The 121,896-nt window shown below is 39.3% G+C and overlaps 1 protein-coding gene across 1 annotated transcript; it reads right to left on the reverse strand.

The window, feature by feature from the left end:
- Positions 1-17,992: 17,992 nt before the first annotated feature.
- me1 (malic enzyme 1, NADP(+)-dependent, cytosolic) lies at positions 17,993-114,214 on the reverse strand. The gene is made up of 14 exons (XM_042490757.2): positions 113,944-114,214; positions 76,292-76,425; positions 72,846-72,995; positions 46,698-46,773; positions 43,675-43,836; positions 34,913-35,016; positions 23,388-23,497; positions 22,389-22,486; positions 21,541-21,654; positions 20,783-20,888; positions 20,367-20,509; positions 20,041-20,214; positions 18,741-18,839; positions 17,993-18,619 (listed from the first exon to the last, which is right to left on the reverse strand). The coding sequence occupies exons 1-14, from the start codon at positions 114,070-114,072 to the stop codon at positions 18,452-18,454; spliced, it is 1,767 nt and encodes a 588-aa protein (XP_042346691.1). The 5' UTR covers positions 114,073-114,214; the 3' UTR covers positions 17,993-18,451.
- Positions 114,215-121,896: the final 7,682 nt, after the last annotated feature.

Below are 121,896 nucleotides of genomic sequence, written 5' to 3' on the forward strand. Positions count from 1 at the left end.
GGGGTTGAAAGTATTTTGAATTATCACTCTGTGTGTGGGTTTGTCTGTTGTGAGACAGGAAGACAGACCAAACATCTATTTGCCCCCTCAAGGCTAAAACAGGTCACAGTGTCAAAATGCTCATTTAAAGATTAGAGCCTGCTATAATTTTCACACTCCCCAACATGCTGGCTAATTGACCATAATTGCCTAATTAACTGGTCAGTGATCTAATTTTAATTATTCAGGTTTTTTCTCCTTCAGTTTCTTCCATATTGTTAGATTTAAAGACAGGGCCTGTTTTAAGTGTCATGTTCAATAAAGTAGGCTTGGATGGGACCCAATTAATATCATGAGCTGAACCCTCAAACAGAGGAGAAAAATTGGGGCCAAACAGGGACATTTCCTCAGGACATGATTTAGTCTGATTATATCAGCTTTAATTTGAGCAATGTTGCCTGCAGGGTATAAGTTTATCTTGAAGGTATGCATGTTAAACTACAATGAGTTTTAAGCCATAAAACGTCCTCTGATCCTTAATTATTCACCTGTAAATGTCCTTGTGTCAACAAGAAAGATCCGTTCTGAAACATCAGACCACCAGATTTCTTTTTGAAACAATGAAACATTTTTAGATAGTGAATGACAATGGCAATGGTAAACGGCAACTGCGTTTGACATCAGCAAAACTATATCAAACTATTCTCGAACTAGTGTAATCCAATACTGAGACTTCCCAAACACGTAGTTTTGATACACTTTTAAGATATGTCAGCACCAAGTCTCGTACATGGTTGAGTTGCATGCCTGAGCGCACACGTGTGTTTGGAATTTTTTTCAAGAGGAACTTCCATGCTGAGGCATGTTCAGAATGCAGTTCTCATAGATGTAAATGTTTTATATTGTAACATTTTTAGTGAAAATGCATGTTTTAGAAGTACTGAGCATAGAACTGGATAAATGAGATGTGTGAGAGTTTGTGAACAGATGTTTTGACACAGTTTTGCTGCTGTTAAACATGGTCCCCAATGACATTAATTCGTGAAGAGTTTTTGCCTTTTTGGATTTTCTTTTCACTTTGAAGGCGTGCAAAAAAAAAAGTTTCTTTAATAATTCAACGCAACACATGGTGAATAACTGATATACAAAAGATCATTTTACAGGTGAAGTATTCATTTAATAACATACTTACTGCTTGCATACTTAATTTTCAGCAGAGGGCTTTTACTATTAATATATGGTCTTTTCACATAATACTTATGCTTCTTTTAATAAATTAAAGGATCACAATATTTCCTACACCAATGACAAGCACAAGGAAGATCATACAAACTCCACACACGATGGTAAAACAGCTGAGACTCAAACCAAGGACCTTGTTATTGTGTATCTTAATATAATGCATTAACTGAAAACTTGCACATGCATTACACTGAAAGATCTCTCTTAAACCCACACTGTTTCAGCCAATGATCAATCACTTCAGAATCATGAGGTTTGTATGAATGCTTTTTATCTGTATTTCCATGCCTGAAGAGTCCTCTTTTCTCCAAACCCCCACCTCTCTCTCTTTCTCTGTCACTCTGATAGCCTAATAGCTCTTCTTTTCTCTGCTAGTCTTATGAGTATCTCTGCGCTGTAGACCTTCGGATCACATTACCCAAGGCTAGCCCAGACTCTCGAAATTGTAACCTTATGATCCTCCAGGCCAAACTTAATGGGACACCAGAGTACCAACCCGCCCCAACCAGCACAGTGTATTAGTGCTACTCGGATCCGATCACATCCAGACCCATCATTGAGGCCCTTCAGACCAACTAACCGCAAATCTGAGGCGGCACCTCTGGGCCCAAGACCTGCCTGAGTTTACCCATAGCCTTAGGTCATGTGGCCACACTGACCGGCCTCTGTGCCCTCAGGGAGGTGAAACAGCAGCAGCAGAGAGTGAGAGAGAAGCCGACCGACCCAAAAAGACCAGCATGGTCAGGCACATGATGGTCACATGACGGCCCCTCCCCATTCTCTGTGGACAAAGATCTGAACTAAGGAACATCTGGAGGGCATCACTGCAGGCTGCAGGCTGCAGGAGGAGGGTCTTTGGCTGAAGTGAGGCTGGTCAGAACAGGAAGAGGAATGAATGAGAGACAGACAGAAATAGCCGAGCATGGAAAAGATCAAGAGAGGGAGAGAGATATTAAGTTCTTGGTTGTGTTCCAGTTAAGAGAATCTCACATGCAACTTCTTCTGACCATTTGAGAACCTGTGATTTTTTTTAAACAAACACTGTTGTTTGGTTAACCTATCACTCTAGCATGGCAAACTGCAGTTAACTATGAAAACAGTGCCAGATAACAAATGAAATAGTAAGACCAGTAGTAAGACCAGTAGTAAGAACAGTTTGTCTCTGTGTTTTCACATGGAGAAACAAAAGCAAGCTTCTAAATTCTGGACGGCGACCACTGACTTTGCCAACTAAAAAAAAAAAAAATGTTGCTGGGAGAATTTATCATAGCTAGCTAGCTAATTATTGTTAGATTCATGATTTGGATACAAAAAATCTGTATCCAGCTGACTTATTTTGAAATGCAAACTCTGTGAAATGGGATTTATTTTGCATTTGATGGGCAGTCCTACCAGTATGACATGGATAAATTTCATACTTTCATAATCTGCTTGAATGAGCAACACAGGCGTTATGATTGTTGTGGGATTTATGTCTTGTTTGTGTTTTCTGCATGATTCACTTTAAACTAGTGCTGGGCATAGATTAATTTTTTTAATCTAGATTAATCTCACTGCAATCCTGTAGTTAATCTAGATTAATCTAGATTAAAATTATAGATTTGAATTTTGCCAAAGACATTCAAAATAATATCTATCTATCTAAATGATGAAAATGCATCACAAAATGCTTGAGAAAGCTGTTCTACTATAATATTTGGTAAAGAAAAATAATGTTCCATACGATTTACTTTGGTGTTTAACTTTTTTTTATTTTGTTAAACACAGACATTTAGGAGCACAGGTTCTGTCTCCATGTGGAAAAAGCTTTTTCCTGCTAACTGGAATGAACAGTAGAGGGCGCAGCCTCTGATAACATGACCCTAACTGAACTGTGGGCCTACATTAGAGGTCATGAAGAAGACCATTAACAGTCAGCAGCTTTGTGACACGGCTTGAGCCAATCACTCCGGTCACTCAGGCAGACCAGCTTCCGCCTTGTTCACGCCCCCTCCGCGTAATTCGACCAGGTATACATCCGCGCTTAAACAAAGTGAAATTGGTGCCTTGCTCACTGTATAGACCCAACTTAGTGAATAGTTTATTGCGCGATAATTTCCTTATCGCGCGATAAGAATCCCGCGTTAACGCAGCACGTTAACGCCGTTAACGGCCCAGCACTACTTTAAACGTTACAAGATAGAATAACTGATGTGCCTGCAAAACAAAACGTCATGTGAGACGTTTGGCTGGGGTCACTGGAATACAAATGTCCCCAAATCAGGACAGAGCAGCTAATGTTACAGAATTTATGTTGAGGTCCTGAAGGGGTGCTTTCCCAATATAACTTGTTATTTTGCAAAATAATCTAATTTTGCTTTAAAAGTAATACTGCATTAACTTTACCAGTGTTGGGGAGTAACTAGTTAAACGTAACTAGCTACATGCAATTAAATTACGAAATAAATGTAATTTCAATCAGAAAGTTAGAACAGTTAGAGAAAAAAACAACATATAATTGAATTGTGTTCAGTAATATAAATAAATATTGGTAATTAGGGGTTTCACCCGAGTGTATTCTTTTTGGTAAAAACATATAAAATATAACATTCACACTGTTGCTTTGCATCTTTTCACTGTGCAGAAATACCTATCTTTGGCATCGTCTATTTCTGGATATTTTTCAACTTTATTGCCCATTTTATAATACTTGTTAGGAAAGTCATCAAAAAGTAATCAAACGTTAAAAAATTAGGTTTGTGCGGATAAACTTTTTCTTCATGATACAATAAATATATCTGTATATGAGGCACTGAAAATGTTCGTGACCGTCACACCAAGCTGAACCCACCACAGACAGATTTGTATGTTGTATCCATGCCACAGAAGTGGAGTAAAGTTGCAGCTTTGAACCTGTCACCTTTGTTTCTCCGCTGTTTTATCTGAACATCTGTTGTCTATTTCTCTGACCTTCAAGACAACCTGTCTGCGAAGCCCACAGCTGAGCAACAGCATCCAGGAGACACTACCGTGCCACAATAACCAGCCTATGGCTTTGAATGCAGGCTCGGTGTACAAACAAGGACAAATCAGAACAGCAGCCACTTGATGAGAGAAGCAAAGCAATATATTAACAGAGTGTGGAGACAGAGAGAGAGAGAGACAGAGCGAGATGTGGCTGAGACTCTTTATTGCGCATGAGAGGAAGCAGAGGCAAATATCGGTGCCTAATCGCAAAACCCACTTAAAGAACAGTGTCAAAAGAATTAGGTCCATACCGTCAGAGCTTGGCATAATGGAAGCCAACAAGTTGACAGGGAACTAGTGAATTCGTGGTGGGCACGCAGCGGCTGAGATATCCGGCAAAACTTGTATGTTGACTAGTCTTTTATCTGATTGGATTACTGTTACTTAGACTACATGCAGCTGAGCGTAAGTAATGCACAGCTCTTTTTTTAGATTCGCTCCCTCTCTCTCTCTCTCTCTCTCTAGCGTTTCGTTTAAGATCCTGGTGGTTGGAGGTGATGGATGGATGTAGACTCACTGACCTACATGAAGGACATTTCCACACTCATGGATGTCATTTTAAAGGACGCATAGGCCCCATTTGGAGCATACAGGGCGATTATATCTCTGATTTCAGTGCCCAGAGGCTCATACGAGGGGCACATTGGTACCAATCAACATGAGGGTTAAATGCATTAGTGAGGTGATGCATAACATTTTAAAAGCTCGCAAATCAATGCTGTGCGTCATCTGGGTCTGAGTTTCATGCAGGGTAATATGTCTAATCAGGAGTGTACAGTTATCTGAAGTTGGTGGGGGTCACTATTTTTTAATTTTTTTATTTTAGTACATCCAAATACTATTGATAAGAGCAACTGCAGTTTGACAGCCAGTCAAAAATAAATAAATAAATAAATGAATAAAATCAGACATGTTTAAGGTTACGCTCGATACTTTCGTGGCTGCAACCTTTTATTTGGAACACACTCCCACCTTTTCAACAGATAAAGCTTTTTTTTTTGAAAGCCTATTCATCAGCTTTGTCATTGTGAGAAACATGGTGATGCTAGACTGTGTTTTCAATTAGGTTGCTGGCTGTTTACAGGTATTGTGCTCGGGGCTGTTGGCCCAGCCAGCCTGGCCTCCAGATCATTGTGCCTGCTGACAATAGATAATGAGCCATCCACCCATATGCAGCTGGCATAAGACGGATACACTTATACACGCGCAGAGTACGAGTTTACCAAGACACCAAAACAAATACTCAGCCAATGTTGCCCTCAGTTGTCATCAATTGATGCATTCAACTTGCATTTTTTCTTTTACATGAAATAATCTGACCTGAACAACTGAGCGTTTGAAGGGAGATTTGGGTTTGGAATGGAGGAAAGCACAGGGAGCATGCAACACAAGGTCAAGAGCCTGATCAGGTGCTCTTTACAGGCCTGTAAGACATTCAATGACCAGCACAACAGATGACTATTTTAAACAGCTTTTGAGTTATAAACGTGGTTACGTCAGGCTGCATCCTGCTTGTAGATTGTATTGTAGAATTTATTGAAGAGAAATAAAAAATTTTATCACAAAAATAATAATAATTCTTTCTGGAGAGTTTGTCAAATATATTTGGTCTGCTTCTTAGTTTTGGGTCTGTACTCCAAATCATTTTTTTGTCTGTCCTTTTCTGGGGCAGCAAAAACAAGTTATAAATAAAACACTGACATATTACAATCCAAATAGCGTTGCTCTGTCAGTGCTTTTGACGTACAAGTGTGATGCCAAAAGCCACTCTCCGTGTCCACATACAATGCGCATGGATGCGTTACATGATAATGGTCACATGCACCTAGAATGCTGAAGGACAGCATCAGGTAATAATGCTGCCAGTAACTATGTAATATAAGGAGCATGAATGCACTCATAGGGTGGGTGGGGAGGTGGATGGGTCCAACAAACAACTGACTTTAGTGCGGGAGTTCGAAGTTCACTTCTCCTGTGGATGTGTGTGTGTATTTTCTACAACTCACAATGTGCCTCTTTTGCCTAAACCTAATCATCAGTGACTTTGTCGACTAATCCCAACCAACTTGGCAGCCATAACGACATCCCAAAGTGTGAACAGCCGACCTATCTTTGATTTCAGCCTTCATTTTGATTTCAGCCACACATCTGTAAAGCTTCATGACTGCATCTTGCACAGTTGTGAGACTATCACATGAGAATATGTGATCAGACAGACAGACACATGAACACTTAGCAAAATACTCAAAACAGCTTCTTCAGTAGTTCCTGCTACAATAGGCGCCACATGACATTTTGCCATGACGACAAACAGACTCAGTTAAAACAATAACAGCTGTTATGACATTGTTGCGTCTGATAACAACCAAATAAAGGACAATATATGGTATGAGATCACGTCGCGACCAGGATATGAAGATGGCAGTATAGCCAATATGCACCTGCTAATGTTATAAATTGATCCCCCACTGTTGCATTCTTGATCCATGTCTCTCCCTCACAACTTTTTCAATGTGTTTTTTACTAAGTCAGTTTGTTTTCTTTCTTTGCTTTACAGAACCTCGGTTTTCCTTTCCTGGAGAAAGACATGACTGTGTATGTTGGTGCACAAGGATACTGCACAAATCCTATTGCAAGGGACCTCTCTGGGCCTCAGAGAGATTCCACTATTTTTTTATACAATGTTCAGTCTTTCATCTAATTTATTCAGCCAATATATATATATATATATATATATATATATATATATATATATATTCTTTTCCAGGCTTTTCCTTTTCTGGGCCCCTCCCTTTGTGGGCCAGAGTAATCAGTCTCTCTTTTCCCTGACTACGACGTTCCCGTGTGTTGTGTAGTCAAAATTTGCTCCTTTGGACAAACAGGAGAAAAGTCATTCATGTTATTTAAAAAAAAAAAGTTTTGGGGGTGAAAGTAGAACAGGATAATTCAGACTGGACTTGGTTTGCATAGTTGCCACGCGGAAAATTAACAGACAAAACAGATTGTTTCCTGTTAATGCACCACATTTTTGCATTGCACTGGTGAGAGCTTTCAGTCATCTTTTAAACAAGAGGAACTGCCCTCAAACCCCCAGCCTTCAACATCATTTAAAATAGTCACCCTTTTAGTATTCATTCTGTACAACCTTTGCACCACATTGTCAGAACAGTGTGTGATGTTGGCATGATACAGGGCACAGTGACATCTGATCAAAAAGAAAAATAATACAGGTTCTTTAATTTATCTGTCAGGTGGACAAACTCAGGTGGACCCTTGAGCAGTTAAGGAGATAACACAGCAGGCGGATCAACTAATGCAAAAAAGGGGCCACCTTGCTCGTCGTGGCCACATCAAAGGGAACCTGGTTATTAATGGGCAAGGAGAGCACTGAAGGCTGCATTTCCATCACGTACACCTCTGCTGTCCTCATCTATAATCAGCTGCACACACACTGAACATACATATATGGCAGGACGGACACGCAGCACACAAGCTATAGGATACATTTTCCATATGCACAACAATCAGAAGCTTTTGTTGCCTCTCAAAATTAATTAGGCAACTTACTGAGCCCAAGATGCAATCAATATGCATGCTAACTTAATGGGTTATATCTGATTTCAGAAAAAAAGGGAAAATGCTTTGATGTGCACTAAACTTGGCAGTAAATCACTGGCAGCAAGCAATTACAGAATTAATGAAGATCCAGAAAATACTAACCCTGGCTATTGTTGCAAACACATACATGTTAATGTCTTAAAACACATGCATGTTAAATGTGATTTCAGACAATGGTGTGGCTCCAAGTGTATTCAGCCTTATTATCAGTGCACTCATACAGGTCTTGAGTCCATCAAGTGTTATGGTGGTCTTACCTTCCTTTGTCAGTCAATTAGTTCTATTTAATTTGGACCATGTAATGTATACACAATACACAAAAAATAAAAACAAACTGGCTCAATTGCTTACAGAAACATGGGAAGAAGGCAATGAGCAACAGAAAAAAATATTACCCAAAAATTAGCAAGAAATGAATAAAGGTTAAATAAATAAATAAAATCAACAACCAGTACGTACCTGAAAATAAATTAAGAAAGATAGTTGAAAAAAAAGTAGAAAGTTGAAAAACACACAAGGAAATGACCTGGAAAATGTGATTTAATGTTAAAATAATTTTGTAACATCATTTAAATATGTAATTATAATAATTATAAGTATAGTTTTTCCTAAGCATTTTTTCCTCGAAGACATTTTCCCTAGACTTTTAAAAATAATTTTCTCAATCTGCTAATGTCTTGCAATTTGTATTATATATTTGTATTATTATATTTCTTATCAGTTTGCTCATTTCCCTTTTGTATGTTTTTGGAAAACGCTTGCAAAAGCAGCACAAGAAACGTCTTGCTCCAGCTTTTATAGAGTTAACCAATGCACCCCTTACAGGCCTTTGGTAAATGGCATCCAAAATATCTTAAAAATATCAAAACATTGGAAAAATTTAAAGCATTTATACTTATTTTGAGTGTGACATGCATTTTTTGCTATTCAACAATCCTCTACAATTTTTAATACCGTGTGTGGGAAAAAATATTCTGCAGTGCAAATGGTCCAATCCAGGGTCATTAAATAATGTCTTTGGACTGACTTGTTTGCATGGTGAAGCAGAAGTGAGGGATTTAGGTCACATGCAAATGTCTTGCTTGTAATATTTTCAGCATGTGTTGATCCATCTGGCGCTTACAGCAGAATAATAAGCACAAGCCTGGCTAGCATGTGCCGACATTCAAAAGGCGGCAAAGACATGCTCAACAGCTGAAGGCAACGTGATGTGTAGCTAAACTAAACTAGGCTAAAACATGTTAAATTTCTAGGCACTTTAATTATTAGACAGGCGAACAGTATCCTTGTCCTAAAATCAAAATATCTGGACTTGTCACTTGTTGAATTTTGTCTGAAATAAAGGTTCAACTCAAAAAACCTACATATACTTGCTTACAAAGTGGCCTATTTTAGTTGAACATTGTGTTTTTCAGTGATGAGCGCTGCAGGGAATGATGTCTGTGCAGCCTGTGTTGCAACAAAAATTAATTAAACACGACTTTGGGTCGTGATCACACATGTCACGTTAGATTTCAGTGCAAGAATCCCCACGCTGAGTGCAAGGCTTCATCTAATTATGGAAAAGTTGTCAAGGCGTTGGCGCTCCTGCTTGGTATCTGCGCGTGGTACCCGCCCGAGAAACAACAGGCTGTCTGAAACCTGCGCCCACCACTGCCTCTCAGGCTAAAACCTGTGCGACGTGCAGCCCTCACGAACTGTCTGCGAAACAGAGGTGTCTCTCTGAATTACTCACAGAATCATTCATGGGAACAGCAGAACAGTATGAAGCTGCTGAACAGAGGTGGTTTCTTGATAATTGTCCTCATTCAGTCCACCACCAGCAAAGCAGGGCACTGAATTTGCTGAGAAAATAAAGGTCACTTAGTGTAGGAACTTGTGTTGTCTCACACCACAAATAATATGAATGATATTTGTAATGTTATAGTACAGTAGGTTCTCTTAATTTGAATCTGAAATTTGTTGCATAACATAAAGAAGAAAAAAAGTTATTTAATTCTATATAAAATAATGTTTGTCTATTTGTGATGTCAGTGTTACTGATCCTGCCTTATGCTTACTGACCGGCCGCCATGGAGAGGTCAGAGGTCAGGGTTAAAACTCATAATATGCTGATCAGAGACACTTCAGAGAGGTGAAACAGTGTCTACCCTAAATAACCATTCGAGTGTAAGAGTTAAAAAGGCTCTGTGTGAAATTTAAATCACATAAATTGTCCGCACACAGTTATCGACCAAAGCTAAACACAGACCTAACCATGTTAACAAGGGGTGAACCGGAAGCGAATTTGAGAATCCTAGGACAGTGTAGAAATGGCCCATCTTACTTGACCTTACTCTGCCTCTGACTGGCTTACCCTGACATTCTACCCTAACCCTAACCAGTCCCAAACCTCTCACATAACCTAACCAACCCAACCAATGAAGGCAACAATTTCTAGTTGCTCAAAGGGAAAGAAGAGCAGGTTATTCCTCTGCCATCGTGGGATTTGCAAATTAACAAACCAGAGGGTGGGTGCTATGCTTGCACAATGATGTCCTGATATCAGCAGTAACCACCACATGAGTGCAGTGCAAAGCAGTACAGATGAGCTAGCCAGCGGTATACACACATGCACTGACATGCATGCTCAGCTGGCCCAGTTTACCACAACAAACCACAGAGAAGCTCAGATTACAACACAGAGAAGCTCAGATAACAACACACAGAGAGGTAGCGTGACTTCACTCTCTGCTCAGGACACCATTATTCCACTCTATCTTTACATACCAAATAATGGTTTGAGTCTATAATAATGCTCTGAATATCGCATACAGAAACTTCAAGCCTGTGAATGTAAAAAGAAAATTAAAAAAATTAAAAAATTAAAATAAAAAAGCAATAGCCACCAACAATAGCAACTGAAACCACTGTTTTCACTGGCAGCAAAGTGCATAATTGCTAATACATGCTGTCTGATCATATGATCATATTGCATGATTGGTCATTTATTGAATCATTTTCTCAGTAGCTGTAGCTGTGACTGATTATAATTGCATTTATGTTGTAATTTAATCACATGTAGCTACTCCCAAACACTCAACTTTGTGTGAAAGTTGAGTGAAGTCAAGCATCAGTAATAACAGCCTAAATGACTGCTTCAGCTTCCCTGAGAGCAGACATCAAAACTTCTGCACCTCCACCTATTACCTCTGAGGTAATAGGCAGTGTCCATACAATACCAGCAAGAAACAGAGGCATGATGAGATTTCAGTCATGTCTGTTCATCCAGCGCTCTGCTTTTCTGACATGGTGGCTGCGATGAAGCTGTCTGCTGAATACATACAAAGCACAACTTTGTCAATAAAAAGCAAACAGTCATGAAAATTGGAATCGACGTATACTAGTTTATTCTTTCATGCAGCCTTCGTATGGTGATCCTCTCAGTCCAGCATACAGCAAAACATCATGAATAGGTTCATTTCAAAGGGGCATAGAAAAGTTGAATGTTGGTTGTATTATAGTCATACTTACTGGTTGCACTGTACTCTGCAATCAATATGTTTCAACTCCCCTTGCAGCCACCTTCAGCACGGACACACATTGGTCTTTGTGAGTGAGGACAAAAAGCAGCAGCGTTTTGTGATGTATGAAATCCTTAAAGGGTAAACTGATATCTTGCAGATTACAGTGCCACTTTGCAATTGAAGGGCCACATGCTAGACTGGTGAAACAAAAAATGTCTTCTTAAATTTTCTTTAGTTATTACAATATATGTATCATATTGTAGCGAGAATTACTTCTGTGTGTGATTGTAAGTGTAAGTTCTACTTAAAGATAGTTCAAGATTTTTTGAAAATAAAGCAAATAGAGCAAAAAATAAAGAAAAATAAAGCAAACAGCTTAAAGAAAAACATGGTTTTTCAATAGTTTCTTTGCAAAAGCTGCTAATTACAGTGGTTGACATGAAAACGTGGAAAATCGAATGGCACCATCTAGAACCAGTACTTGGTTTGTCTATTCTGGGAACATTATCTAGTCTAGAAACATGGTGGAGCAACATGATGATCTCCACAGACCAAGACACCCCTCGTATGTAGATATAAACGGTTCATTCTAAGATAAAGACACATTGACTTTGATTTTCAGGTGATTATACACGAAAAAAAACTTTTTTGTATTTCTCTTCTGCCAATATATCCCCCGAAATTCCTACACACTGGACCTTTAGGTCTTTAGGGGTTGACATACAACATATACCATCATTTGGATTTGGAACCTACATTTAGGAACAACATACAATAAAGCTGTCACTCCAGTTACACTCCGATTCTACAACTGCAACTGATCAGCTGAGAAGAGGTAATTCACTAAAATCAATATTGTTCATTTAATATATCTTGGTTTAGTAAAACTTCATGTCAAAAGTTAACAAAATGCTTTGCTTGACCATATCTTCGTCCTTGATCTTAAGTCTGAACTTCCCTGTGACTGCAACATATAATAATCAGAGATGGCATTTTCTGTAGAAAAGACCAGCAGTAACTAATGTTACCATAATGTCATTTATTCCATTTAGCCCATTATAAGACAGTTATAATATCCACATAGGTTTTTGTCCAATTTACCTATCATCATCATCTCAGGCAATGATGCTCATTCACTGGCCGAGTCGCACAAAGACCAAGAACAATACAGGTGTGTGAACTATTATATCTATATGAAGATGTAGCTGGTGAAATTTGCTGTAATTATCAGAGTGAATGTAGTGATTTAGTTCTCTTGATTATTGTGTCATTATATCAATTCATGAGCGGCACAGGTAGCAGCAGACTTATAGGAGAATGATGGAGGAAAATGTGCTGGCGAGGAAAGATGATAATAGACAAATGTGTGCATTCAAATCATTTTTTTGACAAATATGTACTATGGGCTATGATCTCTGCTCAAACAATATGTCAGAGCACCCTCTGCTGGTCTCTTAAAGGAGGTCGCTCTCATCCACATACCTGCATACTTCAGCAAAGGGTATCAAGGACAAAATTAAAGTCAGAATTGTCACAATATATGCAGTATTTCTTCAAGGTCAAGTTTAACAAAGTAAAATAAATCATAAAGTAAGGGATCTGAGAGGAATAGTGCTGTCTGAATCATGCACAAGAATGCAGGCAGGATGTACAGAGTGTGCAGTGGTGATTGGGCAGATGGGGGAAAGGCTTTTTGGGCTTAAAGCCAGACAGGCGACAGGGAGGATGGGTAGACAGGCGATATTCCCTCAGGGAATATACTGATTGGCACTGATCACAAGGTCTCAGCAAGGTGCCATCTCATGTGAGACTGTAAACAAGGTCAAAGTGATGTCGGGTTACAGCTGCCAGTCACCCGGCCCGTCTGCGACCAGCAAGGTGCCTCAGAGAGCTGCAGGGTGAAGAGAGGAGATGAGATAGTGATATAGTGATGCTGCAGCAGATTTTTACTGAACTGATTCTCGACCAGAGGTACTAGTACTGCAAGTTGCCAGAAAGATGTACAGTAGATCAACTAATTGAGAAAATACTATTTGAAAATAACACCTGAACATTGCATATTGTGAATCAAGGTTATGGAAAATTAACTGAGCCAAAAGTAATGAATGGATATGCAAAATAGATAGCTAATGAATAAACAGTAACTCATACAGAGTGTTGGGGAGTAGTGAACAACATGTCAAATTACACTCGTAATTTAACCCTATGAGACCTGGATCGATATCAGTTTTCCTGTGCTGCAGTCACCTTTCACAAGTATTTAAAGCTTTGAAAATTGGTTCGCTATCTTTCAAAAACATAAAAAAAAGGGGCAATCAACAGCAAATTGAAAAAAAACAAATCAGTAAAAGTTGACCAAAAAATGACCATAACATTAGAGTTTTAAAAAAAAGAAAGATAGAATTAATAGAAAATGATCAAATAACTGGAAAAATATAAAGAAATGGTGTATTAATAATTATATGTTTAAAATTAGGCTACAGAAAAAAAAAACATATTCTGGTCTTAATTTTTTAAACCTTTCTCTTTTTTGCAAAATTTTGTTTTTTTTCTTATTAACTCCCTCAGTTCCTTCTTTCCATGTTTTTTTTTTTCAATGAAATCAAGCCATATAGCTTATGTTTCAAAGGGTTAACTCCATTTTGAAGTACATTGCAGGTAGTTCAAAAACATTCCTATTTGCAGAGCAAGACCTAAAAACCAGCGGGCTTAAGTGACATTTGAAAAACTCCACAGGACAGCCAAAACAAAAAACAACCATACTCTGCCCCAACTCTGTCTCATTGAGTTTAACATTTAATACAGCGTTCCCACACATTTTTATTGACAATTTCCAAACTTTTCCATGACTTTTTAAAGGAGCCATAAAAAAAATTGAACGACCATTCACAACATATAACACTAAGAGAACTGCATAATAAACTTTACTCCAACTATTAATTGATACCGAAGCGTTGTGCTGCCATTCCTCTACGCTTCTGTGAACTATTGATTGAAAATTAAAGAGTAACCTATTCCATTTTTTTCTTCCATGTTAGTTTTGCTTTAGTTCAACATCTTCCACTTTAAAGTATTTTGCAACATGCAAACTTTCGAAGTAGCTTCCCCAACACTGTCCACACAACCAAGGGAAAGTTGTGTTGTAGTACTGATTTATCATTTATGGCCCAGACAGCTGATGGTGTTGACATTGAGACATATTGACCATCATTACAGAGTGGTGGTTGCTGCAGGGCTGAATAAAAGGGAGGGTGAAGTAAGGAGGAAAACAAATGTTTGTCTCCCCAAATCATGCCGGAGGCGAGACGCTCAACTCTGAATGCTGACTGGTCCGTTTGTTTCTCTATTGATTTCAGACTGGGTTGGGCAGCAGGCCAGCCAAGGCCTCTGGTACTGACTGTCTGGCCACTGATTGATTAATTAATGTAAAAATCATCCTCAGTGTCAATCAGACAACGGACAGACACACAATAGGCACTGTTGGACATTCACCTGCTGCTTGAATTGTGGCTTGCATGTACACAACACTTACTGCATGTGTGTATGGCTCTTTTTTGTGGGTTAAATATACCACTATTGATGCATTTGTATAATTTATAATTGCATTAAAATTAAAATAATGTGATTGCGATTGAATTACAGTACATGCACTGATTAAGTATCAATAGTTAATTTAGCTCAGTAGAATCCATATTAGCCAGCACCCTGAAGTGTGGATATGTTTGTCACATAACAGTGTTCATCAGAGTGGCATATGGTTGCTTATTGTATATTCTTATTCTACGTTTTTTTGTTTTTATGTCACTCTATTGATTGTTTAGAACTTGTGAATGCAAGACAAATTTCCCTAAAAATGGACCATAAAGTATTATCTTTAGCATCTGACACACTAACAACATTTAAAATTATTTAACAAAAAAATTATGTACATTATAAAAAAATTGGCCTATCTAAAAAAAATCCTTTATCAAATATCAGACACTAAAAACAAAAACCAGCATGTTTCCTCTTAAAAGCTGCTGATAAAATACACTTAAAAAAACAAACAAACAGCAGCACACATTTCAACATAGAGATGAAAATGAAGCTGCTTGTTAGATTGCAATGACAAAAGTTGGCCTCTTGAGGGAGTCAGAGCACTTTAAGATGTATTTCAGAACCACATTTTCAAGTTTGTTACTCCCCAGTCAAAGGAAGAGTCTATACAGTACATTCACAGGAGTTATTGATTGGACATTAAATGGTCTGATCCGGAGGAAATAATAGACATGGACCTCAACACTGATGTGTCATGAGCCCAACTGGAGAAAAAACTAATCCCTGAAGGTTTAACATCCAGTTAATTTGTTCAAATTCCCAACGTGCTTAATTTTAGTGTGCCATTTTGCCAGACATATGAATAATTGCAGCCAGCTATTGTTCTTCCAGCTAAATTAAAGGCTATCGTGTCCATGAATCAAGAACACCATTGCAGTTGCAGAGGAGAAAATGCAAATACAAACAGCTTAGATAAAAAAACCTTAGCATACATCCCCCCCTTACAACCATCACTGGTGTCACAGCCTGGCTGTCTGGGAGTCAAAATAGGTGATACTTAGGTATAGTTGCATTTGAAGTAATTTATTTCTAAAAAAAAAACAAAAAACAATCAACCCCAATCAAAAAAGTAGAGAGCAGGAACCTGTAAACTCAGTAAAATGTGCTGCATCAGTGTTGTGCTGCAAAAACAACAGAAAAGCAGACAAATGGCAAAGCAAAGACGTCTGGTGAGGGCAGATTAGCCAACAGACTGGCAGCTGCTCTGCTTATAGTGCATGTGGCACACTGCTGCAGGTGCATCCCATCCTGCTGATTACTCACCATCAGGTCTGCAGCCCTGGAGAGAGAAAGCACAGCAACAGCAGAGAAACCAAGTAGACTGGTCTACACAGTCAGATATCATCCCATCTCACTACAAGAACTACACATACGTTTTCCACCAACAAGGAGCATGTTCTGTTCCAGTCTGTGCATCTAATTTTAAAACATTATGGGCATTTTGACCAAAAATAAACTGGCTCTGAATTCCAAGGTTTGGTTCCCATCTGTGTGTGTGTGTGTGTCCCATTTGATGACCAGGGTCTCACAACCACCAACTTGTGCGTCGCCAAATCATCGACCGTATCATATCATAAATTTACATGAAATGGTTGTTTTACTGGTATATTAATGCTCTGAATGTTGTATACAGACCATTTAAAATTGCACAGAATCACACATAAAAGAGAAGACAATCCAAAAACAGGGATTTCTAACAGATCTTCCTTTTACGCTCGCTGATACTCCATTCAGGTAAGAGGATACGTCCGTTTCAAACATTGTAAACGTCACTGCCATACTTCCTATTTCCATGTGTTATTTATGATAGCATGATGGGAAAAGAAATGCTTTAGTGGACACAAGGCCTTACTGAAGTAACAAAATGTGGTCAAACAAGAGCCTATCAACTAACCAGAAGTTTACAGCCCTAAAAATGACTGTTTTTGTCAAAGGAGTCTGGTGGTTTTAAGGGGATAAATAACAGCTTTAGTTTCCTGCCAGAGCGGGCTGTCTTACAGTGAGGTAAAGTGGTGAAAATATTCTTAATATAGTCTACACATAATCTGATATTGATTTTTTTTTAGAGACTTGTTTTACTTTGCTGCTCCATTCACAGAAGTGCATGTTTACTTCAAATAATCCAAACCATCCTTTTTATGCATTTGTTTGCCTCTATAATTGCATGACAATGAAAATAATGTAGATTGCTATTGTACTATTGTACATACTAATTAAAAGTTGATGATAAAAATGAACTAAAACAACATGCATTTGTCTATGTGTGCTGGCTTGCAATGATACCACAGTAGATGGCTTTCCATTAACCCTGAAATTGCAAAAATTGAAATTAAAATGGAAACATTTCAGTTTCGAAAAAATTCCCATGAATCATAAGATAAGTTTTTACGCTTGCATGAGATGGTATTTCAGGCATTTTGAAAAAGCCATATTTCGCAAAACTGCAGTGGAAACACTTGTTTCACTGTATGGCTCCCTTGGGCATGATGCAGCAGGAGCTACCAGAGGTATAATTGCATCGCATAACTCTTCAAAAGTTGAGCGCAACATTCGAAAGTTTTGAATCCACAATTCCTCTGTGAAATTGTGGACTTTCGCTTCCCAGAATTTCCTCATATGCGGCTGCTCCCACGAATAAGGAGCTTGTCTTTCCATCATTGCTGATATAACACGCCTACGTCGCCTGTGCAAATAATGACAGCTAGTGAGGTCGCTGCAATAGAAATAAACCTGCTAATGTTTTTAATACCATCGCCAAGTTGCATAATATTGCCGGAGAAGTCGCATAACATCACTCACTGGAAACACAGTCATCTCGCAATTGTGTTTTATCGACATTTTGAAAATATTGCTCATTTTTTTTACACAAATCTGTAAATCGGCCTATTGTGTCACTGTAAATATTGACATCAGGCACAGAATTTCTGTGAAAAACTCCTTGAAAGCTACTTTAAATATTCTATTATCTCTATAAAAGTTCCTTTTATATTCAAGTTCAACACTTCATACTTTCTTGCAGGATTAATGCAGTAGACAGACATGGAAACATTAATCAAAACCATTTTTAATAGACAAAGAGTTTTTGGATCGTAGCTGACACAGTCATAAAGTAACCATCTATTACAGTACAACTAAAAGTAACCTGTGAAGGACTTTCCAAAAATATATTATTGTAAAATGTAATGTGATAACAACCATTAGTGCAATATTTCATAAGTTCTGCAAACTGCTTTGTGTTCCACAACTTATCAGTTTCCCTCCTTTCAGTGACTTAAAAATTAACTACTTTATAAACTACTTTTCACTACCAGAGAGGAGGACGTCAAGACATAAAATGCAATAACTCTACTTTTGTTGTTATCATTAATTTCACAGTTATATATTAATGAGAAAATTCTACACACAGCCTCTTTTATTTCCCAAAATCATTTCTGGTGATGATGTTGCATTATCAGTAGTTACTGCTGTCCACCAGGGCTCATTTTGTCTTTCTGACCAGGGCGTTAAAGTTTGCATGACTGCACAGTCATACTGTCCTCTGGCCAGCAGTACGAGTCCACAGCAAACTCATCATAATCTGTGCTGTAGGTCAGTGAGTGCAAATGCGCTTCTTTGTCGGATGGCTCCGGGCGAAGTGTGGCCAGGTTGTGCTCGTAGGCATACTCTATGATCTGTAATAAACAGGTTCGGGGAAATTAAGTTTTTGCAGTTTTTCAAGTTCCCATAAAACTAGACTCATAGAGCTACTGTACGTTACAACTGTTCTTTACTGTATGCACATCGAGCTCTCACCTTAGCAGCCAGTTTGAGAGAGACGTCCCTGATGGAGCTGAGAGGAGGATACAACCTTCCCTCTGCCAGGTCATTGTCTGTCACCAGGTGAGCAAGAGCCTGTTAAACAGTAAATACAAAATATGTTACGATAGATTATCAAAATATGAGACTTGTGTTGCAGGATCGAGTTCAGTTACTCTCAACTAATTCTATGACAAAAACTTAAAGGCAAACTGTTGTATTTATACTAACATTTAAAACTATAACACTTAATTTGTTAAGGTTCTATGTGTTTGAAATTGATAAAATATTCTTCTGTATTTTGTCCAATCATCAAGAATTTCGCTATCACAAAAATACCCTGAAATACTGTGAAATTATATTGAGCCATATCGCCCACCCCTACTCTTCATTCATATCTCCTGTTCCCCCTTCATTGCCATTTTCCATCCACCAGATGCCCTTGGACTTTGCTTCTTTCTCCATCACCTGACTGTCCCACCCATCTACTCACCTGCTCCCACTTCTCTCATCTGCTCTGTGGCTGTCTGGCCTCTTTACCTGCATCTCAGTCCCTTTCTCAGTCCAGCACTACATATACTGGTCCACTTCCTTTGTTTCACTGTAAGTTCGTCATAGTTGGAAACCGTCTGTTACCTGCCTCTGTTACCTGCTTGCTTTTTTGTTTTTAACAGTGTGCTTTTATTAGAAAAAAAGTCTGAATACTTCCTCCACCACTGTCAATAATGCACCATGAAAGGCTCCAGGAATTCATTACATTACCAAGATACGCCTTTACTGAATCATCAGGAGCACTAGTAGACGTTCAGTGATAACATGAGTAATTGATCACAAGTCTGATCATACAACAAATTTATGTATTAATTAAATTCATAACAAAAATAAAGGGCTGTCAGGCACTTGTACAGTATTTTTTATTCTTCTGACCACTTGAAATTGTTTCAGCACCACGTCAGATTAACCCATTCACACACAAGATGCAACTTGCTTGAACACACTCACACGACGATGGAAAAATCATCGGGAGCAATCTGAGGTCCAGTATCTTGCTCAAAGATACATATATATATATATATATATATATATATATATATACACACACACATATATATGTATATATATATATGTATGTGTGTGTGTATATATATATATATGTATATATATATATATATATATATATATATATATATATATATATATATATATATATATATATATATATATATATATATATATATATATATATATATATATATATATATATATATATATATATATATAAACGTCAGTGTGTTACCTCAGCTGCAGTGAGGAAGATTTCCTCAGTAATATTTCGGACGGCACAAGCGATGACACCCAGGCCCACACCGGGGAAGATGTAAGCGTTATTTCCCTGACCGGGGTGGAACGTCCTCCCATCAGGCAGGGTGACGGGGTCAAATGGGCTGCCACTTGCGAAAATGCCCCGCCCCTGCAACAAATGATTTACATTAAGGTATTAGTATCATCGATATCATTACTATCATTACTTTTATTCACTCATTCATTATAGAGAATTAAATTACTCATTGCTGTGTATGAGAATATGACAGTAATAAAAAGTGTCCTGAGTGAGTACTATACCTCTGTGAGTGTGTAACACTGCTCAGCAGTGCATTCTGCTTTGCTGGTTGGGTTGCTGAGGGCAAAGATGATCGGGCGTTCATTGAAGGAAGCCATGTCTGTGATGATCTGCTCCGTGAAGGCTCCGGCAACAGCCGCCACGCCTGACACAGAAAGCCATTAATGTGCAATACATTCAGTCTTTCTACTCTAATCACAGCACAAAAATTCTGTGGCTCATCCTCAGCATTCCCAACATGACTTTATATTCTTACTCAAGCCCACAAATTTACCATCAGTCCTTTCACTCAATAAACCCTTGTATACAATCCGGAGGTGTTATCGATCAAACACGATGCAGCCTGACCCTCTGTTCAACACAAAGCATCAGAATGGCCAGCTGGATGTCTTATGAAAACATTAAGACTTTGTTTTACCAATGATCGCTGTGGGTTTCAGTTCCCGAACCACATCTTCCAGTTTCTTCATCTGTGGGTGCTCATGAGCAAACCTCTCCTTCTCATGGGTCAGGTGATCTCGACCCTAAGGATAAGGAGAGGATGGTTGAAAAAGGCATTAAAGACATGAAACCATGTTAAAACACCAGATACTGTAAAAAAAACCCCAAAACAAACAAATACAAAAAACAGCATTATGTTTGAGTCATTGTCATTGCTCTCTAACATTTTTATTGCTCAAGGAATGCAGGATTCCTTGTAAGTGCAGCTGGAAACAAGAGAGAGAAAAGGGGAGGTGATATCAAATGTATATAAAAAGTTGAGGTTGGATGAGGGGAGAGGGACAAAAGGAAGTTGCTGGTAGAGTGGAAGAAGCAGTGAGAAAGCAAGGACAGATAACAGAAGGAATGAGGGATGACAAAAATGGATATGGTGGACAAAACAGATGTGTAACAGGTGTTTATGCTGGCCTTTTGCCGTGATTCCTAGGAAAGACCTCTGTTGTATAAATTACTGAACCATGGGAAATGTTTCTTCCTAAATGTGGAGGTAACTCTGATGTCAAACTGCTTAAGAAAATCCACCCTTAGAGATTCTTAAGCTCTGATAAATTCAATCTGTGATATTTATGATTTTAACCTCCCAAGGGACCACGCATTCTAGTCAGCCATAGATGTCAAATTACACTGGATTAGCATATTTACACCATGTACATGAGCAGTGTTTTATCAAGACACCTTGACAATGAGACCCTTGGAATCGACCATCCAGATCTTTTTCAGACTCTCTTCTTTAGTGAGTCCCTCCTTCTCCATGGCCATGGTGATCAGCTCAGCAATCCCCATCGCTGCCTGGGAGCAAGACAAAAACTAGATAAATAACAGAGAAGGGGGAGAGGAGCTGTATCCTGACATCTCCATACCGGCTCTGGCAGCTTTGGGTTTACATGCCAATAACATGCAAAATCACATCCACCTCACTAAGAGAATATCTGAACAAAAATCACAGTAGTTCCTTTCCATTTTACTAATTGTGAAAAAAGGAAGTACGGATGTTATCAGCAGAAAATGCTGATCCATGCTCAGGTCAATACACTCACTAGCCAACTTTAGCTTCTTGTTGTAGCTGGCTAGATATTGCTGTCAGATATTGCTGACATTTTTAAGGCAGTCTCCTGACTTTCCGTCTTTTGCTAAACTATCGCTACATTTTGGCATATGGCAGATAAACTTTTTAGTGGTTTTATCTCAAAATAAATTAATAAACTTGCTGTGCTCTTCTTGGAGACTCTTATTTTGCTGCATGTGTGTGGTCCCATTTTAACTGCCATAATGATGTTTTTAAAATATATATACATTTGAGTATTCATTAAAAAGTATGGATTAAAGCTCTGATATGGAATGAGTAACTGCAACTCCTGGTCAGCATTGAAAAGCTATACCACTTGGACATCGATGTCTTTAACCGTCTGATTAAAACAACCTTGGGGAATTCAATTAGTCATTATCTTCTGATGACTTCTTTGGGCCACAGTGGCTGCTGTTTAGCCAAATAATCAATCTCAATTTCAGTGTGCTGCACATACCTCCCCTGCGCCTTGGAACACAATGGTATGGTCGCTCATTTTGCTTTTGGTGATGCGGAGAGCTGCCAGGAGTCCAGCTACTGCCACTGCGGCCGTACCTAAAAAAGAATTATAGAGCAATATCAACACACACAGTAGTGCTGTAAAAAAATTAGCAATACGTATTGATTCTGAATACTTGAAACAGTTTCAATACTCATTAAGTATCGATACACTGGTAGCTGCACTTTCTCGCTCTCTTTTATTGTTAATGTTAACTACAGTCATACTGATGTTATGTGCTACTGACCAAGTAAAGTTGTTGTTGCCAACCTTGTTAGTAATATCTTCAAATAAAAACGTTTATATTTTATCGACTCAATGTCATTTTTTTCCCTTTGGTATCAAAAATGGTATTGAATATTGACATTTTATATGGTATAAACGTTAGAAATTCTAGTACGTTGAAAAACACAGTTTAATATACTCTTACTGATCCTCCCATAGAATGAAATTAGGGGTACACATTAAAAAGAAATGCATTTCCATTTTTACTGTTTTTTACCTACTACACTCTAACTACCTATTTACAACTCCATATTTATGTCTGGCTACATTCCTAATAGGTTCATGAAAAAGGTAACATTCAGTTATTCATATAGTATTAAAGTACATTTGGATGTGCACAATGATGCCATTATTTGTGGGAGTAAAATCAGACCGATAAACAAACTACTTAAGTGAGTACAAATACTTGAGTGAGGTGTTTCTCAAACAAAAATCAAATGTACAACTTACACATTACATTTCTATTTTTCTATTTCTATTTTTGATGGTTGGATGAAAATATTGTTTAAGCTCTCTTGAAAAAAAAAAACAAAACAAGATTTATTCACACAAATATTCATATTTTAATATCATCCTGTACTCTTATGCAAGAAAAAGAATGGATGGGTTAAATGAACAGAGAAGATTGTGTGTGTGTGTTTGTGTGTGTCTTTATGTTTGTCGTTGAGTTACCTTGGATGTCATCGTTGAATGTGCAGTACTGGTTGCGGTATTTGCTCAACAGCCGGAAAGCATTAACATTTGCAAAGTCCTCAAATTGAATCAGACAGTCCATTCCATACCTGTAAACACGAGAGCTGCATTAACTCTGACTGTACTAATAGAGAACTTTAAGAGACAGAAAAGGGGAAAAACTGAGCTATAGTTATTTCAGAAAGTGAAGAGTCCTCTAATAGACTTTTACACCCACTCAAACACACAAATGAACACATACAGAGAGAGCAGTCTCCTGAGGGGGGCACTCTCCCACTACATTATAAAGCACAGGACAGAAATCAGGAGAAGTGATGCTGGCTTCTTACTGCACAAAGTTAAAACAATTGCTGGAATTCCTGAATATGCATTGATATATTAAAAATGTTTCAATAAACAGAGAGGAATTATCTCTTTCAACAGAAGTCACATCAAAAGTGAAAATCACAGCCACAGAACTTTGTGCAATGTTTCGTTTAATGGCCAAGTGACAAGTTGACACCTGTTTTCTCCAACTTCATGACAGCACCTCACAATGGGTCTCTGTGAGGAAGGTCAAACCTCCACAAAAGAGTAGAATCACAAAACACCAAATCTGAAGGAGAGGAAGCCCACCCAGTCTTCCAGTAAAGCAGCTGTGTTCAATTTTACGAGATGCTGTCAGACCACCTTTAACATACAGAAGTCTGCACCTCCTACCTCCTACCAAAACATCATACAACAAAAAAAAAAACCCATGAGGCAAGCATTATGAGACTGGAAATTAGATTCAGCAGCGACAAAAAGGAATCCCAAGTTCACATGCCTTTTAACACGTGGAACTTTTGCTCAGGAATTTACTGGATGTTTGCTGCTCTCCAAGATGAAAGACAGGCTTTCAGCTGGAGGAAAAGCAAGGACCTGGTGAAGGTGTACAAGATGACGGAAAAGCAAACAGCAGAACAGGTGCTGAAGAAATTCTTAATCAATAGTCTACAATATATTACTGAAGACATCTACAGCGCCAGATTTGATCAGCTCTGGCTACCTAACAAACTAAGCAAACGCAAACTTCATGATTTGGGAAAAGTGTTTTAGGAGAATGAATCACCGTGTAAGTGAATGTAACAAATTACAGTAACTAAGACAGTGAGTTTTGCTGGCTGCTGGAGTGTTAACCTCCAAAAATCCATAAAAGACCCAGCTAATTCTAAATTATGGTAGGATTGGTTTCTAGACAGTGGAGGACCACTATACACTGGTTGTGCTGAATGGGACTCTTTTTTGGCTTAGATCTAAAACTACAGCAGTATCTACAGTTTGAAATAGAGCAGATAAACACACTGTTTCAATCATTCCTTTGCCTCTGGTTATTGCTGTTGTAAAGGTAAAAATAAAAAAAATAAATAAATAAATAAAGACCACCTGTCAAGCTCTTGATATACCGAATATCGCTCTTATTACTACTCTATGAAAACCTTTTCGGCATGTGGTGAAATCCAAAGCTTGACAGGCCTGCTATACCTAGTTACAGTTGACAAACTGTGACTGGACAATCAGTGTTTATGGTGGGGTTTTGCAAACGGTCAGTCAAAGAGATTTAAATTATTCAAGATATTATGTTTAAGGAAAATTCTCGCACTTGGTGAAATTGCATAAAGAGCAAAATGAAAAAACAGACAACTTGTTGCAATACGATGACAAAAGCAGGAGATAGCTGGAATAGCTACACAAATGTCTTTTCAATGGTGTGACTGTCTGAAAGTAAAGATGAGCAGTATAACTTTTATTAAGCTAGAAACAATGGGAGGAAAGGGTGAGGTTGTCTGAAACCTGTATTAAAAACACCAGGGATCATGTTTCAGTGAGTGACGGAAGAAATTGGGAGCTGGCCAAGCAAACAGGCCAAGCTGCCCTGAAAATCCCCCCCCCCCAACACCTGCAGCTCTGCAGTTAACTGAAGAAGAAGAAGGGGGAGATGTCACACTTTTATTCTTCATGCATCTTTTATCTTCCTCTCTCTGTCTGTTACTTCTTCAGTCTTTTCATAAAACCCCACCTCATAAGGAGAAGGATTCTTGTTTGCACTGTTATTGTATGATTCACCAAAGCTCTTTCCCACTCGTTACAGCGGCTGCTAAACTGCTTAAACATTCAGCAGTAGGAGGATGAAAGTAAGCGGAAGCGAGGCAGGAAAGAAATGCAGGATAAGAAGCAACTGAGTTCAGCTACAATAAAACTTAATGTCCTGATGAGAGAGTGCCATCGCTGGGTCACTGTTTATCCTTCCCTCTGCCACACTGCAAGACACTGATTCCTAATACAGAGACTGACAGCCCCGCTGACTTACTGCCAACACGGCAGTAGCGCTGAGGAGGGAAATGTGTTTTCTATCAAGCAGCGAGCAGTACTAAAGCACCGAGAGCTTGTGCGAAGAGGAGGAATAATGAGGCCAAGAAGGGAGCTATAAACTTTTCATTGTGTTCAGCCTTTAAGGGAGACAGAGACAGGCGACAGGCGAGGATAGATGTGGCGTTGCTCCGCTGCCAACGCAGCGCCCTCTGGTATGGTTTGGTGCAACTCGCTACTGGAGAGGTCACACCAGTTCACGCAGAAACCAGGCTGCCTGTGCAGGAAGCTCAAGAGTCCAAAAAGATGGATGTGGGAGTGTAGTCCTCTGCAGAAGTTGCTCTCACATGCTATTAAGTATTCTCAGTAAAGACAAAGGATTTGGTTTGAAGGCTTCAAATTAAAAGTGAGTAAAAAACAATGTCACCCATCAAACATCTGTTTAATTTTAAAATGATAGCCCAGAAAGATCAGAAACTCCTGACACAGATCTGAGAATGACTGAGCTGTGAACACATGCATTTTTATGGGCATCCACCGAAAATAAACTACAGAGTGACTATCTGTGGTTGTGGTACTGCCGAAAGAAAGGAACATCTTCCCAATGAAGAAAGCTCTTTGGTCTCTGGCCCTAGCCATAAAGATAGAGGGGAGTATTTTTGACAATGTGTGTGTGTGTGTGTGTGTGTGTGTGTGTGTGTGTGTGTGTGTGTGTGTGTGTGTGTGTGTGTGTGTGTGTGTGTGTGTGTGTGTGTGTGTGTGTGTGTGCTTTGCCTAGAACAAAGCTTCTTTTGGAGGCCATTTATGTTCGTTGTCCCTATTCTGTCTAAAAGTCTGTTGTCTTTCTTTGACGCCCCTTTGAATGGAACGCCAAAATCGTACAATGCTCCTCCTGCCAGCTGAATAGTGGGATTACTGTCACTGGGTAACCACACAAGAAAAGTGGAAATAAATGTTTTAAAGGTGCCAATATTGCAATGACTTATGGTATCAAATAATTATACCATACAGTTTTAATGTTTAGACTGAAAATTACACAAGTAAAACACTGTAAAAAGATTTTAAATATGAATTACTCAAAATTATTTTTTCATAGGGAAACAAAACATTGGGCCCATAGAAAAAGGGAATGGACCTTTTAAGCTATAATATATGTCAAAATACTGATAAACAGTAACATAGTTTTTGGGTCCAATGGATCCATCTGATACTAAAAACCTGTGTTAGAGGAGAACCTTTGATATCAAGTGTCATACATAATAAATATACTTATACGCTACACCTTTGTGTAAACTTGTGGACAGATAGTGACTTCACATACATTTATGTAAAAATGTTTGAGATAATTACTTTATATCTGGTGGAATAAGATGAGGGCATAACAATTCTGAGCTCAAAACAAAGTTCAGGTCATATTGCAAACTCCACTGCCAAAACAGCAACTTTGTTCCCCTTCTAATGGCTGTTGTGAATAAAGAAAGAGATGGTGTATCCCTGCTGTTGAGATTTGGCAGTGTGATCACTTTCCATCTCTTTGTCCAGTGCTTTGTCAACAGCAGTGTCTGTTCAGTGACTTCTGAGACCAAAAAGGGCCTGGTGGGAAAGCACTCACATCTTTCACTAGGATGAGAGAACTGGCAAGAACAATCCTGCCTACACCTGCTTAAGGGTGTAAAACTGTGGCAATAAAAACTCTTGTTTCTGATACCGTTGACTAGATGACTCAGATTGTGAGCAGAAATATAAATCCTAGCTTGTCTCTTGAAAGTGAATCTCATAAAAGTTGCCTGATGCAGCTTTGTGGTAGCTATGACCTTTGTGATTGCATGTGGTAACTGGGGAAAAATGGGAAACAACAAACAACTTTGTAGCTGCAGTTTGGACAGCAGCACACTCACAGACTTTATTTACTTACTGATTCATTCATGACCAACCTGTCTGACGCTCCTGGCACCTTGACTTTCAGACCTTGGCTTCTGGTTTCCATTTCAAATACCCACAAGCCAAAACCAACAGATACAAACAATCTTTTTTACACTCAGCCATTTCACTGCTTAACTCCAACAGAAAAGGGTAATATAAGCTTGAGCACCCAACCATGCTTGGTAAATATATATTGGAATTCATATTTTACATATTTACTTTTTAATTTTTCTTAAAAAACTTTTTATCACATGTTGCATTAAATTGCCTTGTGTGTGTTTTTGTTCTTATGTTATTGCTTTTTTCACTGCTGCACAATTGCCCTTCTGCAGACAAATAAAGGTTTACTTGACTTGCCCAAAGTGGCTGAAAGTTTGCATAGATTGAAACACACTAAATCACAGTTACTGGCTTCCACTGCAATCTATAGGCTTCTTTATGGCAAATGGTTATAATAAATAACAATAACAGATCATGACTTGTATGTGATTGCTCTTAGTGCTAACTCACAGAGAGCTACTTCTCAACTCTGCAGGTCGATTCAGATTTACAGAACATTTTAGTATCTTTTAGCCAATTGTTTTGGCTTCCTTGCCTGCAAATTACTGTTCTCCCTCTTATAATGTAGTTTTTTTTTTCAGCCAGCTGTTTTAACAAAAAGCACCAAAAACCCACAGTACACCATCTGCTCAGCACCAAACAGCAGACAGACAAAGTTAGCAACTACTTGGTCAATATTGAAGTGAAGGCTTTAGGAGCTTGAGATAGATATTTGTCTTTGTGGATGGTGAAGTGCAAAACATCTAAAAGAAGACCAAATATTAAACTTTGGGCACATATCAGGCAGCCGCAAACATGTAATATTGCTCTGAATCTGCTGAATACGTAAACACGAAACTGCAGTGTTGTGTCTACAATTTGCCTCTGTTGTCCCCAAGTGGTCAACAAAGAAAACTTTGCTTCAAATATTAACTATCTCTCTATAATCTTATCATTGTATTACAAACTAAATAACAATCAAACTCCCAAAAAGTCAGCTAATCTGCTTCATCAAGATTTTGTGGTTGTGGCTCGATTAGATTTGACTGACACGTTATCACATTCTTACTTAAATTTGCTAAAACCCACCCACATCAGACCAGTGAAATAAACACAAGTCAAAATCTCTCATGTGAAATAGGTTTTAGTTATAGTGGCCTGTTCCATACACTTCTTGAACATTTACCTGCAGAAGTAATGCACCACAATTTGTATATAGCCCATACAATCAGGACAGCTGCAATCACACGACCAGTGTGCTAATAAGAGAGAAGAGGGAGATAAAAGTCTATGTAAGGAGGCAGGGTGGGGTGGTGAATGGGTCAAAAAACACAGGACTTTCCCCCAGGAGACTGGTGTTTCTTTTCCTAAAGCTATCCTACAAAACTTTATGTTAAGTTTATATTATGTTTTTCATGAAGCGCTAATTCATGAGATGTCATATAAACCATTGTATGTGCATTTTCAGAAGATATAAGATCCACCTTTGTGAAGTTGTACTGGCACATCACATCACTTACTGCAAGATTCTTTCTCTAAAATAGTGCAGTGTTTGTATTCATCTATCCTTCATCAAATATAGACATACTATATAATTATCATACCAATGAAGGTGTTTTGATTTCAGTAATTTTCTCGTTGCAGACCACAGGGAAAAGAAAATGACCAGACCGGCAGACAAGACACCTGCAGAGGAGACGGTAACCTTTCCTGCCATGGTGCTTTTTAAACTATCTGGAAAATAATGCAGCATAACACAGAGCCCCTTTGTCCTTAAAACTTTTATTTTGCTGTGATTTATGATGTGCCACTGCAATACCTGTAGCGGAAAGAAAGGAAAATACCTAAACTCATTGTTTTCTAGAGTACTAACTTGATGCTTAGTGCCAGACCAGTCAATATATTGAGAAAAACTCCTTGTGACATTATTATTAATGTCTGATTGTATGAAAAAGAGTATGAGACACGAGACACTTTCCCATGTGGCGAATCACTCAGACCCTGGTGTTATGTCTGGGCCAATCTGTAAGACAGGGGAGTTAACGAGTGACCCAGCTCCTTCAGGAAACACAATCTGGCTTCATCTGAGACTCGATGAAATCTGAATCTCCAGCTAATAGGAAGTAGGTGGATGTCGTACATACTTCCAACACTGTGGGGTGGGGTGGGGGTGGGGGGCAATAAGCAGAGGAGAAGTAAGTCTTTAGTCGCCCATACAATACCAAGGAGGACCTCTGCAAAGAAGGTCACACACAAGGGCGCTCTGTCCAAACACAGCTGTCCAACTAGCATGTATATATGTGTTTGCGCACACACACACACACGCACACGCACACACACACACACACACACACACACACACACACACACACACACACACATTGACTGTTACCACAGTCCCTACAGGGCTTCATGGCTTCATGGCTGAGCCTTAATAAATCCCCAGCCCCCTCTCTCTCCTGAGAGCCAGTGTCTCTCAGCACACATTATTTCTCAAATCCCTGAGCCGACATTAAAGACAAAGACGCATTCTGCATTCTCTCTCCTCTGTTGGTCCTTTCATCCAGCCATCAGTCTGTCTCTCAGTTCCTTACTGTCTCAGTGCCAAGAGTTTAAAATGGTGAAGGGCATTTGTGTATTTTTTGCATGCTACTCAGATTAGAGCCTTCTGTATCAAATACTGAACAATCATTTCTGATATAAAAAATTATTTAATTTCACCAACCTAAAGTCTAAAAATCCTCTAAGTACCGTTTAAGAGTTTGACACTTTGGGAAATATATTTTATCGCTTTTGCGCCCACATTTACCACCAACAACTGGTTAGCTTAGCTTAGCACAAACACTGGAAACAGCTAGCCAAGCTTCATCCAAGGGGAAGAGAATCCGCCTGTTAGCACCTCTTAAACTATTTCAATCCCTAATTAACACATTAATATCTCATTTGTTTGTAAAAACAGCATATTGTTGTTTTGGAAGGGGTGCCAGACTAATTCTTGGCTGTATGAGGAGATTTCTGCTGATTGCCTGGCAACCTAACAACAACTAAAGGACTCAACCGGAAACTAAAAAAAGATCAGGTCAGCGATAATAGGTCGGACCTGCCCCGTCTGGTCATGCATATCATGATGTAAGTACTTTGGATCAAACAGGGCTTAAGCTGAGCTAATGTCATATGCAGCTGCTAGACAAAGACTTATCTGTTTGGAGATCAGCACAGACATGATGGGTTATAGTAGGACTTGTCATCCCCCCTCCATTAACTTCAATAGAAGTGGCACCAGTGCAAACTTCAAATACTGTGACGCAATGAGCCTTCCTTCTTTTATAGTTTCTTGCAAGACTCCAGAGAGTAACTGCACCTGGCCTAGAAATTGTCTGGAACATAACCTGCCATAAAAACCACAATGTTTTACACTTACTTTACAGTTTTTAAACACTGGAGAAAAATATAGATTCTGCTGAAACACAAAATATGTTCAGAATTATTAATCTAGCTTGTTAGAGCTGGTAATAAAATGGACCCACAGAAAAAAACATGTGTACATTGAGTTACTATCATTTATTGCATGTGTAAATGGCTTTTCAATTTGTTGATATAAAAAGCATCAAAGTATTAACATTATTTATCCCAATACCTATTGCAGTTTTACTTTATAAAGAACTCCTGCTGACTTAAAAATAATAAGATAACTTAATGTATCTTATCAAAACATTTGAAAGCATCAAAAATCATAATGGACCATGTGGCTACTGGTAGAGAACTTTTTACTTTTAAAAAACAAAAAAACCCCAAAAAAAACAAAACCCAACAACAAAAAAAGGAATCTTTTTAGGGTATACTAAAAACTGCACGCTACCAAAAGCATATGCATTTATGCCATATTGAATACTGACAAAAGTGGCATGTTGTTCCTGAGATATCAGAATGACTAAGTCAGAAAAATGTTTTTTGCTGAGCATTATGATGTCACAGTGAAGTTGAACTTTTGGATATGAAATGTCGTAAGGTCATCATTTATTCTAGAAATTTGTGTGAAATTTTCAAAATACGTTCCATGTGTTACGGCCCAAAACATGTTTTGGGCAGCCACAGTGAACTTGACCTTTTATCACCAAAATCTAATCCATTCATCATTGAGTCCTAGTGGAGGTTTGTGCTAAATTCAAAGAAATTCCCTTAAGGAGTTCTTGAGATATTAAGTTCATAGGAATGGGATGGGCGGACGAACAACCCAAAAACATAATGCCTCCAGCCACGGCTATTGCTGGTGAGGAGCCATTAAAATCTTATGGTTTATTGCTGTGCGACTAAAACACATCTTTTCTCTTACTGACTGCAGTTGTGTGGAGTTTTCACTTCCTGCACATCCCTCCAGTTTCCTCTCATGAGATTCATGCAGTAGGATTCTCAAAGAGGAATGTGCACAAACCAACAAGAATATATTGAGGATTGAGTGTGATGAAAATGGTGTTTTTCCTGACAAAAAATACTGGCAAAAAAAAATTAAAAGTTCAAAACCTTTGCAGAGCCTTGTGTTATGGGTGTGTGCAGGAGCAATGAGATTAGGGGATAATTCATTTCTGTCTGAAGACAAAAGCTTTAGATAACACCTGCTGATTATCACCAGGAGCAGTCGCCTTAGACATCAAACGCTCAGTTGCATCATGAACCATTCTTTATCTGAGGAGCATTTTTGAACAGTGGATTAAAAAAAAATCCCCCCAGACTCCTGCTGCTTATTGATGACGAGTCAATCTGGAGTATTTTAGTTCCCGTTTAGTTTCTTAGAAAACTAGGCATGGATATTACTTAAAGGACTGCAGAGCTGTAATCATTCATTCAATCTCTGAGCCCATAATTACTCATTTTCCGCCAATCTGGCTCCTTTGGGGAAAAAAGCTTCGCTGTTCCCTGTAGTTGAGAAGCCACCCGGTTATTAGAGTCATGGCTTCCTGTTGCCAGCTGGAGGGGGCCCAGACCCCGGCTTCTCCTACTGGACTCTGGACTCTCTGGGTCGAGTCTTAACCAGGCCCATGTGTGTCTGGCTGTGATGGCTTCATGGCACACAGGGACGCAGAGATAAACATATGTGTCGGCATGCATGCAAGGTATACAAAAGTCTCATTGAGGAAAGTACTGCAATAAATTCCAAAGGGAAGCAGTATGACTCACCTAATTTCAGCTCAGAGAGGAGGGCAAAGATAAGATCAGTGTATGAAACCCAAATGAATATGGAATATCAAACACTCAATGCCTTACTGTGCCTCTGAGTCAAACAAGCCAAAGCTGTCTCCTCACTGTGATCCACTAATGAATCAAACAGGGTTTAGCATGTCCACATGACATCACAATTCTGAATTATGCATCCAGTGTAATTGAGGAAGATATGATGGGATGCGTTCCCTTGACTGGGAACACTGGAGTCAACACAGAGACAAAATATACAGATTATATATACAGATATACAGATTTTTACACAAACCAGAGGTCTATTCCTGTAAGCTTCTCTGTTAACATGCTCAGTATATTCTGGAAGCCAGTGGTTCCTTCCTCCTTTTTCATGTAAAGAACCCCTTAACTGACACATATGAGGTCACGGGCCACCATTTGAAAAAAAAAAAACTTTTCAGGGACCGCCATCTGAAAAGATTTGGGTTGTTTGATATGATTAAGACCAGAATTCTACAGTTCTTTACTAGAGTTGCAACCATATACTGTATAAAATCATAAATGTAGCGACCATGATGTCACACATTGGTTTGTGGACTGCCATTTTAAAGCCTATGCATTTTGGCCTCCCCCATCTTGCTTTTTTTTGGAGCCAGAAGTAACCACAATTCAACAAGAGGTTGGAGCGACGGGTAGATCTGACTCATAGACTTTGGTAACCCCTCACAGACAGTCATATTTTAGTGTCACACCCTTAAATATGCTTAGCTTTAAGCCTTAATAAAAAGTAAACAGGCAAGGTATGTAAAAAATGTACCTCCTGTACAATTGTCATGAAGGGGGATATTAGCTACAGAGACCAAAACCATCTTTTACATGGAAACATATTTATTTCTGCAATAGGGTTAGGCAATTTAACACCGGGTCTATGGGGATTTGCCCTGTTTTGGAGTCAGCCTCATGTGGTCATTAGAGGAACTGTAGTTTTGGGCACTTCATATTGGCTTCATTTTTCAGCTCTGAACATTTCTGCTTGGTCGCAATGAGCATTCTATCAGTTAGATCGATGGTCAGAAAATTAATTGGCAACTATTTTGGAAATCAAAAATCAAAAATTGTTCTGGTCATTTTTTTAAAGTAAACTAGCCAAACATTTATTGGTTTCATGTAACATAACAGAATTTGATGCTTTTCTGATAACAAACTGATGGATTTTTGAAAGCTTAGTCTAATAAAACACACCATTTGAAGACATCAGTGTGGGCTCTGAGAAATTACACTGGCATTTTTCACTGTTTTCTGATATTTCCTTGATAAAATGATTGCTAAAATAATCAAGAAAATAAAGACCGGAATAATCAATAATGAAAATAATCATCCAGCCCAACAGTCAGCAATTGAGGAGATGACCATTGTTCTTGTAACTCTTACTCAGAGTTCACTTCTACAGTGAATTAAGTAGTAAATACTAAGCATTCAGATTAATCATGTATTGCTTTTTAAAATGTGCTGTTTTCTACAACTAAAGAAGCTCTCTATCATTCCTTAAAAAATGAATTTGACCAATTGGCAGTGTTTGTGTGGACTAAAAAGCAAGCCAGATGATTGTGGATAGTTTAAAAATAGATATTGCTATACTGCCAAGAGTCAGTTCAGCTGTTGACAGTTTAACTTCTGAATAGTTGGTTAGCTTTGCTCTCAGCCCTCCTCCGTCTGGAGAGAATCATGCCACTTAAATCAATAGCACTGATGGTTACCAAGGCTCTCTGATCACTTTTCAATAGGCTCATGTTGCCAACCAGCCAGTAAGCAGAAATTCGGTTGTACTGGCAACCACAATTTAGTTTAAAGATGGTAAAACCGAACCATCTCCGACTGAAATTCCAGACCCCTGAATCCCATCACACCGCACACACCGATGATGCTAAACTGCTTGACATATTTGGTTTAAGAGCCCCATGTGCTGTATATATTAAAATGACAATAACAGGCCGCATACGGGAAGCAGGCAAATGATCAATTGAAGGTTGATATGATCCTACCTGTCCGACACAGCCTTCATAAATTCATCCAGCAGGTCATCGTAGGCCTGGCCTCGCACTCTCTTATGTCTCAGCCCGATGTAGAGAGGGTCTTTCAGCAGCATCTGCAAAAACACACAGAGGACAGAATAGCAGGTGAGAGGACAGAATATGAAACTAAAAGGAAGACCGAAGGAGAAGACGAGAAGAGGGAGAGCACACGTTGTTTTTAATGTTCCATCTAAACTTTTTTTTGTCTTTAAAACTGCACTGGGCAACTATTGATTACTTAACATATCTACGAGAGGAATTTTTCAAGAGTATTCCAGTGGCATTGGCATTGCACTCCTTATAACATGGCTTGTTTAACGACTGACCGTTTTGAAAAAAGATGAAAAATGAAAAAACTGATGCAGCTTAACAAGTGAAATAGGCTTTTTTAATCCACGTGTTTTCCTTCTTGTCAAAAACTGGTGCCTATATTACCCACAATGCATCTCAACCAATCACAGTTTGTTTAGTAATTCAGGGGAGTCATGAAAGTAGCGACTAATGTAGCCCCAAACAATTTGCTTTCAAACAGAGATGAGGAGTTTGCAACAGAGGTCTGGTAAGAGCACCTGTTTCTAACTCCATATCAACTTTTTTTTTTAGTACTCTTGTAGTATTCACCGACTGATGCTGACTCAAGTGACATCACTTGGGGCAATTTATCAGACATACTTTTTTTTCTGTTATGCAGTAGTACTCCCCTGCCCCTAAAAAGAAATCCATGGAGTTCCCCTGTAAAACCTTAATTTCCAGAAATTCTCCAATGTGATGCAAGTAAATTACAAACAGTACACTCATTTCTCAAATTGTGAGCAATTACATGCATTCAGACTTTAATATCAACCTTTATGGCTTTGAATATGAATAATGATGAACATTTGCGAAGATTAAGTTGGAACAACACTTCCTATTTATGCTATACTTGGTACCAAATTGAGAAGTTCTCTTCAGGAAAGTAACAAAATAGTTAAAGCTTTAAGTTTATGTCTGTAGACTAAATTGTACTCCAGCCATTTAAGATTGCATTTCTATAAAGTTGGGGGGCTGTAAAGAGACCAATAACAATCAATGTGTAACAGAGGTGAAAATAATGCTTGTTATTCTGAGTATGCGCCAAGCTTCTAACACACAGGAGCCTACACTTCCCAAAAAACTAATTTATAGTGTCTTTTCATTAAACAATCTTGGCCTGGTAAATGTCCACTTGTCTTTCCATCATACTGGCCCGAGCTTGTAACACAGGCTTGATGTTACAAATATAAAATCTTTAAGTAAAATTAACCTTGGTGATGTCATTTTATTTATTCATACTATTCAAAACTCCTTCTGGTGCCAAGAAAAAAATGTTCTCCTGTAAGTGGCTAGAGCCAGGACTTTTTGTTTGTTTTGTATTATTTCTTATCTTTAATGTGAAACCTCAGTAACCTCATTCAGAGAGCTGAGTCATTTACAATGAACCCCTCTGTGTCATACAAGCTAACAAATTTTAACATAACTGACTACCCTTTGCTGAACGTAAGAAAAAAAGAAAAAAAATTATGGGACAATTTCATCAGAGGTATAAAACATTTAATGAGAACAGCAGTATTGTGTAAGTTTCAATTACTAAAATAAAACTATTATATTTGTTTTATGTCTGTGTTTGTGTCTGATTGTTCATCGCCTGCATGCTCATAAAGAGTGTAAAGAAACAGGGAGTAAGAAACTGTGTGTAAGATTTCTGTCCAGTCTTGACAATTGCAGGATCTGAAAATTAAAAAGCGAGAGCACATCCTGTGTCTCTGTTGACTTTAGACCTGCCCCATGTGTGTGATTATTAAGTGTTGAGGAACACCTCCTTTCACATCAGGTCACACATGTCAGTGTACAGCAAATCATAACTCCACTGAAATCAACTAAAATCTGGCCTTAATAAAAAAAAAAAAAAAGTATTTTGTTAAAAATTTGTGGCAAGATTTAACATTTCGGCCACACTGTGCTTCAGAGTTTTGGATTACGTCAAAATTATGTATTTTGACTGGGTTACTATTGTAGTGGCAAGTGAGAGAAGAATGAAAAATTAAAGGAAGTTCACTGAGTTCCTGGGAAAAGGATGAATTGAAATGAAAAATATAAATGTGTGACAAACTGTATGTAGTATTTTGAAGAATGAGAGGGATAGAGCGGGGAAGGGACAAAATTAAGAGCAGGGGTTGCTGGGAGCCATGTGTGACACAGAGACAGACATAGAGAATGACAGAGAGAGTGAGACTGATGAATTAGGTGGAAGTAAATGCAACCTAGCAGTAATAGACTGTGCATAGCCTTTGCTTTGGGGTATCAGCACATATTTCATCAGATCTTTGACTGGCTGCTCCTGCATGATGTAACACGGCTGGTCTAAATGTATAACCCGCTGAAGATTTCTACCTAGACACATTAAGGAAGACAGACTCAAATCTATGCGCTATACTCTATTCTTTCTGTAAACTCCTTGACTTACAGGATATTTTGATCCCAAAAAGTGAGAAACTGATCCAGAGTGCTGGCATGCCTCATTGGGACAGGCGACCTTTACTTCTGGAGATGGATAATTAGAGGGTGCCACTAAGATGAACCGCCTTTCCATGGCAGGGTCAAGGAGTTGCCATGTCCAAGAACAGCTCAAAAGTTTTATATAAGGCAATATTTATTTGAAGTTGACAACTCATTTCCTGGCCAGCCTTTAATGGGCAGTAATAGGTTGGAGGTGGCCAAGTACAACAGTAACCAAAACAAGCAAAACATTTTCATGTCATCCCAACGAGAGGTGGATTGATATCAGAGAGAGCTTTTGGTGGTCATTTCACGAAATGATGCAAGATCATGCAAGAAGAAAGATAAATATTGTTTGTGAAAAGTTGGTTACCCCTGCAGTGGATTTTACTTTCAACTAATGGGCCATTTATTGATGGTGAGTTTTTGTTTTATAATCGAGTCCGCTTTATTTTTGCTGTGACAAAACTGCCTTTAAAGAAGTATTTCACTTTTAATAAAACTAAGGTTTTGAAATTGGTGCAAGAGAAAACAGAGAAAAGGGACTGTGACATTCACTTTTGCTGAAGAGACAGAAAACCTACAACTACCAGAATGCACTGGGCCTCACAAGACCAACAAACGCTCCCGTTAGTAGTTAAAGTAATGCGAACACATCCATTTGACAAAATGGTAACAAAGGATTTTGTATTACAGTTTAAATATAATATAAAATATTTTTCTGAAATCATTTGAGAAATAGGCCATGTAGTACTAGAATCCTGGTTCATATATTTGATGTGTGCTGCTTAGTTTTACTGTTTGGTCTCAGTTTTTTCAGCCTCCGTTGTCTTTTGCAGGGAACAATATGGCACCCACTTCCTGTTTACAAACTCTCACCATTACAGCTAAACAAGGCACTAAAATATGTTTTTTGAAAACATTTTAGGTGAGAAGTAGGCAGTGCAGGAACATTATCTTGCTTATATATAACCAGCTCTGCCTAGTTTTACTGTTTTACTCAAAATATCCCATTAAAAGTGAATTAGAAAGATCTGCATAATATGTGGCTCGGACAGTCCTGAGTCAGTTTCAACTGGGCTGACCTCGTTGACACTGCGCTGAACTGTTGACATGAGTTGTCTTTCTGTCCCAGATTATCTACTGTTGATTGGCTAAGCTGTCCTTTGTGTTGTACAGCCCCTTTTCTCTCAGAGAGGATTAGTCCTCGTGTATGGCTTTATAGTTCATGCTTGCTAGAGAAACAGAAGCTCCATTTTCACTGTTGCAAATGTTTCCAAACTAATGGCTGCTGGACTTCAGGAAAATAATATAAAGTCATATTTGACTCCTTTGTTGTGCTGGGTTTTTAATGAGGGAGTTTAAGTAGTTTAACATGCAGTTTTAAGTTTGAAATTTGCGACTGCAACATTTATTTAAAATAATTTAAAGAGCTGTGTAATGAGATCAGAGATCAAGAACAGCCTGGACCTTTCTGTGGTAAAGACACCCATACTAGGGATGTGAAAGCCCACCCAGTACAGATGCACAAACAGCATATTGTCCTGGATGACATCATTGGCTCTGATTTCAGCATGAGTGTGTGTTGAGGTTATTCCAGGTGACATCAGGCGCAGGGATGCACTGACAGATACAGTCCAGGAAGATAGCGAGATGATGGAGTAACAACTGGACTCCCTGCACATGTGTTTGTTTTTCTTTATGCTGTGTGTGTGATTCTCTGCCTCTTTCCTTGCAGATACATGTGTTATTTTTGTAGGTACTGCACATATGAAAGAGATAAGGTCACTGGTTCTCACACAAGATTACACTGCTACCACATTCCTCTGCAGAAGAAATAACAACTACACAATGGCTCTCTTTCTAAATGTCTAAGAAGAGACATTTTAAGGCACTGGGACTCCTCATGATCTGATAAAAGATTAGTGTGACATTTGGGGGGATATAAGCTAATTCACTTTCTTGCCAACAGTTTGATGAGAAGAGCAAGTACGTAAATTTTCCAAAATGTCAAACTATTTGTTTAAAGAAAACAAAAACAAGTATGTCTTGGTCGGGGGGTGGGGTTGGGGGGCTCTGCCTGCCCAACTGTTTGGATGTCTGCCTGCTTCCCACTCTACCCCATATCCACTCAAGGACAAATATAATCCTATAATAACAGTCATTTTAATAATTAGCTCGAACTACCACTACCTCATAGCCTCCCACCTCCATCTGCTCCCATCAGGCCTTCACAGTCAGGGCTGCAGAGTGAGGCAGTGAACCGAGGGGTAGTAGGCTAGCCTGCCTCCCACATAAAGCGAGTCCAGAAGAACTACACATAAGACACATACAGATAGAGAGACAGCCAATTTATCCCATTACAACTCATTTAGCCTGTCATCTCTTTAGAATAATGGAAAAATGGAAAAGTCGGCCCGGGCCAGGCACAGCAAAATCTCTTTTATAGCTATTTCTTTTAAAGTTGCATAAAAAGTAATATTCTCTCTCTGTGTGTGTGTGTGTGTGTGTGTGTGTGTGTGTGTGTGTGTGTGTGTGTGTGTATGCAGGCAAGATTGTCATATTTCTGTTATGTGCTGATGGACCAGTAGTTAATGTAAAATAAAGCCTTCCTTTCCTCGAGTTAAGAAGATCAATATAAAGTAAGTCTCTTTTCTCAGTTTCCAGTTTTCCTATTCAAGTTCTGCGGTTGTCCCATGTCAACAATTCTGTTTGTGAAATTCATGGACTGGATCTCAAGGCGCAGCCGGGAGGAGGAAAAGGTCTGGCTTGGGGACATTGGAGTCGTAGTTCTTCTTTTTGCAGATGATGTGGTTCTGTTGGCTTCCTCACACGATGACTTCCAGCATGCAGCGTGGTTTGCATTGTGTAGTGGTCAGGATGAGAGTCATTGATTCCAAGTCAGAGGCCATGGTTCCAATGATGGATTGCCCCCTCTGGGTTGGGAGAGATTTACTGCCCCAAGCGAAGGAGTTTCAGTATCTTGTGGACGTAATCACGGGTGAGGGTAAAATTGAGGCGGACAGGCAGTCTGGCAAGGGTGTTGCATCTGACCTCCAAGGTGTAGAAGGAGCTGGCCACGACAACAAAGCTTTTGATATACAGATTCATCTACATTCCAAACCTCGCCTATGGTCATGAGCTTTGGGTAGTGACCAAAAGAATTAGACGGCAGATAAAAGCAACCAAAATGAGTTTCCTCAGCAGGGTGTCTGGGCTTAACTTTAGAAGTAGGGCAAGGAGCTCAGACATCCGGAGAGAGCTAAAGGTAGAGCCGCTGCTCCTAGAGGCGCCAGAGTCCAGCAGCACCATCTCAGCCGCAACAAGCTCTTCATCAATAGTCACTAACACACACACGCACACATGCACACACATCTACACACATCTACACACATTAAAAAGTGATTCTCTTCTTTCCCTATCTTGGCAGCAGATATAAAGCAGACTGAAGCAATTGGAACAAATCACTCTATGGGACAGCTTGTTAAAGTTGCATTGTGATGCCCATAAATGTCTTAAACTCTTGCTGTGAGCCCAAGAATCCAATCTGCAGATGGTATTATCACCCTTACCCAAAATCATTCAAATGGAGCAGTAAAGTCAATGTGGAAACTGACACGGTGCCAGTACAGGACACGGTCAAAAGGTAGAACTAGTATATACTGAAGGTCTATAAAGATAAAGAGCTGAGGTGGAGGACTTGGCAGATTGAGAAAAGATTTTGCTTTCTTAATTCAGTTCCAATGGCAGGAGGAGGACAAATGTGGCAACACAATATGTATTTTATGGACTTTCTGGGAAGGCTGCAGTGTTTCTGTTGATATAATGCAAGGGATTTCAGATGGGAACTCTGATGAAGAGTGTATTAGATATACGTGTTGCCACAGAGGCTCCAACGACTCTTCCATATATGTTCTATTACTTAAATTTCTTAATTTTATTTGCAAACTCATCTATCCCCAGCAACATCTCTCATCCTTAATCCTTTTGAGACTTGTGCTTGGACTGAAACTCAACTCCAGGGACTGAGTCATGTGAATACAGACTTGGAGGATGAAGTAGAGCTCCTGACAGGCTAAGCTAAGCTGTGTTGGGCACACAAGCATCTGAGGTTGCCACGCCCTTAGCCGAGGCCGAAAGTTGTGTATATATAGACATGCACACGGACTATTCTTAGTCTGTTTAAGGCTACAGACACACGTGCCGCCCTGCCCAGATTTTGAGTCATCTTTTAGAGACGTTGCCATAGAGAACAGAGATCATAGGTGGGCAACTCTAGGTCTGCTCTGGCTGCTGCTCTCACAGGCTGGCAGAGGGGAGAGGTGTTTTCCCAGCTGGCATCCATCAATGGAGCTGCTTACCTCACTTATATAAAGGGTGTTTCCTGGTTGTAAAGTGTGAGATTTGTGTTATTTTTCTTGGCTGATTTCTGAGGCAAGGCCTACCTGGCTACGGTGGATAAGGAGCATTTCCCTGCTGGCACATGCCATTATGTACTCATGGCTCTTCCATTAGCTGGAGCAATATTTTGAGTTGAAGGGTCTGGGGCAGGAGAGTTGAGAGGTGAGCAGGAAGACCAAGCATACTCGATCATTACTCCTTGGGGCTATAATGACCTAATTTCTCCACAGGGGTGATTAGAGTTTCATCTAATTTAATGTAATCCACCTTGAGTTGACAGACACTCTACCAGCCCCTGCTGCTCTGAAGCTAACCTTTATCTCTGGCCTCTGTGTGGGAGACGAGAGAGGGAAAAAAAGCAAATGATTTTCCCTTTACAGTCTTAGTTTCACTAAACTTGATTAAAGGTTAGAACTGAGGTACTAGCCTGTAAATGTTTCCAAAATTCTGAAATAGAGGTAAAAAAGAAGAACAGTTTGTTTACTAAAGCTTTCAGAAAAGTTGCCTTTTTATTTTTTTTACTGCATGCATGCATATTTGCATCAGATGTGTTGCATGCAAACATCTGATAAGAATCAGTTAACGACTACATCAAACTTCCACATGGGTGTCAAAACCAACTATCACAGTAGTAAGCACTCTTATTTTGTTTTTGACATATCTGTATGCTGACAACACAACAGAAATGAATAATGGCAATGTGGTGCACAGAATGAGACAGACCAGTGCCTGTCACATACACAAATAAATTGAAAACTGACATTTTCCTCTGTGAGGAATGTGTGAAAGTCTTTGTAATATAACAGGATGTCAAAATGTGTGTGAGTGTGTGTGTGTGTGTGTGCACACGTGTGTACACGGGGGGTGGGAGGGAGGGGTGGGGGTCTAATGGTCAGTGCTCAGTAAAATAAGCTACAGCAGGAAGAGTAATGTAGATACGGCAGAGCTTTCATGTCCAGGTGGACAGAAACAGTTGTTGTAATATGGGGCTCAGCTCAAATGTAGGTGTATCCTGGGAGATTTATTTCCCATACAGCAGCTATATGCATGATTTTTTAAGCCATTTGAGGTAATAGATTGCAAAAAAACCCCTGTACATCAGTTGTAAAGAACATAATAGTTGCTCATTTAAAAAAACAAATGTAATGTCTACATCCTGATTAGTATTTATTGCTCTCCAACTTTCTTCATCACTCTGAAAATATAACACAACAAATGTTTTGGATGACTGATTTCCATAAGTCATTTTAATTATATTAGATTTCTTTAGGGGACAGGATAGGATATGGGCATATATAATTATCTAAATGACACAAAGTTAAAGGTATAATATAACCTAAAAGATTCTGAGCTTTTGAGAACACATTCAAGGCTGGAGCCCCAGATGCCATTCCCACTCCATTTCTGATGCAGGATAAGAAACTGACGAAGTTCAATAATAGTTCAAATTGGATGCTGATTTACTGATTTACTTAACTGCTAATATTTGTAACATCACAATTCATATTTCATCTTGAAATTAAACAAGAGTTTTTTCAGTACACATTTCAATTTTTCAATTATTGAGGCGTATACTCTGAATGCTAATTAGGTGCCAGATTGCATTAAAAAGCAAGAACATACAGATTTTTTTTACAGAAAAAAAATTTGGACCCCCTACAGAGGTCCCAGTGTCCTTGCATCACTTGTTCTAGTGCTAATTCGCATATTTTGGCATTTGAACAGGCTAAACCAAGATAATAAAGTGTTCTATGTAATGTAAGTTGCCAATTGTTATGTTAATAATCTGTCACTTATATTTAGTCCTCAGCTCTTACCTCATTGTCTGTGCCCACATCCAGCATGATAGGAAGGCACTGCTGTGGCAGCACACCTCCACACGCTGTGTACAGGGCCAACTTGCCCACTGGGATGCCCATCCCACAGCAGCCCAGGTCTCCCAGCCCCAGGATCCTCTCTCCGTCCGTCACACACACCGCCTGTCAGTGAACACAACTGTCAGCCATAAACAGTACAGTACTACAACAGCCTCACCAACCATCTCATCTATATAAATCCTTGTATAATGCTGTTACATGTTTTCTATAATTAGATTTTACATCACATTTAACCACAATTTAATGAGACAATAAATAAGGCAGCAGTTCTGCCTCCATGTGTCATAAACTTCATCCTTCTTTACCAAAACAAGTCCATCCTGCTACCCAGAAGCACATTTTTTTCCCCTCAATGTAAGCCAGGCCCCCCTACATTCTCCTGGCTCTCCACTCACTACTCACTTTTCTCATTAGCAATAAATAAGTTCCTCTGGGCTGATTCCACAGCCTGAAACAAATCAGTTGTGTAACACTTAATATAACCAGCAGAAGTGTTTAATTTTAAATGTTCCTAATTCTCTGGGTATGTCTTTTTCCATCATCAATGTGACGCAGATAACTCTGGCACAGCAGTTTTACAGCCTCCCACAATCTGACAGGTTTAAAAAGTGTCATTAGTTTTTCCATTTGAATGTTTAAAATCTATAATGACCATACTTATTACCATAAACAACTTCTTCTCCCCCACCTATCACTTGTTAATATGTGACAGAAAGGCTGCCAAGGCATATCAGTGGATGACCACCTTGGCTCTCGTTTGCCCTCTCTCTATGGAAATGTTAAAAGTAGGCCACATCAGGTGAGTTTACGATAAGACCACCCTGATAATGAGAGGCAGCATGTCAGCGCCGAGGTAAATGCCCTGCTGTTGACAGCTGTGAACAGGTGGCACAGCTGCAGGTATATTTGACATGCCAGGAATGCTTACTGGTTTCGTCATTCTAAATATGACTAGATTATGACTTGCACATAGTTGCTTTATACAAAAGATTAAAGGAATATTTTAAGGTTTTGGGAAATAGGCCAAATACAGCGGGTAAAGACAACCAATACCAAAATCTTCTAACTTCCAGACATTCCCTGTATTTGTCATTGTTTGAAACTCTGGTGTAAGATGACTTGTAAGATGATCTTTTAGTAATAAAAACAGTGTTTCTTATTAAAATGAAATGTCAGCCTAATAAAGCTAACAGATTTAACTAATAATTGCAAAGTATTTATGTGGAGCAATGTATTCTTCTGCTGAGAAATTCAACTATAGACAGAGAGTCTAAATTTCCGCTACTTTCTGTTCCAATCGGATCTTCAGATTAAATGTTTGCATTGTACATTTCTGTAAACACTGGATACATTATGTCTGTGCATTATTACATAGAAGATATGTTGAAACTTAATGTTTCATCAGTGCTGTGGTTAATGTATGGTTAGGTTTAGGCAAAAACCCCTTGGTTATGGTTAGGAAAGATCATGTTTTGGTTTAAAATACCTGGTTTTTGTGGCACATTTCTGGCAGGAAACACAGCAATGTCTCCATAAAAGACAACTGCTTTTCATGGCACTATCCCAAAAAGGGTGGGTGAAAAACTCAGTACAGCATAGAATTGCAATATATTTCGCACTATTATATCAATATATAGATGCAAAGTATCGGTTTTTGCTATTTCAGTCCACAAGAAACATTTTGCTGAAATTTCATGACTGAAGGTTTGTGAAAGGTTTTCTTATACCAGTCAAAGTCAAAGTCTAATTATTAGACTATCTATTAGCTAAATTTCTTTGGAGACATAATTTGCAGTTTAAAAAAGGTGATAAAAAGCAATATAACACATTATGTGTTTTCACAATACTCAGTATATTGCACAGCATTTAAAAATGCAATAATATTGTACGATGACTTAAGTGTAGTGATAAAATCATGTCATGCGGTGAGTCCTACCCTTACTATCAGGGCAGATAATGCTGCAATGTCTCAGTAAAAAACAGCAGCTTTCTGTGGCACTATCTCTTGTTGAAATAATGACAGGTCACTAAAAAACACAGTTAAATGGCTGAAAAGCTGCTGAAAATGCGATGACTGTAAAAAACAACAAATTTTGTTGATTGATGGACCCCAAAAGTGGTCTGCTGCTTGGCCAAACTCTCATGCCATTCGCAGTCCCCTCAAACTCCAGATGACAAAGTCAGCTCATATAGTGCATCACTTTAAAAACGCTGATTTGTATGAAATGTACAAATTTAACATATCCATGGTTTGCAGAAATGTACATCATGCAACAAAGTAACAGATAAAGAAGTTCTACATGGTTAAAAAAATATCATCAGTACTGTTTAGTAACAGTCTTCAGTATTTTTGAAGCCAAACCACAAAGCAAAGTTTTTATGGTGCCTGAATAACAATAAGGATTATATTAAAGTAAGTTCTCACTGTTATCATAATACTTGTGGCTGCATATCACTCAACATAGTTTGTCCTAAAGTTGTGAAAGCAGTTTCGATAATCTCTTGTGGGAATAAATAGAGATTATCTTTGTATTTCAACATAATAGCAATATGTGTTGTTGCTGGGTGTGTTCTGCACTTCTATTTCCTGTTTATTTTGCTTATCCACACTGCACTTTGAAATGTGTTGCTTGTATCCTCTTGTTTCTCCCTGTGTGTATACCTTGATGTCCTTTCAAAAAAATAATAAATAAAAAATAAATACAAATTTATGCTAAAAGTGTATATATTAAAGGATGAGGAAAATCTTATTCTATATCTTTGAACTGTTAGCAAATCCCATGAAAAGACCATTAAGCAAAGGCATTTTTTTCTCCAATACATTGTTATGTTCTGCTTTTAATGCAGTCATGCATAACAAGACTAAGTAATCATGAGTTTTGAGATGTGTGATTACTGGAACAACATAAGTATTGTAATACTCATGAGAGGCTTCATGCTGCTATGTGAGTGAATTCATTTACCCTCACGTCCTTTTCTGGCCAGTTCTGGAGCAGCGTAGCAATGTGTCCTCGGTCATGGATTGTGATGAACAGCCCCCTAGAATAAAGAAAAACAAAGGGAAAAAACCATCTGTGAGCAGAGGAAAGCAAAAGAGAAAGAGACCACACTTTTTGCATTTTCAATCACATAACAGGGCACCATGGCCACTGTCTTTTGCGCTCTCACTCCCCCAAGTGATATGTGATGCCCAACTCTAACAAAACAAAATGTCACTATACGATATTGGCAACTACTGGCAATGCAATAACTCAATGAACTTTTGAACACTTTCTACTAAAAAAAGTACCTTATCTGAGATTTGAGGTTAAAACAGTTTCAAGCTGTACCTATAGAGACTGTTTGAAGTTAAGCTGCTATTTCAGCATTTTTTCTCCTTTATTGAATTCTGATGGCACCTGGGACTTTAATGTTGAGCCTGGATCGTGGGGCCTCTGCAGAGAGTTTGCTTTGGACCCTTGAGGCTCCTCAAATATTCATTCATCTTATTAACAACCCCTCCCACCAACCCTCCCTCTTTCCATTCCTGCGTCAACGTCCTTCCCTGCGGGACAATCCCTGGATAAAGAGATCATCTCTTTGCGTGGGGTCCAGCTGCGGCGTCTTTCCTACCCAACACACCCATCTGGTTATAGTCTAGGGGGCAACACCTCCTCCATGTGCCAGTGGCAGTAAAAACATCACTATTTGTAAGAATCTGCTCATAAAGTCAAACTACAGTCCAGGTTAATGCTTGTGGAAGAAAACAATGGGGAAAAATGTCAAATGCAAACAGTGTGACACATTGTTAAAAGCAAGAATAAAATGCAGTGAGATGAAGAGAAAGACGTAAAAGTGTCACATTAAAATGCTTTGATAAATCAGGGATCAGGAAGGGTACGCTGTCAGCAGGGGTTTCCACTTAACACCAGTACCATGGTGGAAAAAACTCAGGTCTGCAGCCATGATGGCGTCTCTTTAAGCCTGTATTTAGACACACTAGTGCTTGGATCAGGTTTGGTAATATCTGCCTGCTAACATGCATCTTTGCTATTTTAGTTTGGCTTATTAGCATGCTATCATTTGATAACTAGCAAGCACTAGCAACACAAAGTGAAGCTACTGAGAATGTTAATAACCTTTCAAGTATTTGGCCATGAACCAAAGTGTTGGACAACTTAGACGCTTGACCTGATGATGGCATTATGTGAAAAGTTGAGGGATCACCAGTTATTACAGTTTATCTTGAGAGGGACATCCATGTGAGGACCAAATTTCTTGCCAATCCGGTAGTAGTTGAGACATTTTACTCAAAATCAGAAATGTCAACCCTCACAGTGAGTCAGGTGATCACCAAAGTGGGCTGGCTTCATCATCTGGTTGCCATGAACATCAGTGCAAAATTTCATGGCAGTGGGGTGCCCAGTAGATCACCTGGTGGAGTGGGCGCCCCATGTACAAAGACTGTGTCCTTGCTACAGTTCTGTTCTGGCTTTTTGCAGCATGTCATTGTCAATCTCTCCCCCTTTCACACTAAAACCCCGTAAAATGATCTTTAAAAAAAAAAAAGGCATCCATTCATCCATTGCTGTCTGCTACGGAGCCATGTTGGGAGGGCAGCAGGCTGAGCAAAGTACTCCAGACATTCCTCTCCCCAGTAACACTTTCCAGCTCCTCCTGGTGGACCCTGAGGCATTCCCAGGACAGATGAGATAAATGATTTTTTCAGCATGTTTTGAGTCTGCCTCGGAGCCTCTTTCCAGTTGGACAAGCCTGGAACTCGTCTAACGGGAGGCATCCTGATCAGTCGCTAAACCACCTCAGCTGATCCTCTTCGATACAAAGGAGCAGTGGGTCTAATCCAAGCTCCTGATCTGAGCTCCTAACCCTATCTCTAAGGCCTAGCCAAGACACCATTCAGAGGAAACTCATCTCAGTCACTTGTATCTGCGATCTCTTTCTTCTGGTCACTACCCAAAACTCTTGAACATTGGTGAGGGTCGGACCATAGACGGACTGGTAAATCAAAAGCTTTACCTTCTGGTTCAGCTCTGTCTTCACCACAACAATTTCATGCTCCATTTTACCCTCACTTGTGAACAATACTCTGAGATACTTGAACTCTTTCTCTTGCAGCAGTAACCCTCTGTTACATGCATTTCAGTAAAATAACATAAAGGAGTTCTTTACAATATTTAGAGTGTAGCTATGATTCTGAGGTTGTCTGCACATAGCCCTCAACATGAAGGTGGCTGAGATGGCAGCTAGCAGCTAACAGGGCTACCAGTTTAAAAAGTGGTAACAGAAGAGTAGGTGTCAAGAAGATGGAACTTGGGTTCTACGTGTCACGCCACTGCATTCCCGTTGTCAGCGGTACCCGTCATATGAGTGCAGTGCAAAATGCAAATTAACCAGTTAGATACACACACGGGACTGGCATGCACTTATGCATGACAGCCAAACTATCTAGCACAATGAACAGAGAAGCTTTCATTACAACGCATACAAAGGTAGCTGGACTTCATTCTCTGCTCAGGATGCCATTATTCCACTATATCTTTACATAACACTATATCAGCAGTTGTATCACAGCTATTGTATGAAGCTTCTTGAAAATTATTAGAATGAATTATTTTCCCCAAAATAAATGTCTTCTTATGACCTCTTTTCTTTGGGGAACTACAAACCTTTGTGAGTTGGGGTGTTCATGTTGTGCTGACGGGCAGGTGGTCAGTGCTTTAGCCACATGACTCCAGTTAAGTGGTAGAGGAGCTCACACATGGCAACAGACGCCAGTGTCCCCAGGGTGCGGCATGTTTGCTTTCCAAAGGTAAACACTGTGTCCTCTCTGATCTCTGATAAATCTGGATAAGCATGCAAAATCTTGGCCCTTTTTTAAAACTTGACAGTGCCTTTTCAGCTATTTTGGCATTTAGAAGCACTAAAGTATGCTAACGGCTCATGTTTGAAAAACCCTTCACTTTGGCTTCACTATTTACACAACAGGGAGACTGCTCCTTGAAATAGGCAGTATAAGCTCTTGGACACAAAATGCAAGAGTAACAAGAGTGATGTCACACATTTTGATATTTTTTACTATCTTTACTAAGAGTGTTTTGCATTTTGGCATAAAAAAGAGCCAAAATCTTGTTAACATGACAACAGAGGTGGTTTTAAAAATCTCAAAAATTAAACATAAGATAAAGAAATTTGTCTATTCATCACTTTGTATATCAACTGAAAATCAATCAGCAACATTCTTTACAATCGTTTGTCATAAGTCATGTTGTTTTTGTGTTCTCCATTATTATTGTTTTTGCATATCAATTTTATAACCTAAGACCACTGAATATTCTTGGAAAAAATTAAGCAAAGGAGCTATGGATTTTCACAAGTTATTTACAGTAAGTAGCCCAAATACATAATCTGTAAAGAATTTCAGTTTTTAATTACCTATATAAACATCTGTAGTCTTAAATCCTGTCTAATTTTTTTCACAAATACAAAAAGGAGTAGGGATTGTCTAATACCCCTCAACAAAATTATAATTTTCTTATTTATAGTATGATAATATTTATTTGATTATAAGTCAAATCATCAAGTCATTCTTTGATTTCAGCTTCCCTACAGTCAGCATTTGTGTCTTTTCACTGTCATATGTTATTGATAATTGAATATCTTTGGGTTTTGGTTCAACAACAACAGCAAAAAAGACACTGAACAACATCACCTTTGACTCTGAAATGGACATTTTCCACTGTTTTCTGACATTTAATTGACTAAAAGGTTAATAGAATAATTGTAGAAATGATCAATGGATGAACCAAAAATGAAAATAATCATTGGTTTCAACAAAACATTAGACAAAAGGAGAGAAAAGAGGAGAACATGGAATGAAAGAGAAAGAGCATGACTGAGCAATAAGAAGACATTGACAGTGACATGGTCCTCATAGTACAAAGAGCTCAGCAGGTCACATACAGGTCACTCACCCACAGACATCTGGTGTTTTAAACACATTCTAACTTTTCTGGTAATACAGTGATGCACATAAACATACAGCTACCCATGAACACACCTGTGCATGAAAACCTGTAAGTGCTGCAAGGGTAGAATATTTAAAGAGTCCAAAAATCGCTGCACAACTGCAATGGGCTGTGGGGAACTGAACAAGGTTTGTCTTTACACACTAGATGTGTATTAAAGAGGAGATAAAAGGGGGGGAAGTGCAGCCTGCTGTGTGTGTGTTTACCTGAAGCTGGGACAACATGTGCTACTGCCAGCAGCAAGAATATGAGACATTTTGGGATAAGGAGCAGTGGCGGGGGGGCTTAGCCCCACAATATGAATGCTGAAAAACAACTTTATGAGTTGGATCAAAGCAGACAGGCAGTAATGCCTAATCTCTGTCAACATGAAGGCTACCAAAAACATGTCAGGTTCAGCTTACCATTAATCCTCTCCTCCTCCTATTCTCATTTTCTGCCAATCTGTGTTTGCAGAGGAGCAGTCGACCTCATGACCTTTGATCCTGACCAGTAGTTCAATGAAGTAGAGCTGCAAGAGTGCTGGTTATGGCTTTTAACAGTCAGAAACACACACAGACCCATACACATGCGCGCACACACATCCCAACTCCTCTATGAAATTCCATCACGTATCTACAGTACCCAGAACAGCAAAGAGCTAATCTACAGTATCTCATGATGTCAAGAGTCGTGCTGTTTTAAATCCATCATCAGTCTGTTAAGATGATGATGATCTTTTCAGAGCAAGAATTTTGAAATTGCTTAATGGATCATTGACAGTATACAGCAGCTGTCACGGGGACGTGTATAATATGAAAGCTAGTGTGTGTGTGTGTGTATGTGTGTGTGGGTGTGTGTGTGTGTGTGTGTGTGTGTAAGTTAGACAGCGGGGGAGACTACTTAATAGAAAAAGAGAGAGAACGAGATGTGTTTTGAGTATTTGGTGTGAGAACATTGTTGAGAAATGAAGTCATGTTGGTTTGTCTAAATTTTTTCAAGAGGTTACTGCAAGTTGAGAGTTAATATTTGGTTTGAGGGTCAATGAAAAATTCTGCAATCTGATACTTTTTTGGTTGTTGCTATAGCATAAAAGCAAAACCAGCACACGTCCTGAATCATTTCAGTCTGTTTGCAGTCTGACTGCTTTTGAAGGAGAAATCAATATTTCTGCACATACAACAACAGCAGTTCTTTTGTCAGGAGTACACCCACTGCCCTCTCAGATCAGACACCTCCAAAACTATTACTTTCAAAAATGTGTCCAATAGGCCTTGCCACTTGCTTGACAATTGGTTATTCATGCACTCTGAGTTTGTGGTGTTAAGGTGTAACAGCTGACTCAATTCATGGATGTTTTTTTTTTTTTTTTTTGCAGTAGATAAATGAACTAATCCACCATCCACTAATCCACCTATGAATGAAGTACTGGGATATGAGTTCATCTGGAGATTGCTATTTTTCTCCTCATGTTAATGCTTGGGTAGTTAATATTTAGGTGCATGTGTGTCAGACTGCTGCTGCTGAAATAACCACAATGAATAGCAGTCGCCGTATTTTCTAGATGAGAGGAGGACCACAAAGAGTTGAGCTGCCATGTCTGGCTCCTCCTGTAAGAGAGTGTGGCGAGAACAGAGAGGGTAAAGAAAACAACCTGATGGCCTGAAACAGCCCCTGCGCTGACCTGCAGCTCGACACAAAACACACCCCAGGGATTGTGGAAAGGCTACAGGGGCCAGCAGGAGAAAAAGCTGCTTTCCACACCATGACCCCAAAACACAGTCTGAGCTCCATGAGGAAGCCGGCCTCCAATCGCTGACCCGTGTCCACACATAACACCACCAGTCACCATTCTTCACCCCCACTGCATAAGCTTAATCTTTGCTTTGCTTTGCTTTGCTTGACGCCATCAGTTAGCAAGCCACACAAGGTTCAACTGACACAGTGGACACAAATCATTGAGAAAAGACTGTGAAAATAGTGTTAAAGGTCAGAGTCATGCTATGAGATGTCTCCAACTAATTAAGCTTCAAATCTGCCGCGACAAGCAAGTTTTTATGGTTGGTGTCCACTGAGAAAGATTATGACGGAATTTTCTCCTTGATTTTCTAAATTTGTTTGAAAGGCCCTAATTGGAGCTGAATGTAGCCATCACCTTGGAGTGTGATTCTGCCCGGACGGAAGTGGTAAATGTCAGCTAAGTGAAGAAAACTATTCCTGTTTTCTTTGTGTGTAACTTCAATTTGTTCACTTAAAAAACAAAGATTTTGCAAGGGCTTCTGAAATGTCACTTTGACAAATAGCAGGTCTACAGCCCCAATTCTATAAAAATTGGGATGCTGTGCAAATCCATTTAGATCTACAGTATCTTCAATTGAATACAGTACAGTATTCAGTGTTCAAAATGATAAATTGTATTATTTATTTGTGAATATAAACTCATTCTAAAATTGAAGCTTGCAACACACTCCTAAAAAGTTGAGAAAGTGGCAACAAAAGACTGGGAAAATTGTGGAATGATCTAAAAACACATGTTTGGAACATTCCACAGGTAAATTGGTAACAGATTATCATATCTTATTAGGTATTAAGTGAAGGAGGCATCCTTACAAGACTCAGTCAGTCACAAGCAAGGATCACCACTATGAAAAACTGCATGGGTAAATAGTCCAACAGTTTAAAAGAAAGATTTTGTTAACACACAGTTGCAAAGAATTTAGAATTTCATGATCTAAAATCCATGATATCATCAAAAGATTAGGAGAATCCAGTTAGTGCCCATGGCATCATGGGCACATCTGTTAAGGCACCATGAATGCTGAGAGGTACATACAGGTTTTGGAGAAACATATGCTGCCATCCTCACGTGTTTTCTAGAGACGTCCCAATTATTTCAGCAAAACAATGCCAAGCCACATTCTATAAGTGTTACACACAGTGTGACATTGAAGTCAAAGAGTACTAGGCTGGTGTGCCTGTAGTCCAAACCTGTGTTCCACTGAAAATGTGTGGCGCATAATGAAGTGCACAATATGACAATGGAGACCCTGGACTGTTGAGCACCTGAACCTTTATATTGAGAAAAAATGGAAAGTTCCCTGTTCCCAGTTTCCTAATGCATGATGTATTTTTTCGGCATGGCGCAATATAAACTTGTTGCCCTTCAACACAAGCTATGGCCTTAAGCTGTATTTATTGCGCGACAAAAGGTCACGTCAGAGCTTTGGGAGCCCACATACAAAGACTCTGTCCACTGGGTGCATAATTTATGAATACAATAAATCAACTAACTAATCAAATATTTAGTTCACATAAGACCAAGAACAATTACATTGTTTACAATCTTAAATTGTATAATAGTCCGACATTAAACTTCACAGTTCACCTGCACTGGAAGGAAATAGCACATAGACGTATACTCTATCATCTCTGTGCCTGTTCCAGCCATCAGCCTGCTGGAGCTGGTATTGACCCCAGAAAACTGTTACTGTTAGACTAATTACTTTCTCATTTACCCAGAGCTGTTGACACACTGTATGTTGAAGGTTATGCAATGAGAAAGCATGCGCAGGCCATGTAAAGCTGCATGCTAAGATGGGAGTATGATAGTAACTGTACATCAACGGTCTCTCACATGGACAGATTGTGAGATGCATTTAGCACTCTGAAGTGATGTTATCCTGGGTCATTCTCTTGGACTACAGTAGTGCTGCACACACTCAATAACCAATGACATGTAAGAGGTTCCCCAAAACAAAGTTTTCTGCATGGCATATGAAATGAGCTTTTTCTATGAACATACACCAACTAACTTCTAACACAGTATGAAACTTATCATATATAAAAGCAGAAAGACATCTGAGATACAGTTTGCCTGTAGGAAAAGAAACATATATACGGTGGGAAAACTCCTTCATGGAGATCCATGCCTTTTCAAAACAGGTTAATTTAGGAGCATCACTCCAAAATTAACACACCGGATCTTTCTGCCAGACCAGCTGCTAGGATATTTGAGATATAATTTTATTAAAAATGGGAAGTTCAACAGGCTCTAACAGAAACAAAAACACAGAGTTGCCAATAATAAGAGACTGACATTTAGAATTTCATTAAAACAGATTAATCTGTTTGCCACTTGGTCAGGATTCAAATAGTCCCAAACAAAGAGGAAGAGTTAAATTCACAATAATTAACCACAGATTTTGAGGTGTGATAAAAGATTGATCAGTTGGATACACAATATTTCTGTTTAAATCATTATTGGTGCAGAACTATGATACAGCATGCCTGGCATACACTCCTGTCTTATACCACGTGTCACATTTTTCTAGCTATTCAGATGTGCATAAAAGTTAAAATATTCTCAGCCTGTCAGAACAAGGCACCTGATCACACCACCTCTCAGTGTCACACTTGGACCAGATGGGCGTTACTACTATTTTGTTGCCAAAAGACGGTTGACAAAATATTGATATTAGCAGTATTTAATTACAATGAAGGACACCCCCCTCGTTTGAAAAACTAAGCTGCGAAAGCATGTATGGAGTTGTGTAAGCAGCCTGGTGTATCTCCCCGGTATAATGCCATTTGCTCTGCTGATCAATCTCGATTTAACAAACCAAATGGGCAATTGTAAAGACAGTTACAGTAGGGAACATAGTTTAAGGCAGGACATGGTCTGACTTAGAATACATCTATCTAATGTTGCAGGGCTGCCATCACTGTGGCATAGCTACTTTCATAAACATGTAAAATTGCTAGTTTTGAGATCTTTCCTTCACTAAGCAGTGTGGTAGCACAGGCAAATGCATCAATATATTTTTCCTACTTTAAACTTTATTTGTTAATTGTGTAAATGAAAAATGTGCCATGCTTTTTTCACTAGCTGCAGATTCAAAGTAGCTCTCCAATACTTGGGTACTTGCAGAACAATAATCAACACTTTATACATTATATGTATTATATGTGTATGTATGGGTGGTTACATCTTGGTAACCACCCATGTTTGGTTTATCTTGACAGTTGTCAATAGCTAATTTGTCAGTATACCGTAAAGACATTGGTCTGGGTTCAACACACGTCTGTCAATCATCATATCAGCTGAGTGTCCTCTGAGGACCAGCACAGCATCAAGTGAGACAGCCCATCACCAACACATGCACACATACACACACATACTGTATAGTACATTCATAAGGAGACAGAGTAATTTCTATGACTGGATGTGGTATGTGACCACATGCTGTAGAAAAGGACTGACAGCACAGTATTTAAGCAATGAGACCGCTGGTTTCAACTTTCTTGCTTCCTTCCCTGAGTGGTATTTAATAAGCTAATGGCTTTCCATGGAAAGAGAGGAAGAGTTTTATCTTCCAGTAAAGTATTATTTTAAATGGAGACAATCATTTTTCACATTCATACTTGATTACAAAGTGATAGTTCATGCACAAACTATAACTATACCTATAAATATCCATTTAACAGGAAAGCAAGTCACTTTTATTGCTTCGGGTTTACACTTAGTTTTGTTCATACAGATCATTTCCACGGCAATTAAGCATGCAAAGCCAAAGGAGTGAAGCTGTTGGCATCACGAATAACACACTCATGCTGCAACGCATGAAGCATCCAAGCATCTGACTAAACCAATAAAGGAGAAGGATAAAACTCAATGAGAACTGGAGGTCTGGCAGTGCCAATCAATAACTATGTTCATGGGGCAGCCTGAGCTGACGCATACTCAGCCTGTTTTAAAAATAACTAATTGCAATGGAAAAGATGATCATCGAGGAAACTAAATATGCAACAGACCTCTGGGAAAAGGAAAAAGTGCTCTGTAAACACAAAAAGAAGAAAATAAATAGAAACGACAAAGAGATGCGGATAGTGGGTGAATAATTTAGCATCAGCTCAACAGAATTATCCAGACCATAATCCATCCCTCCGACTATGTCTAAGCACATATAAGCCTTCAGTTCTCTGTATTTTTTGCATTATTTCCAAGGGGTGTTTTTGTGTATTTCTTCTAGGAATTCATCTTAGCTGCAACAAGCAATTTTTGTTCAACACACAGCTCTCATCACTTGGAAATGAAACGTGATGTGCAGGAATTCTGTTTCCAGTCCCTTCTCTTTCCTTTCCCTTCACACCCTCCTCTCTCTGTAGAGTATGACTCTGAAGACAATGCACTCTTCTTCTTCTTCTTCTTCTCCTGCCTCCCACCCTCCATGGCACGCTCACACTTTGACAGGATTCCACCACATTACAAGTATTCAACGCCTGAATCACCCTCTCTTTTGTGTTTTTACACAAGCAAGAACCAGTTCCAGTCCCTGGCCTCGGAAAACCATAACCCACCCCCACGTCATTCCACAGCAGCCCACTGAAATCAGCCGGGGCTTCCAAACAACAACTAATCTTCCCTTGTGAAGCTTTTCCAGACTTGGAGAAAAGGGGGAAATTCTAGAAAATCAGAGGCCAAAATGAACACAGTTTGGCCAATCTGATCGGCCTTTCATCACTTCAGGTAACTGGGCAAGACAAAACAGAATAAGGCATGGAACCTTTTACACAACTTGCAGGTGATGAAAATAGCAAACAGACAGTGTGAGATTCTGGGGTTTCAAAGCCTGCTGTCTACTGTAGCTGTCTGGGCAAAGGAGAGACAATCGAGTGTCCAGACTATGTGCAATTTCTCTCTCAGCCAGCCTTACATAACTCAAGGGGCAACAAACAGCAGAAAAGGGCCCCATTCCAGCATAAGGGCCCTGCTAAAGGGATCAGAGGCACAGACCTGATGAACCCAACTGGCTATTTGAGGACTTTCAGCCCTCTGCAACTTGATTTTCCACTCATTCCCCTTTTCACACATGTTCTGATATTTGCGGCATGCCAATGACGTTTCTTGAGGGTTGCAAAGTCACATTTTAAAGCAATTGGTTTTGCCTAGGCCGGCAACTGTGCAAGTCACTGTTGCAAATGCTGCTTTGTATTTGTAACAGTGGTCAGGTACAAATCGCACAATGCATCTACAAGATTTTACTTTATATCCCCTAAAATCCAAAAAGATCATCCTTTCAAGAAGAAAAGACATAAAGATCAATAGGAGACAAAGAGAGCATTGTAAAATCATTGAGCATTGTAAGGATGATAATGATTTATGGTCCATTGTATTCTCTTTGACATCCACAGAAAAATGTGTATTCAATTTCAGGCATGTCTGGGTTGGTGGCAGGCGAGCTACTAGTGTCCACTACAAAACAGATGGAGAAATGCTTTAAGAGTTTCCAATTCTTCATGGCTTATAGCAGAGGAGATAATTCATGCACTATATGACACCAAGTGAGGGGCCAAAACCATGATATTTTATAATAGAATATCAATGCAATTGTACTTTACTGTGCATTTTATGCTCTCAAGACCATTTAACTAGGTTGCAAGACGATCCAGCAGGCCTTCACATTTATATTAATATTCTGTAATTCTCTGGAATACTCAAGTAATTCATTTACCTGGATAAAAGTCTCTTTTTGGAGAACCTGACGACCTGTGGCATTGGGTACCAGCTCAACCTGGACAATGAAGTCGATTTAGTAAGCTATGGTATCAGTTTAGTTCGATTTGGGGAAAGATCTTTGTCAAGGCTAGAAACATCAGAAACACCACCATAGCTTGGTTTCAAATGACTTTTTGAGTTAAGGTTAGGAGCTTTCATCATTATGGTAATGTTAATAACCAAGGTTGGGGGGTGATCATGGTCATGTCCTTTGCTCCAAAAATAATTTAATTTCCTCAGAAAATGTGTAAAATATTCAGGATACATCGCATAAATGGCTGCAATACCAAAACCAGGCTGTCAGTCAAAGCCCCGCCATTAAATATGCAGACATGCAGTGACAAACCTCGACACAAAATATCAACACTGTACACTACTACATTTACATAATAAATCATTCCACACCATTTACAATAATCAAGGTTATTAATTATTACTTCATACATATATATTATTCATTTGTTTAAAGAGGGTCAAATTCATTCTATGTTTATTTTGTATATCTAATCTATCTTGTTTAATTAAAATGAAATTGTTCCATCTGTCATACAAGAAGAATGTTAAACTGCCCTGTAGGCAACAATTTTCAACTCTCTATTAAGGAAACTGGAGCTGTAGCGCTCACTGATGTAATGCAAAGGCCAAAATCAAAGCGAATGTTCAGGATGCCAGGGGAGAGGTCAAGTCTCACGTAATGAAAACAGATGAAAGGGAGTCAAAAAGTCACCTGAGTTCAGATCCCATTCCTGTAGGAGTGGTCAGAGGTCAGACAGAGTTAGTCTACGACACAACCAAAACCAGTCATCTCACAGTGAGATCATCCGTAACATCCAGATGGTCAATTTACCCAAAGAACTACTGTGTTTATTTATGGTCCTGTCACTGAAACCATGCATACTCTGTGGAAGTACTAAAATGTACAATAATAATCAACAACCACTTGTGATTGCTATTATATAACTTAAACATTTTAACATTAAGGTGAAAGACTTGACCTCAGACAGTGCGTCATACGAGGGGAAATATGAATGCCCTAACACAGCAGGAAGACTTCAGAGATCTGCCTTAAAATACAGCGTGCTTTGCCAAAATATGCTCTATATAAATCACTCTTGTCAAATGTAAATACAGTATATTGGCTGGGATCAAATAGTTTTTTTGCAAGACCACTGAAATTAATCTTTTGTTGTTCAAATAAGTAAATTTCTTATCAGCTAAGAGGCATTATTTATCTGCATGGAACAAACTATGCAGCAGTTTTGCTGGCACAGCTTGCTGTATTAAAAACTGAATAAATAATCTTAACTCCCTTGCCAAATAAGCGTGTTGTGTATTTTAGTCTCTTTGAACATAAGAATATGATTTCTCATGATTAATTCAAAAATTTTCACCATTACAAAGTCTACATAAATCTGGATTAACAATTAATATTCTGTAATTTAAACTATTCAGCTCGCAGGGTTTTAAATCCACCAGGCGTAAGTTAAACAATAGACAGACAGATGTTTTCACTTCTTTTTGCTGTTATAAAAATGGCAAAACAAACATTATCCGCTTCTTTTATTGTTGTTGTACTGTTCTTTTATGCATGCCAGAAAATATGCCTTATGAAATGAAATTATATTTGTGGAGCATGTTTATAGTTTGGAAGCCTCCTGATTGATTCAGCAACTCACACAGCCCTTGAGTGCAGATGGATATCTTCAAGTTTCTAGCAATGTGCCAAATGCATGACAGGACTACAAGTGTTCACAGCCAAAGCTAAACTGAGAGCTGATAGGGCTGTCAAAACAAAGAGAAATTAGCTTTTAGAGCTTTCTTACCACATCCATTAACTTATCAGAAGGAGGTTTTAAACTGACAAGTAAAAAGCAGAACCGTTAGGGGATATTAGAGTCAGATACTGTACTTTCAGAAAAATCGGACTTATCTAAATGCAGATATGAAATTGGTGCAGTTGGATGGTGATTAATCGTTGATTTGTTGACTCAGCTTTTGTCAGAGAGGAGTGTCTTGTGTCAACATGAGGCTGACCTAGTTTGAGACACTAAAACTGGTCTGCTAAACTGAGATTGTAAACCATCAAGCTGCCAAATAAATGACCATTGATTTAATATCTTATTTCATTTTGTTTAAAATTCCAAGAAAAATGAAAAGTCTCAATAAAATAACTTCAGACTAAATAAAAGAATACATATTTTATAAATTCCCACATGTAAGCTGATTAAAGTTTGGTCGGATATAGGCACAAATAACCCCAACTTGGTTACGGTTATGGACAGGTCAGGATTTGGGTTTAAAAAAATGTCTTTACTAAGAATAATTCAACATTTTGGGAAATATGCATGTTCACTTCTAGTTGAATAAGAAGATCGATACAGCTTGTGTCAGTCTGCTAAGCATTAAGCAGGAGCCAAGATGCAATTGGCTTAGCTTAGAATTAAGAGTGGGAGCAAAGACAAACGGCCAATGTGGCTCATACTTCACATTCAGATTAAATTAAAGAAATTCAATGTGTTAATAAAGGATCTTTTTTTTCTTTATTCACTTTTGGACAGAGCCAAACTATCTGTTTCCTCCTACTTCCAGTCTTGATGCTTAAACTTAATGGACAATGGAGTGGCATCCATCAACTGTAACTCTCAGGAAGAAAATAAACACGTGCAACATGTCAAACTATTCTTTAATAAAAGTTGATATTTTAACGCTATATTGTAAACATAATGGAAGCAGCTACAGAGCTGTCACCATTTAGTTTGTGGACTCCCGTTTTGAAGCCCCCCCCACACACACACACACACAGTTGCCATGAATGTTGAAATTAGCTATAGAGACCAAAACCCTTTTTTGTGTCAGACTTGAACATATTTATTTATATGTAAAGTTGGGCATTTTAATGTGGGGCACTATGGGAATATCCTCAAGTGGCCACTAGAGGAGCTGCAGTTATTGGCACTTCCATCTAGGGATTATTTTTTCAACCCAGGAGGTTAATTTTAACCATCCAAACGAAGGTTCCCTAATCTTAAAACCAGATTAGGAAAAGACTGCAGTGTCACTTTTTTCCTACATGAAATGTTAAAATCTCTTTTTAAAAAGCAACTTTTTTCTATTCTTATGATTAGTAATATGGCAGACAGACCACATAAATTGATTTTAGTGACAAGATATATATATAACACAAAAATGATAAAACAGCTAAAACCAAATAAACTTGGACTGGTGCTCAAAGCTTACCCATATTTTAATTTACCACTGTACCACAGGACATGACATAAATTGACGTAACTTGTGAAGTTTTCTTGTACGCCCCCCTCTCTCCCATGGTAATTTTGGTTACAAAGAAAAAACACAAATGCATCTGGGACTGAAGCATAAAGTGCCACACCTGGAAAAACAGACGCTATAATAAATCAGATGGTTACTTGGAGTCAGTCACTACAAACTGTCAAGCTCCATCTTCTTCACTAATCAACACAGTCCAAGCAGTTTCATCAGGCCAACATCACTGAGCTTCATCAGAGTACCAAGTGGTGGCAGCAGTTCGGATCTGAGTGATTTGGTGTATTGGTGCATTTTTTTTGTAATGTTTGCATCATTCCATCTGACCATAAGATGAGCTTTACATTGGACTTGAAACGGAAAGAGAACAACAGAGACTTTTCTCTGCCCAAAAGGTTGGGCTGTGACTCGGGGAAATTTTGGTTTGGAATTTCCATTCAATGCAGGGGGAAACAAAGCTGCATTCAACTATTACTGAGGCATTTTCCATGCATAATGGTAGTGGTTTGTATGTGTATGTGAGTGCAATTCAGGTAACACTGATCTTTCCATATTTGACACTTAAATATAACACTATGTCTGTTTCTTAATGTTTCATGCACAATATTTTTTTGTAATAAAAATTGAGTGTGGGGGAATCCCTCCCTGTTTTTTTCACAAATGAAAAGCTGGGAATTTTGGAACTTTTGTGGCATGAAGGCAGTTCATCCAAAGTTATGGTAAAGCTATTCTCCTCACACTCTGTATCTGTGTGTAGCAGAGCCTACTGGACAGCATGTCGATAATGGAAATCATAATGACCCCGTTGGCAATATCCAACTTGTGGCCAGAAATGTATCCACATATCAAGATTCCACCTCTGATAATATGCCTGACTCTCCATTTGCCCCACATACATACAGATGCATTACATCACACTGGCTGCTCAGAATCACGCAGGAATGAGGCCAGCAGCATAAAACAACTCTAGTGAGGAGTTGGCAGCCCTCCTACACTAGCTCTTGAAGAGTCACTTCTAACATGTGTTTTGGCACCCAAGCATTTCAGCCTTGACAGGTGTGTAAGAAATGATTTAGTTTTCTTTCAATTTGAAGTCTCTTTAAGGATTTATTGGGTCCCTGCAGAAGTAATTGTAAAGAAAAGATAACATTGTTAAAACATACAGAGCGTATACATACAAAATGGTGGAAGCGGCCAACTTTTGCAAACATAGGGTTATTCCATAAGGCATCATATTTAACTCACCAACTTCGCCCACTTCTGGGTTTTACAGTTCAACCACTATACTTCTAAAGGCCAGGCGATGAAGGCTACAGCCAGACTAGGTCAGGTTATTACTGCAGAGGAAGCTTTGGCCATTGTTTCACTTTACATTAAGGTTGAATATTCTTGCGTGCTAAACTTTGTTCATTATATATTTTCCCTATTATATCTAATGCACAGTGAAATTCCCATTAAAGCCATAAGAAAGGACCTACCCTTGTTGCCAACTTTTATGACATATGCTGGATGAATTTTCTGCTGCATGCTGCTCAGACACCTTTGGGTTTGTTTTAAACTACAATCCAGGCTGAGTGTGATTCACTCCGAGTGTCAGATAAGCTTCATGGGATGATCAGCAAGTCGTATTTTCCACCGTGGGCTGGTGAAATATTACTACTGCGCACCAAGATGTAACCATTGGAGACGGTGTGAGGATTGTCGCCAAACAGAACTGTACTCTGTAATTTTGCCCTTGGTGGGGAAGGAGAGTCTCATATTAATGCATCATTCAGCAGCTCCAGTGAAGTCAAACTGAAATCACATTATTAAGAAGAGGAAAATAAGATATTCAGGGGAGTATTAGAAATGTTGCTTTTCATATCAACGGGGCGTGTCATTGTACGTTTTTAATGGACAGGTTGCAGGATGAACCCCAGACTTTTGATTAATTGCTATGACCCGCAAGGCAAGGGTTATGTAACTGATGAAGACAAATGAAGGTGTTGAAAGGCTCATTTTTGGTACCCTTGTTAGCTTGTCTGCTTGTAGGTCTACTGTCAATCTGTTCTCATTCCAAGGCCATCAAATACAGACACTTTGTCATGCCCTGTCAGTGATTCATACCAAAGCATGGGGCACCATTCTGTGCTGTATGTGATATACAGTGGTCTCCTGGGTGAAAAAACATGACATGTGGCTAACATTGAGAAACAGTCACAGTAAGCTTTAGGCACAAAACTACTTAGTTAGGTTTAAAAAAAAAAAGATAATATTTTGGGTTAAAATAAATACTTTTTTTATGGTATTATGGCTGATAGTAGATAGAAGTTATGTAACGTGAGTGATGTAACTACGTGATATCTGTAAGTAAGAAACATAAAGTGTTTACAAAATAACATTGACTTTTGACATTAGAATGGACACAAAGCTCTCTCCTGGGTTAAACTCCTTTGTTTGTATACTACGCTGGTTGCTGTCAGTTTCAAATATTGCTGCAGTTGAGATTACGTCAGTTACTTGAAAAGCTGTTGTGTCTCATAAAGTTGCTCGATGTCAGTATCACCCAGACAACCTACTGGCTATGTTTGCGAAGGGTCTTAACAAAGCATTGGTGTTCGACATGTTGGGAATGAGAACGGCTGCTACTGTATGAGATAAACATTGAAGAGGAGCATGAGGCAGGACAAGACAATTTTATGTGTAACAAGAGTTCATGATCATGCAACCAATGCGTTGACAAGAGTAAGGTTAGGGTAGTAGACGGGTCATAAAATCGGGTTACAAAACCACAGGAGACTGGTGTTCAAAACTGTGTGAACTAAGGTATGTCCTCAAATTTTTTCTTTTCGTAAACCTAACTACAGTGACTTTACTGCCAAAACCTTAACTGCATAGTGTTGAGTTAATAACATCACTTTACATTCAGGACATAACATCATTCATGGGGCGGTAATTCTTAGGATATGATACAAACTGTGGTGTGTGGATTCTAATTGGATATTATACAAACTGTTTTATGAAGATAAATCAAAAAAGTAGTTCCTACTTCTTAACTCTGTTTCGCCTCATCTACCTGTGGCATTGCTGTGTTTTATGGTATTGAGGAGTGAGGACCACACCATCTAAACTGACCAAAATGACATTTGCAGGTATATATAGTGTGAAGCAGACTGCTGTCTGACAATGATAAAATACTGATGGAACTGCTTTATGCAATTATGATTCAGAATGACAAATGGTACAGAGCTACACCATGTATTTATTTCATTTGGACTTAAAAGCAATCAGACAGTGGTCAGAGAGAAAAACAGGGATGTGAAAATATTGATGCTTATTTGCTTCATGCTGCTTCAATAGAATGCTTCATTCACAACAAACATACGTACAAACACTGCCACACGATTTTCAGAGTTTATGTCATGCTGTCTAAAGCAGTTGCCCAAAGTTAAAATTGACAGCACGTCAGCTGATGAAGCTGGGACCTAACAACCACAGAGTTCCCGGACCCTGACTGGATGCTGACCAACATGCGTCTGACTGAAGCCAAACATGTCCAAGGTGAGGTGAGACAGTGACAGAGACTGCCAGGGAGGCTTTTAGGCTGACAGGCGTCAGACCAACCAAAAACCTACACGAATATGTTTGCAATGATTTCATGGTTGTTTCTTAGAGACACAATGGAACAAACTTTCAAAATTTTCTCCTTAAGAGCCAAATCCAACCACCTTGCTCTCCGGTCGTGCTAAACCACGCGAAGTCATGGAAAGTTGAGGCAGTTTGAATGAGCAATGGTCTCCGGTACTGCAGGTCACAGATAATTCAGCCAGGTAGCCTTAGTCAAGTAGACAGTTATTTAAAACATATATTTAGTTTGATTACTTTCCATGTTTACACAGTAAACTGCATCACTGCTGTGGATTTATGCTGGGTATTAGCAGATACATTAATTTATTATATTAAGGGATGCTGCAGGAAAACTGGAGTTTAAGTCTACTTTGCCCTTAAGTTTCTTTGCTTTTACTGGCTCTAAAACTTCCTCGGACATGAGCTCTATATTGTTGAACAAGGTCCCTTCAAAGTTCGGGGTGGAATTAATCCCAAATGTTTTGCCACGTTCCTCATGAGGTCAGTGTAATTCCAAACCATTTCTCTCCTCCCTAATTCTCCAGTGCTGCTCCCATTCAATACAGGCATACTCTGAGCTTCTCTCATGGTCAACCAAAGAGCAACAATTTGGTAAACAAATACATCAGCAAAAGTCATGCAATCAGTCATAATCATGAAATTCTCTCTGGACTCGAGTTATGTGGAATAAGTGGTTGCTTCTAATTCATAGTTTTAAGCAGGTCAACGTGGGTTCAACGTGGTTCAATAATCATGTGCGGGTTAATGATCCAGAAGGCGAGGCTATTTTCTACAGGCCCTGGATGCTCATCAATCCAGATGAAATAGTTTCTCTCACACACTTGCAGTGAAGCACTGTGTGTGGGCCTAAAAAGGGTGAGATCACAGCTCAAAAGCCCCTAATCTGCAAGGTTGGAACACTTCATCATCCAGCATGTGCCACTTCAGAGGTGGCCGAGGCAGCTTCATCTGATGCCTTTCATTAGGCCTTTATAACCTCCTGCAGTTCAGTTTCAAGTCCAGCTGTATACAGGTTATATTACAGTACAACATTTATGTGGTGGATAATAAATAAATATCACTTTAATTTGTGTGATTTAATTTGTCATTACGCTTACACACATACATTATGACATGATACATAAACTATGCAATCATGATGATACAGGTTTTTATAGTTAAAAATATTGTAAATTTGGGTTAACGGCCAAAAAAACGTTGTCTTACGCAGCAAGTATACATATTTGGCTGCAGACTTTGTGGTCTGATGAAACTTAATAAGCATTACTTTTCAGGTGTTCTCCTTCAATGAACCTGCAAACATGACAGTCACCAAGCTAGCAAGCTGGAAGTGAGATCCCATCACAAGAAGTCACTCAAGTGGAGACACGTTCTCATGCCAGGTGTGAACAGACAGACTTAGATCTGTCCACTTGTGATCAGATTAGCCAAGATGCATGTTAATAATAGGTGTAAACAGGCCCAAAATCACATTTACAGCCCTTTCACAACATGATATTAGCAGTTCACATGAAAAAGACAGGCAGCAAGACCCAGGGCCTTTATAAAGTAGAGATGGCAGAAGTAAAAGAAAGCATCTGGTCTCTACCCTTGTCTCTCTCTGGGGAGTTTAAGAATGCCTATGTCTTACTTTCCAGCTCCTGTCAGACAGCTGCCGTAGCAGAGTTGCTGACCTTTGACCCTTAACAAGGAATCCACTAATAGCTACCGATGATCATCTATCTCCATCCGCAAGATGGATTGGTTTGTCACTTTCCTCAAGAGCTCCTTGAACAAGCAGACTGACTTTTAAAGAGCCACTTACATGTTTATTTAGACACTCGGTAATAGTGCACCACAGCTAGTACAGTGACACTGGAAGTGAATGAAGTAAACCTAATTACTTTAATGCAATACTTGGGATCATTTTTCTGCTACAAAACATTATCATTTATCACAGCTGAGCACTTTTAGCTGTCAAACAAAGTACACAACCCATGTTTATGGTGAAAACAGAAACTTTGTGTGATGAAGACAGACCAACTTTCTAAGCTTAACACTGTGTGGACTCATGAGCTTTCAAACCAATAAAAGTAAGCATGTCCACTAATCTTCTGATGATGTGAATGTGTTCCTTTTTCCAGCTCTCCTTCCTGCCTCGGCTCCATCTAAAGATCAGTGAATCAGCCGTGTTTTGACACTTAATGGAGCTTGACCTTTGACCGCTGGTACAGAACCTGGTGTCAGAGTGTTTAGTCTTCAAGGAGCAGATTAGCTGGTAAAGTCAGGCAAGACAAGGACAGGCTGCTGCTTCCACACAGAAAGTCTTTATACCTGAGAGCCAGTGATTAGAGCCTTAATCCTCTGCTATGGTGGTCCCACTGGAAGACACGCATGCACAGTGGCATCAGTAATCCATTACAGCCATTTCTAGGGAATACTGGGGAGTAAAATGTTCTTTGCATAGGATTGAGAAAAAGAATGATATTTTACTTTGACTATGCGTAGATCCATCAAGATCCTAAAAAGTACAATTTTTTTAAAAATGAAAAAAATTGATTACTCTAAAAGTAACTAAAGATGACAATATGACTGTTACTAATATGTGAAACAAAAAAAAACAATATGTCCAAAAAAATCAATACATAAAATAAGATAGAGTCTGTAGCCATGCCTGTGAGGCTGTACTTACATACAGCCGTAAGCTAAATGATGTCAGAATGCTAACATGCTCACATTGACCATGCATGCAAGCTAACTTTTAGCAGGTATTATTATGGTCACTATATTGATCATCTTAGTTAAGCATGTTTGCTGAGTCCAGCTGAGGCTGCTGGGAATGCCGTTAGATTGGCAGGTATTAGAAGAAGAAGAAGAAGAAGAAGAAGAAGAAGAAGAAGAAGAAGAAGAAAAAGAACAAGAACAAGAACAAGAACAAGAAGAACAAGAACAAGAACAAGAAGAACAAGAACAAGAAGAACAAGAACAAGAAGAACAAGAACAAGAACAAGAACAAGAAGAACAAGAACAAGAGGAACAAGAACAAGAAGAAGAGCCAAATTTACTGGCAATCAGAGGGCGAATTATACAATGACAATTGTTGGGACAACTGTTCCTCCAGGCCTCAAAAGAAATCCAGTGCTAGAGTAAACTGAAGTCTTACCATCCTTATAGTATCTTGCTTGTTTAATGCAATGTCTGCAGTCTATGACGATGATAATAAATCCAATCCATTACACCAGCTCACTGGGCAATTACCACACGGTAGTCAGGGTTCACCAGTTTAGTATTCTAATAAACCCAAACTGCCAGCAAGTCAGACCTCCACACACAACAACAGGAACATCATCAAAGTAGTCTATTGCATGACACGTGCAAGCGTAAACGTTGATGAGTCTCTGCAATGATACAAGTTAGGGAGGGAGACGAGGCAACTAACGTCAAGGTAAAGAAATGGTGGGGTCCATTTATGGGGAATGTGAAATTGTATTACAAAATTCTTCCTCGCAAAAATATAAGAAATATATTTAAAAATTTATGATTACAAACAGGATACGACATAGCCCCAGACCTACTGTTTTTTTCTTTTACCTCTTTGGGGTCCAAGTCTTCATCAGGGGGATCAAACAACCCAGTAATTCAGACTCTACTGGCCATCCCTCTAACATTTGTTGATAAATTTCACTTAAACCCACAGACTAGAAGCTATAAGTCATAACAATGCATCCTCTGGGAACCATGAATATCTGTACTCAATTCAATGCCAATCCATTCAGGTGCCAGGATTATTTCACAGCACAAGTGAAAATTTTGCTTGTGGTACTTGATGAAAAGTCATATGAAACAAAGTTGCCAACCTTATGGTGGCACTGGCAGAACAGTCAGGGCATAACTACAGTTGGTAACTGTCACGCTCTGAGGTATTTCATTCTGGACCAGAGAGATGGACAGATTGTCTGACATCCCTATCCCTATAACCACCTCACTAGCATGGCTGAAGACATAGAGATGATGTACAGGTGCAATAAATGCAGACTCATATCTATCCTGGTCTCAACCCGATCCCCTTTGTCAGGCATTGTATCACAGAAAGAAACAGCCTGGCTGAAAACCTGAATCTGTCAAAGACAGCTGGCTGTGTCCCTGGTGTATTCTGCTAAATGACCCCCTGATGCACATTTCCTAGAGGCCGAACTCCCAATCCTGGGGCCTCTGGCAGCACGTCCTGGCCCACTGTGCCGTGAGACTGAGGGAGTGTATAAAATGACTCCTCCAGCCAGCTCAGTGTGAGAGGAAGAGAAGCATGCTAGGAATATTTTCCACATAGTTGTGTGGGGATGGGGAAACGGGGAGCTGTTGGAAAACAAAGTTGTGTGCATGGGAAAACCAGGGTTATTTTAAATGTACCCAAGGTAGGTATTTGTAATAGAACTGCTTGGGCAAAATTCAGAAAACTGGGGTTTCACAGCTTATCAGAAACATTCATGGTGGTAATATAAATAAAGCAATCATTGAAATAAGTGTTTGGGAAGTTCTGGCACCGCTGAAGAGTGGATGCACGATAGGGAAAAATACTGAGGCTGACCGACACCACTTCAAAGTAATTACCAAGACTTTTTGTATTATGCTAAACCTCTCCAAATTGAACTTATTTGTTAAAATTTCAGCCAGTGACCATCACCTCTGCTGGCTACTAACACTGGCTAACCACAGGAGGTTGCTTTGGGGATTTTTGGCTTCTATCTATCCTTTAAGGTTCTTAAAGGTGTCAGTGATTGGAGCTAACAGCAGTAAGTGATCGTAATAGCATGCCTAGGGCATTTGACTAGGGTGGTCCTTCTCCTATCAATCTTATTAGAGTAAAAACAAACCCAAAACTTGTAACCAACCTAAGTAAGGTTAAATGCAGGGAGCTCGGGCCAAGTCAAACAGAGTGCAGCCCTGAATGCAGCACTGAGAATAAAAGCCCTATCAACTCAATATCTATTAGTAACTGCTTAGGGAGTGTTGCTGTCAGATGGGGAGAAACTTGGACCTCATGAACCTATTTGAAGGGAAACAGATACTAGCCGAAAGGTGTGCGTGTGTGTGTGAGACAGAGTGAAAGTGTGTTTACAGTAGACGAGGAGAGGAAACCAATGAACGGCTGTCTGCTAGGAGCAGAGCCAGATCCACTCAAGGTGAACCCTAAACTGATTTCTGCAGCTTACAGTGGTTTGTCTCGAGCTGAGCTGTCTAACTAAAGTCCAGCTGAAACAGCTACTGCAACTTCCAAGTTTCAGTCACATACAAATGCTTTAAGAGTCCTTGAGCTTTTCATTCATTGCAGTACATCAGATCATTGGACAGTTTGCTGCAGTTTTAGTAGACATGCTTCTAGACCTAAAGGTTTTTAAGTTTGTCCATTTAATAGAGCCTTAGGCAAAATAATGTCCCCCTAAAGATCATGAAACTCCCGCCTCTGATATAAAAAAACAAGAACTAGCCAAAAAGCCTGCTGTTTGCATGTCAACCTGATCATTTAATAGCCATATCTGCAGCCTGATTTATCAGTTGGCTCTGATGGCCAAGTCTAACTGAGTGCATTCACTGACACTAAAAGCAGAGATGTTTGGGTAAAAAATAGATCAGGATCAGAATTCTGACCCGTCCAACAGATGAAATTAGCTCATATCAATATGGGAGGTTTTCATCTTCATAACACTGTTTCTAAATTTTGACAGCTCCAAAAGCATTAAACACATTAAGGTTTAAGTCTGCAGTCCTCTGTGTGGATGTAAAAATTGTGTGCTGTCAATATTACTTTCTAATCAACAAACATGCAATGATTTCTTGCAACTCCAATGTAAACCCATCCATGGCAATAATTCATGCTCAGAGCAACTGACGCACTATAAAGAGAGATAAATACCACGTAGGGTGAGAGTGAGGGGAGGTGGATGGGTCAAACAAATACAGACTTTCACCTGGAGATCATTGTTTGTGTCCCGTATGAAACCAATTGCCAGTGCTATCTGAACCTGACATTAACTTAAGTCCATCCATCATGTATTGACATCACTCACTTCATGTATGTACGTCACATTACATACTTATTTTAACCCCATATAATTTGCATTTTTCTTAACCTAGCCATGTTGTTCACCTCACACACCTCAGTGCCTTTGGTGTTAGTATCATGCACTGAAAGTCCAAGAAAGCATTGGTATTTGAAAAATGAGGATAAGAACACAAGTTTTATCCAACAAGCAATCAGAGAGAACACATTACACTTTGTTGCATTTTGTTGTTATCAACACACCAACTTTCCCACCTTGGCCAAGCACATAAACTTATTTTTACAGTGTTTTAGTCTTTTTTTCTATACTTATCATTTCTTTTCAGATTTTGTAATGCGCAAATTAAAAATGTGCATAAAAAAGGTGAATGGAAATGCATTGAAGGCCTTAGCACAATGAGTTTTATCCCACATCTAAAAATAAATACAACCTCATGTTGTGTCAATCACCTTTAGAGACACTGAAACTTTGGTCCGTCATTTTAGGTTTTCAGAACAGGTTTGATTTTCTGCATATTTTGCATCCATAAAAAGCTGTAAGAGAGTTGTTTGACAAAGAAGCAGAAAAGAAATTTAGGTGGTGGGGCACATCAGAGGAACAGGGTGCACAGTATCCTTTCATAACTTAGATAGCTACCTTTTAATTGGTCAGATAGTAATATAAAGGTGGGCGATGATTACAAGGAAGGGAAGGTGGACTGCACACAGACAGAGAGAGACAGTGTGGAGACAGAGAGGGAGGACAGCTCAGTCCCTTCATGCAGCTGCGGTGCCAAATGCAAAAGACAGGGAGAGAGTGGTGACAGACAGGGACTTACCTTAAGTGGAGAGAGGCAAGGGAGCAAATGTGTCTTTGCATGTTGTCTAATTTTTTTAAATTTCAAAACAAATAGCATGATAAGATACTAATTAAAAACTCATTGTGCAAGGTTTCTATGTGTAATGTTTTTGGGAGTTTTTTTGGAATGACAGATTAAAAAAACTCATCAGACAAAAACTGACAAGCCATTATTGTCTAGTCATCAGTATAATTCTGAGCCAGCCAGGGGTTATATAATGAGCAGCTATATGATTTTCAAAATGCTAATTTCTTTGTTCACTACAGACTTAAATGTAAAGACAAAGCATTGAATATATGTTGAATACTGCCATGAAAAAGCAATAAAAAATTGATCATAAAAAAAGAAAAAAATACCTTCAGTGTTTTTGCGTGGGTTTAAAACTGAGATGCCACGACAGCAAAGGCAGCTCGGTTACTTCCACCCTCAATGAACGCATGTCCACATTTTGTCACCTGACAAACATCTCAAACAAGTGGGCTCTCACTGGTGGAAACGAGTAACCAGACAATTATGGAATATTGGCACCACACAGCCAGGGATAGCCAATACTGGCTGGTAGTGCCACAACAAACAAAATACAACAACTGATATCATAAAACGCTTAATAACTGAGTGGCGAAAGACTGACTGAGTGGAAACAGAGAGGGAAACCAGCTTCCACTTGGCCTACTGCCTGTTAAAAGCTGCGGGATATAAAACAATTTATTTTGTGCTGCAACTTGAAAATCAAATTTAAATGATTCAACATTGTGAGTGTGTCTCACCTCGGTCTTCTAAATATCAGTCCATATTGCTGGCAGGCCAGGCCCACAGTTGGGGTGTAGATGATGGGCATGAACCGTTCGATGTCTGACATTAGCACCCGATAGAAGAGTTTCTCATTGCGGTCCTGGAGCCCCATCAGAAACACATATCTGGGAGTGACAGGGAGGAGCAGGGAGGAAAACACAGCATGTTAATCTTTAACATATTGAGGACTCATACCTGCTGAACTGAGGAGGGGATTATTAAAGTCAGATGTTAAAACCTGTGTGTTTTTGGAGGAACTGCAACGAAACACTTGAAAGAGAGCTGGTCAGAGAGTTGTGCTCCAAATGATTGGAAAAATACACAGAATAAAAATCAGCCCTTCAGATAGCCTACACAAGCTCTTTGTTCTGTAGGTTGACCGGGAACTGAGGGTTTGCATATAACCCAAATTAAGCAGAGCACGCCAGAAAGGGCTCTATTCCTAATCAGAGAAGTTTCCATAAAGCCAGGAGTACAAGGTGCCTCTTGTTGAGGGGATAAAAAGCATGCACGCCCTCCCTGCTATAGGTTAGGCCACAGCAGCTGCACAATGCACGGTGGTGACAGTTGCTCTTGAGGAGCACTGTTTTCACATTGGTGGACCACATTAGTTTCTGCCACATGTAATTTATCAAATGAAGGGTTTCTGTATGCCTTACTGTATGGTGAAAAAAAAATGTTGCCATGAAAATTTGTTTTTGTATGAAAGTTCACTAAGAGTTGGGCAAGTTTCACACAAATAAAGTACCATTCTTTTTTCCAGAGCTTTCAACCACATGTCAAACTCTTAGGCTGATAGAGTTTACTGAGTCATCATGAAGATAGGCCATGTGATGACAACTGTGCTATCTCCATGAAACTGAGTAAACTCCATCCACTAAGGAAGATGATGAAATGTGGCAGAGAGCTGAAAAGAAATCTGTTGTCAGCTTGTATCAGGGGTGGACATGACGAGGTCTGCTGGTCAGTACACCATCGCTCTTTTTGAGTTAAGACAAACATTGTTATAAAACAATGTAAATGTAATTTTTCTTATTGTATATTAAGTCATATTAATGATTAATCATTTACAACATTATGTGGGATGAGTACTACACTCTGTCATTTGAATCCCCACAGGTTATGAAATAAGGTTAAAGATGCATGCAGTTGAAGATGAGATTAGAGCTGTTCATTTGGTCAACTACCAGAAAATTGCTCAGTTAGTCAAGATCTATTTTGATAAAAGAATGACTGTTAAAGTCATTATTTAACAAAAGAAATCACCCAATTGGTATGTTGTTAGCCTATTAAATGACCATTATCTGTGGTTACAAGCCTCACAGATAGATATGGGTCAGTAAGGGCCTGCTTCACCTAATAGTATATTCAGAAGCTCCACCTATTCAATGGCTTTTACCAGTTTTTTAGGTTTCACTTTCACTTTCTTTAGGTTTAGGCACCAAAATAACATGGTCAGAAGGGTGAGAAAAAAAAGATGGTTAGCCATACATATTGGTTTTACACCACACCCAAACCCCTGTCTCCTGGGTAAATTAACTGTGTTTTAACAACAGCTTTAGAAAATTGTTATTGATATTTTTCATTATTTTCAGACATTTATGGACCAATTGATAAATCAATTATTTGACAAAATGATGGTCAGTTTTGTTGACAGTAAAAAAAAAATATGTATATATATATATATTTGTTCGTTGTAACCAAAGGGAGACATCTTGATTTTTACCTCCTGATATACATTCTGATGATTTTCTCAGTTCTCAGACTTTAGAAAACTCCTTCAAAGCCATAGATTTTAGACACTGAATTATAACAATAACATTATTCAACTGCTTTCATAGGCAGAGTGAAAGCATGTTGTGACTAGTAAACGAATTTTGTAAAATACGTGAGGTGCCCATTTAAGAATTTTAATTAAGGACACCACAAAGCAAACCTTCTGATGACTTCACTCCTCACTGTCAATCAGTGCCTCTGACTCAGCAAACAAAACTATAATTAAATCCCCACATCAAATCTAAACATATTACAGCAGTGCGCCATTGTTTGATTTCATGCTGGCAGACATTAAGGAAGATTTCTTAACCTTAAAAGGCGTGTGCACTGCCCGCGCCCAGGAAACAGGGATATTTACAGTACACACTGCTTTATAAAGCAGGATCCTCGCTGACTTAGTGAGTGTTTCCTTTAAAGTCAACCTGCTGAAGCAGCTAGGACATAATCTATCTCTTTCTTAATCTACTTAAACGCGAGTGATAAGATGGCTCATTTTAAATGTGTTGCTGCTTTCTAACAACCTGAGTGGATATGAGGTTAGCTGTAGCATTTTATAAACTGCAGTGTTTTAGTTGGCAACACCTTTGAACATCCATTTCCTCTGTTGATGACACAGTCACAGTAGGTACTTAAATCACTCCATCATCTCAGATCATAAACTCATGTGCTCTCTTTGCCAAAATTTGTCACTGTAGTTCAAAAACACGACAAATTCCAAAGATAGAACAAATGTCTAGAGTCTCGATATCTGATTAAAATAGAATGGGTTATGGGTTGCGTCCCTGCAATAAATACCAAAGAAGGTTTCAGAGTTGGGGGAACAGACTGTAAGTAAACACAGCCGGCTTGAGCAAGGGCAGGCAAATAGCAGTCCTTAATCCACAGGACCAAAGCCCAAAGCTGGAACGCGCTCGGGGCCCAGAGACAGAGTGTCAGTGACATCGAGAGGGCATGGGAATGGCAATGACAAGCTCATAATGACTGTTTTTAGCTCTTTATGTTGCTATGGTGAAAATGAGGCGGCAGTTAAGGAGCCCTTGAAGTTCCTGTTGACCCTATATTCCGTCCCACAAGCAACTCACTCATCCTTGACATTGGGAGTGACAGCTGATGGAACGGCTGACTGAGAGGTGGAGACTGGAATAAGAGGCAATTTCACAGACAGATAATATTCAGCGCTCTGCATATAATTCAAAACAGTAAACAGGCAGTCCAAGGCCTGATACTGTTGATCAGAGACTGAAATGTAAGCATGTGGCCGATTCATTACATAATGCTAACAGCTAAGACTCCTAAGCATCTAATGGAGCGTGCAAAACTGAAGTGAAGTTTTCATTTGGTCGCTGTGGAGGTTATAAAAACACTTGTGGAGGAGAACAGGGAGGAGATGGAGAAATGGGGGTGGGAAGAGAGGAGCGTGGAGATTTGTTTGGTAAAAAATATGGTGTTGGGAGACAGATCTAGATCTCTGAGGGCTGATCGCTAATCTGCCTCTTGTGTTTTGAAGGCTTCCAGATGTAGGAGCTCTCAGTGTGCACAGAGGCAAGGGAAACCTCTGGGGAATCAATTTAACTTTACTGATGTAAAACAAGATAAGAAGGTATTATTTAGAGATTTCCGTCTGTGTTATGTATATAAGTCTCACCTGTCCAGGTCGTCTTTTTTCATGTCGTAGTTCTTGAGCACCCGGAGCACCTGGACGTCCTGGCTGATAAAGCAGGGAGGCAGTAGGCCGTGGATCCCCAGCTGGAGACGCTCCTCCAGGGAGAAAGCCATGCCCTGCGAACACAAACCAGCTCCGTTATCCTCTAACATCTAACATATACAACCACATCCAGAGCAGTCAAAGACCACCAGGTTGTCTCTCAGTCATAGTTAAGTAGAGATAAGTTTTATGCACTTGTGTCCACAACTTTTTCACAACTGATTTTGTGTATGAGTCAGTAACCCTACTATTCTCAAGTCTTATTCACAGATTGAGATAAGACCCAGGACTGTGGAGTGTTTTGGGTGGTCACATTTGGCATATTGCGGTGATTTGGGATCTGTCATTGCAAGTGATCTTCTTTGAAGTTGCAAAAGAAAGCCATTTGAAGCAAGATCGATTGCACAAGTGTTGGTTTCTACTTCCATGGTGATGAATGAAAAAACGTCTCTAGTTTGACTGCTAATACACTGTCTTTCGTGCGGTCATGTTTTGTGCTGAGGTTTCTTGTGTTAGTGAGCTCCCTGAAACAAAAAGGAATATTTCCACATTTTGGGAAATTTGCATATTTGCTTGCTTGCCGAGAGTTAAATGAGACAGTCAGTACTGCTCTTATATTTGGCCGCTCCATATGAAACTATTGCCAGGACACAGCTTTGGTTACTGTAGCATTAAAACTGGAAACATGGGAAAAAGCAACCATGACTTTGTCCAACAATAACAAAATCCACCTACCAGCACCTCTAAAGCTCGTAAATCTCATTTGTTTAATCTTACTATTTTTTCCTGGAGCCCCATCATCACTGTCAGGATTTCAGACAACCAGCAGAGACTCTGAGATTCCATGTTGGAGCCCATTCTTTCACATGAAAATATCTTGCTAACCACATAAGCCAAAAGAAATTGTGAAGCTTCCACTTTTCAGGTTCCGGTAAAGTTTAACAAATTAAAAGCTGTCATTAATTAAAAAAAAAAAAATCACGATATAAAGATCAATAATTGTCCTTTTCTGCAGTTGAAGGTCACCTGGCAAAGGTTTTGCTGACTGTTGGTCACAGGGACAAGTTGTTGGTACCTTATCCAATAATAGTCTCATTCGTGAGCTTTAGGGATGCTGACTGAGTCAAGCTAGTGGGTTCTCCCCCTAATACTGAGTCGAGCCATCTTCTTTCTAACAGATAGATATGGAAGTGGAATCAATTTTCTCATCTAACAATCATCAAGAAAGCGAATAAGCGTCTTTCCCAAAATATTTAGCTGTTGCTTAAAGTAGAGAATCTTGAATCTGGACAGTTCAGACATCAGAAAAAGTAAACTTCTAACCTGGACTACACGTCTGTCATGATTGTTTCAACTGTGATGATATAAAATTTCAAACAATAAAATGACGTATTTTAAGATATTTCATTTCTTGCTTTTAAGCATTTTAATCATGGTCGATCCTTTTGAACTCTTGGTATTTACCGCTCCCTCTGAAAACTCAGTCTGAACTTTGAACAATTGCATATTTGGGAAAAAATTCACCAATCTGTTCTGTTCAAACATTCCTGAGTGATGAGAGAGGTGGTGTGTCAAACACGTCCTCTGTTCAGCCAGAGTGTTTGCTCTCTGAGGGGCTCCCTCGCAACCAGTCTGGGCTCAGAGAGGCCGCTGCTAGCTCACACTGTGGTGTGATGTCCGCTTTCAACAACGCACATCCTCCACAACACACACGACAAGGTCAAGACTAATAACCTGTGTCACTTTGACCTTTACTCAGGCTTTCATGTTGGTCACCCCTGACCTCTGAATGGGAATATTGAAAAACATGCACACGTTTAGTGTCATGGCTGTTATCCTGAAGAGTCTGACCTCTGACCTGCAAGGTTCTTACACAGAGGGGATGATGATCTCACTGATGTGTCATATGTTGATGAGACATTAGAAAGAGGTGACAGTGTGAGACTGAGGTACATCAGCTATAGATAGAAAAGATTTTTCTTTGAATTAACCACAACAAGCATTGAGTTCATGTTGAAACTGAGAACAGAACAGTATTCTCTACTATTCTCTGCAAGTGGGGCATGATATGGTGGCCATTTTTACTTCCATTCAGTCTGTAAAAGACCAGCGACCCGGTGAAGCCTCAGCTTCAACATGCCAGCTACTGTTGCTGCCTACTGAGACAGAAGCAAAGCCAAACTATAAACGTCTCTGATTTGGATCCCATCCACAGATGCTTGCAGCTTTTCCAAGCCACCGGCACTTTCTGTATATCTGGTTGTGTTAAAACAGCTCTGAGGTTGTGAAAAATGTGCTTGATCACACGAAACGCACTGTTGGAGGGAAGTAAAAAAGCATATGATACAGAATAAGACATTTGGAATAAAAATTTGGCGGTCTTGACAAAAGACATCAGACCAGAGACACTCTTCCAGATCTTATTAGTCTTACATTTTGTTAACCAAAAAAGCATACTGTTTTCTAAGTGTTGGTTTTAGATTCAATCTCAGTGAGTCTTGAGGGTAATGATGCTAAAAAGGAGGGGAAAGTGCAAGGAAATTAGCAAAAACATGCTATTTCCTTTTTGGCAGAACATCTTAAGAAATGGATTTTGTGTTTACTGTCTACAAGCTATCAGGAATTACTGTATCACAAGTTAACAGAGAACATAACATAACAAACAATGTTACTTAGTTTACAGTATAACTGGAAAAAGGACCCTGGTTATTTCAGACACTAAAGTCTGAGTCCCAGTCTGAAGCTCGATGCAGTCTGTACTTAACGGACCTCAAATAGACAGAAGCAGCTCAGAATTACAACCTTCCCCAATTATCAAAAAAGATTTTCTATTTTTCAGAGAGCCAGCTGCTCACTTCTGACTCCGTGTGTGTTTGTGTTTGGAACAGCAGCTGGCCCACGATGCGCCACTGCTCTGCTCGCTCTGCTGTCTGCCACAGCTGACCATGAGGGACACATGGGAGAAAAGAATCTTAAAATACTGTGCGAGGAAAACTGAGCTCATTATGAGGCTATAAAATGAGATTCATTCCTCATACAGGCTCACGCTGCTCTTTCATTAGCTGAGATGCATTCTTCTTCTTGTACTCTTTGTGTCAGAGCTGTTCGATCCCAACAAAACCCACACTTGGACACTGAAAAAAGCCCACAAAAAACTCACAGGTATGCACTAATTTTTCATTAGTAGACACAGACAGTATCATGTGCAAAATGTATGCAAATGTGAATATAATAACAAAAATCAGAGTGACGTCGTCATTGCAGTCAATTTCTTGTTCAGGAGGTTTTAACAGGTAGCTATATTATCTACAGAGGTCTCTTCCTCTCAAAAACAATTAGGCCAGGCAATTCAAACCGGTAAAAACACAGAACAAAGCAGTTTCAACGTAAAAATCTGTGTTTTTTATGCTGTTTGGCATGGCAGGGGCTGGAGGCAAGCTACCACTAAATTTAACTCAGCCTGTTTCTCTGATTACGTCTAGAAGCTAGACATCCAAAGGTTTATCTATCCGGATAAAAACAACCAAGATCGAAAATGCTTATTGAAAAAAAAAGTGGTTTAAACTGAATAAAAAGACAATTCATGATAGCTTCTGCAGACAAACACAGCCCTGATACATGCAAAAGAGCATATGACGCTACTGACGGTCAAAAGCAACCAAATTACATTAACACCATGTTCTTGATTAATATTACATATGTGTCTGGGTTTGAACATTGTTGAAAATGTTTGTAAGTGCACAACACAACAGAATATATCATATTTGTCTAGTCCCAGTGTTAGATATTTTAAGTTACATATATCTCTAGAGTGTAAAAGTATTCCTTGTGAGCCCCCGTGATTTTATTGTTATATTGTATGACTAAATGAAGTTAAAGTCTACGAACCGAAAAATATAATAGTAACAGTAATAAATATATTGCTCCCTAGTTAGTTACTTTACACCACCAGACACCAAGATTAAACTATTTACAGATTTACACACAAAGGCACAGATGGAGAAACACTTTTATATACTGTAATGCCTTTCTCTCTTTGTCTCTTGTGCAAAGGCTTTTCTCTCTGCAACTTCCAAGAGTTATTTAAGTTTAGTCAATTAGGACATTTCTACAATAAGATTTTTTTGTTTTGTCAAAAATAGTTTTTATCAAATGGATCAATTCACTTTACGTCAAGTGGTCTACAGAAGCAAATGTATAAAATAGATTTATTGTATAACACAGCTGGTGAACATCGATGAAAAGACCTGTGAAAGTGCCCCATGCCTCATTAAGAATAATTGCCCACGCAGCTCCTCGAGCCCTCAAAGGCTGCCAGTGTCACATGTGAAATAGATACCATCCATGGAGCTGCGCCCAAAATGACCAATTAACATCCCCACAGAAAAAAGCAGGCAGTTTGGCCATCCAGAGGGGGAAACCCTGGCCTGCAGAGTGACTTTATGATTGAAGATACGGCTGGTTGGGTTGGGGCCGGGCTGTGGCGACGGAGGAAGAAAGGAGCAGGGGGTTGGTGGGGTTTCATGGCAAAAAAGATTAGCGGTGCATGGTTCGTAGACTTTGGCTGGGAAAGCGTGGGAACCTTGACGCCAAATTTGACATCTCTTTGACTTTTGACTTGAATGTTGGCTTTGCAACACCCTTGTCCTCAGCATGTAAATAGAGCTGCCAATCTCTTCCAACCCAAGGTCCTTGTCTGCTGACTCTTTCAGTCAACGGATCCGTCAGTCGGCATTCTTGGGTATCAAGGAAGGACACTGTCTCAACACAGGCCAGGGTAAATATACTGCAAGAATGGTGATCCAAGATGGGTGAGCTTTGAAGGATATTTGAAGTGGTGCATTTAAACTCTGATGTGTTTTTGCCTTTAGTTTAGCATAAAATATCCCTAAAATTCAATCTAGCAGTTCTGCTCCCCTAGAGCCAAAACATTTTCTATATACGTACATACTTCTAGGTATCAAATTAGGCATCTGGACTTGCTTGAGTTTTTGGAAGACATTTCTGAAGACCTGTTCAGGGTATAGCCCGCCACGGACAATGACTGAATGAATGAATCCAAGAGGCTTTGTCTTTGTCAGTTCAGAACTTGAATTCGGAAGCCACAACCTGGATGACTGAGAATCTTCACCAACATATCCTGAATCCTTGTTGATTACCTTAACAGTCTCTTTGGCTTGTCCGTAGGATGTGTGATTTTAAACAAGCCAAACATGCAAACACATTTAGAGATTGATCTATCAGAAATAGAACAAATGTCAGTTTTTTTTCTTCACTATGTTTAATTTAAATTCTTCAAAGCCAAAGTAAAGTGACAAATATACCCACCCACATATCCAAACCTTAAATGTAACAAAAATGCACTCACACACTCAAATACACACAAAGCATCCCTGTTTGTTTGTCTGAGTACAGGTTTCCAATGTTTGAATTGCTGTAAAGCCTGCTCTCTCTCCCCTCCGGAGCCCTAAACTGGGTTGGGCAGGATAAACCCTAGAAAGCTTCCACATGTCCCTGACCACATCTGAAGTGCCCGCACCCTGTGCCAACACATGTGATGCCCGCAGCTCCATGTTCCAGAAGCCGTGGTAACAACCCAAACCTGCAATCTCCCCACTGGCCAGTACCACCCCTTAACCTCGGACTGCTGCCATGCCCACCCCTAAACATTCAGCGGAGAGGAAACAGCTAATTAGTTCGCCAGATGCCCAAACAAGACAGATGAAAGTACAAGTTCTTTGAAACTGATAAAATGCAGTTCAGAGCTTCCCAGGGAGTTCAAAGGGTGGGTTTGTTGCAACTTTTCAGAGGAAAGGTTTGGAAGTTTAAACAGTCTGCTACCTCAACCTTTTCATTTCCATCTGCCACAACCACACAGAGCTCAGTCTGACAGCAGAGCCACTCCCTTCATTACAGAAGGACCTTTCCTCAGTCTGAAGTGAAATTCCTTAATGTCACTATTTGATTTCGTTTACCCATAGGCAGAGGCTTCTTGTAACAACATTAACACTGTTTTGATACTTTTCTCAAGCACTTCTCTCCTTTGAAATGTTTTCTCATATTTAAGTTTTTGTGTAAAAAACACAAAATTACATAATTACAAGTGGGAAATTGGGTAATTTTGACAATATTCGAGTTTCCGAGTTGTGTTGTTTGTGTGACATTTCAGGGCAGCATAAATGGCGGAAAGCATGGAAACAGAGTCAGCAACTGAGGGTAAAAAATATATATATATATTTCCTTATTTTGTTCCTAGTAGCTATGTATGCTCATGTACTTTTAGTAGTTGCTGACTTGATGTCATGAATGCATACATATGGTTTATGCATTTATTTATTGCTTGTTTATCATTCATTTATTGTTTATTATTTATTTATTGCATTTTAATGAGATTTTAATGAGATTATATATATATATATATATATATATATATATATATATATATATATATATACTTAACTGGAAACAGCTTTCAACCTCTTGCTTAAATGCTCTTAGGATAAAAATGCAACCCGTCTTCTTTGTAGCTTCCATGTTGTTCCCAAAACACCTCAAAGCACATGAACATGAAATAATGACTCCCCAACTCAGAAACTACAACCTTCTGAAATTACATGAATGCAGCAATAGGCACTAACAGACATGTGAGGCCGTCCCAGCTACCAGAACAGAGATGCTTGATGATCAAGAAACCATGTTTCCACTATATGTTTGCTTAGCAAACTGTTATTTGCTGCCATATTAATGTTTTGTTTTCAGTATAGTGCACCTTTAAGGAATATCTTAGATCATATAACATGTATTAGCAAAGCACTGAACATTCCTTAAAATATGTTTTTGCACAGTGGAAGAAAATGAAATCATGTCTTCCTTAGTGGTATTTTTTTCTCTCCTTTTTCAACAAATCTGGTTTTGCGACTCACAATGAGACTAAATAACTGGTTAGATGGACATTTTTGTCAACGTGCTGACAAAGACGAACTCGAACCAAAAACTCTCAAAAGCCTTTCCACTTTCTGGGAAAACTTAAAAATGACGTAATTTCACACAAAACCATGATTGATTCAGCTTGTGAGATTCTAAGATAAGACGAGAGGAGGGGACCTTCCTACTCATAGTTCCCTACCCTCCAACACACAAATCCTACTTCCAAAATAAAACTCCTCACTCCGCTCCTTTTTTTCTCCCGTGTTCTCTGAGCTGCAGCTTCAATGGAAATGTCCTCTGCTCCCGAAGAAACAACCCCTATTGAGAGAGACCTGAGCCTAACACGATAGGGAGGTCTTTCCCTATTGAGCCTCTCTCAACCGGAGTCGCAGATCAGACACGGAGACAAAGGCCCACAGGCCTTCAACAGGGAGAGGGCTCAAATGTTTGGCACTGAGATACGGCCTGGCAGAGATGTGTGTGGCCACAGAGCACTTCTCTATTCAAAGCTGTGTGGGAGAGGGAGGGCTTTCTTTTCATAAGAGGCTGAGATGGAGCACTACAAGAGATGGCCTTCTTGTATGACTTGTTTATCAGTAAAACCACTTGCTGAAAGTGATGTATAATGATAGCCAACTTAACCCAGCTTCCCCTCATTTATCTGTCTTGCATTCATGTTGTATCTGTGCCAGCATAGCTATTTTTTTTTTTTTTTACGTGTTTCCTTAATGTTGAAGTTAATGACTCAGGTAAAGTTAACAAGATTTATGAGGCAAGTTGATACAAAATGTTCCAGTTCTTTATGAGGTTAAAACAGAACAAAGGAAAAGTAAAAAAGTAAAAGGGAAGCCGGTTACAGTAAAAGCAGGTAAACCACATCAGTCGTACTGAAAAGCAATAAAGAGGTTTAAGAGGTGTTAAAGCAGGCCTTTAATCAACAGTTTAATACAGGAAAATAATCCTGCTAAGCCAATACTCATGGGTCAAAAGTAAAGTTCAAGTCTTAATCTTTGTGTTTTGAGTCTTAAACAAGTTGTGTGCCCCTCAACAATGTCATTACATTTCAATACATGTCTTCATGAATTGACGCATTATTACTTTGATATTATTACCGTTATTTACGATTTCTGAGCTGTATGTTTTGCATATTGCTGACCACAGCGGAGTCAGAATTTACCCCATGAAATTGTTTAACAGGCGTGCTAAGTGCACCACATCCCCCATGCCATTCTCAGAATTTCCCACTGATAGCTTGAAGATAGTAATCAAAAACCAATTTCTTTCACATGTTCAACCAAAAAGGAAATGGCATTGGGGTGTTTTATTTGGCTGTTTTAGAGAGACATCTCTTCTTTTTCCAATATGTAAAATTTCTTCATATTTTATACAATTTAATAGTAATTTTGGAATTTAACAGCAGTGCTGTTTATCTCAGAAGAGACAGGTTGCCTCCACTATAAAACCCTGTGGAAAATCTGGAAGTCTTCACATCGTAATGTAATTGTTTGAAGTATCATTCATCTGTATAAACAGATATCTGCATATGTATGCAGAAACTACAAGCAACAGACATGATTTTGGTATCAGAGGCATTCTGGTCTTCGCCTGTAGTTCGAGTAGTATTGACAAGCAGTATTAACAAGTAGCGCAGTCTGTGTGACGAGGCGGAAAACATTGGCTGGAATGCGCTCTTGAAACCCACTGGCTATCGTCCGGCGACAATTTAGCTCTATACATGTTTTTAATGTGAATTTATATGCAGATAGCTGCTTAAAGAGATTAGCTGAAATGGCCGGCAAAGAGGAACATTGGTTATTTACAAGGCTCATAGTCATCAGACTGATAGTCGATGGGTTCAGAGATCAAGGTGTCATCAGTTGTCTGTCTAATGGTCTGCACTGCCAAACACCCCTTTTCCCAGATGCTATGCAAAGTTATTAGCTTCTGTTCAAAGTATATCCACTGTCAGAAAAAGAAAGAGTTGATTTGCTGCACATGCTTTCAGAACTTTTAGTCTTTGGGAGAACATCAAGTCAATCCCAGAAAAAGGCTTAAGTCCAAGAGAAGTCACAAGTCAATGGTAAGAAAGTCACAGTTGAGCTGCAAGTGGTTTTTGTTTGAGTCCACACCTCTGCTAGAGAATCACCTTTAGCTTCAGGCAGGATCATGGAGAAACAAAGATCAACACTGTGCTGCAGGTGTTTTCGGGACACAAATGTTCGAGAAACATTTAAAGATTCTAAACTGCAGAAAGCTTCACGAACAAACTGGTTTCTAAGAAAGGTCATGTCACTGATGATCCACAGAACTATGAGAAAGAAACTCTCCTTTACTTTTCTTGGCTTCACATAACTCTTACTTATACTGGCATGTACAGCAGATTTTTAAAATAAACTTTGTCAACCTGAATGTTATGGGTGGTTTACCTGCTACAAGCCTGCTTGTAACTAAGTGAAAGTGTAATGGTACCATATGTCAGCAGCTGGAGGCCAGAGAGTGGAAAACCTTTGTGCTGGCAGTAAAACATGGAACTGGTTGCCAATATAAAATTTGATTTTGAAGTTAAACTGTGGGGGGCTAAATTTGGCGTAACATTCAACAGGACTGTGAGAAAGTAATCTAAAGCAGTTGAGTTTGCCCACCCTGTTGCTACACTGTAGACTGGTGTGTATGGATTCACTTCCACTGGTGATGTCAGAGCTCCTCAGACCAACACCGTCCGTGCAGCTGACCAAACAGGGAACACGGGACTGCTGAGGTTCCCATAAACACCGTCACCAGCACCGTCTACTCTACCCCACTATTACACTTTTGCCCACTGTTCTCCCCACACTGCTCCAGGACTCCAGCAAAAGCTTGTTACCATTTGATGTGCAGCATACAGTAGCAATTCAATTAATCAATTGTTGCAATCAGCAAAAAATAAAGTTAACGTTATTATAAGAAAAGAAAACAAAGAGAGAGAGATTTGGAAATGGCCTGAAAATAAAGATGTTTTGTGCCTCAGGGGTTCAGACATGCCCAAGTAAACATCTTTATTCTCAATCCTGAATACAAAATGTGCCCCAGACATGCAAAGTAAGCCCACATGGAAACCAAAGCTCATGCAGGAGGCCAATAAATATTGAGAGTCAGCACAAAGTGAATTAAAAACTTGCTATCACAGGAAGACGCCTGATGAGTTCACCGGTTTGTCTGACGCTGACCTGCACTGGGGGAGTCTCTGGCTAACAGCCGGAGGAAAGACTGAGTCATATGCTTCCTTGCTCCACTGTTTATAAACACACACACACATACATGCCTACAAACACGTATGCACACAATGCAAAAATAGTGAGATTAATGTAGATTTAAGCCAAGTCTTCATAAATACACACCACCTGTTTTTGTGTCCAGTGTTCACACAGGTAGGTCAACTCTCTAATGCTTTATAAACACACACAACGTACACGCAAAGCCTCTCTAAACCCTGATTCAGGACACAAAGATGAGCAGTGAGTCTATTTAATCCTCCCGCAGAAGAAGACCCACACTCAACGACGTCCTCATTGTCCAGCAGCACACCGTAGCGTCTACTTGTTTGATCAATCTCGGCATGTGTGTCTAGACGCTGTAAAAACAGCTGGTGGGGGTAAGAGAGTGGATACCCCGGTGGAATGACAGATTTATCCCACAGTTATCATAGCTGGGATTAGAGGATAGAACCCAAAGATGAGAGAAACTGCAGGGTGAAGAGGAACAACAACAAAGAAAAGAGCGGGAAAGAAAGAAAGAAAGAGGCGGGGACGCTCTTTTATGAAGGTCAAAGAAAAACTGATCAGGCCGCCAGCTTCTGGCTAGTGGGGTGACTGGATGTAACGGACAGTTCAGACCGGGCCAGTATTCACAGCTCTTTTAGTTCTGTGATCAGCCAGCCGACCAGGCTCGTTATATAACAGCAAAAGCACCAGACCGCTTACCAGCACCACACTGAGCTCAGCCTCTCTCTGGTTCTGCCACGTAGAGAGAAAGACAGAGAGAGATGTGGCTTGAGCTATAAGCAGAGGAATCATTTAAAGCTGCACCAGACAAGATTGTCTGGTACAATTAAACTTGTTTTAGTTGTTTAAGTCAAAAACTGGAGCTCACAAAAGAAGAGCATCCCATTACAGTTAGGTCACAAGCTAGCAATCTACAGAGCTCTGGAAGCAATAAACCAATAAAAGCACTATGAGCACTCTATCCACAGAAAGATACACTCATCAGTGATGACTAGACCTCTTCCATGCCTACTTCTTCACTTCAGATTTACATGCCATTTTTTACAGCTGATCCTGAACATGTGTTCAACCCTTAAAAACAGACATCCCGAGGACGGCTGCAAAACATCATTGTTTGCATGAGCCTGTTTAAAAATATCTAAAATAAGAACCATAATAGCTGAGGCATCCATTCTTTTTGCAGCAGAAAGCTAAGTTCTTCTGTCTTCTGAATTATCACCTTGTATGCTCATGATGTCACTATACTATGCTGCGTGTGGTGCAAAACCACACAAAAATGCATGGTGGCACCACATGAATGACTGATGAATCTATCACACAATTGCACTATGCTCATAAAAATGAGCATATCCCAAAAACTAAATATAGTTCAAATAACTCATGGAGTGTGACGAAATATGTTGTTTATGTTTCTAAACTTAAAAATGTTTTGCATCAATATGTTTTTATTTTGTAAAATCAAATGAAAAACGTCTGTTTTTTTAAAAAATTGACCTGCATAACCTTCCAGAGGTTGAGGACATGATACATTATAAGATACTAAAAAAAATACATCACAATAAGCAAAAAGACTAATCCAGGCACTGTCAATCTTCTTCTACTGTTGAGTTTAAAGGGTTAACCTGTGTTGAAGTCACTGGATAGCAATATGAAGCTGTGCACATGGACCCAAAATCATGGCAGGTGTTTCTGCTTTATGGGTCCTCTGTCATCACATAGCTGAGTCTATATCATGCAAGCTGTGTCAAAAATATCAAATGACAACCAATCAAGTCTAGTTAGATATGTATCAGACCAATCAGCAGGCTATGGGGAGCATTTTCCAAATCCCCAAACCTCATTTACAACTACATTTACTGATACCACTGAAGTTATGTGGTGTGTTCATGTTGATGGCTGATTAAAAAACTTTTTTATGACCTTTAAGTCTGGTTCAGACTTAAGATTCACAACAAGATAAAACTGTCAGAACGTTGCAGAAAAAACGTTGCAGCGGTTTAAACTGGCACCGTCTTAGCTCGACTCAAGCCAGATGAAAGTGTTGCCCAGTAGTATTTACTGAGGTCTTAAATCTCAAATATGTTGTGTCATTTTTTAAAGGCTCAGTAATATCCAAAGACTGCTGGGCACTGTTATGTGTTAGCAAACATTACTCAAACTGGTTAAAATGGTGCAGTTGTTACATTAAAACTGGAAGTTAACACCAGTACCACAGGACCAATCCTCATTTCTGGTATAATACAAGAAGAGGGTGCTTTTCCTTTAATGCAAATTTAGTAAGTTCCCAAAGTTTCTGGTTTGTGTCAGTGTCCGTGCACAAAAATGAGACTGCTACTGAAGATGTCCAGAGATTTCACATGGAAGCAACACTTGATAGATGACTGTAAATTAAAAAGGCCCAGGAGAGTTGAACTGGAGACCTGACACCAACCAGATCCTGCTCCAGTTTCTCTGGCTGTGAGAGTGAGGCCCCAGCTGAACAGACTCCCACTGACTCCTCAAACAGCCAGCTCAGGGCTGCTGTATCGCTGTTTTCATCCAGCCACAGCAGGGAGGTTTGGAAGCGTCCCCTCAAAGATTACCATAAAATATCATCAGGACATTTTTTTGTTCCAGTCATTGGGAGGTGAGAGGTGACAGAGAGAGGCGTGAGAGGAAAGGCTTATGAGTGAATGCGAGAGAGATACACAGGAGGGTGGAGGACAGGGGAAGAGAGACTGAAAAGGAACTGAGGAGAAGAGATTAGGGTCTTTTTGGGGTAGACAGAGGACTTTTATTAAGGCTTAAAGTAGACCTATTCATTTTCTTATTCTCTATCATACATAATGTTACAATGTCAGATGTTCATAGTAACATGGAAAGAGTTTCAAGTAAAGAAGTAAGTGTGGGTAAAAGTAATCCCTATAGGCAAAAACCTAAGATTATGCATTATGCATTATATACACTGCTACATGTAGCTATTTGGGTCGGACCAAATTCTTGAATGAATACAAGAGTCCAGTACAGATAATAAAAATGAAAAATAAAATATCAGTTTTAACGATTAAGATTAATATCTGTTTAGAATGTGTCAAAGTCCGTATTTGTACTTCTTAATCTTGTGATCAAAAATTATCTGAGGCTTAATCTTGAGGCTGTTCTATAAATAGATTTCTAATACATAATAAATAAAGCAACTTCTGATCTACATATATAAATTTCACTTTTAAAATAACTTCTGGCTAGGTCCCCGCTCATCCTTAGAAGCTACATGCTAACGTCAGTAATCTTGGTTGCTGATGTTGTTAATTTCTACCTACGTTTGGACCATACTCACACATGTCCAGATGTGAAGATTTTGGCTTAGAAACTTTTACAGGTGATTTACAAGCTACAAAATGCTGCTATTCTCTGTTATAGTCATTCTCCTGGTTACAATGACAGTGCAGACACCAAGACAGCCGATGCGGAAGACCTAGACACACTAACCATTTAGAGCAGACTTGCCATTTTCAGGAGGGGGCTTAAAGAGACACTAAAACGGAGCATCTCAGACAGAGGATGAATACAAATGTTCCATCACAGACAGTTTGAGGAAAATTCAGTGTTTTTTGAACAATGAAGCATGTATGAACCTGAAAATAAGAATAATTGGTCCCCTTTAAGTCAATGAGCATTATGGTGACCTGGTCAAGGACAGTGCCATATAAACCTTTGCAATCAATGACTGGTGAATTTCACTTTCTTGCATGAAAATGTTAAAGTTACAGGAACTGAATATGTAATTAACAGCTTCAATCCCAAATATTGGTTTTGGCCTTTATGAAGCCCTTCTGGTCAAACTCTTAAAGAGATGGAAAGAGAGAGAAATGAAGCAGGTGTTAAATCTCTACAGAGGTCTTTAGTGGTTTCCGGTGCACGGCGGAGGCAGCAGGTGACAAACCCAGTTTGGCGACATATGATGTGTTCTCATGAGTTCTCATACATTTTACATTAGAGCGAGTGAGTAAGTGTGTGTTGGAGGAGTGATAAAAGGCAAGAAAGACAGAAAGTGGGAGAGAAAATGAATGCATTCATTCATGCCAGTATGTGCATGCATGTGGGGTTTATGCTGGGGTTTTCTGCTTTTGATCTGTAAAACATACAGCAGTCATGAATCTGAATGAAGGCAAGCACGGACTGGTTCTTGTCAAACACAAAACTGACCCCCAAGCTCAAACTGCTGACCTGTCCCCTTTAACTCTACAGTGCGCCCACAAATTTTTGTCCTCCCTGTTTATAAATGATCTCTGTCCATCTTCTCTCTCTTTTCTAGGAACCACTTAGAAAGACAGAAAGGGAGGAGAGAGTGCACGATTGAAAGCAGGGCTGCTGTCAATCATTGTGCACTGGATGATGGGATATCTCACATACATTGGGGGGTCCTGGGATCAGTGTGGGTGTCAATCATTTCAATTATACACCCATATGGAGAAGGTCCACAGATGTTCTTTGGTTTCAAAAAGGCAAATTCTGCGGGTTTCATGGTAAACTTAAACCACATCTTTTTAAAGAGCTACATATTGGGCCCACGCTTCACAGGAATGCCTTTCCTGATTTTGAGGAAGCAAGTCTAATGGCATCACTGCACTCATTGTTCCAAATGGACATAGCAGTCATCCTACACTATATCAATTCCACAGGCATCAGCAATCAAGTGGAAACAGCAGCAACATAAGAAGGCCATCTATCTTGAAACAGTCATCCTGCTGCGGCTGCACAGCAGCTCATATATGGCCTCACAACAATGTGACCTACGAATTGTCATTATACTAAACCACAATAATAATAGTAATAAATAAATGAAAAAAAAGTGAATCATAGGTCAAAACTGGCAGTTTAATTGACATCTGTTGGCCTGGTTTTTGGTTTGTACAAAATTGCAAACTACAATATTATTTGAATACTTACAGTAAGATTAGTAAATGGTACAAAGCAAACATGAAATTAAATTGAGCATCTAAAATACAGAGGAATACCAGGACCCATCATTGTGGCGTACATAAAGATGTCATTCATCATACCACATTACAGATTCTAAACTGAATGAAATTCTATACTGTAACAACATTACAGCCACTGTGCACTTTGTGGCCACTTAAACTATTCAAAAAGACCTGCACCTTTGCAGAGAAGTATGAACTGCAACCTAATGAACTGCATTATGTGCATTCCAACAGTTTACACTTCTACTTCTATAACACCGTTGTAAATATGTACATTTTCCAAGGAAGAATTCACTTTTTTGCTTGTACAGCAGCAGCAGCCAGGTGGAGGTGTCCCTGGAGTGAGTATAGAGGTTAAGTAATTTCCCGAGGTTACTTTGGCGGAACAGAAACCTGAGCCCCTTCGCTGCGACCTGACCTCACTAGCCAATTCTGCAGCCAGTGTACTTGCAGCTATTTTCATCAAAGTGTTGTCAAACAGAGTTAGATCTATACACATCCAGCACTGCTGATTTCTCTGACCCACTCCCCTACAAATGTCCTCTGCTTACAGTCCTCAGATCTTATGTTTAAATCAGGTACAAGCATGAGAAATAGAATCATCTCTGTGGCTTTGCTCTGGAAATCTCTCGATCAGTGATCCCTCTAAAACTAGAGCCAGGGAAGCACATCCAATTATTCAGTGGAGCAAGCAGATTGGTTAGGCTGACACACGGTTAGCACATGTTCACTGAAAGCCAAAAACAAACATAAGCTCACGACTACCAAAACACTTGTAAAGTTCAAAGAATGTACACAGTGTGTCAGAAAACTCTGAGAGGACGATTGGGTTAGACGTTTGCTTTGCTACGTTTCAGTCAAAGCAGAACTGAACATTCCAAGTCTCAACATTCAGGAGTTCTACAGTCTGAAGCAGCAACGTGACAATGAAGGTCAGAGATGTCTGTGCTCATTTCCCAAGGAGATGAAGCACTAATGCACACCCTAAAAGCAAACAAAAAGGCCTTCAAATGACCCTTCTCTCCCAGACACACTCCCTAATTTCAGAGCTCCACACATGCCAGAGAATCATACGCTTGCTGCCCTCTGCCCTCTGATGCATTTCACTGTTTTTTTCTCTTCAACACATGACAGGTGCAACAGCATTACCCTAAAAATCTTTCGTCTGGCACCTTTTCAATTTTTCATCAAGATGACACGGCATCTGACCTAAAGTTTAATTACTGCCTTGTAGTTTTATGCCTCCATGCACCAGTCAAGTTACACTTACAGCTACATGTATGTCTGTAAAAACATGGATGGATTCACGCAAATCACCTCAGTGACTGACAAAATTGAAAAGTGTTTTTGCAGAACGTGATGATGTCACAGTGAACTTGAACTTTAACCTTTTGAGAAAAAAAATATTCTTTTATCATTATATCCTATTAAACATTTGTGGGGATTTCTTTTCAGAATTGGTGTATTAATTCTTGAGTTATGGTCAGTCACAGTGACATTACCCTTTGACCTTCTACCACCAAATTGTAATCAGTTTATTCTTAAGTCTAAGCGGACATATGTGCCAAATTTGAAGAAATTTGCCCAAGATGTTCTTGAGATAACATGTTAACGAGAATAAGACAGATGCAAGGTCACAGTAAAGTTGACCTTTGACCACCACAATCTAAACAGATCATTCTCAAATCTCACTTTTGTGCGAAATTCAAAAAGTTGAGGTCACAATGACCTTGACCTTCGACTCGTGACCACCAAACTAATCAGTTTATGGTTGTGTCCATGTGGACGTTTGTACCAAATTTGAAAAAATTCATTTAGGGCGTTCTTGAGATCACGCAGAGAATGAGACAGATGCAAGGTCAGATTGACCCTGACCTCTGACCACCAAAATCTAAACATTTCACTGCTGAGTCCAAGAGAACACTTGTGCCAAATTTGAAGAAATTCCTGAAAGGTGTACTTGAGATATTGAGTTCACGACAGTGGGACATACGGATGTACACACAGACGTTCAGTACTGTTGGCACGAAGGCATAAAACCACACAGTAACAAGCTCAGTGAAGAGATGCAACCATTTTACAAAGCCAACTTGAGGGTCTTTTAGGGTTTTCTGTCACTGACTGAAGGTTTTCCTAAATGTTTCTAATCGTACACAGAGAGTGAATGGATGGTTTATTTATGGCCCCTGCCTGCAGGTGTAGCACTGAAGAATGGAAAACCCTGCACACCCTGGTGCACATTAGTTTGTATGTGCATGCTTGTATGCATGACTGCATGTGCACATATTTGCGTGTGTTAGAGACAGTGAGAAAGAGAGACTGTTTGTACTAAGGGGAACCTTGAGACACTCCAGAACTACCTTAAGGTCGGTCCACTGTGTCAAAATGGAAGTTCCTTCTCTGGTGGAAATTCCATTACAAATGACCACAATGAATCTCCTGTAACAACTTCACTGTAACACAAGCGTTTGCTCAAAAGCCATAACGACCACATAAAAGAGAGAGAGATGCCACTTTTGTTTCTGCATTTCATTTAACATCTTTAGCCTATGTGCAAAAGCTTTTCTTGTACAGAAAAACAAGAAAACCAGATATGTAGACCTCAGTAAATAATGTATGAACTACCCAAAACCTTAACCCCTCAAAAAAAAAAAGTACAATTAGCCATTAACCTAAAATGATGTGATGTCATTACATCTGGAAATCATTACACTCACAGGCTTTAATGTATTTTTTGACCCATCTATTAGGTCAAATATTGATTTTGGAATGCTGTAGTATCAGTTGTATTGCACCAGTGAAATATATAAGATCATGAAAGGGCAATAAAATGAGTAACTCAATGAGTGCTACTTTATAGCAATATTCCATTCTTTTGCCACACTCACTGTGCGGCTTTAGGGATAGTAATGTAGGGCTGTCTGTCTGTCGATTAAATTGTGTTGTTTGGGCATTTTGAACAAACATTCATAGTTCCTAGAAGATGTAACAATTTCAGCTCTGACTTTTTTGTAGCACCACCAGCACATTTTCGCACAGATTGGCATAAACTTTCACTACAAACATTCATGGTTTTCAGACGATGAATCTTAACGACTTTGACGTTGCCTTGACTTTCCCTCTAGGACCACCAGCAGGTTGATTTGTGGCTACAAATTGTCTCAAAAACTATTTGATAGATTGACATGAAGTTTTGTTTCAACATTCATGTGCTCCTCAGGATAAGTTGTGATAACTTTGTTGATCCCTTAACTTTTCATCTTGTGCCATCATCAGGTCAAAATGTTAATTGGTCTTCTAGTTTGTTTTAAAACTAAAAACCTGAATTGCATTCCCATCAATGTCTAGCAAGTGTAAAAGTATACAGTAAAATTTGCTCCCAAAAAAGTCAGTGATAGCGGTGTTCACCCACCTTCTCTGTGCCATCTGTTGCTAACTAGAGCAGGATTTATTACACAAGAATTTGCAAACTCCAGCATCAAAAACTGCCATTAACATTAAAGATGGCTTTATCTAAGTGTCCCAGTATGTCATGAGATTAAGCCAGCATGCATAATATCCAGGATCCTGTAAAAGAAGCAGCCAAATGAAATTCAGCCATTGTTCATTTCATCATTAAAACCCGATTTTTTCCAACTGTGATATGTCAAAATGTCTTCAGAAAAAATACCTTTCATTTTGCTGCAGGAAGGCATATAATAAATGTTATCATCCATTACATCTGATCTATAAGAAAAACAACCTGTCACTGACAGTCAAGTTGCCAAATTGGACAGCGCGTTACCTATAGTGAAAAAGAGAAAACTTGATTGTGTGGCTTGTTTGTGGTAGAGTATCGACCTCTCAGTGTAAAAGTTCATTAAGTGGTTAAATTAAGTGATTGGCATTGTCTTAAACCTGGGGCTATTTTCAATGTGCGTTAGAAATCTTTGTGAAGATGTACCACCTGCATGCAAAAAATGGGTACCATGGTGCATGCAGAGATCCAGTTTAAGTATGACCCTTGGTAGAACATTTAGCATGAAATTCACGAAATATCCATGCAGGTATCGTAGGTACATATACATTAGCATGGATAGTAACAGTCTTATGGATGAGGAGTTGTGCTGTTTTTTGTTTTTTTGTTTTTTGAACTGTTACATAATGACGTACTGTAATGGCTTGTATCCTGTTGTGGCTTAGAGGCAATCAAAGAGAGCTCATTATCTCCTGTCCCTCTCCTCCATATGTTAGAGGACCATCAGTGACAGACAGGACTGCACACTGAGCTCAATAAACCTGCCAGAAGGAGGAACACCAGACCACCTGCATAAAGCACCAGACAAACGGGTCATTCAAAGCAGGATGTGAGACAACAGCCGAGGCTGAACTTCCCCAGAGACGACCCAAGTCAGAGAGTGTACGCTGAATGTACAATATAATGCAATAAAGATACATTGATTATGATATTATAGATAAAGAATGCACAATACTGTGCACCCCTTGTATGTGTGACATTACTTAAAAGTGGGACATAGGCTTGAAAACGTTCCATATATCTACAGTAAATCATATGTCTACGATTAGAGCCTGTTTGAGGTATTAGGTAGTTTGATACAGGAAGGTTAGAATTTATAGCCCGTGTCTAATCATTGCATTTGCTATTTCCATCTTTCATAAAAGGCACAGAAAAAAACAGGAATGTATAGGGCCTCAATGTCACATGAAACACACAAAGAGACCGTTAATAATTTATAGAGCAGAACGGAAACAAGGCCTCAACGTGCAGACTGTTCAATGCCTCTGGAAATAGGCCAATGAGTTCAACAAACATTTGTCTCAAAGTCAGTATAGATAGATATATATTTTTTGTTCTTATGATTGACAAGGCTTACACTTTGATACAGTAGATATCTCACAATGGCTAATCTACCTTTAAGGAAAAGATAATAAAAGGTAAAGTTCAGTAAAAGTTTGAAAGCCAGTGACACTGAATAATAATAGCAATTTTGCTGGTTCTATTACACTGATTGCCATTATTCTGACTTGTTAATAGAATGCTTTACCTCATATATCTTATATCAATTACTCACCTCCTGTTACACTGACTTTGTTTGTCTTACATGCCTCCATGGTGAATGAAGAATTAAAAAACTGAGACCATTCTTAAGAACATTCTTTATGAATTAAAGTCATAGCGGTCCAAGTTTAACAACAGCAAAATTATATCAAACAATCTGATTAAAAACTCTAACACAACTCATGCAGTACAATAAAGGTCTCTTTTATCCAGTCCTGTGCTCAGTACTTCCCAAACAGACAGCCTTTGCACTTCAAGGCCAGACTCCATTGACAAAAACAGCAATTTTACCTCACTACACATGGAAGCTGCTGCTCTACTGCAGCCTTGATCATTTGAATTTACTAATTATAGTTTGTTTGTGTAATAAAAAAAAAAATTAACTAACTGATTGAGGCAGTGTTAGATTAGCAACTTTTGTGTTCAGCGAGGTAAAATTACTGTTTTTGTCAGTTGGGTCTGTCCCTGACAAGAGCATAGAAAAGTTCCATGTCAGTTCCCTGTCAGAAAGGGCTGTCTGTATCAGAAATGTTGAGCATACGACTTGATAAATCAGACTTAGAAAATAGACTACTGCACGAATTTTGTGAACGTTTGTAAATAGATGTTCTAATATAATTTTGCTAGTGTTTAACACAGACCCTATGACTTCAATTCATCAAGACTTCCTCTGGTTTTGAATTCTTCATTTGCTGTGGAGGCATGCAAGATTTCTTCAGATATTCAGCTTTACACAGTTTAGGTCATTTCAGGCTGTTCTCATGCACTATTACAGTGTTTTTCTAACAAAAGTAATGCAACAAAATGTACATATCCTATGTAATAATGAGCTAGTATTTTGTGTATAATCCACATATTTGGGAAGGCTGTGATCACATGACCAATGCGTTGACATGACCAGGAAAAGTGTGAGTTTTTAAGGCATGTTGTCACCATGTTTCTTTTCTAATACTAACCACAATAACTTATGCTGATTTGCTGATTTGTCAGATATCATGCAAACCGTTTTGTGTGCAAGATATTATATGAGCAGTTGTATGAGGATATATTGAGAATTTATATAAATGGTTTATTTGGGGGGGAAGTATTCCTTTAAGCCTGAATATGAAGCTAAATGGCTAAACAGTATCAACCTGTTGCCTGTGTAAATTCCTACTTCTGAATATTTTTGTATTCACAGTGGAGCTATAGACTACCAGGTTGTCCTATTGTGTCCAAATCCTGTAGATTTTCTCAGCAAAAGGCCAGATGCCCCCCATCTGTTTCCTGCTAGAATGGCAGCCGTAGCAGGGTTCAAGAGGATTGCCCTGCTAATAAAGCCCTTTAAATCCATCCCTTCCTCTCAGGAGGAGGAAAAAGAGCACACATCAGCTCTGATCCCTCTCTTCTCAGGATCTTACTGCCTGACTAAGCTTTTCCCAATGAATGCCTCCCAACAAATGTGCCGTGTAGGGCCTGCATGTGCATTCCCATTCCTAAACAACTTCAGTCATTAGCAGACCGAGGACTATGGCGCTCACACTTTGTTCAGGGGGCCAAACACCATTAATCAGAAAGATAACTAGTGTTTTCTCTATCAACATGTCTGCACTGCACTGCTAATAATGCTGTCAGATGGCAGCACTGAGAAAAAGCATGCTCACAACAAAATGAGGAGCAATCAAGGCAGAAACAGAACTCTGTGTGTCGGCTTTTTAAGCTTCATTTCATTTTTGGATGAGAAAAATTGTTTGGCCTGTCTCTTTGTTTGTTTGATTAACGGACTTTATATAACAGTGAAGTGTTTTCCTGTTGAAAAAAGACATTGCACTCGATTCATACACTAACAATGACCCGACTTTGCTTAACTTATAACAGTTTGCCTCTGACAAAACCATAAACTGTATAAAAGTTGTGGACGTAGCCACCGTGGCATCACCCATTGGTTTGTGGGTTACTGTTTTGAAGTCTCGGGTTGGGCAATTTGTCTGTTGCTACCCTGGGTTTTGAAGCCAGAAGTGACCATATTTGGATAAGAAGGTGGATCTGACTAACCAGTGGTTTTTTGGGGGGTATATGTATTGTCACGTCGCTGTGGTAGAGTCATGTCAAGGACAAGGTAGCCACACCCTAAAGCATTATCAACTTTACTTATCAACTATTTTCTCTAAATGGAACTATATTTTATAAAATGGACATCATGATGTATTGAAGACATGATACTAGCAACAGCCAACCCATTACCCATTAGGAAAATGTTTACTCATGTAATAAATCCAGTTGGAGGAAGTGTCATTTTCTCAAAATATTCTACACATTCAGACCTCTTCTTGCAACCAGTAGAGCCACCCCCTGCTGGCCATTAGAAAGAATGGCGGTGTAAGGCGCATCCTAATTGACTCCACTTTTAGACCCAGAGATTCTCCAATGGTAAAAAAAGGCTTTCTGGCTAATGTAAGACTCAATACCATATGATGAGCTTCAGCAGCGATTAGCAGTCACTTTTGGGTACTTAAACTACTATAACCAGGTAAAAAAAAAAAAAAAACAGATAACAACAACAAAAAATTGACAATTGTTGTTGCATTCTGACTATGTGGTTACTGAGAGTTAAGGGAGCAACAGGAAATAATTTTGGCACATCTTTTACTTGAGTAAGGGTTGCTGCTGCTGATGATGATGAAAAAGTAGTTCATTTTTTGTAAAGGGAATGTCCTCTGAGTGTGTTATTTTATTTCTGATAGAAATCTGAATTTATTATTAGGTTCCAGTGCAGACAGAGAGAAACTTCCTATGTACATCATGGTGGGAACTTTGATAGAGAACTGTGTTTTGTAATAATGTTACAGTATTCCCTCTGTGTATTTGCAGTAACACAATGTATTTATCAGTAATAACAGGATTCTTTGTCTGTGTTTGTTTTGCAACATCTGAGCTAACTAATGACTAGTACCAGAGATACATGGATGCTAAAAGGCAACGTTTTCTTTTTTTTTTAGTTTGTTTTTTCCTTCTCTTTTGTATGGGTGCCACTGATGTGTGTTTACTGTATTTATGCATCTACTGGGCAGAAACAGAAGGCATACTGATGTATTTTTGCCATATAATTTCCTGTACAATATAAACATATTTTAAACATGGAATTTTGGATTTACTTGCACTACATTTTGCTTGATTTTAGAAGCTGTATTTTTGTTTTATTTTTCTTTTAAATAATAAATAGAGTAGCAATCTTGGCAAAACAAGAAATAGACCTGAGAAACAGTGTTTGAAGACGTTAACTCCCCTGGCTTCCTTTGTATCTATTGAAAATCTTTCAAGATGAACTACAACAGCGCATCTCTTGTCCTAATCTGCCATTAGACAGCAGACAGTGACTCTGCCTCTAACTCACCTCTCACTTTCATGAGTCATGATCCCCACCTAGCTACACCAAGCCCTGAGGCCGACCAAAAGGAGCGTCTTAAATTCCTTATGCTGAGCAAATATGAAAGCACGAGGCTCCTTAAATCAGGAGGTGTCAACTTGTGAATGTACAGACATGCTTGTTGGTCAAACAGCCTTGGAAACCGAGCCGCTGTTGACTCAGGGAGGGCAGTGTTGAGTGGGTGGAGGTAGCGGACACGCAGGGTTCTTCAAACGCAGCCAATCCCCTTGAGGCAGCCTTTTTATGCTCCTCAATCCAGGTCCCTTAGGAGCCTGAGTGCTGCCGGGAAAATATCCAAGCCTTCCAAGCCAATTCACTTTCGGCAAGGGGTGCTTCAGCATTCACTGGCCGAGTTCAGGCTTCGACAGCCATGTCTGTCTGACATTACAGGTGTTTGTGATTCTCTTCGAATGTAGACACATTTGTACTGTCCTTTCTCTGGAGCAATCATCTAGAAATGCTCCACAGCTGAGTCATGTTGAGAGAGGCCATTAAAACGGAGAAAACAACAAGATGTCCTGACTTGCACAGTGAAGTGTCCGCTGACTGAACTATCATATTGGCACTGGAAATCTCCAATTAATCTGTTTGTGGTCTCACAGAGAGCCAACCCAATTCCAGAGGCTGTCTCAAAATTCCTGAATGATTTTGCAGTCACAGATAAGAGTGCCAAGCATATATATAAATAAATAATTAAAAATCAGCAAACAGGTGAATTACAACTCACTTTGCATTTGGAGAATAGCATCCTCTTAAAGATTTTAATAAAACAACAGTGACTCTGTCTGTCTGCTCACCTCTGTGACTGAAGGGGGGGTGCATCACAACATAAAGGCTCCATTGAAATGTGCTTTCCTGTTGTCACTGCTTGTTTCTGTGACGACAGAAATTTCTTGTGACAAAATGACCACCTACTCGGCAACTGGTTCTCTAAATGCACCCAGACAGTAAAAATGTGAAAGGAAAGAACTTTACAAAGCAAACATTACAGCTTTTAAAACACAGGGAAGGGCCATAACACTGTCACCAGTAAAGCTATAGCTCATGGTCAATGATAAAGGGCACAGCTCCTCATATCAGAGAGAAACAGCTAGTTGTTTGCTGTTTTTTTTAAACATCCATGTTTGTGTTGGTGATAAGAGCATTTGGCGTCAAGGGAAAGATATTGGTAAGAGTGTTTTTAAAACCTGTTGAAAATGCAGATTTGAGCCTCATTACAACAGCAAGTGGCACAGCAAAAATTCATCCACTTGTCTAAGTGGTTTAAAAATTGGGGATCCAGGGACACCTCACAGGGCTGGTTTTTACACCTCCATAGCTGATGAGATGCTAATCAGATCTGCAACACACTAGTCAACTTGCAACAGCAAAATAAGTTCTTAATAATATGTTTATTCAGAAAACATATTTGTACCATCAGGCCCTGTCTCATAACTTCTGCAAGCCATTCTTTTTTCATGAAGTAATCCAACAGAGAAGGATTAAATACAAGTCCAAATTTGCATAGCTGCAACCAGATATGTGCATTAATCTATGCCTTCATGCAGCTGTCCTTTTGCTCATGACTAGTCTTTCCACAAAATTTTGTGCAAATGAGTCTATTTGGAAATGATGTGCCTTTTGGCCAAAGGCCACTTTCATTGCCACTTCCCTCTTTGAGCCATTTGACATAATTACAAGCATACACCTACACATACACACACAGACACACTAGACATGACACCAAATTTTAGCCTCATAGGGTGAGAACTGTGCGTGGGTGGGGAGATTTTTGTTGAACAACCAACTGACCAATCTACTGACCAAGCGACAGAGGAAGCTATAGGAACGTTTATGGTGCAGCAGAGCTAATATGCGATGATAAATGGACTTGCACTGATATAAGGCTGGGCGGCACAGTAGTGCAGTGTTTAACTACGGCCCAATGTGGCCACGACAGGCTCCAGCCTCCTGCAAGCCTGAATAGGATAAGCTACAGATAAAAAATAATAAATAAATTAATAACAGCTCCTTTCTAGTCTTCCAAAGACTCGAAACACTTCTTCCACTTCATGCCATATTCACCCGTTTACATAATGATGGTCTCCTCGTCAGTTAAAAATTCACATGCGCTCACACTACGATGGCACAGCCATTAGGACCAGTTTGGGGTTCAGTGTCTTGCCCAAGGATACTCCAACATGCTGACTGTAGGAGAGAAAAAGAGAGAAAGAGCCACTCTACATCCTGAACCATGCTGTGACAAGCTACAACAGCTTCCTCCAATAGCTCTCAACTCAATCAAAGATCAAATCCGTTAAAATGGCTTAAAATTTGTCAGCAGCACATAATCATTACAAAGTCCACAAAAGTTGAGAGAAAAATTTGCATGAATTAACTTTTTCCCCACAGGCAAATCCAGCGATTCTAGTGAAATCCACTGGAATTAATGGATTTAAAATGCTGGTGTGACCAGACCCATCAACTAACTGATTTATGGTTCTTTATCACACCATTAAAGTCCATTAATGTAAACCTCCACAGCATTTTTATGGGGCTGTAAGTCAACACAGCATAAGTCCTAATGATAACCATCTCTCTGATCTTGGGAATACTATATGTACTACTTCGTGTTCCTATATCCAAAACATTGCAGAACGCTGAAACAAAATACTCCTTTAAATTATTGCTGCTAAGACATGGCAGGACCTCCAGCAAAATAACAGACAAAAGCAGCATTGAGGAAAAGAGAAGGGGGAAAAGACAGGAGAGGCTGAAAGAGGTGGGATGCTTGAGATGAGCTTCATAGGAAGGTGATGAGGCTCAGACTGTCTCCTGCTTTCTGTCTGGGACAAGTTAATGGCTTCTCCGTTGTCCTCCCATGAATGAGGACCACCTTTCAAAAACACACAAAGGTGAGCTGAGGAGGCAGAGCTATTTAGGACCTGCTGCTGAATAAACAGCATCACAATCACATGTGTGTGTGCAGACAGCTGAAGTGACCATCTGATCAAATTACACTCTTCTGAGCCAGCCCCAAAGAAAACACTAATAAAAGCACTTTCGGGGCTGCAGGTTAAAATGTTTTTTAAACTGGTTTATGGACATGTTGGAGTATGTGTTTCTGTCTGTATGTGTGGAAAGCTCAAGCTGTGGTTGGCTACTGGAGGGGAACGAGGGTGCACTTTCTTTCTGTCTGCCCGATCCACTCCAGTCCATCAGAGGAATGTCTGGTCACCAGCAATGCGTGCGGTCAACCTGAAACACCTGGCCACACCTGGGACAACCCCCCCACACACACTCACACACACATATGCATGGAGCTCTGCGGTCCACCTAGTGAGGAGGACTGACAAGTGCAGCTGCTCTGCAGAAAGTCTGAACAGAGAAAGGTTTGTTCCATTTTCACCGCTCAGTTAAACGAAGGCTTGTAATCTGACTGCCAACATCATCGAGTTCAACCTCACATAACCACTGTCATCCCGCTCTAAACAGCCTTCACACAACCAGCATTTTCACATCATTTTTGCCCCACCCAGAAACACTGCAGTGATGTCAGAATCTCCTGTGCCACGGTTTTTGGAAAAGTTACTCACACATGATTGAGATTTTTTTTAAAATGTGAGTAGCAACGAAGCTGATTTTTCCACACACATCTGCCATGGTAGCAGCTCTGTGAGGCTGTACTAAAGTACAGTGATGCTTTGAGCTATATGGTACTCACAATGACAAAGTTAGAGTAACTCTGGTATTTTTTAACCTCAACCCTATTTTTGCCATGTTTTTCTGATGAAACAGGTTGCAATAGGCTATAACCACTCAGTGTTTGTTTCTGCCACTAACGGACCCTTTTTTTAAATTTTTCTAAGTCTCTGACCATTTATGGAAAGAATCTTACAGAGACAGACCTTTTTGTTAAAGAGAAAGATGAAAAAAATTAATAAATAAAAAACACACCAACAGATACAATCACAAAATCGCTATTACTTAACCCACCAGACTCTTTTTAAATAAACAGTAATTTTGATGTGCCTAGAGCTAGCATATTTTAACCTATTTTTAATGAAAACAAAAGTCGTTTTGCTCGTCATTGAATGAAGTGTGTTTTACTCTGATAAAATTACTTTTTTTAAGTAATTTTAAGTTTAAGTGATAAAGGTTTCAGGGCTGTGACTGCTTAGTTTAGGATGTTACTCTTTATCAAAAAGGTCTTTATCCAGGGATCCTTTTCATTAGTTGTCAGACACATATAATAATAATCTGAGTAAGTCAGTCGCAAAAACAAACACTTTTTCTGGACGTTAATTGACCAGCGATCATGCCCTGAGTGGTTACTTTAGCTGTACTTCGACACTGCTGGCTGCTGCATTCTCACTCAATACTGAACCAGTTTCAAATATTGTTGTCTCCATTAGTCACTCAGATACAAAAACATTGAAACATTGAGGAAGAATGGTCCAGGTTGAAAAACACTGAAGTTACCCTTTAACATGCTGACATTTAATATCTTAATTAATCGTGTTAACATGCATAATTAAGACTTGATAATTAGCACTGACACAAAGAACAACTGAAAATGATGGGAATGTCTTTGGTTTCGCAGGTTTTGGTTGTAAAACGTAAAAGTATTGGACATACTGCATTCATATTTTTTGACCTAATGGAACTGCCTGGTGAAATGTCAGTGGGTTAACCAAAATTATAACATTCACTTTGTAGGAATGGGGAAATTTCATACAATCCGTCCAGTATTTATCAAGAGATTTCACTCAAACTAAAAATATCAACTTCATGGTGGTGCTAAAGGAAATGAAGGGAACCAGCAAAGGGCTTCATTTTCTGGGGACCTTTAATGTCTACAACACTCCATGTAATAGGCTACTTGTTGAGATATTTTAGTCTGGAAAAAAAGGGATTGATGGACCACTACTTGACTGAAACTCTACTGCCCTTTGCTTTATCCTACAACTTACTAATTAACATGTGATACCTCATTTCTTAAAATCCAAAATGTTAAAAAGTTGCTGTTACAGGGAGTAATGTGTAGTTACTTAATGTTGTCAACACGAGGTGTCACTGCTTTAAGTCTTCGTGCTAAGCTAAGATAGTCACACACTGGCTCTAGCTTCATATCTATTTTGGAGAGTTGATGTGGTCTTCTTATCTAACTCACAGTAAAAAAAAAAAAAGTTAAGAACTGTATTTCCAGAAATTTAAACTATTTAAGGACTGGGGAATGAACGGGATAAAGCTTGACATTTGTCAGAATTAGCATCATTAGGGGCTCATAGTTTACTCCTTATCTAAACCAGTTTAGAAATAACAAAAATATTGACATAAAAACCACAGCTCTATTATCACAAATATCCATCAGAGGTTTTTCCCTCAGATGTGAAATGTTGATGGGACAATGGATGAGGTCCAGAAAGCCAAGAGATTGATAAATGTAAAAAGATTACCAAGGCTCATGGGAAACTTGGCTAGCAGCACAAATAAAGCATGGCTGTAATGCTTCGCCACCACAGAAAACTGTCAGCACAAAGCTTTTATAAGTCTTGACTCTGCAGAACTTTATCCTTGTGTCGTGCTGACATGGTGACTCAGTGGGAACCAAAGTTCCAGACTGCATTGAGTAAAGTCAGTGCCAGGTCATCCAGCTGCTTTCTCACTGGCACCTTTTACCAATTGTGACATAATTCTGTTAGAGTGCATGCACGGTTATAAAACCCTTATCAGGCCTTGCTAGAAACACAGAGCGGCTGGAGCGCATTAGGTTTCACATGGAAAGCTCTGCAGATCTGTTGCTGTGGAGCAACCAACAAAGCATGACACATTCCCCAAGTGAAGGATTCAGAGAGTCACAAAGATAAAGAAATATTCCCATTTAGGAATTAAGAGCTAAGCATATTTGTTCTCATTTCTTCGTTTGTTGCTAAATTTATTTACGTTGGTCTTGGTTAAAGGAAAATGCAAACCCGGTGAGGGAAAAAAAATCTTTTCTGGGGGCTACAGTCCATGAGTGAAGCAGCCAAACCAGAGTCAGTCTAACATGAGAGCCTAATTACTTCCAGTCGCTACAGAAGGTTATCAGGAACATCGCCATTTGGCATACCAGCACATCCTCAATGCCCAACCAGATACAGTGTTTGTTCAGCACTTACTGAGAACAGAGATTCTTACATTTTGTCTTTTATCTGAAGGGCCATCTTGCAATGTCATGTGTGGAGCCTGTGGTTACAAATGGGGCATCCAATTGCAGCGCTGTCTGGGCACGGGCTCTCCATTTTATTCAGCATTCATAGGCTCAAATGATGCATACCGTGAGTGATTTTAAAAAACCTCAATAAACAAAACATTACTGTTTAATCAAGGGGCTCAATATGAGTTCTTGGGATTTAGCGCTAAAAGCATGACTGACAACATCATTTCTCACTCAGGGGCCTGCTATATTACAAAACAAGTTTTTGTGAGTCTACTATTCACTATCGTCAGGTTTGATGTTTTTGTGCAAACAAGTACAGCAGCCTGCCAGACAGTTGCTGTGAAACTGTAAAAAAGGTCAACAAACAGACTGGAGGGGAGCTGCAGCTCTTAAAATCTCCACCCTTTCTGACTGACTGCACTTGTCACTTTCACCTCGACTATATAAAATAATGGACATAGCCACCGTGACATCATCCACTGGTTTGTAGACTCCCATTTTGAAGCCTTAGTTATTAGTCACTTATTTTGAAGTTTGGCGGTTTGGCCAGCAACATCTTAAAACATAGATCCAGAAGAGATAGTATTTGGAGAATTGGGCAGAGATAAACAGGCCCCTCGGAAGTGCGCCAGGCTTTGAAGCCAATATTGTAGTGGCCAAACTATGTAATTGCAAATGCTGCAGCCCAGAAATACTTTTTTTCCTTTGACTAACATGGCAAAAGAGATGTCTGTTAATCAGTCTGTAAATCATACATTGTTGTGAGTGCCATTACCCCCACAAAGTGGCTCGTTTCACTATCAGGACTAGATCCATCATTTTAACCCTTTAGCAGAGCACTAAACGAGAAGATAGATGCTTGGCCAGCTGGAGTTTGCCACTCTGACGCACTCAGCCATCAGAATTTTCTCCAGCGCTTGCTCTATGAGCCACAAAGAGGAGAAATAGTGTTGAGCATCTGGGTCATTTTAAATGCTACAGTTGGACCAGTTTGGATTCATGAGCCACTAAGCAATTATAATAGGAATGAATAGGGCACTGCCTTCAACACTGTATCCAGTTCTCTTAATACACCCATGAAGATAACCCTAACAGTAGTTGCTAACTTAGCTAGCATTAGTGGTGTAGTGGAGGGTATATGCAGGTATACAGGGTATACCCACCGTTTTTTTCCCGGCCATTTATAGTGTACCCACCTATCAGCCAAAAAGTCATTAGAATATGCAGGCAAGTACACCCACTTCCTCCTCAGTAACATACCCATCTACCAAGTAATGCATCCAGGTCATCAGCTATCACTACACTACTGCCTAGCATGGTCCATTTACAGCTATGGTTAACTGTGTTCATGCTAATGCAAATGCTATTTTCACCAGCAAAATACAGTCTTTAAACCATTAAAACAAAATGTAGGATTACTACTACCGAAAAAACTCAATACCCAGCATCTTTGCACAACCAAAGGCTCAATACCACTTTATTAGGCGACCAAACATTACAGCTAACTTTCATGAACTGAAAACAACTATACTTTGAAACTGGGGTTACACTACGGTTACAATACCAGACCAACTACAGTAGCAATGTGTGAACAGATGGTATCCACTTGTCACTCAAACACCCTAGTTATTAAGCCTTGCATAAATGTAAACGGCTGAGTTATGTAAAAATTTGCACCCTGGACAGTCAAGAATGGATAAATTAGGGACCAGGCTGTAAACATGTATTTCTGCAATTAAGGTTGGCATTTTAACGTTTGTCTATGGGGATTGACTTGCTCTTAAAGTGAGCCTCAGGTGGCCTTTTGATGTACTGCAGTTTTTGGCACTTCCGCATTGCCTTCATTTTTTAGCATAAGAGTTGCCGCTTGCTTCCCCTACAGTATGGAGCCAGTGAATGGGCATCTGTTTGCTGCCGACACACCGACAGCTCAGTTCAGTGTTTGAGGTGAAACAGCATCCCTGATTGGGTGCTAAGAGCATTTTTAAGGAGGTTGTTATTGTTGTTGTTTTTCAAGGCCGTGGCAGGCGGAACCACCGTCAGAGAGACGCACTGAGGGCCAGGATTCACACAGATGCTTCATTAATGTGTGATCAAGCGGAGAGACAGAGGACGTCTGTGGAGCGTGGCCAGCACTCTCTTCCTTGCCACAGAGAACCCTTTCTACACCTCGCACCCCATTTCATCTCTTTATTGCGCAGTGAGCACACACACAAAACACACCTATAATATCCGGTTCCACCTCTGGAGAGGAAGGAGGGAGCCAAAGAGTGAGGTAAAGCTGTGTGTGCAGGCATCAGCTCATGTATAAGTGAGAGAGTGGAGAGATTAAAAGGAAATCGAAGCCTGTCGATGTGAGGACAGGCTGCTTTCAGCGCTGCATCCCTCAGCATCAATTAGCAGGTTGTGCTGTGACTGGCCCCTGTTAGAGGTGAAGTGGGTCAGCTGAGGGAGGTAAACATACCTCATCCCCGGGGCTCGCTAAAATCAGAAGGAGGGCAACAATGTGCCACTGCCTGAGCCACAGAAGCCTGCCTGTACTTGGCCACTAACACTCTTTAGCAGTCATTTCCTACCTTCTCCTCTAATTTCCTCGCCCCAGTTCATGTACAGGGCTGACAGTGGACGGTTCACCGGGCTGCATAAGAAACCTTTTTTTTCTACTGTGACGCCAACCTGTGTTTGTGTGAGGGAGCCTGTGTTTGGGGTCACTTTAGCCAACTGATGAGAGGCTCAGGTTGATCAGATACAACCACCAACCAGGATAAGCTAAATACCTGCTTTGCAGAATAACTTAGTACGAGAATGAAGGGTTTCCCACACATTCATTTATTTGTGGCGGCCTGACACGATTAAAACATCTACCGCCACATACTGATCTTGTATTTTTTTGAGCAGGACCATTACTTAATCAGATTCAGACTTTTTTTTCAGACTGAAACCCATTTAAAGAAAACATTTACAAAGAATTTAAAAGATTAATCGCAGAGAGAATCGAAGCTTTAGAATGGAGGTTAGTCATACAAGCAGGTAAAATGTAACAGTGGTCCTCTCATCAATTGATCTAATCAGCTCTGATCGGATTGACAGATCAATTATCCATCCTGTGACTCAAGCTCCTCAAACCGCTGCTGAGAAAAAGAACTCATGATGAGCTTCATTCATGGACCCGCAAAAATGTCCGGAAGGCAATAAAAGGCCTGAAAAAAAAAGATTTAATTTTCTTTTGTAAAAAAATACCATGGTTTTAGAAATTCACCCTTTTCTTAGAGGTCTGATTTGACAAACTACTGTGCTGTGTACAAACTGTCAAAGCAGGCTCCTCAGATCCTTGCTGCTGAAAGTTTCATGCCCAGTTTTTGTTCTCATGTCATTAATCTTATAAAACCACACTTTTTTTCCAAAACAATGTTACAGCACAAATTGAGAGCTCATTTAGGATGGCCAATTTTAAAAGGGAGAAAAAAAGACTTCTTGTAAACAGAGGAACAAAGCATTGTGGCTCTCGTAACATTCACTCTTAACATCACTCAGAAGAAAAACTAAGGACATGGAGAAAGAAACGAGTAAGTAAAACGTATGAGGGAGTGTTCGTCTTAAAACTGTGAGTAAAATGATATTCCTGTGTCTCTGTGGCACTTTATGTCACTGTTCCATCGAAGGCTCCAGATTTAAATGCCTGAGGTCAAGTTGTCAACAGAGCTTTATTAAAACAGACAAAATATAGTGTAACATCGTAAGTGCTAGACCGGTCGTGCTTTCACATGAATTTAGGTCAATCTATGTAGCCCTCTTTATGAGCCCTCTTGTACACTGGCTCCATTCAAAGCCTCAAGGTGTAAATTGAGATGTAAACAAACAGTTTACTGGGTCAGGTTTAAGCGTTGAAGCTATAGGTCCCAGACTGACCTCTGTTACAAACAGCATCACCTCAGTCTGAAGAGATTATATATGAATTTTAAAAAAGTTCTTTGATCGTATTAAAACTTAATTATATAAATTCAAAGGGGGTTTTCGAGGTGGCAATTCAAAAAGCGGCCAGTATCAGAAGAAACTATCCCCCTGAACCACGAAAGCTTTCTAACATGAAGCCACAGTGGATCAAATGGTGCCAATATTAACATGAACATTGATGCTGCTTATTTTCTGAAGCATTCTGAAAAAAAACATTATGATGAGAAACACCTGCTGCGTTGAATCAACAGCCCAGGCTCAGGACATATCCTGTGGCTATATTTGAAGATACACGATTACAATTAGTAAATAAGTAGTAAGTAGTTAATGGCTCTAATAGGAAAAAACGGTAGCATATTATCAAATCTGAATTCAGTTTCAAATCTGCCTTAAAAAAATCTTCAACCTTTCATATCCCTTTCAAATGTATTCTTTTTTGGGTAATTTCTTGAGCATGAAAGAACATCTTAGTTTCAAAAATATGTATTGTTGGTATTTCAGTCATTATTACACCTAAACCACAGAGATTCCACTGTGCTGAAAGAGCGTAGTGACATATTGAGTCACACTGTAATGACTGCTCTGGGACATTATTAGCCCTGACTCATTTTTCCTTTTTCTACACTGGAAAACAGCTTTTGCTTTTCACTGGGGGACTGCACTACAGCTGCAGGAGTAAAAACAACACAGTGGAAATAATTTTCATTCTAATTCAAGAAAATTTAAGTAAATACATTGCAGATTTCCCTCTTTTTTCTCGCACAATGCACTTTGCATTTCATGAAGCCAAATTGTAACGATACAGGCCATAGAATTTGATTGGTCACAGAATATCGTTTAACACTGGCAGTAGGCTAAGGCCTTAAGTTTTTACTTTAACATGATAGATTAGTGTATAAGTGAAGGACTTGTCATTTTCCCTTTTGTTGTGAGTTCCCTGACATTAATATTGCATTCTGATGTTGCTTGGTTGACCTAGTGAAGCGAGTCCACACTTTGGAATGTTTGTCAGCCACTCAGCAGCGCTCAGTCAGTCGATCTTGCTAAAAATTAATACGTGCTTGTAAATGTCAGTAGTTTGTTTTTCTTTGCAGATGCCTGTAGTTCCAGAAAAAGACTAGAGAAGCTAGAAGAGATAGCGAAGATTAGATAAGAGATTTCTCAGCTGCTGATCTTAAAGGCTGGGTCCATGTGCATTCTTTTCTATGTTTATTAAACTTAAACACCCACTCAGCTGTTATCAAAAAGCACTTTATTTAGATTATTTTAATGTTTGACCTTGCCATCAGACAGCTCTTTCCAACAGGGAACTGGAGACATTAACTCCGCTCCCTCAAAGCCACCAGAATCTATAGACAGAAACTGTAAATTTGACTTACAGCACATTGAAAGTTGCTTTTTAGTTTGTTTGCTTTTGTGTCACTTCTGGAACCAAGCTAGCGTGTTGTCCATAGCAGTGTGCAGGTTTATAATGTAGCAACAACATTGTGCAGAAATTTAGGTCATGACACAAGGAAAAAAGTTTTTAGAAAGGCTTGAGAAAATAGCATTTTGAGGGCCTACAAATACATACAACATTTGAATTTGATGGTTTTAATACATCAGGAACACTCCTTGAAAGCTACGTAATGATACAAATACATAATAGTGTAGCTGCCCTTGAATGAATCTAGACACTGACGTGAAAGAACTTTGGCAGACAGTGACAGAGATGGCAGATAACCTTACAATGTAGTGAGATGACAAACTCAATCCACTGTCACAAATGCTCAAAAGTCATCAGGTTCTGCAGGACCTGCAGAATGCGTCATTGTGAATTTACTTGTGAAATCTTGGCATTCTTGTGCTTTTCTGTCTCCAAATTAGGGTCATATTTCCCATAAACCATATTACTCGATGTCAAAAGAGGATGTTGCTCTATTTGAGCTATATGGGAACAGAATCTCCTTCTGTTTTGTGCTACAGTGAAATCAAACAGACCTGCTAAGTGTCACACATGAGGTGACCATTTTTGCAACTTATTCCAAATTTTAATGCAGTTTGCAATGCAATTTTTTTATGTTACTACACACAGCATGAACGATTACATGACTTAAACTTAAATGCCATCTCTCACAACAAAACATGACATTTGAACCCACCTAGTTTACAAAGTGTTCCCTAATTTGTCCTTATTACTCATAATGCATCTGTGCTCCCGCTTCCCCTCACCCCACCACGCCATGCACAGTTACACACATGAAAACAAACACACAGAGTTGATGTGTGGCATGTGGCAGTCTCAGGAGTGGAGTTATTAACTCGTCTAACAAACCGGTCTCTGTGCAGCCACCAGCTTGCCACCCCTCACTCCACACACACACACACACACACACACACACACACACACACACACACACACACTGGCCTGTTGGAACTCCACTGTCTCACTTATCAGCTCACTGTTTACACCAGTCAACTTTGGTGAACTGACTGCAACCTTTATCAGAGTGGTGCAGCTTTTAAACTTAAAACATATAGCAACTGGACCTGCAAATCCATAGTGAAATATACTAGAATCCCTCAAAGATTAGACATTGTTTTCCTGTTGCTTCCAAGAGCAGAAAACTTCTCAGAGGGCAAAAATAGAGCGCTCAAGTGTGCTAAAATTAGTCTGACAAAGAGCAGTCAGACCCTGCTCTGCTCGTAGGGCACACTTAACATAAGCGTGGCCCTGAATTCAGCAAGTTTTGTTGATGGTCAGTCAGCACCATGGACAGAGACCCTGTCACCACAGCTTGACCTCTGGGGCCCCATCCCACCACACAAACCAGGAGAAAACACTGGAACGGCTCAACGGCTGCCAGATGCTCTTTTGTTAAGGATTTAAAAGCATGGGAAAAAATACATCAGGCTAATTCAACAGGAACAACCAGTTAGAGTAATCATATTAGAAATCTCAGAAGCATTTCCCAACCATAAGAACATGCTGTCTTCCCTTTATCTCATGATCTGCAGGAAAGCTACTCAGCATTTTTCTTTCATGATTAAGCAACTTCCAGCACTGTTCCTCATTTTACTAAGAATAGAAAGTGAGAACAAGCTTTAATCTTAAGCATTTACGGGGTCTGCCATGATTTATCTTTCTCAAGATATCCACAGTGAACTCACAGCAGCTTGTCACAATATGCTGAATCACATATTTACTGAGGGAAGATGGGCCTGAGTCGCCATAAATCATGTTAATAATGCACTACTACACCGCCACAGTCTTTGTAAAGTCATACGTGACTGGGCAATACTAACAAAAGCCCCTCGTTGTGTGCCAATGCTGTTTGGTCTCTTTAAATCTAAATATAACCGCGTCTAAAGCTGATACCTAAACCTCCTGGCTAATGTTGGGTTCACTTGCTTCTCAAAGGCTCAGACCGGCCGTACATACATAATAAATAAGACTTGTGGATGAAATAAAATTGAAAACACATATCTTAAATATATTGACAGTTATTGTTTTGTGGTAATTTTAAGAAGAACGTCACGAAATGTGTGACGAAATCACACTTTAGTAAGCTAGGTGTCAGTCCTTCACATGAGCAATAAACACTTCTTAGCAAAACGTTGCTGTAAGCCTGTAACTTGTCACTGGTTGAGCATTTTCACACAATAAAAGTCAGCTAAATCTCGTTAATTATGCTATTGCAGACCACTCCCATCTTTCCTCGCTCATATTGACGCTTGAGTTTTCACAGTTATCATATTTCCTACAGTGCCTGAAGGCAGCAGCTAGCTTGTCAACCCCCGTCTTTAATGGAAACAAGCTAACAAGCTAAAAACACACACACAGCCGAGTTCCCACACTGACCTTGTTCAGCGGGGGATTTCGGGTAACATCGTAGCCCCTCTTCTTGGTGTAAACGAAGGTTTTTCTTGTGTCTCCGGACTTGTGCATTTCCGTTTCCACCGACTCCCGTCTGACCAGAGCGCGTGCCATGTTGTTGCCTCTTTAAATAGAGCGACGGTGAACTCAACAAGTGGATGCGCAGGTCTGACCGCTGAGCTGTAGTCGCTCTCTGACTGTTCACTCACTTCATTTAAGACGAGCTTGAGTGTCCTTATCATACTGGTTCATCGTTACAGTAAGGTCCTGTCATGTGTCACGTGCCTGCCTGTACTTTCACCAGACAACAGGTGCATGATGGAGGCAGGTGATTACTGGGATCAGGGAAAATGGGACAGTAAAGGTTTTACATCTTTGGTTACACTGAAACAAATTGCTGTAAAAAAAAAAAATACAGCCAAATTCTAACAAAAATCTACAATTTCTTTTTCAAATGTGGATGCTTTTGGGAGACAATATTACGCTGTTTACCACAACTTCTACTGCAGAATACTGTAATAAATGTCAAGATAATTCCTGTTGAAGTAATGTACAATAGTGACACTGTAAAATGACAGCCGGATGCTACAGCTGCCAGTAGTTTACCATAATTTTACAGGAAAATTTGTTACAGTGTATGTAAAAGCAGCCATTTATTGAACATGTCAAATTGTTAAACAAATGAAACAATCATTTTTATTGGTTAGAGACAATCTAACTAGGATGTGGAGCTCATACAATGAGAGCACAACAACAAAAATGGTTTTAGGATCTTCCATTTTATTATATATTTTAATATTAATCAGATTATTTTCACAAATAAACTTTACTTTTTATGGGAAGGGGCTTTTAATACATTCAGGTAACATGGGGCAAAACAAATCTGCTAAAATGGGTCATTTTTCTGAAGTGAAACCAGCATGCTCTTAGACTAGCACATGCCATAATGCATGAGTTATGCAACTGTGTGCAACCACAAAAACACATCCACTGTAGACAATATGGCACCAGGGAAACAGGCAGCAAATGAACAGGACAAGCATGGCAGAAAAGTTGGACAATTGTTTTAACCATTGAAGAACAAATAAACCTGACTGTCCCATTTTACCTTATTGTCCCATTTTACCTCAACATGTCATTAGAGTGTGGCAGGGGTTCTCGATGTGTTTCAAAATTATTTTTCTTGGCAACATTTTCTTCATAGAAATATAACAGAGATCCATAAAAAAGTTGTAAAAGTAACACTTAAGTTAGTAATCAGAGGTTAAGGTGATTTTCTTGGAGTAAGGAACACAGAAATGTAGAACAATTGGGTTTTTTTATGCCTTCATTTTTATATTAAATGACTATTAAATATCAATAAGGACATCACTTTAACCAGTATTATAGTATGGGGTATTGGGTTTATTCATGGGGATTGTTTTATAAGTATTGAGAGGTTTTAAAGACTCCTGTGTATTGATTAGACTACCAGAATATTAATGTTAAAATGTTCATCATGTTTTGACAAAATCCAATAAAATAAATCTGACCAGATCATGAAAATCTTGGCTGAAAATGAATACTTTAATTTATTCTTTAAGTAAGTTTAAGGGGTTTTAAGGTAGTAAACTTGTGTCTGTATGACTAAGGTAAATTTGAAATACCTTATATAACCTACCACTATCTTTGAAAAGTTCATTCATATTGATTATTTTCCCAATGAAGAGAGGACAAAAACAACTTTTTACCTTAACGTAATTATATGTAGTATTGAAGCAAACACACCAAAAATATCAGCATTCTCAGGAATTACCGTACATTTTTTAGGTCTAAATTAAACACTTAATATATTTTACCATTTTTGATTGATATGATAGGCAAATTTTCCCCAAGTTTTTGATGACTCATTGACATTTGTTACAAACACATAACTAAGATCACTTTAGGACACGATGTGTGCGTGAGGGATTTGACAGGCATGAGGTTATTTGAAACCAAGGTCAACCTTCAGCCTTCATGTGTCAGGAGCAGAGTTATGCAACATTAGACAGCAGAGAGTATGACAGTCAGAAATAACATGGCATACTGGGAGAGGGAGAACGGTTATTTAACCCTTGCTCCACATACCTCATGTTAATGAAGTGGCGGCTCCAAAATCACTACAGCCGTACCTTAAAACCAGCTGGTTTGAAAATTATGTCCCTGCAGAATCACCGGCATTTACAAGGACAGACTAGTTTCACTTTTTCAGGTGATTTACTTGATAATATATTTGCCTTTAAAACAAAGGACTCCCTGTGAATGTGTGTCACTGAGATAAAGGGAGTTTGAACCCTGAGTGAACACATGTGAGGAGTGATTTTATGTCAAGGTCGAGCTCGTGTCAGGTGTGTAAAGATGGTCAGACAGATAAAGTCATCTTGAGTGCATGCAGAACAGAGAAGATAAGAGCTTAGAGAGAGTATGAGGGATAGTTTAGCTCCTTGGTCCTCATACCGTGTTAAAGTATATGAGACTGTCAAGGTTTCCAGCACTTGCATGTGGATTTAGTTACCTTTTCGTGCCATCTATAACCCCTACAGTCATTCTACTCTCTAACAGTGTGGAGAATATGTCTGAACTTGCTGCATTTACACATCATATCCTCACATAAATCATGTTATCCTGTGGCTTTGTGTCAGTTTGGTCCTGTCACACTACTATTAGTGGAGAGATTGTTATCTCTGTCTTTTCTGCAATACTTGTGCACTGTTGAACGTGTATTAAAACAGCAGGTACAGTATGATAAGAAACTTCAGGCTTAAAGTCTTCTGCAGATGTTTTGGATGACCAAAAAACGTAATTTTAGCTGCACTGAAAATACATTATCATCTCCAGTGCATTTGGGCACCTGTTTGCAGGAGTAGAAAACACAGGGCCCCAACTGCTGTTGAGGTTCACATGGGGTCCCATGGGGTCAGATGGGGTTTGTGTTGGCTCACTTTGCCAACAGACTCAGCGACAGGCTACTTTGAGTCAACATCAGACTGCTGCTGCAGCCAAATGCACAGAAACAGCTGAGCTCTGTGAACTCATAAACTCATCAGAACTGTGTGATTGCTAGTGGAACACAGCCATATGTTCGTAAATAACACACAAAAACATTTTGATTAAAATGTTGTGAAATTCTGATTGGTGATAAAACCTTTTGCCAACTAAAAAACAGCACAAACCGAAATCTCGTGATTTATTTAACTTTGGCCAAAAAAAAAGTGTTTTTTTAGGACACTAACAGTCATTGTAAGAAGCTGAGACATTGTATATGGAAGCAGTGGGTAAAATTTAAAATTAACAATATAACAAAAAGTCTTTGGGCAATGATTTCTAGTTGCTTGATTGTAAAGTCTATTGTAATTTATTAATCTCCTGTAAAATGTGCACCTTACCTCCAAAATATCAGTTTTTCAGGAATTTAAAACTAACCTTTTTCTAGGCTCAAAAACTAGCCCGTTCTGATATGATTTTTGCATTAGATGGTGTTGGGTGGCGTCAGACCCTGATGCAAAAAGCCACGTTTTAGTTCATAACATGGCCGGATGGCACATGTTGTGGTAATATGATATGTCGCCGGACAGCATCAGCTTGAAGCACTGCCTCTATTGTCAAAATATAAGGAGCTGGACCTCAACAAACCCCAGACTTCCACCGTGAGGCCAACTGTTCACTTCCCATATGATGTTTTTTTCTAAACCATGTGCCTGTGTTTGTCAAGGAAATAAATGTAAACACATGTTTTACTAACACTGAAGTTTATTTTGAAAAAGACCATCCATCTAACAAGCAGACACTGTACATTTCCTGTGACAAAGAAAGTGTATTGTAAAAGGGCACAATGAATTTAACAGGCTTAAATTGACACGTGTCCAGGAACATCAACAGCACATGCAAGAAGATACCTAGCACGTAATATGTAGATGTGACCATCATTGACCAAGCTGCGATATTTGACAATTTGGGATGGGCATGTGTAGCAGCGACCCACAAAGGATCTTTCAAACGTCCTCTTTAATATTATCAACGCATATTTTTCAAACACCAGACACTGGTAAAATGGAAAATGGTATCATTGGCTGATAGCGAAGGTTCTAAAGAAGCCCTGGGAATGTTGAAGCAGTAGTAGCAGCTGCTTTGTGTATGTCATCATTTGATATTGATCAATGTCTCCAACCAAAGCGCTTCCATATAAAGGGGACCAAAACCAAGTTCCGTCTGATCACCTTGTTTATCACATTTTAATTCTGTGTTTGAAAGACTAATCTGGATAACAAACATCTGCTCGGGTTCAGGCTTGACGCCAGTTGGCAGAGGGACGGAATTAGGAATGTGGGGAGACTTTGGAAGCACCATCATCCCACCCAGTGAAGGTGATCAGAGCACTGGAACAGCTGGATGCTGTCAAGGAAGGTATCCACCTGGTGATAATGTCAGTGTGTTGTACAGACTGAGAGAGAACATTCCGATTCTAAAATGTTTTTTAATATCCAACAGCTAACACTTTACTGCCTGTCGATCATTTGTCAATAAAACAATGCATTCTGTTTGTGATGTCTTTGAAAATGTTTTTCAGTATCTGTTAATATGCAGTGGCTATCACTGTCCGTGCCCAGTTCCTCCTCTGTTCACTGCAGTTAAAGTGCAGCTACTGGTCTTGTAAATGCAACAGCCTGATTTCCTGTGCCCCAGGACAGGTCTACTATAAAACAGGTGTTTAGAAAACCAAGTGTATATTAAAGGCTCCCTCAGGAGATGAGTATTACAAGCCTTTTGTGTAATCCTTTATACCCCAGCACCTCAATGTCCCCTTAGCTAACAAATAAATAATGCCTACTTGGGCTGCAACAGCTGAAAGGCTACTCCTGACAGCCTGACGATGAAAAGAGAAAGACCGAGACAGCCATGCTAGAAGCTCTGTCAGGCTGTACTTTGGTATGGCAGTGCTTTGAGCTAAATTCTAATGTCAGCATGCTAACATGCTTACTATGTTAATGTCCTGCTTTTTAGCAGGTACCATGTGCAGCTTATTATTTTACAATAGGCTATTAGGATGCTAACGCATACAAAATTGGAGCCAGGTGCAAACTATCCTATGAGTAATGTCATTAGTTTTGCAGGTACTTTGTCTAAAAAATTACTGCAAGATCAGAGGACAGAAAAAGAGAATGCTGTGAGAATGCTTTGCATAAAACTGGGCTGTCTATGCAGTAGAAAGACAAATACATTTGAAATCAGAGTTTTATGGTCAGAGAAAACAAAGGAAAAAGACACTGGAATTTGCTTTTGCACAAGAGTTAGAAACCCTACAACTACCAGAATGCACTGCAGCACACTGGACCAATAAATGCTCCTACTGGTGGGAGAAGTAGTGCAAGCTTGTCCATTTTTCTACAGGAAACAATATGGCGCTGGACTGGGGACAAACAAATGCTTATACGTTTGATCTCAGTTTAAGAGAGAATGAGAACAAAACACAGTTGAGGCCATGAGAGTGACAGGGATAACTGTCGAGCTGACCTGCTGCAATCTCATAGGCTCTGCAGATAATGAAAGATAAAACCTAGCTATTATTGCTGGTGATGTAATGACGTAAAATAAAAGGTCCTGCAGCCATAAATAGTTGCAATATTCACAGAATGATTGATTATGAAATGCATGTGCTGACTAGTGAGGTTACACACAAAGTCTGTCTTTTATTTCATCTCATCACCTCTCCTAATCAACTTTTCATGACTCTGTTGAACCAGATGTTTTATAGAGGTAATCTCCTGTTATTGCAGTTAATAACGCGGTGCTGACTAACACATAGACACACACACACACAAACAGTGTAGAGGAACTGTCTTAATGCATGATCTGGATCCATGCAGTCTGCATCATACACAGCTGTCTTTTTTTCTTCTTCTAGTCTGTGTTTTGACTCTTGTTTATCCCTGTGGGGCTTTTCTGGTCAGGAAGAGGAGGAGGCAGCAGACAAAGACAAATACAATTACTGAGAATCAAATCACCCACAAACACATGGTTTTCTCTCTTACCTCCATTTATTCTGCGGCACACTGACAGCAACACCTGGCCGTACTTCCTGCACCATAGCTGATGGTAAAGGAATCACAAACGTGGTCGTTAAATGTAATTACAGCCAGACTCTACGGACAGGGTAGACCATAGCTTCTGATTGCATAGAAATCTGCCTGTATAAACTATAGGGAAGAGTGCGTGCATTTGAAGGTTTGAGCAATATGGGTTTTTAAGGATTACATGGTTAGTTAGCAGCTCTTTAAAGGGATAGTTTCAAGTTTTGAAGTGGGATTGTATACGTATCCATTGTCAGCGTATAACCTCTTGAACTTGATTTTAAATAATTTTAAATAATCTTTATATCTTTGCCTCTCTTATCTGCACTTTTGCTGTTTTTAATAGTGATTTTTATTTTTTTAAATGTAATTAATTTAGTAAATAATTTTACCTTTTATAGCATATCTCTTTACTCTTCTATTGTAAATCTGTATCCTTTATCATGTTTTATATTGAATTGCCCTGTTGTATGAAATGTGCCATACAAATAAAGCTGCTTTGCATTGCCTTGCCTACCTACAGAAGACGTTGGTCAATGTGCCCCCAGTTTGGAGAAGCAGGTATACCATCACAGAATCTGATAAAGTAATGGTGTTGACAGCAGCAAAACATATTTTAGCCACCTAAAAAGATCAATATTAGTGTAAGCATATGCTATATTTAGAATATTTTACCACTTTACATTGCAATCAGACAGCCCTCTCTGAGGGAGGGCTGTCTTATCTCTGCTCTCTTCAAAACCACCAGACTTTTTTTGACAAAAACAGTAATTTTACTTTGCCGAACATGGGAGTTGCTGGTCTACTACTGCCCTGATTGGATAGTTTGTCTATATTACTGGGTCATTGGTAAACCCAAACTCAAACTTTCAATTGTCAAAGTCAAACAATAACACAAACTTATAAACCAATCAAGGCAGCAGTAGACCAGCAACTCACTGTGCTGCTCTGTGACGTAAAATTACTGTTTTTGTTTTGCCTTGAATACAGCATAAATGGATATATAATAAAAGTACACTCCTGTACTCCTGTATGTTTCTCTAAACTAGGCATGTGTCAACTGAAGTCGACTGCACCCAGTCGATAAGTACCTCATACAACCCCGTTTAAAAAAAACTACCCCTAAGAGAGCTGTCAATCCTGCTCAGTAGAAAAAATACAGCAAACAAAGAAAATTGAACTTGAAGTTATTTATTTTGAGCTCCATATAATAATAATAATTTCACTTTTCTACTTAGAGCATAGACTCATCAATATTGACAATGTTTTAGACTGTAAAAGCATTTAAACATTTCTTTATGTATTTGGTAATTTACATTCCTATGTCAAAGGGAGAAGATAAACAATTACAAGGAGTTATTGAAATTTAGTTTGCCCGATTTTAATATTGCTGTTTTCAGAAGGGGAACCTTGGTCATATGAGCAGTGGACAGCATGATAAAAGGACAGAATATCTTAATTCATCAGCAAGTTAATACATAATTCTAATACTATAGATCGAGAAAGAAGTAAGGTGCAAAACACCTTTTGAGCATCTGTGCCTGACTAAAATGAGCAGTGTCACTTTCTGTAAATAAGTAATAGAAATGTGGGATTTCTTTCTTTGGTTGTTGAAAAAGCTACTGTTGCTGTGACATATGTTTATGAGACTTTGGGAACAGTAGATTTTGATTATAAAATCCTGAGCCAATGGATGAAAAGACACAAAGGTCGAAGTGCAAATGTAATACGAGATTTTGAGGTGAAAAAGTCTCTCACGTGTAGGTGCGCACCTGCCTTAACCTCCGGGGCATTTTGACCTTTCAGCCTATTTAATCATCATTGTGTTGGACCAATAAACTCTGGTTTA

Source organism: Plectropomus leopardus, chromosome 11 (assembly GCF_026936395.1).
Source record: "Plectropomus leopardus strain MGB_pleo_1.0 chromosome 11, ASM2693639v1, whole genome shotgun sequence".
NCBI classification, from domain to species: domain Eukaryota; kingdom Metazoa; phylum Chordata; class Actinopteri; order Perciformes; family Serranidae; genus Plectropomus; species Plectropomus leopardus.

Coding starts and splice junctions, on each gene's coding strand:
- me1 (XM_042490757.2), bottom strand. CDS start 114,072: ATGGCACGCGCTCTGGTCAGACGGGAGTCGGTGGAAACGGAAATGCAC. Junction 76,426..113,943: donor GAAATCCCCCGCTGAACAAG/GTCAGTGTGGGA, acceptor TTGTGTTCGCAG/GGCATGGCTTTCTCCCTGGA. Junction 21,655..22,388: donor TGTTCCAAGGCGCAGGGGAG/GTATGTGCAGCA, acceptor TCTTGCTCCCAG/GCAGCGATGGGGATTGCTGA.